The following is a 108,653-nucleotide window of genomic DNA, read 5'->3' on the forward strand; positions in this document are numbered from 1 at the left end:
GTACAATGGAACCGGTACATTTTCCTAGGACTAACCAAACTCTAATCATTGTAGAAATCGACGTTTTGGGTGAGACGCTATTCACCCCCCCCCCCCCTCCCTCCCTCTAGCGGACATCAAGGTCCCAACAGTACCTTCAACTGCTGGCAAAATGGTGCAAGAATGCCTTTTTGAAATCTTTGAAGCATGTGATGGAACTAGCAAAGAACTGATCGAACCATCTCTGTGTCGAGCCAGATACGGTTGTTAAAATCTCTCGGCACTTGACATCATTCGTGTATTGGTGTAATAGAGTGGTGTTTTTGAATTGGCAGAGATGATCTTCGGGATAGGTGGAGCCTCTATATTCTCTAACCGACAAGGGTTGGAAATGCTTGAACAGTTTATCTTTAAGGATCTCTTGGGAGAAGAGAACGCTCGACCGTTCGGGTGAATCACTAGTAGCAGAAGCCTTTCTCCGCTTAGGATTACTGGGAGACGAATCTCTAACAGAGGACGCTTGGGACCGCTCGACTTTAGTGGAATTTTTTGTGGCCATTAGAAAGCAAGACCTTGTGGAACTCAACCTGTTGCCTTGGCTTGGACCTTCTATCAGTAGCCTATGGTCCCTCGGACGATGCTACATGCACTTTTGAGAGGGGTGGCTTCTTTGCTTGTTGCTTTTGTGTCAGTGCTTGTGCTTTGACCACTATTAGTAAATCTAAGTCTTCTTGTGATAAGGTGACGATTGTAAACTTTCTGGTGTCGTCTATCTTCATGTTCCAAATCAACAGAGAAGTTTCCACAAACGACGCTAAATGTAATACTGTCTGGAAGTAGGGGCGGATTTACGTTAGGGCCCAAGGGGGCCACAACCCCCCCCCCCCCCCGTTTAAAATAATATTATATATATATATATATATATATATATATATATATATATATATATATATATATATTTTAATATATATATTATTTGGCCCCACTAAATTTACTTGTGGATGGTTGGTCTAATGGTAAGATTATATTTTCTTCAAACATACTTCTCAAGTTTGAATCCTTGTTGGATTGAATTTTAATTTTTTTTTTCCTTTAATATTCAGCTTCGTCATTTAATATACGACCTTCTCAAATCTAAAATCCTGGATTTGCCCTGAAGTAGCAAAAGGTGGACTACCGGTGATCTAGTTTGGAGGTTGACTGGAAAAAGACTTCAGATCGAGAATGCCTGTAAACACAAGTAGAAGGAAGAGGAGGAAGAGGATGGTCAGTAAGTAGGCGAGGGGAGTCTCTAGTGTGGCTACTCTAATGATCAAGTCAATATCATAGGGAGGAAGAACAGTGGAAGGAGAAGTAAGTTTGTAGACTCGCGTATGATCTGCACCAGTGTAGAGGGACCTCTTTTATAATGTCTCTATGATCTTTGTAGTTAATGGTGCATCACATCATTGCTAGATAGCCTGTCTAATTGCCATGCTTCCATCGTATCTAGTAGTATAATCATAGGTATGAGAGGAGTATGTCGTATCAGTGCAAAGATACAGTCTCTCTGACCCTGACAAACCCATGTGTCGTATTAATGGTGAAATGAGCTCATGGGCCGAAAGGCCTACTGGCTATTAATCATTTGACTCATCTACAAGAAAATGGGTTGAGAATAGAGGGCCCAGTCTCTCATGAGGGGTGACTGAGCCATGATATCACCCCGATGGAGAACTGGGTCCTCCAGTCAGAGATATCCAATCTACATAGGATGAGGAGCAGAGCCTCGTGAATAGTTGAGCAGGGAGCTAAGCTTCGATAATATCTGAGTGAGGAGTTGGACCCATGAGAGTATGTCTGATAAGTATTAGTCGATCGAGATGTGATTGAGAATGGAGCCCCGTAAATAACTAAGCAGGGAGTGATGTCCCACGGGATGTCTAATTGACCTTAGTCGATCAACATCAGGGGATTTCATCGCGTAAGTTACTCAAATTTGACCTATCTTAAATTTTGATTAATATCTACCTCGATCTATTAATCATTGGATCCTACCAGATGCTCCTCATCATTCATCCATCGTATCAATTACAATAGTATTATTATTTGAAATCTAACACGACAATGTAATACCACGATGATATTATTTTTTAAAATTCAATAAGATAATCCGGTAATGATATTATTTTGTCATATTATTCTTGGAATGCAATACAGCGATGAAAAGAATAATATAAAAAATAAATATATTTTTTTAAACAAAATCAAAAATTAGGTACACCTTCGCCCTTTAGGAGTTGCCATTAATTTATATATCCTTCTTGACAGGCTTGACTCCAATCTTCTCACTGTGTTTGTCCCCTCTCTCTCTCTCTTTCGCTAGGCTCCAATCCTCACCAGTCACGAATAATTAAGAGAGGTCCATACACCTTCCTCCACGTGTCGCCTCCTTAAATCGTCCCCACGCAATTATAGAGAAACAGGACAAATAAAATGCAACGTTTGGCACGCAAAACAATTGAAGGTTTTTTTGGAAATCAATTTAGTTTCTCATAATTCTAAATTTCTTTTTCATTTCCACGTTGTTATTTTTTCTTAATCTCATTTTCGTCTCTTCTTGCATATTTTAGTTTAATTATAACCACATAAAAAATATAAAGAGTTTAAGGGAGTTTAAGAGATTTAAGAGTGGGTATTCCTATTATCTTACTATTTAATTAAGAATACCCTTAATAGTTAATTTTAATGAAATTTAAAATTAAATTAGATTAATATTTTTTTCACACTAAAAATAATTTATATACTATCATAATTTTCTTTAATCTAATATCATAGAATTGACAATTTCATGAACGAAAACTTTTTTATAAATATTTTGATCAACGACATTAGAAAATATATTTTCCTTAAACTTTTAACTAAGATTAAGTCTAATATCTATTCTTATCAATTTAATATTTGATATAAAAAAATTAATTAATTTTTTAATGAGAACTTGATGTTGAGATATCCTTTCAAGGGTTCAATTTAATGCCCCTTAATTTGTTTGTTAAGGAAGAATTTTCTTTCATAATGCAAATATTTGGAGTTAATTCTTTGGATAAACAACCATTTCAAAAGTTAGATCAAATAATGTGGAATAAAATATTAGAAAATAATAAATAAGTTGCAATATATCAATCAACCACCAATCAATTATTAATTTCATAAAAAACCAAAAAAATATATAATAAAAGAAAAATAATAATATATGGAAAGATTATACTAATATAAAATTCCACCCATTAATTTCCTTGTCGATGCATTGCATTGGCCCTCGACAATCCCAAATAATTATAATGTTGTGGACCATAACAAAATAATTATAATGTCGACATAATGTGATGATATTATATCGTGAAGCATTTTACTCAAGTTCAAAAGGAAAGGAAAACCAGAGGAATTCAGTTAATTTTTTTAAAACATTTATCTAGAGTACAATGAATTAGCATCATTTATGAATTATAATAAAAGTGATTATATTTATTTTAAATTTTTTATAATATATTGTTCATAAGATCAACTGATAGTAAGTAGTCTACCCTTAAAAAAAATTAATTAGGAAGTTGGGAAATCATTGAGTCCAAATAGTATTTAAAATGTAAATTTTTTATTTTTTACATCTATAAGTATTTATAATTAAACAAATTTATATGTGAATTAATGAGAATTCCAAAAAAAAAAAAGGCCAAATAATAAATAAATAAAAGTGGATTACAAACTTGCAAGAAGGGATTAAAATCGAACGGTCGAGATCTATTTACCAGTGCTTTTTAAACTCCCCTTTGCTCTGCCATGGTTTCCAAACTTCCCATCGCCTCTCTCTCGCTCTCTCTGGTATCCGGCGTCTTTGCTGCCTTCTCGGTTCACTTTCTAGGTTTCCAGATACGACGATGTTGCTGGGGAAGCGGCCGAGGCCTCCGATAGAGCCGAAGACCAGCTCGATGGAGTTCCCAGACGGCGGCATCCTCTTCGACGTCGAGACCCACCAGGCGCTGGATCAGGACGAATCGATCGCGGGCCAGGCTCTCGATCCGCGGTGGGTCGCGGTGGAGATTGCTCGGAGGTCGGCCGCTGGCGGCGTGGCGGACTGGTGCTCGGCTAGGTTGGTGGCACCCATGCTTTCGCCCCGCGGCGGCGTGCAGAGGAGGAACCCCGAGGAGCTGTCCGGGGACCACCTCGGGACGGCGTCCTTCTTGAGGGCCTGCGGGCTCTGCCATAGACGCCTCGGACCCGGACGCGATGCGTTCATGTACAGGTACTTCCTCTTCTTCCACCTTCGCCCCCAAAAGCGTTGCGTCTTTTTGGTTCATTCTTTAATTTCTGGATCAAAGATTGTTTCTTTAGGGCTTCTCGTGACCTCCCAGTTACTTGCACATCACTTCGGCTTGCCCCTATCAATCTGTATCGAAAACTCCTCCGAGTTCTTGCTTTGAGGAAATTGCCGTAATAATAGTGCTCGCAAATTGTTTCACCTTCCAAATTTGGTTTATCACTTTGAAACTTTGATGTGAACTCAAGTTAAATCATGTTCCTGTACTTTTCAAATCTCATCAGCGTCTGTACTTACCAACTCAGATGGTATGAACGAGATTCTTCTTTATTAAAACTGCAATTTTGCTAGCTTAGAACTATGAATCTATTATAAACAACACATACCAACGAATTTTCTCCAGTCCAAATGAGATCTTCTATGTTCTACCACACAAATCTCTATGGGTTTATGATTAACAGACGAGATTTTCTTCATTTTTGCAGGGGTGAGATTGCCTTTTGCAGCCTGGAATGCCGCCAGCAGCACATGAACATGGATGTGCCGTCAGCAGCACAGGAACCATGAGAGTAGCAGCTGCAACTTTGTGAGGAGAATTCAAATGCTACAGGGCAAACCAAACGGTTGTTTCTATATTTTCCAGCAGCATCAACAGATTCAAATGGGAAAAAAGAAGAGAAATTGCAGACTTTGATGCTTGCTGTATTTTTCAATTTTTTTCTCTTGGTTCTCAAGAGGAAGTAATATTATCTTCCCCCATGTTCCCTGTAAGATGGCTCTCTTTTTGAATGAAAACGAGATGTTGTGCATCTTCTGAGTTGTTGATGTTACAGACAAGTTGATTATAGATTCTGCATCCACTGTAATAGGGTATTTAATAATCTAAAACGAAAATAAAAATAAATAAAATGGTTAAGATACAGAAACAAAAGATATAACTTGAGACAGGCAATTAATTATGCACAGCCTGCAGCAAAGAGGACCCAACCCACAAGAAACAAACCAAGGAGTAGTGCTTCCAAAAGCTTCAATTTATTCCACTTTGTTCTTATTATCATCTGCACATAAAAGTCCAAAGATATATAATATATAAAACTTCTTTTAGCCCCTAAAGATTCATGAGTGAGCAGATGAGCTTTGCTGCTAAATTCCTGAAGAATCTCATTATTTAATTGCAGATTAATTGAACGAGATGATATCATTAGTCTTGATTCATTGCTTTGTACTGTTACTTAATTGATTAATAATGAGATCTTGAGGGTTGGTCTCTATCTTGTACAGAAAATTTTAGTTTTTTCAGTGTTTCAGTATCAGATTAAATGTAGAGAGAATCAGGGATTTGGTGGAGGAGAATGGATCGAGAGGTTTAGTTTCGATCGGATAAATGTTGAGCATAATATATACATTTTTCTCCTTTCTTGTGATCGTTTTTATGTTCTAGGAAATAAATGGTCATTACAGCCCATTTATTCTGTTCATGGAAATAAATGATCATTACATCTCATTTATTCTGAAGTAAATAGTTATGTTTTCTATTTTTATCGTGATAACGGTTCTATTGCCCACGTCTTCAATAAATAACGATTTGTCACTTTTATTCTTAACAGTTGGGGTCATTTTCAATTTAGCCAGAGGGAACCCGAAAACTGAGTTGAGAGTCAGGAGTTGGCAATCGGGAGTTGGTAACTAGTAGTCGATAGCCGAGAGTCGGAAGTCAAGAGTCGAGAGCTGATAGCTAGGAGTCGGTAGTCGAGAGTTGAGAGCTGGCAATCGAGAGTCGGCCGCTAGTGCACAACTTCCTTGACTAGTGTCTGCCACCCCGCTAAGACGGTTGACGTTTTTAGCCACGTGGCTTTCGTTAATTACCCCATAATCACCTAGCACAATAAGAGGCACAATGGATAGCCCGCGTATCCAAGGTTCAATTCTTATATAAGGCACCATACGCTCGCAGTCATCAAATTAATGGGACAATTGAGCAGCCGTGTCAAGAGCAGTTATGCTTTTGGATTTAACCACGCGAACTAGGGGAAAGGCCACTCTAGGGGGGTCGTATACTGTTATCGTACCTAAAAAATTGGTATAAAAAAATTTCATACCGATATCATACCGGAATTTTGGTAATTCTAATATAGTTTTAATTCCATACCGTTTATAGAAAAATTTTAGTATTGATATGGTGTATCAAAAAATTTCGGTATAAATCCTATATTGATACTAAAAATTTTGGTACGGTATAATAAATAAATAACCTTTAAAATATTTATCTGTTGACTTATTCCTCAAGCTTCAAAGCCAAGGAAGCGGGGCAGAGCAGCCATGTCCATCGCCACACTATCTCTTGCGCCTTTCGCTGCTCGCTTCCTTGTCGTCCCTTGCATACGCCACAAAGTCACACCTTTCTTCTCTAGGAGAGCTTCTCTCTCCTTCCCTACGTCATCTACTCTCCCCATCGACGATTCTTGCGAAGAGGTTGTCTCCACCTCCTTCCTCTCTTCTTGCACCTCATACTTGGAATCAGTTCCTTCCGCTGGTAGAAGGCTGGTTGGAGCAGGAATGTGTCTTTCTTGCGACATCTTTTGCCACCGATGTTAACGCAACGAGGATAGAGTACTAAGCCATTGTGGACGAACCCCTTTGTGACTTGAACTATGCGAGGTTCGGGCTTGCCTATTGCGATCTTTCCATTGGCACTGGTGACTTGGCACCTCAGGGCAAACCCATCAATGTGAGCCTAAAAATCGGATGTTGGACTACTTCATACCCTAGTTCCTATTTAATTTGTATATGCGAGAGTAGATATTGAATGTAGGTATGTGGTGATAAAAGGGGGCCTACCAAGTGTGGGTCAAGGGGGAAATAGCAGCCAACGTGGAGGTCAAAGTCAAGGTGGTCAATCCTAGAGAACCAACGGGCTCACCAAATGTGGGCCAAGCGGAGGTCTACTCAATTGTTGATGTGCATGAAGTGTCCAATCGGTAAATGGCTAGTCCAAGCAGAACCTCGTACAACCAAGAGCACTATGGCAAGAACATCATATGCTCATCACGGAGCGGAGGAAGGTTAAGACTACCGGAGCGCTCGTTCGGTCGGGCAGAAACAATCTACCTAACCATGTTACTACCGGGCAAGGATCCCCGGCCGAGCGGCTCCCCCGCTCGATCAAACAATGGGACCCTTCTTATATCTCTGGGTATCCCTTTGGGAGATAATGCTACTGACAACAAGGCATGGTCAACATGTGGATCATATGACGGATGTTTCTACTGTCTCATCAAGGATTTGCATGCCCTATTAAGGTATGGTGTCAGAAAGACTTTCCTGACATGTCCTTTCATAGGATGGTTAGGGAAGTGTGCCCATGCCTGGAGGCGCATACACGTCACTCGCTGGGGTGCTATATAAAGGGAGGGGTCCATGCACTGACGGAGATACACGTTATTCACTATTTATGTCTGTGCTTACTGTTGCTCCGCTTTCTTCCATTTTTCTGGTGACTGACTTGAGCGTCGGAGGGCCAACACCGGGGACCCCTTCCTTGGCCTGGCATTGACGTTTCTTGTGTTACAAAACAGAGCGAGGTCTACATGCAGTCAACCCAATAGTCACATCCCCAGCCATCCTTTTTCACGATTTTTGGACATGATCATATTGGCTCCATCTGTGGGAACGTAGCCTGCATCTGAGACGTGGGGATGGAGGATGTTAGATGACTTACAATGGTAATGTTGACAAAGGAGGAATTAGATATACTAATACAAGCCCGAGTAACAAAAATGGTGGAGTAACAAAAATGGTGGAGCAACAACAGCAGCAAGCACTGGCTGAGCGCTAGGTACATGAGCCCGCGACATCAGTAGCAGGGCAAAAGGCCGGATATATAGATCGAGTGGAACATGTATCCATTCAGGAGCAGAATAAGAAGTTGACTGGCACTTATGGGGGTGTGCAATGTGTCGATCCCCTTTCATGGCACGTTGTTCTAGACTCCATTAGAGGAGCAATGTCGAGCGGATAGGGAACCAGGATCCTCATCGGACGACGCGCCCATTCGGGATGCACAGAAAGGGAAAGCACTAAGAAATGATGATTTGCCTGAGCGAATCAACTGATATTTCTCTCAGGGGATCTTAGACGACCCCCTACCTCGACATTACACCCCACTGATGATCGAGGAATACAATGGAACGACTTATCTAGACGACCACCTGGCCAAGTTTGATAACGCGGCCACACTCCATCAGTATACTGACGGAGTGAAGTGTCAGGTCTTTCTCACCACCCTTTCAGGATCGGTGCAACGCTGGTTTAGACGATTTCTGATTGGATCAATTCACAGCTTCAAAGATTTTCGAGTGACATTTTTACACCATTTCACTAGTAGTCGTCACTACCAGAAAACAAGTGTTAGTCAGTTCGCAGTGAAGCAAGGGCCCAATGAGGCACTTAGGGTCTACATCAAGCGGTTCAACAAGGTGGCCATGGATATTCCATCGGTCTCCTCGGAGATATTGGTAAATGTCTTTGCTTAGGGGCTCACCTAAGAGGAATTCTTCCGCTTCGTCATCCAGAGGCACTAAAAGACTTCGACCGCCTACTCAGACGGACCACCGAATATATAAACGTGGAGGAAGCCCAAGCGGCGCGGAGGAAGGAAGCGCTTGCCGAGCATGCTGCTCCCCCGGAACAGTGGCTGGCCACCAATAATTAACCACCAAAGGGCCCCCGATCGGGAGTAGTGCAGCCACACCAAGAGCCAAGGATACATGCAGTGCAGCGTGTAGCAGCAAGTCGACCCAAAGCCGCGAAAGGCAAGACTTGGAAGCCATTGTTTTGCTCATTCCATCAATCGATGACGCATAACACTCGAGACTGTTATGACTTGAAGCCGATTTCCAGTCAATTGGCTCCTCTAGGATACTGTCGTCTCTCATCGACTCCCAAGCGATGACATCGACGGCGGTCAAACGGGCAAAGAGAAGAAGACAAACTGGCGGACGAACAGCGCCATCGTCAGCCTCAAAGAAGAAATAACACAAGTCCCGTTCGAGCTTATATTGAGTGGACAAGATCCTCAGCTCGAGAAGAGGAGAACTGAATCAATGTCGCTCGGGGTGAAAATGAAATGATCGTCGGTGGGCCGACTGGTGGTTATACCAATTGAGCGAGGAAGTCGCATGCTCAGCGACTAAAGATACATGTTGTTGGATGCAGCAAGGAGAAGGCCGAGGGACCTGAGATCAACTTCGGCCCTCGAGATTTAGAGGGAGTGGAGATCCCTCACGATGATACCTTGATCATTCGGGCGGTAATAGCTAACTATACTATTCACCAAACTTTTGTTGATATAGGTAGTTTGGTGAATATAATCTTTAAGAAGGCATTCGATCAGTTGTAAATTGACTAGAGCGAAATGCAACCCATGACGACCTTGCTCTACGGGTTCACAGGCAATGAAGTATTGCTGATCGACCAAGCTCGGCTGGCTATATCGCTTGGAGAGGAACCTCTCTAGAGGACTAAGACAACCAATTTCATTATGGTGGATGCGCCATCCGCCTACAATGTCATATTGGGAAGACCAACCCTTAATGAGTTCCGAGCTGTGGTATTCATCTTCTACTAGAAGATCAAGTTTTCGGTAGACAATGAGGTGGGCGAAGTTAAAGGTGACCAGTTGGCCGCTCAGCGGTGCTTACGTCGAGATGGACAAATCCGAAGCAAGGGTTGCGTGGAAGATCCCATGCTTGGAAGTGAACACCATCATGGAAGAACCTCCCGCACTAGTCTATGAGGAAAAGGAGTAGGTTCAGATCCATCCCATTTTGACGGAAGCCACTACATTTATCGTTGCCGACTTGACAGACGAGAAGAAGGCAGAGCTGGTCGCCTGCCTTAGGCGAAACAATGATGTGTTCGCCTAGTCGACACACGAGCTCCCAGGCATCTCGCCAAGCGTAGCTCAACACGAGCTTCACGTCCGGCCGGATGCTCGGCCGGCGAAACAGAAGAAGATGGACTTCAGCTTAGAGCAGAATCAGATTATCCGAGCGGAGATAGAAAAGTTGCTTGAAGCTGGCCACATCCGCGAGGAATAATTTCTGAGCTAGTTAGCCAACATCGTGTTGGTCTCCAAGACAAACAGCAAGTGTCGAGTCTGCATTGACTTCCGCGATCTAAACAAGGCTTACTCAAAGGATTTCTATCCCCTATCCCGGATAGACTAAATGGTGGACTCCACGGCGGGTTGTGAGCTGATCTACATGTTCGACGAATACCAAGGTTACGACCAAGTGCCGCTCACCCGTGAAGATCAAGAGAAGGTTAGCTTCATCATGGCCAACGAGACTTATTGCTAAATGTCATGCCATTCGGACTAAAGAACGCCAATGCTGCTTATCAAAGATTGATGAACAAGGTTTTCGATGACAGATTAGTCGTAACATGGAGGTATATGTTGATGACATCTTGATAAAATTCTTCCGAGACACTTACCTTAACGCAAATATTGAAGAAACCTACCGAACTTTGAGGGCATATGGAATCAAGCTGAATCCAAACAAAGTGCCTGTTCGGAGCAAGGATTGACCGCTTCCTGGGCTATATCATCACCAAACGAGGGATTGGGGCGAATCCGAGCAAGGTGAAGGCATTGCAGGACATGCCTAGCCTCGCAACTTGAAGGAGGCCTAACGACTAACCAAACGAATCACAACATTATCAAGATTCATCTCTAAATCGTCTGACCGGAGTCACCCGTTCTTCAAGGTACTACGCCATGCAATGAAATTCCAGTGGGACACAGAGTGCGACAAGGCGCTGGAAGAGCTTAAGGAGTACTTTACTTCCCTACCTGTATTAGCAAAACCCAACGCCGATGAGCCGCTCTAGATTTATTTGTCATCCACAGAATATGTGGTTGGTTCGGCGTTGGTTTGACAGAATGGTTCTGAGCAATAGCCGGTGTATTTTCTAAGTCATATATTAAAAGATGTAGAATCTCGCTACACCAGTTTTGAAAAATTAGCGTATGCACTAGTACTCATCATTTGGAGACTTTGTCCATATCTTCTCTCACATTCGATCATGGTGATGACTAACAACGTACTGGGAAGAGTTCTCCTTAACCTAGAAGCATCCAGACGACTAATCAAATGAACTACCGAGCTGAGCGAGTTTGATATACAATATCAACCTCGGACGGCGATTAAGGCCTAGGCCTTAGCTGATTTTGTCACCGAGGTCCAGAACGTCGAGCCGGACGTGACTTGGAAGATATATGTAGATGGTTCATCCACTTGGCAAGGCAACGAGATCAACATCCTCTTGATTTCGCCGAGGGAGGACAGGATGCAATTGTCCATGTAGTTGGATTATCGGGCTACAAATAATGAAGCTGAATATAAGGCCTTGATAGCTGGCTTATAGGCAACTTGGCATGTAGGAGCGATAAGAGTCCTTATCCACTCGGATTATATACGCCCGACTAATGCTCAACAGCTATTAGGCACGTTCGAGATAAGTAACGCCCGACTGAAGCTATACGCTGAAGCTTTCGAGAAGATGAAGGCAAGCTTCCAAGAAGTCGTTATACAGAAGATCCCTCGGTCAGACAACCAAGCCGCTAATGAGCTGGCTAAGTTAGCAGTTTGTTATTGCCGATCATCATTGATAAGTCGATCGAATGAGTCTCACTAGTGGCACACATCGACAAGGCAGGTGAAATATACTTCCCGAGCGACTGGAGGATGCCCTTGATAGAGTTCCTCTGATCGGGCATCACATCAGTCGATCAGGAGGAAGCTTGTTTGTTGAAAAAGAGGGTCGAACGGTTCACTCTAGTTGGCGACTAGTTATATAAAAGAGCTTTCTCAAGGTCGCTGCTCAAGTGCGTCGGATTGGAGGGCATGGAGTACATCTTGCAAGAGGTTCATCAAGGCTCCTGCGGTAGTCATCCGGGCGGCAGATCACTGACCCGAAAGATGTTGTTGGCGGGGTACTTTTGGGCCACAATGCAAGATGACGCCTCTTAGACGATGGTTACTTGCTTGTCATGTCAGATGTATCATAACATCCCACACCGACCCACCGAGGAGATAAAAGTATCCACGGTGTCGTGCCCGTCCGACCAGTGGGGCATGCACATCGTTGGACCATTTCCTATGGTGACTGATCAACGAAGATTTCTACTCATCGCAGTAGATTATTTCTCAAAGGGGGTGGAGGTTGAGCCGCTAGCCAAGATAACCGAGAATATAGTTATCAAATTTATATGAAAAAATATCTTATGTTGGTTCGACATCCCTCGCTAGCTCATCTCGGACAACAAAAGATAGTTCACAGGACGGAAACTCAAGGAGTGGTGTGAAGGCTATGACATTGCACAGGCTTTCACCTCAGTGGCCTACCCCCAGAACAACGGCCAGGTGGAAGTCACCAATAGGGAAATCCTCAGAGGGTTATGAGCTCGACTCGACCATATTGGAGACAGCTGGGTCGATGAACTCCCTAGTGTATTATGGATCCATCGCACCACACCAAGAGAGGCGACAGGCGTCATGCCATTCCATCTGGTGTATGGAGGTGAAGTAGTGGTACCAGTGGAAGTCGGAGTAGAGTCTGACCGTGTGCAGTTCTATGATGATGAAAGCGTTGAACGGAGACTCATGGAGCTCGACATGGTAGGCGAAGTACAGGATAAGGCCACCGTTTGGCTCACGGCGTATAGGCAGCACATGAAGCAAAACTACAACTGGAGGATAATCCCGAGATTATTCCATGTCGGCGACTTGGTATGGAAAAGCGTGAAGTCAGTTGGCGATGTCACCAAATTAGAAGCCCCGTGGGGAGGACCCTACAAAGTCATTCAGAAACTCTGGTCGGGAGCTTACAATATGCAAGATGAAGATGGGAGAAAGCTCGAGCGGCCTTGGAGTGTAAACCATCTCCAGTCCTATAGGGTCGAGTGAGAGGTGCGTAGTTAAATTCAGATAAAATTGTATAAAAGTATGTCTTGTAAATGCAAGAGGACAATGAATAAAAATCCCAGGTGTTCCAGATTCTTGTGTCATTCAGCCAAGTTAAAAGTTGAACGGTGACTATAAACTCTTGTCTACGCAATCAAAAGTCGAGCGATGACTATAAACCTTAGTCTACGTCAGCAAAGTCGAGCGGTGACTATAAACTCATGTTCACGAATCAACAGTCTAGCGGCAACTATAAATCCCTGTCGACGAATCAACAGTCGAACGATGACTATAAACTCTCCTCTATGAATTCGACAGTCGAACGACATCCAGAAAGCCTATTGAACGTCATAAAAACATAAGTATTGGACACTCACAATCTGACCGGGGGTAACATATGAGAGTGAAAGAGCTATGCATGAAAGCGTCTGAAGGGGAAGACACTCAATCCGAACGAGCCAATCACCAATGCTTGTCTTCTATAGTGATGTGTCGCTCAGCTGCTGCGTAGGAGTTTCGAAATATGGCATGATTTAACAACGTTAAATAGAGCGCGATAATTCGTCCGAGCATAGACGTAATGAATCTTACTCAGAAAACCTTATGAAGGGAATTCTATATGCAGCCAAGCAGGAGGAAAATGACTCAAACAAACATAAGAGATCAAGGCTAGATACCCTCCTAGCTGAATAAAACATTCATTCATACTATGAAATTTTTACAAAAACACAAAAGGAGGGCAAAAGGATGACAAGGAAGTAGGAAAAAAACTACTCTAAATCAGCAACAACTTCTTCAGGAAGTGAAGCCATGAGCTCGTCCTTTCAAATGGATTCGATGGAAATGTCTGCAGATAAGCGGTCGTCGTCCTTCAACAGTTGGACAGTGCCCGCTATGCCCAAGTCAAATAGCCACAGAATTCGATCGGAGAAGAGTTGATTGAAGTCCTACGAACGAAGGTATTTGGTATGGAAGTCCTTAAGCTGAGCGGGCTCCTCCTCCTTATATTTAGCCAGTTGGGCCTTGGAAGCTTCTAGCTTAGCCTGCAAAAACTTCAGCTCGGCTTCCTGATCGGTGATTTTCTACTGCTCCGTCGATCAACCCAATTGCTCTTGGGCCAGAGCTATCTTTCTCTCCTTAAGTTTCTTGTTCAAGGCCCGAGCCTCCACATTTTTCTTCTCCATGTCCTCTATGTTGGATCATAAAGAGCGCTAGGGGAGTGAATAACATTCGTTGAAAATTGGAACCGAACTAAAGTACGTAGCGGAAGAGAAAATGAAAAGTAATGCTAACATACCAAGTTTTACTTGGTTCAGAGTCTTCATCGACTCGTACTCCAAGGCCCGCATGGGAGAGTGCTTTCGATGGGTAATTCACTATCAATTCATAAATCTTTACAAAGATGGATACAACGAATTTATAAATTAAGTGCTGATATGGGTTATGATAAGTGGATTCTTTGTTGTAAGGAAAAGGGGGGGGATAAAAGGACGAGAGAAGTAAGATATAATAAGTAAAAAAAAAGTAGGATGAAGGTATAGCATACACTCGACAGGCAAAGCCCGACCGAGTGTAACGGGTCACTCGAGCGTAATGACACTTAGCCTTGTGTAACATATGGTCGACCGAGAGAAGTTCGACCGAGCGAGAGTGTTCATATACTCTCGGCAAGCAAAAATCAGTCGAGCATGGGGGATCGACCGAGCATAAAGGTACTTAGCCTTATGCGGCCTTCAATATATGATCGACCGAACAAAGGACAACTGAGCAAGAGTGTTCATGTACGCCTAGTAGTCTAAGACCAGACGAGAGTGAATGATCGACCGAGCACAAAGGAATTAATTAGCCTTATATTGTAAAATACCGAAAACATGCCAATATTAATGAGAGAATTTTTTTGAAATTTTTGAAAAATTTTCGGAATTTTTCGGAGCTCGTACGGACGAGTTCACGGGGATAAAAACGGGACCCGGAAAAGCCTGTTTAGGCTACCCTGTTTTAATAAGGAAAAGATTTATTTTCTTTTCCTTTTTCTTTTCTTTTTCCTTTGTTTTTTTTTTCTCTTATTCTTTTCCCCGAGCCCTCACCCGCACCTCTCTTCTCCCTCACTCCCGAACCCGACGCCAAAAGCCCTAACCGCCGGTGCCGGCGGTTTCTTCCTCTGCGCCGATACCAGCCGCCTCCCTTCTCTTCTCATCATTCCTTGCGACGCACCCTTCTGCCCGACATCGCCGTCGTCGTGCCCTAGCACCGCGGCCGACCCATCTCCTCACTTCTTCTCTGTCTCGGTGCCCTAGCCGTCGACGACACACGGAGCCAGCGCCGCACCCCCTGTGCCTTAGCCATATCCGGTAGAATGGCTTTCCCTCTTCCTCCCGGGCCGCACACAGGCGCCTCTGCCCAAGCCACCTCGCGCCGCCACCACAGCCGATAGCCGGCCGCCACTGAGCCCTGCCGAAGCCGCTGCCTCACTAGACCAGAGCAGCGATGTCGCCTCTGCCCTAGCACTCCTGTTTTCACCACAGCCGACGCTGCCACTTGTTGTCGCTCCTCAACCCTAGTGCCGACCCATATTTTCTCTGCCCTAGCCGAATCTTGAAGGTAAGGGCCATACCTAGCTGTGGAATTAGGGCTGTGGCTAGATCGCAGTTCATGTTCTTCTTTGCTGCTAATCTAGGTCACGGATTGGTGAGGTTTTATATATTGTGGGGTGTTTTTGATTTCGGCAGTAACCCCATCCTGCAGCAGTAAGGTAAGTGCTTGGTTTATGGAGTGAGTTGGCACACTTTTGATACATGCTCTAGGTATGAATTGATACATAACTAATTTGGTTATAGGGTGATTTAGGTATGTTATGTTATTGTACATGATAAATTGTAGTCATGTTTCGAATTTGATATTTGTTAGGTATGATAATTTTTGTTGTAGATAAATTATATTCGATAGTTGAGATTGTTCTTGGGTTATAATAATTGGAGTTCAGATGACCATTTTGGATTGATTCAATTTAAATTTCCTTAATTGGAAAGGGAATAGGTATATTTTTATTCGGTCCTGATATTCAGTTTACCTAAATGATACTTGTTAGAGTAGCTAAATTGAATATGTGTATGCAAGACCCTGATTACGGGACGATTGTTTCTGACGTGAGGATTGTTTGGTACGGACTACAGATAAAGGCGGGTACCTCTTGACTTATCTTTTATGATATCGTCATTTGGATATGCATAGTACTTTATAGCTGCAAGCAATGAACATGTTTGTCTTTGGTATGTCACTGTTTGATATCCATAGCATGTTAGGTTTGTCGCTTGTTATGTATCCGTGCTTATATCTCGTGATTTGTTACCATGAGTATCTTATTGCCATGAGTACTTTATTACCATGAATACCTTAGTTCCTAGAGTAAGTGACATACCATGCTCTATTGAGGTTAGGACTAGGTTCTGGATTTTATTTCTGGCAGGTGTATCTAGATTATCTGATACCTAGGTTTTTATACCATAGCTGGCTTGTGTACCTCTATTTGTATATCATATATGATTCGTGTACCTAGACTCTGATTCTTTGATCTATGTATATTGTTGGTACATATGTTATGGAAGGAGGATATGTTTAGGATCTAGGTCATATACCATGAGGATCCGGATACCCTAGATTCGTGGATTTGACTCATCGACATCGTGGTACCCATATTATACATATATGGATATGGTTATCTTGATCGGTTTACGACTACGCTTAGTGTCACGATCACGATCAGATTGCATCTTTACGGCCCACTATAGTTGAGCACATCGCCGCCATACGATCGCACACACCACCACTCACGGATTAGTGGTATATCGAGACAGTGTGTGGCGGTTCATTGCTCGTGGCTGTCCGAGGACTCGCTGGTAGCCGTGAGATTCTCTGGCTCACCGACATTTAGTGTAGCAAGTAGCCAGAGCAGTGGACTCGCTTGCTCCGTGGTCGTGACTCGGTGGTAGGCAGAGATACCTCCCGTCATCGTGTCCGGGAGAGAGCATTGAGCCCCCATTTATGATTTGGGGTCACAGGGCGGAGTACTCCGACAGATCCCGCCACTCGATCACTCATCGGGAGTAGTGACGACAGAGTGCACGTGGTCACATCCCTAACCATCTTGGTCTCACCATTCGTGTGTGAGATGAGTAGCGTCGGGGTGACCAGACGCATCATTAAGATCATACGATCGATGCATTTATATTCTTATGATTGTGTTCACGATTCGTCACGTGATTTGGTTGGACGATACTGACCGCATACGAATTATCGACACTTTCGGTTGACGACCCTTTTATCGGATAGAGTTCCCGTGAGTACATGACTTCCCGCCACCTTCGCCAGATATTCCTATATACGATTAGAAGTCAGATTCCATGTTTATTCATTAGATATATCTTACTACTCATGTCCATTGGTATTCACTGAATTGTTGAACTCACCCCCGACACTATCTTTTTTGTACCAAGTTATTTATGGTGTCGCTTGAGCATCCCGTCTGCGTCCCCACGCCACATCGTGGCCATATCTCCGCATTTTTCTTATTCGATCTTGGTATACGAGATGTATGATTTGACTTTGTGTTTCGGTTTGTGTTGGAGTGTTGAGGTCATGTGATGTTTTATCGTTGTTGGTCAGGTAAGTTTCACCAGCTCTTGGTTTTAGTTCAGATTTGGTTTTGTCATTTTCCGTGTTTTGGTTTTGTTCCAGCCATGTATATATATATATAAGCTGCGTGGTTGTGTGTATATATTCCAGCCGTGATATGATGTAGATTGTCACTAGTACAAGGGAGGTGCTATAAAATTTTTCTTGACGGGGACTCCTCCGGGCGTGATAATTTATTTGGAGCAGGTATACGATACTTGCTCTGTGTTCTGGATTTTCGAGATTTATCTGATATCAATTTATTTGGTATCAGAGATCGACTTACGTGTCTTATTTTTTCGGTGTTTCGGATTTCGTGTTTTGGTCTTCTCGATGTGACTTTTTGGGTTTTGGGACCTGGCAGCAGCAGGACATCTCCAAGCTATAGGAGGTATGTTGGTATACTGTTATCCTACTATTTAGTTAGAGTATGCATTGTTGAATGTGATAGTTATGACACTTTGTATCTGGTATCTGTCTGATGTTGTAGCCATATTACATGTGAGGGATTACAGTTTCTGGTGATTTTTCATATCATACACCAGTAGTTTTAGTTTTTGTTATTACTAGTTGGATAATGGATTGAGGTACATACCAGTCTCTGCTATTATTAGTTGGGTAATGGATAGTATCTATATATTCATGTTGACTTAGCCGTAGAATACCATGTTATCTTAGTTAATTTTATCAGCAGATAATTAGTTTACTTTTGTTAGATCGGTCAGTAGAAGACTGATCTACGTTTGTTGACTTGGGTAGTCGTGATCGATTTACCTTAGATGCTTGTAGAGGCTTTATTTATTCTTGATTAGTTAGTAGATGACCGATTAGTTTTGTTGACCCGAACAGTAGGGGATTGACCTACTTTACTTCTAGATGTTTGAATCTTGAGTTATTCGTGGTTAGTTGGATATCTTGAGCACATCGAGTATCTAGCTTATCCTGACGTGGGAAAGGATTGGATTAGCCATATACTATTGATGATTTAGTCAGTCGATAGAGGATCGAAGTATCCTATTCCATGGGTACTGTAATTTTAGACTGTTTGTACCTAATTGGATAACTTCGAAGATGGCATAGGGTTGGTGTGATAGATTGGATTAAATATACTGATTATGCATATCTATGAAGTGTACATATGATTGTTATGAGTTGAAGGAGTTCTATGATGGATAGTTCATTTGTGGATAGTGTGGGTATTCCCATCTAGATATGGTTATTGTAGGTATCTTATGGATTATAGCTATTTAGTTAGCTGTATGTGCCTGATTGACATGTTGGAGGTATCTTATCGATTTAAATCTGTGTCGTGGTATGTGCACATGGGTGTGAATGTCATGTTGAAAGTATCTTGTCGACTACATCGGTGTTGTGGTATGTACATATGTGTTTGGTGTGGTATTTGAGGTATCTTGTTGATTTTGTGTGATTTGTGAATGCACCTGGGTTTTAGTATGCCTTATTGGAAGTATACGTTGATTATACTCTTGGCATATGTGTATATATGTCAGGTGAGTGTTGTTTGAGGTGTATTGTCGATTATACCTATATTGATATGTGCACACGGGTTCGGTATGCATTGTTGGAGGTATCACGGTGATTTATACCTATGATGTGAGTATTTTTGGTGTGTACTAATCGGAGGATTATGTCGATCATACATATGTTGTGTGTGCACATGTGTCAGATGTATGGTTGGTAGCATCATGATGATTCATGATGATTCTACCTATGTTAAATGTAGAATATTAAATGTCTACATTATGATATTGGTCGTTTTACCCTGTCAACTAATTCTTCCATTAGTGGGTGACCGACCCACTAGGAGGATGATAGAGTTAACTATGGATTTGATTTGCTTACTGGATGGTTATACCCTAGGCTACCCACAGTGATCTGTGGTAGAGAGATCTTGTGCAGTCTCTAGCTAGATAGTTAGGTGCTTTGGGCACTTTTGTATTGTTGTGGTAGAGCGTAGCTCCCACATGTTATCGATCGTTTGTGGTAGAGCGTAGCTTCCACATATTCTGGATACCCACATATTTAGGGATTGTTTTGTAGTGGAGCGTTGCTCTTACATATTGCGGATTGTTTGTAGCGGAGCATTGCTTCCATATTTATTGTGGATATATATATTCTGGATTATTTGTGGTGGAGCGTTGCTCCCACATATGGAGGATTTCTTGTGGTAGAGCGTTGCTCCCACATATGTGGTATTTCGTGTGATAGAGCATTGCTCTCACACTGGAGGCTCTATTCTTTGGTGATTATATATCGTTGGTGATTAGATCTGTTTATTGTTGAGGATCTTATTGTTAGGAATGTCTGTGATACGGACATTATGTGTCTTGGTTTTACCATTAGTGCTTGCGGTGCCCTAGATCTTGTCATGGACTCAATGATTTGGGTATCCCTAGAATGTTTGGATCGGTTTCCATTGTCTTTGTTGACGATATTGTGATTTATTACGGATCTGAGGTGAGTCAAGTACACCACGTTCGCATAGTTCTAGAGATGTTTCGACGAGAACATCTATATGTGAAGATCAGTAGTGTGTATTTTGGTTGTCTTCTGTGAGATATTTGAGATACACGGTCACCAGTAGGAGTATACCGTGGTTACACAGGAGATAGAGGATGTTACTGTTGGGAGTAGACGGAGTCTATAGAAGAGGCTCGCAACTTCCTTTGTTTGGCTGATATTTCCGGAGATGCGTTGAGGATTTCTCACAGATTGTTATGCTATTGACACACTTGACCAGGAAAAGCGGGAAGTTTACGTGGTTCGAGGACTACAAGACCAGCTTCTAGGAGCTAAAGCGGAGACCAGTGTCGGCTCCGATTTTGGTTTTACCTTCGGGAGAGGACAGATATGTCCTCTACACCGACGCATCTACTCAGGGTTTGAGCGTTGTTCTGATGCAGCACGATAGAGTAGTCTCCTATGCTTCTCGGCAGTTGAAGGAGCATGAGGAGAACTACCCAGTACATAACTTGTGGCTGACCGCCATTATTTTTCCTTGAAGATTTGGTAGCAGCATCTGTTCGGTATTACATTTGAGATTCTCACTGGTCATAAGAGTCTCAAATAGTTGTTCACTTAGAAAGAAACTTAATCTCTGACTGAAGAGAAGGATGAAATTCTTGAAAGATTACGAATTGTACCATTAGCTATCACCCAGAGAGAGCTAATGTGGTTGCCGATGCACTTAGCCGGAAGTATAGAGGGACTGTAGCTTACCACTGAGTTGTGGTCACAGACTTGATTCAGGGTTTCTCCGAGTTAAACCTTGAGGAGCAGGGACAGACAGAATAGAGTATTCTTGTTACCATAGTTGCTCAGTCGTTGATCAGGATGAGGATCCGAGAGACCCAGGTTGGTGATCAGCATTTGTAATTTATTAGCAGCCAGATAGCTCCGGGCAGCAGACCGAGTTCACACGAGACGAGGAGAGTATTATATACTCCCGAGGCAGATTGTGCGTACCTCAGTCTCATCCGGTCTTACAGGGGCTACTTCAGGAGACTCATCACTTTCGATTTGCGATCCACCCAGGCGGTACCCGTATGTACCGAGATTTGAGACGTTCTTATTGGTGGAACAGTATGATGAAAGACATCTCGGAATTTTGTAGTTAGATGTCTTGTCTGTCAGTAAGTGAAGGCTGAGCACCAGAGACCTGCCGGTTTATTTCAGCGGATTCATATTCCCGAGTGGAAATGCGAACATATTACTATGGACTTTGTGGTGAGTTTGCCGAGGACATGACGAGACCATGACGCGATTTGGGTAATCGTTGATCAATTAACCAAATCCGCGCACTTCTTAGTGATCCGGAGGATTGATTCCCTCGATCGATTGGTAGATCTATTTTGCCGGGAGATCATCAAATCACGGGGTGTCTCATTGACTATTATTTCGAATAGAGACTCCCGGTTCACGTCTCATTTTTTTGACAGAGTCTGCAACAGGCCTTGGGCACGCAGCTCTGTTTCAGTACAACTTTCCATTCGCAGACAGATGGACAGTAGAGTGGACCATTTAGACTCTAGAGGACTTGTTGAGGCTTGTGTATTAGATTTTGGAGGCAGTTGGGCGGATCATTGGCCATTGGTAGAGTTCGCCTACAACAACGGGTTGCATTCGACTATCCTAATGCCACCGTTGAAGTGTTGTATGGTAGGCCTTGTCGGACACCCACCCTCTGGATGAGGTTGGGGAGGCCCAGTTGTCGGGACCTCAGGCCCAGTTATCGGGACCTCATAGAGCTCCGCATGAGGCAGAGATGATCCGTATTATCAGACGGAGGATGTCAGAGGCGCAGGACCGCCAGAAGAGTTATACTGATCGGAGACGGAGACTTTTGGAGTTCTCTATTGGTGATCATGTATTTCTGTGGGTTTCACCCACGAAAGGGGTGAAGAGATTTGACCTCAGAGACAAGCTAGCTCCTCGATACTTTGGACCTTTCCAGATCTTGGGAAGGGTTGGAGTGGTAGCTTATTGTTTAGTGCTACCACCAGCTTTGGCGGGTGTTCACGACGTATTCCATGTGTCTATGCTGATGAGGTATATATCCGACTCGACACATGTACTGACAGATATCACAGCGTCGTTCAGCCTGACGTCACTTATGAGGAGATTCCGGTACAGATTTTAGACCGGAAAGAGCATCAGTTGTGGAACAAGACTATCCGACTGGTTAAAGTCAGATGACAGTATCATTCGGATGAGGAGGCTAACTGGGAGCTCGAGGATACGATCCGAGCTCGATACCCCATCTTTTCACTTGAGGTATGTGCTTTAATTTACCGTTCAGCATTTATACTTTCTATATCTGTTGTTAGTATTTGCTGATGGTTAATATTGAAATTTGGGGACCAAATTTTTATTAGTGGGGGAGAATGTAAAATACCGAAAACATGCCAATATTAATGAGGGAATTTTTTTGGAATTTTTAGAAATTTTTCGGAATTTTCGGAGCTCGTACGGACGAGTTCACGGGGATAAAAACGGGACCCGAAAAAGCCTGTTTAGGCTACCCTGTTTTAATAAGGAAAAGATTTATTTTCTTTTCCTTTTTCTTTTCTTTTTCCTTTGTTTTTTTTTCTCTTATTCTTTTCCCCGAGCCCTCACCCGCACCTCTCTTCTCCCTCACTCCCGAACCCGACGCCAAAAGCCCTAACCGCCGGTGCCGGCGGTTTCTTCCTCTGCGCCGATACCAGCCGCCTCCCTTCTCTTCTCATCATTCCTTGCGACGCACCCTTCTGCCCGACATCGCTGTCGTCGTGCCCTAGCACCGCCGCCGACCCATCTCCTCACTTCTTCTCTGTCTCGGTGCCCTAGCCGTCGACGACACACGGAGCCAGCGCCGCACACAGGCGCCTCTGCCCAAGCCACCTCGCGCCGCCACCACAGCCGACAGCCGGCCGCCACTGAGCCCTGCCGAAGCCGCTGCCTCACTGGACTAGAGCAGCGATGTCGCCTCTGCCCTAGCACTCCTGTTTTCACCACAGGTGACGCTGCCACTTGTTGCCGCTCCTTAGCCCTAGTGCCGACCCATATTTTCTCTGCCCTAGCCGAATCTTGAAGGTAAGGGCCATACCTAGCTGTGGAATTAGGGCTGTGGCTAGATCGCAGTTCATGTTCTTCTTTGCTGCTAATCTAGGTCACGGATTGGTGAGGTTTTATATATTGTGGGGTGTTTTTGATTTCGGCAGTAACCCCATCCTGCAGCAGTAAGGTAAGTGCTTGGTTTATGGAGTGAGTTGGCACACTTTTGATACATGCTCTAGGTATGAATTGATACATAACTAATTTGGTTATAGGGTGATTTAGGTATGTTATGTTATTATACATGATAAATTGTAGTCATGTTTCGAATTTGATATTTGTTAGGTATGATAATTTTTGTTGTAGATAAATTATATTCGATAGTTGAGATTGTTCTTGGGTTATAATAATTGGAGTTCAGATGACCATTTTGGATTGATTCAATTTAAATTTCCTTAATTGGAAAGGGAATAGGTATATTTTTATTCGGTCCTGATATTCAGTTTACCTAAATGATACTTGTTAGAGTAGCTAAATTGAATATGTGTATGCAAGACCCTGATTACGGGACGATTGTTTCTGACGTGAGGATTGTTTGGTACGGACTACAGATAAAGGCGGGTACCTCTTGACTTATCTTTTATGATATCGTCATTTGGATATGCATAGTACTTTATAGCTACAAGCAATGAACATGTTTGTCTTTGGTATGTCACTGTTTGATATCCATAGCATGTTAGGTTTATCGCTTGTTATGTATCCGTGCTTATATCTCGTGATTTGTTACCATGAGTATCTTATTTCCATGAGTACTTTATTACCATGAGTACCTTAGTTCCTAGAGTAAGTGACATACCATGCTCTATTGAGGTTAGGACTAGGTTCTGGATTTTATTTCTGGCAGGTGTATCTAGATTATCTGATACCTAGGTTTTTATACCATAGCTGGCTTGTGTACCTCTATTTGTATATCATATATGATTCGTGTACCTAGACTCTGATTCTTTGATCTATGTATATTGTTGGTACATATGTTATGGAAGGAGGATATGTTTAGGATCTAGGTTGTTATACCATAGAGGATCTGTATACCCTAGATTCGTGAATTGACCTACTGATCTTGTGGTACCCATATTATACATATGGATATGGTTATGTTGATCGGTTTATGACTATGCTTAGTGTCATGCATCGTTTCATGCTGTGCGATTATCGGCTCCACTATGGTTGAGCACATCGCCGATTACACTGCACACACCACCACTCATTGATTAGTGGTATATCAGGTGGCGGTTCTCTGTTTGGCTCCGTTGGTCCGAGGACTCAGCGTGGTAGCGATAGACAGTTCCGCTCTGTTTAGCTCCGTTTAGTAGCGTAGTAGCCGGCAGACGGTGGACTCTGTTGGCTCCGTTGGTCGGTGACTCGGTGGTAGTGGCGAGGATACCTCCCGCCATCGTGTCTTGGGAGATGAGGCATCGAGCTCCCCGTTTATGATTTGGGGTCACAGGACAGAGTACTCCGACAGCATCCCGTCACTCGGTCACTCATCGGGAGTAGTGACGACAGAGTGCATGGTTGTCACTTTACCCATTCGGGCCTCACCATTCAGTGTGTGAGATGGTCGATCGACGGGGTGACCAGACGCATCATTAGATCATACGATCGATGCATTTATATTCTTATGATTGTGTTTCTGCGATTTGTTCTGCGATTTTGGTTGATGCATACTTTGACCGCATACGTGATTATTGACACTTCGGTTTGCGACCCTTTGTATGCGGATAGAGTTCTTGGTGAGCATGACTTCCTCGCCTTACCTTCGCAGTTTCATATTCCTATATATGATTAGGAAGTCGTATTTGTTTATTATTGTTAGATATATCTTACTACTCATGTCCATTGGTATTCGCTGAGTTGTTGAACTCACCCCCGTTGACACTATCTTTTCAGGTACCAGGTTATTTATGGTGTCGCTTGGAGCATCCTGTCTGCTGGTCCCCACGTCACATCAGAAGCCATATCTCCGCATTTTTTTGTTATTTGATCTTGGTATATGAGATGTATGTATTTGACTTTGTGTGTTCCGGTTTTGTGTTCGGAGTGTTGAGGTTATATGTGATGTTTTGTATCAGTTGTTGGTTGTGTAAGCCTAGCAGGCTAGCAGTCTTGTGTTTTGGTTTGTATTTGGTTTCTGTCATTTTCCGTGTTTTGGTTTTGTTCCAGCCGTGTGGGCTGATGATATATATATATATATATATATAACTACGTGGTTGTGTGTATATATTCCAGCCGCCTGTGGCTGATGTATATTGTGTATGTAGAAAGTGTCAGATTGTCCGCCGTACAGGGGAGGTGCTGCCAAAATTTCTTCGGACAGAGACTCCTCTGGGGCGTGACATATATAACTCTTAGCATATAGCTGACCGAGGGGAGGCCAACCAAACAAGAGTGTTCGTATACACCCAGTAGGTTAAGACCGGATGAGAGTAAATGACCGGTCGAGTATAAAGGCATTTAGTCTTATACGGTCTGGAGCCTATTATCGACCGAGCAAAGGCAAGTCAAATGAGAATATTCGTACACGCTCGGTAGGAAAAACTCGGCCGAGCGTGAAGGACCAACCGAGCATAAAGGCATTTGGCCTTATATGATCTCTAGCATATTATCGGTCGAATAGAGGTTGACCAAGTATAAGTATTTATATACACTCAGTAGATAAATCCCGGCCGAGCCTAAGGGATCTGCCGGGCATAAGGGTATATAGCCTTATGGTGTTCCCAATACTCACTCGATTGTGTAAAGATCGACTGAGCGCAAGTACTCATAAACACTTAACAATAAAAGCCCAGTCAAGTATAAAGAGTCGACTGAGTATAAAGACATTTAAACTTACTAGATCTCTTGAACATAGCCAGTCAAGATTAGTATAACAGAAGGTATTCTCAATACATATATGATGAGCTTAAGTGATTAACCAAATATATATGTGATATATGAATAATATGATAATAATATGTGATTATATGACAGCTTGGCTAGTTTGCGGGAAATAGTTTCTGGAAGTTTCTCGAAGTTTCTGCAGGTATGCTAAACGACAAAGAAGGTACATCTGGGGTACAAAAAAGATTCCTTAAACTATTATTACAGGTTGTACTTACATCATCTCCTAATAGACTCTAACAAACCGGGGTCCACCTCATAACCATGAAGGTTATATAAGTTGGTATAAAATGGGGAATCCTCTCCGTTGACAAGGTAGGTGCAACATCACCACTCAAACTCTAGTTCCACTTCAGTTTACTGTTCCTCTTTCTTTTTCTTCCTTGGAGTGAGATAACTGACTTGAGCATCAGAGGGCCTAGCTAGGGATTTCCAACCCGGTCTTAGGTCACTAATGCTTTGTTGGTTGATCTCATAGTGCGCAGGAGGAGATATTACTCATCGGGGCATCGATCCTCGGTTTTCTTCGTCGAGGTGCACTCTTCATCGAAGTTCTTCCAGATCTGCTTTGGTTTTCTCAGATCTATCATTATTCATCTTCATCGAGGTCATCACTCACCTTACCCAGTGCTTCATCTCATCGAGCTTTCAGGCATGATCAAATTTGGCGTCGTCTTTGGGAACTTTCACTTGAATCTGAGACTACGTGATGGAGGACGCTGGAAAACTCAATACTATCACCTTAACTCAAGAAGATCTAGAGTTGCTTATTAGTGCGAGAGTACAGAAGGCTTTACAACAGCAATAACAAGTGAATATTGGACGTACCTTGCCAGTAGCAGTATACTCAACAATCTCGACTACTGATCACTGGAGAGACAGAGGTATGGAAGAAGACGATCATGCTTACATAACTCCTGCTCCCGTTTCCCCTACTCAACATCTCCAAGTATTTTTTCTTACTCCTATGGAGCAAGGAGGATGAAGATCGGTGCTTCAGGAGTCTTCTGGTGAAGCACCAGTAAGAGAAAAATGTAAAGGAAAGATGGTGGCCAGTGATAGCTCCCCTGAAAGAATCGTTACTCCTTTCTCTCAGACGATGCTTGATGATCCACTTCCAAAACACTATCAGAACTTAAATATTGGAGAATATTCTGGAACTATTGATCCAGAAGATCATCTTCTTAAGTTTGAGAATGCAACTCTATTACAGCAGTTTACCGATTGTGTTAAGTGTCGTATGTTTCTCACCACCTTCGGAGGAGCGGCTCAGAGGTGGTTCAAGATGTTACCAGAAAATTCCATCTAGCATTTCAAGGATTTTTGTAAGGTATTTCTGCATCACTTCTCTAGTAATCGGAAGTATCACAAGACTCCCTGGAGTCTCTTTTCCATTAAACAAGGACCTAAAGAGGTCATTAGAGCTTATATTAAAAGGTTTAATCAAGTAGCTATTGATGTTCCTAGTGTTACTATTGAAATTTTGGTGAGTGCCTTCTCTCAATGACTCAATGATAATGATTTCTTTAAGGATCTGGTGCAAAATCTTCAACTAATTTTGATTTATTAATTGAACGAGCTACTGAATTTATTAATATTGAAGAGGCTCAAGCTGCTTGTAAGAAGGAAAATGTTGTACCTATCCTGGCTCCAATTAATGAATGATCCATAGCTCCTGTTCATCCACCAAGGGGACCTCGTATGGCTCCTCCTCCACAGCGTCAACTTGAACCTAGACCCCAAGCAGTACAACATGTGGAGATGCCACAAGAAATCCCAAGAAGATGGTGTACGTATCATATGTCGGGTATTCATTATACAAAAAATTGTTTCACTCTGAAGAACCAGCAGACAAATAATACTCGATATCGTCGACAATCTCCTAATCATCAATCATATCCTAGGCAAAATAGTCCGCTCAAAATGGAATACAAGGCGGTCGAACCACAACAGGGAGTATTACAGCTGCTGACCGTGCCAGTCCAGGCACCCGAGTGAACACATCCCGAGACCACAACCGCTCGGCAAGAGGAAATTGAAGCAACGCCACCCGGGGTAATATCAACATGATAGCGGGCGGACCTACTGATGATGATTCAAATCGAGCAAGGAAATCACACGCTCGGCGATTAGAGATCCATGTAGTAGGATGTAGCTGTTGGGTGCTACTTGGAATTCCATTCTGATTCCCCTGTATAAAAATTTGTACAAGCACAGAACTTTTCCTAGCAACCCATGTGCTCTACTGAAGTTAAACTTGGATTGTAAACGATGCTTAACATTATTAATCTAAATTGTTCTTCAGAAGTTAAATTTGGATTGGAAACGAAACTTAACATTTTTACTCCAAGTTCAACCCATGTGTTCTTCATAAGTTAAATCATATTACAGAAGTTGATTAAATATCTATTTCAAGGATTGACTTCCAGGTTAAACATGGCGAGGCACTCAGCCTTCTTGGGTATGAGATCATCCACCACTTCCTAGACAAAACCTTTCAAAGAAATTGAATATTTAAACTTCTTACAGTAACCCTAGGTTTAACTATAGAGACATCAATAGAAGCACAAGATCAAAACACAAAATTAAAATATAAAATTGATACACAAAATCGATAGTCTCTTGTGTTGGTATTTCAGGATCCATACAAAGAACACAAACTAATTATGCAGCATAAATAAATAATTAGTTATACCTTTCTTTGTAGATTAAAGACCTCTTGATCTTCTGTTGTATTCCTCTCCTCCTCTTAGACGTCGTGTGGGCGACGATCTACCAAGATGAAATCCACCCGAGCCTTCTTCTTCCTTCCAAGACTTTTGGCCACCAAAAAGGATGCTTCTCCAAGGGATGCCAACCCTATCTTCCTCTCCAATAGATGAAAATCGCTGGCCCTAGGATGAAGATGGGATGCCAAATAGGAAGCCACCTTCTCTTCTTCTTCCCTTCCAAGCAACCGGCCATAAGGATCTTCCAAGCCTTGATGCCATCGTCCCTAGGAAGAAAGAAGCAAGAAGAAGGGAAGAGGTCGGCCACAAGGAAAATAGAAGAGGAGGAAGCCTTAGGTTGTATCTCATGAAGGCACCCTCTACCTCTCTTTTATAATCCTTGGTGATTACAAAAAAGAAAAGTTTTAAACAAAATTAAAACTTCCTTTTAATCTTTATCATGGTCGGACATAGCTTGTGCAACAAATAAGGAAAGTTTTAAAATTAAAATCTCCCTTTTAAATTCTTTTGTGTATGACTATAAAAAGAAAGATTTTAAAATTAAAATTTCTCTTTTAAATCCTTTTATGGATAGCTATAAAAGGAAAGATTTTAAAATTAAAATTTCTCTTTTAAATCCTTTTATGGATAGCTATAAAAAGAAAGATTTTAAAATTAAAACTTCTCTTTTAAATCCCTTCATGGATGGCTATAAAAGGAAAGATTTTAACAAAAATAAAATCTCCCTTTTATTCCTATTTTGGATGGCTATAAAAATAAAGTTTTTTTTAAAAAAAAAATTAAAATCTCTCTTTAAATCCCTTTAATGGATATCTGTAAAAGGAAAGATTTTAACAAAAAATAAAACTCCCTTTTATTCCTTACTTGGCCGGCCACAACTTGGGCTCCAAGCATAACTTGTGGTCGGCCACATCTTGGACACCAAGATGGGCTTGGCCGACCCCTTTACTTGGGTAAGAAGTTGGGCTTGGATGGATGCGAGGTTTATATATAGAGGCTACAACAGGGACCGAGAGGAGGAATTGGTTTTGGCCTCCTGATCGATGAGCTTGAGCTTCCCGTGTTTGCCCCGAACACTCAACTCAAGTTCATCAATAATAACTCATATCACTAAAGAGTTATTATTGAACTACAGCATCAATCTCATATTACATTATGGGTTACTTCTTATCATGAGTGCATTAATCTTCCTATGTTTAAGATATCAAATGTCCATTAATTAAATGAGTTACTGACAACTCACTTAATTAATATCTAGCTCCAAGAGTAGTACCACTCAACTTCATTGTTATGTCGAACTAAGTCCACCTGCAGGGTTTACATGACAATCCTTATGAGATCCTCAAAGGGACATCATCAACCTAGATCACTAGGACACAGTTTTCTTCTATAATCAACAACACACCATATACATAATATTATTTCTCAATTTATCGGGCCTATTGATTTAACGAAATAAATCTCACCCATTGATAAATTAAAGAAATAAATACTAAGTATATGTGCTTGTTATTATATCGGGATTAAGAGTACACACTGTTGGTTGCTACTCGGAATACATACTGGTTCCCCTGTACAAAAATTTTTTGTACAAGTACTGAACCTTTCCTAGCTACCATGTGTTCTTTAGAAATTAAACTTGGAATCACAAATGGAACTTAACATTATTGAAACCAAGTTTAACTTATTTGTTATTAATGGTTAGACTTGGATCGCAAGCGGAACTTAACACTATTGATCCAAATCTGACATATGTTACATAGTTGATTAAATATTTATTTCTAAGATTGGTTTCCAGGATAAACGTGGTGAGATACTCGGCCTTCTTGGGTATGGGAATATTCACCACTGCCTAGTCAAAACCTTTCAAAGAAATTCAATATTTAATCCCCTCGCAGTAACATTAGGTTTAACCAAAAGAACAATCGAATCACAAGATCGAAAGAAACAAAAGAACACAAATCGAAACATGAATTCGAAACATGAATTCGAAACCTAGAATCTCTAACCTCTTGTGTTTGGAATTCATATAAAGAAAACTAGCATGATGCAAAAAACAATTACTAGTTATACCTTTCTTTGTAAACAACGACCTCTTGATCTTCTATCGTATTCCTCTTCTTATCTCGGACGTCGTGTGGGTGACAATCTACCGGGATGAGAATCCACCTAAACCACCTTCTTCTCCTTGCAAGTTTCGACCACCAACCTTCTCCTTGAGATGATGATGTTCGGCCACAAACTCCAAGATCCAAGGGATGCTAGAAACTCCTTCCTCTTCTTCTTCTCCAAGTAGGATCCGGCCACCACAAGAGTCTCCTTGAGATTGATGAGGTTCGGCCACCAAAAAGAAGAGAAGAAGAGAAGAGGATGGCAGGCCACACCAAGGAAGAAAAGAGAGGAAAATAGAATAGAGTTGTATCTCATGAAAGCACCCCCTACCCTCTCTTTTATAATCCTTGGCCATGACAAATAAGGAAAGTTTCAGCCAAAATTAAAACTTCCTTATCTTCCTTGCCAACAACTAAAAAGGAAAATTTAATTAAAATTTCCTTTAAACCTTTGTTATGGCCAGCCACATCATGTCCCACAAATAAGGAAAAATTTAAACACAAAATTAAAACTTTCTTATTTGTTTCCGAAAGAATTTTTAAAATTAAAATCTTATCCTTTAAATCCTTTTAAGGAAAGATTTTAAAATAAAATTCCTCTTTTAAATCCCTTCATGGTTGTCAAGTTATAAAAGGAAATTTTATAATTTAAAATCTCTCTTTTAAAATATGTGGATGGTTACAAAAAAGGAAAGTTTCTGTCAAAATTAAAATCTTCCTTTCATCTACAAATAAGGAAAGATATCTAATCCTTCTCTTAATCTTTTGTAAAGAACTATAAAAGGAAATATTTAAATTTTAAACTCTCTTTTAAAACCATGACTTTCACATAAGGAAAGATTTTAAAAATAATATCCCTTTTATTTTATTGTGGTCGGCCACCTAAGCTTGGGCTCCAAGCTTTGGCCGGCCACATTACATGGCTCAACCCTTTAGCTTGGCCGGCCCTAGCTTGGGCTCCAAGCTTGGCTTGGCCGACCACCTAAGGGTGGGTAAGAAGGTGGGTATAATACTTTATAAATAAGAGACTACGATAGGGACCGAGAGGAGAAATTGATTTTGGTCTCCCGATAAAATTAAGCTTCTCGTGTTCGCCCCGAACACCCAACTTAATTTCATCAATAATAATTCATACCACTAAAGAATTATTATTGAATTATCACATCAATCCCAAATTACATTTTCACTACAAGAAAAACCCTCATAGACATCGGTGGAACAACAACAGTTTTAAGCAAAAACTGATGTCTTTGAATATTTTACACCAGTTTTTCCAAAAATCGGTGTCTATGAGCGCAGATTTTCGCTCATAGACATCGGTTTTTTAGCCGATGTCTATGAGCGCCTTTTTTTTTGTTAATAGACATCAGTTTTAACAACGGTTTTTAAAACTCGGTGTTAATGAACCAAAAAAAAATAATTTAATTTTTCCACCAGCCAAAATTTACAACACTTCACAAAGTTCCCTCCAAACCTAAACCAATATCGTGTCGCTTCTCTCAGTCTAAATGTAAACCTAAACCTCCTGACCATCTCTCTCAGCCTCATCTCCCTCTTCCCCTTACTGGATCTCTTCCCTTCTTGGATCTTGGATCGATGAGGAAGATCAAAACCACCTGCTTCTTCTCCACGCTCGCCGGCACGATCTGGCCGGGCCAGTCTGGCGGCTCCGGCCTCACCGGCACCCACGGGGGCTCCGTTGAAGGCTCTTGCTTGCTCAACAACGGCGGCGAGCTCGTGTTGAGGCAAAAGGAAGCAGAGAACAGGGATGCATCTCCTCCATTTCCTTGTTGCTGCTGAAGCTCGAGAATCGATTCCTCCAACCTCTGAGCAAACTCCTCCACATTATCCTCCTCCGCCCGACCATCATCGACGCCGCCAGAAGGGAAGCACTCGGTCCTAGCATCGAAGGCGCGGCGGCATAAAAAACCATGTCCAAATGGCTGCCTTCCTTTGCCTCCCCCAACCTCCATCGACCGAGTCTACAGTAGCCTGGCCAATTCGCCAGCCCCAAGGAACGTGCAGCCCACGATGCCCTTCCGCTTGCCGGACCCAACGGTGGAGACAATGGCAGTGAAGATGGTGGCCTGCGATGGCGTCGTGGAGGCGGACCACGTCCCAGTGACCTGAACACCCATCTCCTCTCGACGTCTCCTCCCCCTCTGTGCTTTCAATGAAGTCAAACCTTACCTTTTCGTGACTGAAAACGTAGGCCTCCTCTCACCCTACCCGCCCATGGAAAGTGTTCATCAAGAACAATACTAAAACCGGACACTATCGCACGGTCTGGCACCAAGGAGATCTGGTGAACAATTTGGGCACTATCACACGGTCTGGCACCAAGGAAAAATCTGTAGCGAGGCAAGAGCAGCAGCCCCGTGCGCTTCCTTCACCGAAAGGAGTGAGCTTTGGTCGTGGATGCCTTCCTATCTCTGTCCTCAACCCTACTTGTGAAAAAGATCATCTTTGGCTGATCTCGCGCCTGGTGAGCTGTATTGGTAGTTCCTGGATAATTAATGGGTAACTGCTGGGTCAGAGGGAAGACATCCGTCTACGGAGTGTCATCCAGTTCGAAGTCAGGTGGGTCTCCTCTTTTTTAACTCCAGTGATTTGGTTGTCTCTGAGAGTTGATTTTTTGTTTCTTATACTTATTTTTTAGTAGCTAAAGCTGTGATATTTTGCTAAAGAGCAAAGTAGATACGTGCTAAGTTTGATAAAGAAACTTCCTATTTGTTCTCTGGGGTTTTGCAAGTAAGGAATAGACACACGGTTTTCCTTGTATTCTTTAAAGTTGCTTGTGAATTTTTGACCTGAAACCATTATAGACTTTGTATCTTTTGGGGGAAACAGATTTAACAATGTTTTCTTTTGATAATCATGTTTATGCCTTAGTACAAATAGTCAGGTTTTAGCTTGTGCTGTACTGATGCATGTTAGATACACCAAAGGAAGCATGGGTTGTAAAAGCTTGTTTTGTCCATCAACAGAATGCCCAAGACTCCAGACACATGTTGTGAGACAAGAGGAGAAGGAAGGTAGCAAACTGCCTTCAAACCCTGAGGAAGTTAAGGATTTGCGACGGGATACAGCAGTAAATCCCCTCATATCCTTCATTTTCAGTGAGCTGAAGCTAATCACAGGGAATTTTAGGCAGGATCATGTTTTGGGTGTTGGAGGATTTGGTAGAGTTTACAAAGGTTTGATCAGCGAAGATCTCAGGGATGGGCTGCAACCCCTTCAAGTAGCAGTGAAAGTCCATGATGGTGATAACAGTCATCAAGGTCATAGGGAATGGCTGGTATCCATCTCCAATAACTCAATTGTTGGTTCTGTCTCACTACTGTATTTTTGCTATAACAATATGGTGTTTACAGGCTGAAGTTATATTCCTCGGGCAAATTTTCTAGCTAGGTTTTTTTTCCTTATCTGGACTTTCTGCATGTGGCCTTTTTTTCCCTTCTATTTTAGATGATGAGTATTAGAATGATAAATTTATCTAGAAATGGGACATGCTTCAAGCATAATTAATCTATTCTAGGAAACACTGCTGAATTAGTCAATACCATGCCACATTTGTGTACATGATCATATGGTCGTGTTTGCAAAATTTGTCCAGATTGTCAAGTTCAACCGGTAAAAATTGAAACCCAAAGCCATACTGGTCCAAAGATTATTGATTAAATTACATTATTGATTAAATTATTGATTAAACTGGGTAAGAGAATTACATTATTGATTAAATTTGAAATATCTTTTATGGTTACTTCTATGATCAGGTTCGGCTCTATCTTGACTTATAAAGATTGTAGGCATATTGAACCTGAATTTTGTTTATGCCACCTCAGTTGACCTAGATTCTCCTTTGTATCACAGACTCGAGTTTACTTGATACTGGAATATGCAGCTAAAGGTGAACTCTACAAGGAACTACAGAAGTCCAAATGCTTCAGTGAGAGGCGAACTGCTATAGTGAGTTCTTTGCAAACACACACTAACGGTTATCAGTGTATGAGCTTTTATCTATTATTGTCAATGAAGGACTAACACTCTAATCATGTACCCATAGAATTTGCAGTTCCTTTCTCACTGTATGTACAAGTGTTGTGCATTTGCAAATTTAATGAGGCTAGTGTGTCTGCAAACTTGAACAAACGTTCTGATATTCTTCTTCTCTGAACTTGGGATAAAAGATACTGAGGTTCCTACACAATTGGGAGACTTTGCAAAACCAAAGTAACTAATTTATTAGGTTGAAATGATAAATAGATGAGTGATCTCAGTCTTGGCATGGCTAACATTTTTTTTAAAATTTTTTTATGTTCGAAACCTTTCCTTTTGTTTTGTATGGTTCTCTCTAAGAGCATGGACCTAGTTATCTTTTGACAGCTGAATATGATTCTTTTACTTCATTTGTAACTACAAATTCAACTTTCTGATACCTTGTGAACCACTGAAGATCCAATTGATGAATGTTTCTCTTTTTAAGCATTCCAATTAGTCATCTTGTTACCTAGTGCTCTTACTGCTTTTTCAACTATGATTTTTAGTCTTGGTTTACTAATATATTATTTATGTGTTTTTACAGTTTACAAATCTCAAGTACTCCAGAGTTGAAATTGATGAAGTGCGGTTCGAGTGGGCTGAATGCATGCTAGATTACATTTGAAGTGCGGTTCTACCTTGATGTGTTGCTAAAAGAATGTTCTACCTTGATTATGATATATATTAGCTTTTGATGTAAAAAGAATGTTTGTGTATTTTATGGATACTGTTGTAAGAAGAATATTTATGTAATTTGTGAATATTTGTGTATTTTATGGTTAATGTTGAATGAAGAATATTTGTGTAATTTGTGAATATTTGTGTATTTTTTTTGTTACTGTTTCGAAAATCAAATTTGTACTGTTAAAAAATATTGATATTACATCGGTTTTCCACCGCTACTAAATCGGTATTATTAACTAATATTACATCGGTTTTACACCGTTGATGAAACAGTGTCGTTAAGTGATACTACACCGGTTAATAACCGATTCGAACACCGGTGTCGTTAAGTGATACTATACCGGTTTTAAACCGATGTCTAAAATGGCAGACTTTTTACATCGCCTTCATAGACATCGGTCGAAAATGTAATAGACACTGGTGGAAAACCGATGTCTATGAGGGTTTTTGTTGTAGTGTTTGGGCTCCTTCTTATCATGAGTGTATTAGTCTCCCTATGTTTAAGATATCGAATGTCCATTAATTAAATGAGTTATTGACAACTCACTTAATTAATATCTAGCTCCAAGAGTAGTACCACTCAATCTTACACTACAACAAAAATATTAAAAGATAATAGTTAAAAACCGTTATCGTAGGCCCTTTAAAACCGTTGTAATTGCCAGTATTGTTAAAAGTGGGAGCTACGACAACGGTATTAAACTGTTGTCTTTGAATGAAAAGACAATAGTTTTACAATGGTTTTAAACCATTGTCTTTGAATGAAAAGACAACGGTTTAAAACCGTTGTTGTTTAGAGCATTTTTTTATTAACAATGCTAGTTTACAACCGTTTTTAGGGCTTCGACAACGGTTTTTAACCGTTATCTTTGAGGGTAATAGACAACAACAACGGTTTTAGATCATTATTTTTTAAATTATTATCTTTTAATATCAATATATTATATTTCAATATAAATATATAATAAAGAATCATAATTACAAAAGAAAGAATATTTCCCATATCAATATCATTCAAAATGTTACTTATACAAGAATTATATTACAATCACAAAAGAAAAAACATGTCTAATATTCAAATAAAATTTATCCCAATACAAATAAACAAATAAACTTCATTTACAACTAATGAACAATTGTCAAAAGACTAGAAACTTGTAATGGTGGTTCATCATGTCATGTAGGATTGCAAGTAATTATTGTCAACTCAAGCCCCATCAAAATCTTCAACTTGTAGAATTTCATTGGACTCCTCTTTCTCACTTGCTGATTCTTCCATGTCAACCTTTTCTAACATTCTAGATTTTTGTGAATCAAAGTATGTGAGCAAAGTACCAAAAATAAAAGGGAAGAATGTAATACCTGTAGAAGATGTAAAATAGGGTTGATAGCTGAAATTTGGAGAAGTGTAGTTGCTACAACCATAATAACAGATTTGATAAATCATATACTCTTCAAGTACCCCATTCATGTCGGCAAATAAAACCACAACATAAAACTTTGTCAATAGAACCTGTAAAATATAAACATATATTAGAAGAGTTCATCTTTATCTGAAGCACTAGTAACTCTTGACCATATACAATTTTTGATACAAGGAGAAAGTTTCAGGAATGTTTATCCGAGACCTGCAAATGAAATTGGTAAATGAAATAAAATCAGACACAAATATAATCTGAACAAGAAAAACAAGGAAAGATCAGTAATAAAGATCATCATCTCTAATATGTAATAAAAAATTATTCTTTTTGACAATTTCATATATAGTTTCAACCTAAAAACTCAGTACCAACAAAAATATGTATTTTTGTTTATATTGACAAAAATACTTCATCATTATTTTATTGATTGACAATAATTCAAGGGGAAATCTAACATGATAGAAAATAAAAAATAAAAAAGGGTTATTAGTGAAATATTCTACTCTGATAGGTAAAACAACCATACCAAATGGAAAGATGACTGAAGTCTACAGAACAGAAGAACCTGATTTGCATTTTGTGACCAAAAAATTGTTTATTTTTCAGCGGATCCACATAATTTGAATTCACCAGGAAAGGAGGAGATAGGCCAACATGCAAACACTATTTGCTTCAATTTTTTTCAAATCAACATCTTAGTTTGTTTTTCTCTGCAGTATTGTGCATTTGAAAGATGTAGATGGATGCAATATCGTCATTCATGGTGGATATTTTTGGAACATCATGGCATGTTTTCATGTAAATAACTACAATTATGTTATAGTAACTGATGCAGAAAAGGCCTGCAACTTCGGCAGAATAGAATTATCTTGGTCAATACTTTTAGATGGAAGCACGAGCACTAAAGAATGATTAAAATGAAAAAAAAACAAAAGAAATACAAAAGGAGTCAAATTTTACCCATCTCAAATAGAATGAAGGTATAACTTTAACAATAACATTATCAACCCCACTATTGCTGTTCTGGCAGCTATTGGATTAATTTTAAAACCATACTCAAAAGCTTCGGACGGTTGAGAAGTTAGAGAATGGTCGACTTACAAGTTTATCGAAATTGGAAAATGGAGCAAATAATTCAATACTGACCTTTCAAGAAGAGGCTTCCTAGCAAATGCTCCAAACGAAAATATATACTTTAAACACAATTCTCCACTTGCCTTAGCAGCTAAAGTATGGTACACATAATCTTCAAAAGCAAACAAAAATAATTCCAACCGAGAATAATGCAAGCAAAGGATCAATTTGTAAAACCTTTTTGATTGAATAACTGTCTACATACCAGTCAACAATTTGGATTCCTCCTCGATTAATTCCTCGCCAGCCGAATATGAGCCAAATCTAGCACTTGTATATCTTTGGACCAGCCTCTGTACACATTGTAGATATGTAAGACCCTTAAAATACATACCATCAGTAATAATTTAACTAACTACAGGACATAACTTTGAATAACTCAACAGTGTGAAAAAATCCGCAATCATAACTACAAGTGATAAAATCTAGATGGATAACATGTAATGTTGTTATTTTAGGAAACCCAATGGTGACTAATCAGGAAGATCAATAAGAAAGATGGATTTGCTTAGGATGAGATGAGTCATATTTCTAGCGGTAGTAATTAAAATAGCAATCAAGGTAAAACCTCTTTTATAGTATTCAGATAGCAATCCAAGTTCATGCATAAAAAAGTGAATACCATCAACAATAGTTGGTATCATGAACAATAGGATGCCATATAAAATTGGTTGATACTAAGATGTAATTCAAAGGAAACATTACAAAAATAAAAAAAATGATGAACCAGGTAACAACAAACCTTGGCCGAAAATTACAAGAATAAAGTACTATATAAAAGTGTGTTTGTTGCATGATTGAACATTGAAAAATTAAAATTATATGATGCTCTAATGAACAAGTGAACAAGTAGAAGATTTGACCAACAGTAGCCATCAAGCACATAATTATCAATAGACAGTTCAATCTAATGTATCAAAAGGAGGTAAGTAATGTTAAGATCCATTAACATTAGAAGGGAATGTAGAATTGCCCTGTAGATGTGTAGATAATCCTATCACGAAATTAGAAATTCTTGACAATTCTGACATGCTTAAAAAAAATCAGTATGGGGAAGTATTAGCAAATAAAGGACTAGATTTAATTAACTGAGTCAAAGAAATCAGCTTCTCACATGTCTCTTGTTCTACTGTGAAATCTTACAGCATAGTTACACAGATCCAATGGATCAGAGCCAGGTCGAAAATGTAGTAGACAATCTTAATTCATTACAGGAAAGATGTGTGATGAGAACCATACCCGCTGTGGGTCTCAATTACTTTAAGCTGGCGGAGGGCAATCCAAAGCCAGAAGGTGATCATGTGGTAAGGAACCATAGCGGGCCCTGCAAAGGAGGGGATCCCAAGGAGCAGCACCTCCGCCCAATGAGCATAGGGTGCTGCAAAGCCAATAGTCGCTGTGAATTCATGGTGGACACGGTGTATCTTCTCGTACCCCCATTTGCAGTGCATTAGTCGGTGAATCTAGTAGTTGCCATAGTCCTCCACCACGAAGTAAACCAAGAGTTGCAAAGCCACTTCCCACGGTGAGGGAAGGGGAAGCCCAGTCCTTATCCCCACAAACTACAAATAACTCTTTTAGTAAAGATAGAACAAAAATCTTCAAGAAAGTGGGTTGAAAGAAAAACAATGATGCTTTTATTCGGCTACGTAATTAAAAAGTAGATCAACAAAAAATATTACAAATTGAATAATGCAAAAAAAAGTGAGGTACTTGTTATTGAACTAATAAAGAGGTTTTTTCTGCCCAGAAAATAGATCAAACTGCAGTGCAACCCTAAGGAATCAAGAAGGGACCTTGATGGTGGGGTAGGAGGAGAGTTGAAGCGGGCCGACGACGAGGAGGAACACCCGCATGACGTCCTTATAGCATTGGAAGAAGGACGTCGGCGAGAGGCGGATCTTGGGCTGGATCTTGAAAGAGGAGACTGAGGCAGGGAAGCCAAGTTCGATGAGGGCGAGCGGGAGCCGCGCGAGGGAGAAAATGACGAAGAGGAAGATGATGTTAAGGTAAAATAGGAGGTAGTCGGGCATCCGTGCGGTGTAGCGGAACCAGATGTCCTCGGCAAAGGTCAGACTCCGCCCCAGCGCCGCCTCCGCCTCCCCAACGTCGCGTACAGCAACATCGCCGGCAGCGCAATAAGCGATCGGAACGAGAGCGACGATACCGTCGACAATGGGGATGTGGCACCGCGATGGCCGTAGTGGAGGAGCAGAGAAAGTCGGAGAGAGAGGGAGGGGACAAATGCGATCGCTTTTTCCCGGCTGTTGCTGCTCCTACGCGGCTAAAGTGAGCGAGACTGCGAGAGATTGTGAGAAAAGAGGGACGAAAATGCTTAGGGATAGAGAAGGTAAGAGGGGAATGCGGCGGCAAACAAATTTTGGGGAGAGGGAAAGAAAAAAAACAGCGGTAAAAAATGACGAAGGAAAAAAACACCGGTATTCAACATCACTTAATAGACAACGGTTTTCAAAAATCGTTGTCGTAACTCCAAAAAAGCGCACATAAACAACAGTTTTTAAAAACTGTTGTCGTAGCCTTTAAAAACCGTTGTCGTAGCCCCAAAAAAACATAAATAGAGAACGGTTTTTAAAAACCGTTGTCGTAGGCCAAAAAAAATGCTAAAAGACAACGGTTTATGTTAAAACCGTTGTTAAAAGTCAAACAACAACGATTTGGCATAAAACCGTTATCGTTTCAGTGTTGTTGAATGAGGATTTTGTTGTAGTGTTATTGTCATGTTGGACTAAGTCCATCTGCAGGGTGTTGGACCCCGTGGTAGTTTTGATGTGATCAACCAAGTTGGTTAGGTCCTGCTGTGTTTGATCCCTGTGTCTGAGTGTGCAGGAGCTTAGGAGCACAGGAAGTCGAGCGGAAGACACAACTAGTGAGAAGGATGGCACGGGAAGGGAGCCGACGGGCTCGGTGCGTCCGAAGGACGAGAGAGCTACGGAAGAGTACTCCGGTGGCCGTAAAGAGCGTGCGCGACATTAGAGGGATGTTAAGCCGGGACGGAAGGCTGCTCGAAGAGAAGGCCGAGAATTGGGTTCGGGTGAGCCCTATTTCGGTTGGTCGCAATATCACCCAAAAGAACGGAGCGTCGGAAGCTGAAGAAACCAAGCTGGAAATGAGGCTGCCAGCTTGGAGGCGCCTCCAGCAGGATTGGAGGCACCCTTGAAGGCGCCCTTGAAGGCGCCTTCAACCCTGTTGAAGGTGCCTTCAACCCTGTTGAAGGCGCCCTCAACAGGTCAGTTTTGACCATTTACGTGCGGATAAAGTTTTATCCACTGACCGAACTGGAGGCGCCTTGAACCTTGTTGGAGGTGCCTTGGACCCTCGGAATAGACTTTCCAGGAGCTATAAAAAGGCCCCTGGAGCTAGGAATTCAGCAACAACTCAAGCAATCAATCTGTAAGCAATTCCTAGCAGTAGTTCTGAGCAATTAGAGTGTAAAAGGTTTCTCCGCCTTCAGAGAAGGAGAATTTTCTTAGTGTGCTTTTCACTGCCCTGGATTAACAACCCTCTTGGTTGTAACCAGGTTAAACTTCTGTTTCTGCTTTTATTTTCTGTCTTTATTATTTTACTACTGCATTTATTCTGAGTTGAAATCCGAGGAGGGTAGTTTCATTTTTGTTTTCAGCAATTCACCCCCCTCTTGCCGGTCTCCGCTGCACCTACAAGTGGTATCAGAGCCTGATCGCCTCAGAAGGACTAACCACCAACTGAAGCACTACGATCAAGACGATGGCCTGAGCGAACATCCATCCCCCGAAGTTCGACGGAGACTTCGCCACATGGAAGCGCAAAATGGAGGTATTTTTTAAAACCGAATTTGACATTCTGTTAATAATGAAATATGGATATGCAGTTCCGAAAGACAAGGAGGAAAATACCTGGACGAAAAAGGAGCAAGCAGATTTCGTCGCCAACGGAAAGGCTGAGTTCCACCTACTCAGCGTTCTACCGCCGCAGGAGGTAAATCGGATCGGAAGCTACGACTCAGTGAAAGATCTTTGGGAAAAATTCCTGGAGCTTCACAAAGGCAATTCCGAAGCGAAGCTAGCGAAGCGCGACATCCTCCGGAACCAGTTAACGAACCTCCGGATGAACCAAGGCGAGAAGGTAGCGCAACTCCAAGCGAGAATTAAGGAGCTGATAATGCAACTAACGAACCTTGGAGAAGAGGTAACCAATCGGGATTCTATTTGATACGCGCTCAATGCCTTCCCGAGAACTCCAGAGTGAGCCTCCTTAGTAGATGCGTACTACATCTCTAAGGACCTCGAGGTAAGTACGTTAGAATAATTATTTTTGACTTTTGAACTTCACGAATCTCGAGTTTTAGAGCCAAATGGAGTAGAGAAGACCAGTCAGAACATAGCTCTAAAGGCAAAAGTAAACGGTTCTGACTCCGAAGCCTCAATCGACGAATCCGAAGCGGCACTACTGGTAAGATGCTTCAATAAGTTTTTCAGTTCTAATAAATTTAAATCGCAGAGGCATCATCGAAAGAAGAGGTGGTTCGTTGCTACAACTGCAACGAAGAAGGGCACATCAAGGAGAACTGCCCAAAATTGAAGAGAAAGGAGAAAGAAAAGGAAAAGCCAAAATACAAGAAACCAGAACCCTCCAAGCACAAGAATCTGAAGGCTACTTGGTCAGATTCGTCAACCCTTGAGTCGGACATCGAAGAATTCTCAGGGTTAGCGCTATTAGCGAACCATCAACCGGAAGAAGACTCAAGCTCAGAGATGAGCATCGATGAAGGGGGAGGTACATCAGAAGAAGAAAGCAACAGTGAAGGGGGAGCGTAACTGTTGGGTTCTTCGGGCCGCGAAAACCGCTTTTTCGCGTCGCGGAAACCCCGAGTCACCCAAAGCCATGGATCTCGTGCAAAGATTCGTAAACAAAATTATCTAAAAACCTTTTTCTTGTACGAGTTTGTAAAAACTTTAGATCTACACTAAAGTTAAGATCATTACCTATGTAGCGAAGCCCTTCGCGTTCCCGCTTGTCCAAGATGTCGCCGGATCTCTAGTTGTCAAAGTAGACAACCTCTATATGTATCCACACGGACACAAGTAGAAGGAGATGACCAAAACACAAGGTGTGCTAGCACCAATGGAGTGTTCGGCCAAGGAATGGGAGAAGGAGAAGAGAGAGCACCCAAGGGAGAAGAAGAGCGAATGAAATCAATGAGAGGAAATTCAAACAACCCCTTAGCCATCAAGTGGCCGGCCACTCTAGGAGGTGTAACCCCCACATTAATTCCAATTAATGTGGAGACCATTAAGAGTTGTAACCCCCATGAGGTGACACTCTAGGATGATGTGGATCAACACTATTGGTCCACATGTTGCCACCTCACTAAATGACATGGCAACAAGTGTAACCTCCTCATTTAATGTGGGTCGGCCACATTAAATGCTATGGAGGCTTGTAACCTCCATGAGGTGGCACACATTGATGATGTGGAGCAATCCTATTGGTCCACATCTTGCCAACTCACTAGTGATGTGGCAAAAAGTCAAGTCAAACATGACTTTTCTCTTCCTCTCAAATCAAGTCAAACTTGATCAAATCTCTCTCATGGTTGATCTAATCCAACCATATGATTCAAGCCAACTTAATATAATGAATCTAATTCATTAAATTAAGTTGATTTAATGAGTCATAATCTAAATTAGACTCATTGAATACATGAATCAACTTGAGTCCAACTCAATTAGCCCAATTTGGATTACTCTTAATCCAATATGATTCATCAAATGAATCTAATCCTCTTAGTTCATCATATGAACCAAATCTCCATCTAATTGTCCTTAGTGTGTGACCCTATAGGTTCTTGTAACGTTGGCAATGCCCTAAACCCATTTAGGAGCATAAGTAATGAGCGGTATCTAGCAACACATCATTACTACCCAAGTTACAAGAATGTCGAGATCCGACATCACCTTGTGACTACCAATTGTGACTCCTCACAAAATATGTGACATTGTCCTTCTATCCTAGACATCTAGATTGATCAATGTGAGGCATAGACCGTGTCATCCTCTAATCAATCTAAATCTTGAACTCCAAGTAGACTCACTCGATCAAATGAGCTCAACATCTAATGTTGACTCATTTGGGCATGGCCATGCACTTCGTGGTCTAACTCTATCAAGAATATTGATGTCGCTCCCGTCATATGGGAGGGATAGATCCCATCTACATCACTCACATCCCTCTGCATAATTTGTTACATACCCAGTAATCGCCTTTATAGTCCACCCTGTTACGGGTGACGTTCGACGAAACCAAAGTACATAACTCCTTATGTAGGGATCCATGGTGACTTCAGGTCTAAGGACTAATAGTCATACTAATAGCCACATGAGAAAGTATATGACACTCATATAACGATCCATGATACTTTCTCATGGCGGGTCATTCAGTATACATTCTCTAATGCATACCCATGTGTCAGCTTGATATCTCTATATCCATGACTTGTGAGATCAAGTCATCGAGCTGACCTACATGCTAGTCTTATTGTATTAACATTGTCCCTGAATGTTAATACTCAACTAGGAATGATTTAGAGTAGTGTTCCCTATATCATCTCACTATCGATTCAACCAATCGATTGATATAGGTAAGAATCTTCTACTCAAGGACGTTACTATACTTATTTTATCTAGCACTAATACAAATAAACATAATAACCAAAAACCAAATGCCTTAATATATATATACAAAAATATGATATACATGAGTCCATACAATCATCAAATGATTGACTCTAGGGCTCTAACTAACAATCTCCCACTAGCACTAGTGCCAATCAGTATAGGCTCTAAGGCCTAATGACCTAGTGTGACCATCATGCTTTCTCTGTGCCAAAGCCTTGGTCAAGGGATCTGCGATGTTAGCCTCTGTAGGTACTCTGCAAATCTCCACATCTCCTCTATCGATAATCTCTCGAATGAGATGGAAACATTGTAGAACTGCTGTGAACTCTGCCTGCTCATAGCACTACCATTCAAGCAAAACATGAACCTCGACTGTGATCTTTAATCATCCTGATCGGTCTGGAAGCTGGCATCACTGTAACCCTTTACAGTTAGCTCATCATTGCCTCCATATATCAAGAAATATTCTTTAGTCCTTCATAAGTACTTAAGAATATTCTTGACCACTATCTAGTGACTTTCACCTGGATCTGACTGGTATCTGCTCGTCATGCTCAAAGCATACGAGACATCAGGTCGAGTACATAGCATGGCGTACATGATCGATCCTATGGCTGAGGCATAAGGGATCTGATCCATGCGGTCTCTCTCCTCTCTAGAAGAGGGACCTTGAGTCTTCGAAAGACTCACGCCATGTGACATCGGCAGAAATCCCTTCTTGGAGTTCTGCATGGCAAACCGTAGGAGTACCTTGTCAATGTATGTACTCTGACTTAGGCCAAGCAATCTCTTAGATCTATCTCTATAGATCTGTATCCCAAGAATACGAGATGCCTCACCTAAGTCCTTCATTGAGAAGCAACTCCCTAGCCAGGTCTTGACAGATTGAAGCATAGGGATGTTCTTCCCAATGAGTAGTATGTCATCCACATACAATATGAGGAAGACAACTATATCCCCTACAACCTTCTTGTAGACACAAGGCTCATCTTTGTTCTTGATGAAACCAAACTGTTTGATTGCATCATCGAATCAAAGATTCCAGCTCCGAGAAGCTTGCTTTAGTCCATAAATGGACCTATGCAGCTTGCATACTCTGCTAGTATGCTGTGGATCTACAAAACCCTCATAGATAAGTCCATCTATGTCAGTCTTTCTCTTAAAGACCCACTTACACCCAATGGGTTTTACCCCTTCAGGTGGATCAACCAAAGTCCATACTTGGTTGGTGTACATGGATTCCATCTCGGATCTTATGGCCTCTAGCCATTTCTCGGAATCTGGTCTCATCACAGCTTCCTGATAGGTGGTAGGCTCATCCTCTATGAGCATAACGTCATCATGGTCAGACAAGAGAAATGAGTATCTCTCAGGCTGACGACGTACCCTATCAGACCTGCGAAGAGGTATGTCTACTTGAACCGGTTGTTGTTCCTCAACTCCTTGTGGAACATCATCCACAACACTTTGTGGCTCCAGTTCAACTTCCATCGAGGCTTCAGTGCTAGTATTCGCATCTTGAACTTCTTCAAGATCGAACATGCTCCCACTAGTCTTTCTAGAAACAAAGTCCCTTTCTAAAAAGACCCCAGTCTTTGCCACAACTACCTTGTGCTGACTGGGAATGTAGAAGTAATATCCCTTAGTTTCCTTGGGATATCCAATGAAAAAGCACTTGTCAGATTTGGGTCCTAATTTGTCTGAGACTTGACGTCTAACGTAAGCCTCACAACCCCAAATCCTCATGAAAGACACCTGGGCATCTCTCCCAGTCCATATCCTATATGGTGTCTTTATCACGGCCTTTGATGGAACTCGGTTGAGTATGAAAGCTGCCGTGTCTAGAGCATATCCCCATAGATATGTCGGAAGATCTGTGTGACTCATCATAGATCGTACCATATCTAATAAGGTACTATTCCTCCGTTCGGATACACCATTCCACTGTGGTGTTCCAGGAGGAGTGAGTTGGGATAGAATCCCACACTCAGCTAGATAGTCACGGAACTCATGGCTAAGGTATTCTCCACCTCGATCGGATCGAAGTATCTTAATACTCTTGCTAAGTTGGTTCTGTACTTCATTCTTGAATTCTTTGAACTTTTCAAAAGATTCAGACTTATGTGTCATTAAGTACACATAACCGTATCTACTGAAGTCATCAGTAAATGTGATGAAGTACCTATAACCGCCTCTAGCAGCGACATTGAAAGGGCCACATACATCACTATGTATGAGTCCTAACAAATCAGTCGCTCTCTCGCTGTGCCCACTAAAGGGAGTCTTGGTCATCTTGCCTCGTAGGCATGACTCGCATACCTTATATGATTCAAAATCAAATGAGTCCAGCATACCATCCTTATGGAGCTGGGATAAGCGCTTGTCATTTATATGACCTAAGCGATAGTGCTAGAGATAAGTTTGGTTCATGTCATTTGACTTGAACCTCTTGGTACTAATGTTATAGATAGGACTCTCTAGATCTAGAATATAGAGTCTGTTTATCAGAGGTGCACTACAATAGAACATATCGTTTAAATAGACAGAACAACATTTGTTCTTTATTATAAACGAGAATCCTTTCTTGTCCAAACAAGAAACTGATATAATGTTCTTAGTCAAGGCAGGCACATAACAACAATCATCTAATTCTAGTACAAGCCCAGAGGGAAGAGATAGATGATAAGTTCCTACAGCAATAGCAGCAACTCGTGCTCCATTGCCTACTCGTAGGTTTATCTCACCCTTCATCAATGCCCTGCTATTCCTCAGCGCTTGTACATTAGTACAAATGTGTGAAGCACATCCGGTATCTAATACCCACGATGAAGAAATAGAGAGGTTGACTTCTATAACATGTATACCTGAAGTAGAAATCTTATTTCTCTTCTTCTTAAGATCTTCCAGGTATTCTTTGGAGTTCCTCTTCCAGTGCCTTGCTTGTCCTTGATATAGGTGACAAAGATGCTCAACCATATCGTAAGCGCCCATCAACTCATGTTGCTTCTGAAGCTCAGAGTTCATGGTCGCGAGCATAAGACAGGACACATCTAATGTGTCATCTTGATGCTTCTTGTAAGCATCTCGGTCTGCTCGCGTGGCAGTGGCAGGAGGAGCCTCCGGAATGGGCTGCTCCAGAACGTACAGTTTACGTTCTTGGGTGAGAACTATTCTCAGGTTCCTGTACCAGTCCAGGAAATTTGCTCCGTTGAGCTTGTCCTTCTTAAGGACAGAACGCAGGGAGAAAGAGTTCGTATTCGACGTCATGGTTATCTACAACATAAAATTTGCAGAAATAAATATCATATTCTTTTAAAATCATTTAATTAGGCCTTTAACTAAATGATGCTCCCACTAAATACTATAATTCTTGTGGGACAAGATCCACATCATACTAACACTTGAGTTAGCTTTGGCTAATACGCCCAAGGCTTAGTATGATCGGTAGGTAACGATTACCAATTACATCTCTATGCAACTCTTGTTTATAGGATCAAGATCCATATTTATATTAAAACTCGAGTTAGCTTTGGCTAATACGCCCGAGAGTTAATATAAACGTGATTTTGTCCTACCTTTCCAACTATTGGAAGAATGCCTATAGTTGACTCGATCCAACCGAGTAACTAGGAAAATCTAATTGAGTTTGTATTCACCCATGCGTTGATAGGCGGGACCAAGATTGTCCCTCCGTACCCTACCAAGATAATATGTATTGCTCTGCTTTGGCAGATTCAATAATACATGTGATCGAGGTAGTGATAGGTATCACGGCACGGTTAAGCATTTAGAGTTGGTTCGATCTAGATCTAGATCTAATCTAATCGAGAAGGATGCATCTTGTGCACGACTTAGATCTAATCTAATCGCAAGGGTGCATCATGTGCACGACTTAGATCTAATCTAATCGTTAAGGCACTAATTAATTAATTAATTATTAAACATGCATAAGATACATAACAATTAATTAATTAATCTATTTGTGATTTAGTCATGGCCCTACTACGATCTTCTCAAGCCAATGGGAAGATCGAATGGTTAACCTAGGGTCAACAGCTTCTCCAAGCTCCTCCCTTTGACCACCTTGTGTTGCTCGTGCCCGCCTCGGAACTCCGTCTCGTGTGGACCCTCCACCGCTCCAATTTATACATTACAATTTGAAACTCGAGTTACATTCGAGTCTAAATCTAATTTACAACCAGAATAAGAGAAAGGCACGACGCGTAGGCTGTGAAAAAAATAAAAATACAGCACACACACGCAGGCCGTATTATGAATTACAACACAAATCCAATCTTATTGGGTATTTTGGGCCATGACTATCACAAATTAATATATAATTCAAAATTATATATTTTTCATAATTTTTCTGTAATTTTAAAAATAATTTTTACAATTTTTATGAGTAAAATTTCCCGGCGGTCCCGTTTAGCGGTTTCGGGCGCAATCGCGGAACGGATCCCCTTGCGGGGCCCAGGGGCAGCGCCCCTACCCGCGATCTAACCATCGCGAGGGTTCCTTTGCGATCCAACAGCGCCTAAACCCGCTGTCCCAAAATGATTTGGGTCGAGACATTGCCGTTTCGGAAAAATCTTCCCGGCGGGTTCATTTTTAGCGATTTCGGGTGCAATCGCGGAGCAAATTCCCTTGCGGGGTTAGGGGCAATGCCCCTACCCACGATCTAACCATCGTGAGTTGCTCCTTTGCGATCTAATGGCACCCGACCCCGCTGTCCCAAACGGATTTGGGGCAAAACGAAGCCGTTTAAAAGAAAACTTTCCGGTAGCCGAAGCCTACAAGTGCCGAGACACTTGTGCTTCGCTTCTACGGAAAAATTACTCATAAAAACTCTAAAAACTCAATTTTTACAGAAAATCACAGAAGGTATATTTTTCATAAAAATACAAACGAACTCGTACAAGTCTTTGCACGTGGCTCTGATACCACTGTTGGGTTCTTCGGGCCGCGAAAACCGCTTTTTCGCGTCGCGGAAACCCCGAGTCACCCAAAGTCATGGATCTCGTGCAAAGATTCGTAAACAAAATTATCGAAAAACCTTTTTCTTGTACGAGTTTGTAAAAACTTTAGATCTACACTAAAGTTAAGATCATTACCCTTGTAGCGAAGCCCTTCGCGTTCCCGCTTGTCCAAGATGTCGCCGGATCTCTAGTTGTCAAAGTAGACAACCTCTATATGTATCCACACGGATACAAGTAGAAGGAGATGACCAAAACACAAGGTGTGCTAGCACCAATGGAGTGTTCAGCCAAGGAATGGGAGAAGGAGAAGAGAGAGCACCCAAGGGAGAAGAAGAGTGAATGAAATCAATGAGAGGAAATTCAAACAACCCCTTAGCCATCAAGTGGCCGGCCACTCTAGGGGGTGTAACCCCCACATTAATTCCAATTAATGTGGAGACCATTAAGAGTTGTAACCCCCATGAGGTGGCACTCTAGGATAATGTGGATCAACACTATTGGTCCACATGTTGCCACCTCACTAAATGACATGGCAACAAGTGTAACCTCCTCATTTAATGTGGGTCGGCCACATTAAATGCTATGGAGGCTTGTAACCTCCATGAGGTGGCACACATTGATGATGTGGAGCAATCCTATTGGTCCACATCTTGCCAACTCACTAGTGATGTGGCAAAAAGTCAAGTCAAACATGACTTTTTCTCTTCCTCTCAAATCAAGTCAAACTTGATCAAATCTCTCTCATGGTTGATCTAATCCAACCATATGATTCAAGCCAACTTAATATAATGAATCTAATTCATTAAATTAAGTTGATTTAATGAGTCATAATCTAAATTAGACTCATTGAATACATGAATCAACTTGAGTCCAACTCAATTAGCCCAATTTGGATTACTCTTAATCCAATATGATTCATCAAATGAATCTAATCCTCTTAGTTCATCATATGAACCAAATCTCCATCTAATTGTCCTTAGTGTGTGACCCTATAGGTTCTTGTAATGTTGGCAATGCCCTAAACCCATTTAGGAGCATAAGTAATGAGCGGTATCTAGCAACACATCATTACTACCCAAGTTACAAGAATGTCGAGATCCGACATCACCTTGTGACTACCAATTGTGACTCCTCACAAAATATGTGACATTGTCCTTCTATCCTAGACATCTAGATTGATCAATGTGAGGCATAGACCGTGTCATCCTCTAATCAATCTAAATCTTGAACTCCAAGTAGACTCACTCGATCAAATGAGCTCAACATCTAATGTTGACTCATTTGGGCATGGCCATACACTTCGTGGTCTAACTCTATCAAGAATATTGATGTCGCTCCCGTCATATGGGAGGGATAGATCTCATCTACATCACTCACATCCCTCTGCATAATTTGTTACATACCCAGTAATCGCCTTTATAGTCCACCCTGTTACGGGTGACGTTTGACGAAACCAAAGTACATAACTCCTTATGTAGGGATCCATGGTGACTTCAGGTCTAAGGACTAATAGTCATACTAATAGCCACATGAGAAAGTATATGACACTCATATAACGATCCATGATACTTTCTCATGGCGGGTCATTCAGTATACATTCTCTAATGCATACCCATGTGTTAGCTTGATATCTCTATATCCATGACTTGTGAGATCAAGTCATCGAGCTGACCTACATGCTAGTCTTATTGTATTAACATTGTCCCTGAATGTTAATACTCGACTAGGAATGATTTAGAGTAGTGTACCATATATCATCTCACTATCGATTCAACCAATCGATTGATATAGGTAAGAACCTTCTACTCAAGGACGTTACTATACTTATTTTATCTGGCACTAATACAAATAAGCATAATAACCAAAAACCAAATGCCTTAATATATATACAAGAATATGATATACATGAGTCTATACAATCATCAAATGATTGGCTCTAGGGCTCTAACTAACAGTCACCAGATCAGGTAAGTAAGGTACGCAATCTAACCCCGTCTCAGTCATTTCGATTTATTAAATCACTTTCTAAAGACTTATTCGAAGTAGAAAAAGAAAATAAAGAATTAAAAATGAAATTAGCAAAAGCATGTCCACTTGAAATGTATGATAGTGTAAAATCAGAAAATGATAAATTAAAATTAGAAATTGAAAAACTGAAATCTGCTGCATGCTTAAATCAATTTCCAAATTCAAAATTAAGAATTTATGGTAAATTAAATTGGTATATAAGGAGGCATCAAGGTCAACTTAGGAAAATACCAAGAAACTATGTACCCCCTAGATTTTTAAAAAATCCTGTAGGAAGGAACCTCTATTGGGTTCTAAAATCTGTGCTTAATTAATTTTTCAAAAATTAAAAGCTTACAGTGAGAAAAATTATTTATGGAAGCTTTGTCTAAGGAAGTGGTTGTTGCTCCAATAACCAAGAAGGCCTAGTGCCTCGCCACGACCTGGAAGCTAAAATATTGAAAGAAAATATTTAATTAACTTTCTGAAAAAGCATTAAACAAGAATTAAATAATGCTTTGAAAGTTTATCAAATATTTGTTAAAATAAACAAAAATTCCTTAGAATTTTTTTTTAAATTCTAACTTAATTTTTTTTTGGTTAGAAATTTTATTTTGGAAAATTCTAAAAGTTCATTCACTTGACTTAGAAATTTTTTGGGAACATTTGAACATTTACTTAGGATTTTTTTTACTTAGAAATTTTTTTTGGATAATTTATTTTAACTTATCAATTTTTTCAAAAATTCATTATTAACTTAGAAAATTTTCAAAAAACTTCAATCTTACTTGAAAATTCTTAAGACCCCATTTTTACTGTGATCAAATAGGGAGAGAAAAGTACAAGTTAAGGGGGAGTTAGAAAGAGTTAGAAAAAAACTTAAAATTTTTTAAACTGTATTTCAATTTTACTAATTGCAAAAATTATTCTTAACTTGTTAGTTTAGTAAATTTTCTTTAAAATTACTATTTATGTCTATTTTTAACCCTAACTTGAACTTGGGTTGATGCACATCAAAAAGGGGAAGATTGTTGGACCCCGTGGTAGTTTTGATGTGATCAACCAAGTTGGTTAGGTCCTGCTGTGTTTGATCCCTGTGTTTGAGTGTGCAGGAGCTTAGGAGCACATGAAGTCGAGCGGAAGACGCAGCTAGCGAGAAGGACGGCACGGGAAGGGAGCCGACGGGCTCGGTGCGTCCGAAGGACGAGAGAGCTGTGGAAGAGTACTCCGGTGGGCGTGAAGAGCGTGCGCGGCGTTCGAGGGACGTTAAGCCGGGACGGAAGGCTACTCGAAGAGATGGCCGGGAATTGGGTTCGGGTGAGCCCTATTCCGGTTGGCCGCAATCACCCAAAAGAACGGAGCGTCGGAAGATGAAGAAACCAAGCTGGAAATGAGGCTGCTAGTTTGGAGGCGCCTCCAGCAGGATTGGAGGCGCCCTTGAAGGCGCCTTCAACCCTGTTGAAGGCGCCCTCAACAGGTCAGTTTTGACCGTTTGCGTGCGGATAAAGTTTTATCCGCTGACCGAGCTGGAGGAGCCTTGAACCTTGTTAGAGGCGCCTTGGACCCTCGGGATAGACTTTCCAGGAGCTATAAAAAGGCCCCTGGAGCTAGGAATTCAACAACAACTCAAGCAATCAATCTGTAAGCAATTCCTAGCAGTAGTTCTGAGCAATTAGAGTGTAAAAGGCTTCTCCGCCTTCAGAGAAGGAGAATTTTCTTAGTGTGCTTTTCACTGCCCTGAATTAACAACCCTCTTGGTTGTAACCAGGTTAAACTTCTGTTTTTGCTTTTATTTTCTGTCTTTATTATTTTACTACTGCATTTATTCTGAGTTGAAATCCGAGGAGGGTAGTTTCATTTTTGTTTTTAGCAATTCACCCCTCTCTTGCCGGTCTCCGCTGCACCTACACAAGGTTTACATGACAAACCTTATGAGCTCCTCTTAGGGACATCATCACCCTAGATTACTAGGACACAGTTTCCTTCTATAATCAACAACACACCATATAAATAATATCATTTCCCAACTTATCGGGCCTTTTGATTTATCGAACTAAATCTCACCCTTTGATAAGTCAAAGAAATAAATATTAATTATACGTGCTTGTTATTATATTAGGATTAAGAGCACACACTTTCATGATAACAGAGGTCTAGTTCTTTTATGATGCCAGTATAAAAAGAAACTACCTCAAATGATCCTGCTCAAACACTCTAAGTGTACTAGTGTAATTATATAGTCAAGATAAACTAATACCTAATTACACTACGACCGTTCAAATGGTTTGTGTTGGTCCCTTTGGAGGCCGGCAAGAGGGGAGGGGTGAATTGTCCTACAAAAATAAACCACAAACCTTTCTCAGATATTCAACTAATTGACAGACACTTGTAATAATAAAAAGAAGAGACTAAATGAAAAGATCAGACACAAGAGATTTACTTGGTTTGCAATCAGGGGATTGCTAATCCAAGGAAAGTAAGCACACTATCTGATGATCTCCTTCAGGTGGAGTAGCCTCTTTACAGCGTTGACAGCACAAATAAAAAGAACAAAAATGAAAGCACAGAGAAAACTGATTACAAGTGAGTTTTTTTAACTGTGCAGATCAGTGCTATATTTATAGCACTGGTCGGGGCGTCCCGAAGGGGTTCCGGGTGCCCTGGGGGGATAAAATTTTATCCCCCAACGATCAGATCGCGTTTGACGTGATCCTGGTCAAAATCTGGGTTCGGGCGCCTCGGGTGCGAGCCAGCAGAAGCCAGCGCAGCAGAGCTTGAGGCACCTCGGACCAGGCTGAAGGCGCCTTAGACCAGGCCTTGGAGGCGCCTTGGACCAGCCTTGGAGGCGCCTTCAAGGGGATAAGGTGCGACTAGATCAGTGCTGATCCACACGGGCGACTCGGGCAACTTGGAGGCGCCTCGGACGTGCTTGGAGGCCCCTCCAACACTGTATAAAAGAGGACTTCGAGCAGTGGCTTATTCAACGATTTCCAAAAGCTTCCTTCTTCCTGTTCTGCTCAAGAATTGCTTCTGAAGTGCTGCAGTGACATCCCGATGACCCGGAGCTTCAGTTTCGATCCTGTTGTTGTCAGTATAAAGTTTATTTAAGTTCATTATTGTATTGTACTTCAGTTGTAATATTTATCGAAATTATAGTTGTTGCCCAACGTAAACGCTCAACGAGCGAGGGCCTTGGAGTAGGAGTTGTCACAGACTCCGAACCAAGTAAACAGCTTGTGTTCGTGTGTTGTGTTTAATTTCCATTGCGTTTAATTACTCGAGTTTTACGAACTGATTCTGAAATAGCCACGAGCACTATTCACCCCCCCCTCTAGCGCTTCTCGATCCAACAGACATGATATAATTTAGCATAAAATCTCAAACAAGAGGAACAAAAGAGAAGAGATGCTTATCTAACGACGACGAGTGGCCTTTGGATCCAATCCTTTGCTTCTGGAGTCGATATGGTGATGAAAGATCGTTGGACGGAGGTCCGAGACGGTGTGGAACAACACCAAGACGAATTTCCCTCTAACGGCTCGCTCCCTATAAAATACCGAAAAATAGGTGAATATTAATAAGGGAATTTTCCGGAATTTTTAGAAATTTTTCGAGAATTTTTCGGAGCTCGTATGGACAAGTTAACGGGGATAAAAACGGGGCCCGGAAAAACCTGTTTAGGTTACCCTGTTTTAATGAGGAAAAGTTTTATTTTCTTTTCCTTTTCTTTTTCTTTTTCTTTTTCTTTATATTTTCTTCTCTTCCTCGCCGTTTCCTTCCCTTCGCACGCGCCTTCTCCCCGTGCCCTAACCGGCAGCACGAGCGGTTCCTCCTACCCGAGTACAAAACCCCTCGGCAAGGGTTTTGCTTCTTTTCCTCCTCTCCTCTGCCTCCCGTTTTCCTTTCTCTCCTTCTCCACAGCAGTGACGCCGACTCCACAGCATAAGCACGGCGCGCGAGCCCTAACCGGCGCCGAGCGGTCCTCTGCCTCTCCGCAGCCGACGCCATTCTCCCTTCTTTCCTCTGTGCTGCCAGTCGTCCCTCAGCCCGAGCCGACGCCAACCCTTTCCTTCTGCCATGCCTAGCTAACATTGGTGGGTTTTTGTGCTAGGGTGTTTCTAATTTCCGCAGCCACCTTCTAGCGGTAAACAACCCTATTGAGAAGCAACTCTTGGATTCCAGCAACGAGGTTGATTTGGATTTCTAGGTTGTGGAACTTGAGGTAAGGCTTAGGGTTTGTTTTGTTTTCAATTCTGTGATCTAGTTCTTAACCCTGCCGTGAGCAGCACTTGGGTTGTGTGAAAGGTTATGCTAACTAAGGGTGGTAGTCTCTAATTTTAGATTCAATTCGACGGTGGTGTATCTGGTTTCAGCGGCTGCCCCTGTCCCGACAACAACTACTTGTTGTGGATCAATAGAGGAGACTTTGGTGTTGAGGTAAGATATTTAATTAGGTTGGATTAGGTATGAGTTAGATTTTTGTAATTGGTTGTATATGTATAATTGGAATTGGTCTGATAGTATGATTAGGGTTAAGGTAAGTTAACCCTAGTTAATTGTTGGATTTATGTTAGCTTCTCGTGGATTTGATTTAGCTATTTTATCTATATGAAGCTAGCTAAACTTGGAAACTATAAATATTACAGGACCTTGATGCGAGACGAGTATCTCGGAGTCAGATTGGACCTTTCTATTTTCGGAGGCGGGTACTTTTGACTTATGTCATTTGATATACATAGTAGTGAATTTAACAAGTTGCATTAATTATGTCCTTTATTTGTTTCGGTTAGTCACTACCCATTATTTGATACATGATTGATTGATTGCTTGATTTGCATCCCATGTATACTTTAGTGGTTTATACATGCTTATAGGGGGTAGTGATATACCATGCTTTACCATGTTCAGGACCTAGGTTTTATACCTTCTGTGTACCTTTGGATTGTTTTGATTCGTTGACCTATGATGCACTTTTATATACATGTGGATTAGGTCAGGATATTTTGTGGTTAGTGTCATGCACCATTTGCATGATTGCATGCTGTGCGATAGTCCGCTCCATTATTGTTGAGCACATCGCCAGTTACATGGATCTGCACACACCACCACTCATGGGTTAGTGGTCGATTCGGGTGTGTTGCAGCAGGGACTCTGTTAGGCACCGCTGGTCCGCTCATGGGTAAGCCGGCAGGGATTCCTCCCCGTCTTTGAGCACCGGGAGATGAGAGCATTACGCTCCCCATTTATGATTTGGGGTAGGAGGATAGGTGTACTCGACAGATCCGTCCACTCGGTCACTCATCGGGAGTAGTGACGACAGAGTGCATTGTCACCCTACCCACTCGGCCTCACTATTGTGTGTGAGATGATCGGCTGGGGGTGACCAGGGCGCATCATTGGCATCATATGCATGATGCATTTATTGCTGTGTTTGTGTTTACTGTATATGCTGCATATTATTTGGATACCTATGTTTGACATGCATACAGGACTTCCCTATCCCTCGGACTGTTTGACCTTATACTCAGGACCTGGTTAGTACAGTATTCTCCTGTTTACTTCAGATGCATTTTTATCTTTCTTATCAGGAGACTGTACGCATGATTAGTGCTAGGTGTTGTTTCCCTACTTTGTATATCAATTGTACCTGCTGAGTGTTGGACTCACCCCGCCACCATTGTCGTTATTTTCAGGTTGATGCTGTCAGGAGGGAGTTCCAGTCACTAGTCCCCACAGCACGTAGTGCTAGATCTCTGCAGACCTCGATGGTTTATATATCGTTTAGTTTTGTTTTGCATTTATTGATTATGTGTGGACTTGGTTTGTTTGGATACTTGGTTGTTGTATGGATTTTTGTGATGATGATGGATTTTTATTCGATATGTTTTTTTTACTACGTGCCTGCCTGGACGGCAGAAGAGGTTGTTGGTGCAACCTTAGGTCAAGGTTGACCTGGTTGACCCGACTCGAGGTGACTTGACTCGAGTTGTATTTTGATGTTTGACTTGGGAAGATTGTCGGTGCAACCTTAGGTCAAGGTTGACCTAGTTGAGTTGCATGTCGATGTTTAACGAGAAGAGAGTTGTATTCTTGATGTTTGACAAGAATAGGTGTTTGGGAGATTGTAGGTGCAACCTTAGGTCAAGGTTGACCTGGTTGACCTGATTCGCGAAAAGTCCAAGTATGGAGACTTGGCACTGGAAAAGTCCAAGCACGGAGACTTGGCAGGGAAAAGTCCAAGCAGGTAGCACGCGGAAAGTCCAAGTATGGAGACTTGCACGGGAAAAGTCCAAGCAGTAGCTTGGCACGGAAAAGTCCAAGTATGGAGACTTGGCAGGGAAAGTCCTAACTGGGATGTTAGGCGGTGTGGAAAGTCCCGTGAGTGAAGCAGGCGGTGGGAAAGTCCTAACTGGATGTTAGGCGGTTGGAAAGTCCCGTGAGTGAAGCCAGGCGGTGAGAAAGTCCTAACTGGGATGTTAGGCGGTGTGGAAAGTCCGGTGAGTGAAGCCGTGCAATGGGAAAGTCCTAACTGGGATGTTAGGCGGTTGGAAAGTCCCGTGAGTGAAGCAGGCAGTGAGAAAGTCCTAACTGGGATGTTAGGCGGTGTGAAAACCCTAGTGAGTGAAGCTAGGTGAAAGTCCGGTGAGTGAAGCCGGGCAAGGAAAATCCAGATGGATCAAGGATGATCGGACATCCGGTGTTGAGAAGGTCAAGTAGGTCAAGGGTGACCGGATACTTGACACGAAGAGAAAAGTCCAAGTGGGTCAAAGGATTGACCGGACACTTGGTGAGGAGTCTTAGCAGGTCAAGGGTGGCCGGATGCTAAGCATGATGTACCAACAGGTCAAGGTTGACCGGATGTTGGTTTGGGAGACTTGGGACTTGGTTTGGGCAAAACCAAGCTGGATCGGTCTGCAGACCGATCTAGCGATCGTTGTGTATCGATCGGTGCGTGACCAATCGGATAACAAAGCAAGGTGTGGGCTTCTTGATCGGTCCGGGGACCAATCAGCATGGAGCTGATCGGTCCGGGACCGATCAGGAGGGATCGATCGGTCAGGGGCCCGATTCCCACAGAGAGTTGGGCAACTCTCTGTGAAGCCTTCTGATCAGTCTGGGGACCGATTAGCACAGGGCCTGATCGGTCCCCACGACCGATCAGACATCGCCCAGACCGATCAGGCTTCAGCCTGATCGGTCCACGTCCTAGCCGTTGCGTAGCAACGACTAGTTTCTTCGCTGTCTTCTTCGCATGTATAAAGGGGTCGAGGGCTGCTGCTGCACGGTAACTTCTTCTTTTCTTCTAGAACTTCTGTTCTTCTGCTGCTGAAGCTTCTGCTTCAACTGAGCTTTGATTGAGCTCGCCTCCGAAGCTTCGCGTGAGCTTCCAGTCGTCGACCAGCTGCTGCGTTTGGGTTGTGAAGTTGCTGCTTCACCTCCAGTCGATAAGAAAGCAAGCAATTGGTAGAGTGCTATTGTATTCATATTGTATTGCTTTTCTTACTGTTCTTGTACTCTTTGTTTGCTGTTGCAAACGTTTGTGGCGAGGTTTCTCCACCCACAAGGAGTATATTGTATTAGCCGGTTCTCCGGGGGCTCATCCACCGACGGATTGACTGGACTCGTCCACCTTACGGACACGCCGAGGAGTAGGAGTCCTAATCTCCGAACCTCGTTACATCCTTGTGTTAAGGTTTGCTTTTCTTCTCTTTCGTTTCTTTGTATTTTCCGCTGCGATAACACGTTTTGTAGAAAGAAACAACGATTTGGGGTCGGCTATTCACACCCCCCTCTCTAGCCTCCGTACGAAGGATCCTAACAAGTGGTATCAGAGCGAGGCCGCTCTTCGACGGATTCACACCCGTGGGAGCACAAGCTAGAGATGGATCAATTCGGAGAAGACATCACCATTCCACCCTTCTACAACGACAACTTCGCATATTGGAAGGTAAGGATGATGTATTTTCTTAGGACTAATATGTGGAACTGGTTTTGTGTACAAGAAGGGTTTACTCCTCCAATGGATAAAGAAGGAGAGCCTCTAGAGAAGAACAAGTGGACGAAGGAACAAGTCCACCAATCCACGATCAACAATGAGGTAACTAAAACAATTGAATTTTCATTACCTACTAATGTTTTGTGTAAGATAGGTAAATACAACAATGCCAAGGAGTTGTGGGATAACTTGGCCAAGTACCATGAGGAGAGCTCCACTTCAAGCCATGAAGAGGAGCCTAGTGAGCCAAGTAGCTCACATCATGGAGGGAGCGAATTGGGAGTTGAGGGCTACTCAACATCCAAGGAAGAAGAGGAGGAGAGTTCCTCTTGTTCAAGTTCGGAGCAAGAAGAAGAAGTTCCCACCTCCGGAAGGGTTGAAGAAGAAAGCTCATCTCCATCCACAACCCTAGGTAACTCAAACACTGTGATTTCAAGCAAATTACACATAATGTGTTTTGAGTGTAGGAAACATGGACATTACAAGAGCAAATGTCCAAAGAAGGTTAGGAAGACTCCACCGGCACCAAAGGTCAAGGAAGCCGGAGTCCCAACACGCAAAGGCAAGAAGCACGTGGTGTGCTTTCAATGCAAGCAACGGGGACACTATAGGAGCCAATGTCCGAAGGGGAGGAAACCTCACAAGGACAAGGGATGCACATCGATAGGGGGAGCTAAGGCAAACCCTAAGGTATCTTTTAAGGCTCATTCGTGCAATTCTAGTAGGATACATGCTAGTAATTTTATTGCATTAGTCAATAATGATAAGCATGTTAACACTAGAAATCAATACATGTGCTTAGGTGCTAAACATGTCAACCTAGATAGGGATACTACTAGGAATGCTAACCCTAGGATTAACACTTCTAAGGTTAAGGAAAACCTAGGTAGAAACCCCAAATCAACTAGACACATGCCTAGGAATGCCTCAAAGAACAATGACAAATTAAAACTTGAGGTATTAGAGAAGGAGAATCAAGTCTTGAGGTCAAGACTTGATACTTTGGAAAAGGCTCTTAAGAACTTGGAGAAGTCATCTCTAGGGTTTAAGGGTCAAAAACCAATGTCCAAGGACAAGAAAGGTTTGGGTCACAAACCTAAGTCCCAAGTGGTCAAGCCCACTTATCATAATGTTCCATTCGATTATGGAACAAAATCTAGGGCTAGGAAGACCATCACCAAGGTCACAAGGGGAGTCACCCCTAGAGTTGATCTTGATGAGTCCCAAATGGCCAAGGCTTTAAAGCCTAAGAGGGTCATTAGGAGGGTTGCTAGGGAAGTTATCCCTAGTGAATATTTAGTGAACCCAATGAGCTCTAATAGGTATTGGGTTCCTAGGAGCATCTTCTCTACCTCATAAATGGGTTAGAGAGTGTCAACTCCGATTAGAAGGGTAGTTAACCCAACTTTGAGGAAATTGACACTCAAGGAGCATTTTCAAGGTTTTGAGAACTTTTGAAAATGAAATGGAATTATCATTTACTCCTTTGAAGAGTTAAATGTGCCTAAAGATTGGAAATTTCATTTTTAATATCAATTGGCACAATTTGGGAAAATCTAGAGAACTCTCGAGGAAAAATGAAACATGCCAAGTTTTGAGGATAAATTTGATCTTTAAGTGGCATGAATTAATCTAGAGTTCAAGAAGTGTCAAAATTAGGATTTTGGCATTTTGGGGCAATCTAGGATTAAATTTGAAGTTAGCCAAGTGGTTAAGGATACTTAGATAGGTAATCTAGGTATATTTATTTATGCTAAATCTTGCCATGATTGTTTGCCCCCACATGTCATGACATCATGTTTAGTTTCATTATCATTTGAAATGTCATGATAATGCTTAGGCTAGTTTTTATGTCATGTTTATTTAAGTTTCAAACTTTATGCCATGACATCATGACATTGGCACATGTTTTCATTTATGATACCATTTTATGCCATGTCATCATCTCTTGCATTAATAATCAATTGAATTGATTTAAGGATGAAAAACACATCTTGATATTGAGATCAAATTTGTGTTTTGAAAATGCATGAGACCTTAGTCTAAGATACCTAAACCCATATCTCACATCAAAATTGCCATGGATGTGTTTGATACACTTTAGATGTGTGTGAGATATTAGGATCATGAATTAGGATCAAGGTGCATAGTTCTTGTACCTAGATGAGCCTAATTCAAGAAATGGAGGATCATAGGGAAAGCTTGTGTACAAGTCATGTACATTTAGCCCTAAGATTATGGTCCTAAATTAAAAGGATTAAAATCATTTTGAAATTGATTTGGAAAACCTTGATGAAGCCATCTTAGTGATTGCATTCATCATTGAACATTGTGATACAAAGTTGAGTTAAACTTGAACTATTTCAAAGTTTTTGAACTTTGTATCAAGATTGAAAAATAGAAGTTATTTTCATAGAAAATTATTTTTCCATGATAGTATATGTTATGAGGAATGTATCTTCAAAATTTTATAATTTTTGAAATTTTCTGGAATTTTTAAAGGGTTTCTGAATTTCGGAAGAGGAAAATCAGAAATCTGTGTTTAGAGCCTTGATCGGTCTGCGGACCGATCCAGGGAAGCATGGATCGGTCTGCAGACCGATCCAGTGAGATCCAGTGCGATCAGTGAGGTGTGGATCGGTCACTGGACCGGTCCAGATGGACTCTGATCGGTCTGGGACCGATCAGGGCGTGCTAACTTGCTCGATTTCAGTCTGTTGTCCGAAAGTTCAGCTATGGAATTGGTGTTTCGTGGATTTCTAAAGGTTTGGAACTCACAAAGACATTGTTGGTGCAATGGTCAAGGGGAGTTGACCTTTAGGGGGAGTTTTACCTAATTGTCAAGGGGGAGTTGACTTTTAGGGGGAGTTTTTACTCCTTAAGACTTTTGAGGATTAGTGATATGGGATTATCACTAAGTTGATTGTTGAGTTTAGTATCAAGGAGGAAATTAAGAGTTTCAATGAAAGGTATGGGACTTTCATTAGGAAGAAACTCTTGACCTTGATACTCTCCTTTTTCTTTTTGATGTGTGTCAAAAAGGGGAGAGTGTTCATTGGAGAATTATTGGAGAACCCAAGTTAGGTTATCGGGTTAACCTAAGCTAGGGGAAGAATGTCAAGGAATGTTCGAGGAAGAACATTGGAATTCTTTTTGATGTGTGTCAAAAGGGGAGAATTATTGGAGAACCCAAGTTAGGTTATCGGGTTAACCTAAGGGGAGAATGTCCAGAGAATGTTTAAGGAAAGAACATTGGACATTGGAAGATGGTTGGAAAACCTAAGTTAGGTTATCGGGTTAACCTAACTTGATTATGGGTTTTGTCAAACATCAAAAAGGGGGAGATTGTTGGTGCAACCTTAGGTCAAGGTTGACCTGGTTGACCCGACTCGAGGTGACTTGACTCGAGTTGTATTTTGATGTTTGACTTGGGAAGATTGTCGGTGCAACCTTAGGTCAAGGTTGACCTAGTTGAGTTGCATGTCGATGTTTGACGAGAAGAGAGTTGTATTCTTGATGTTTGACAAGAATAGGTGTTTGGGAGATTGTAGGTGCAACCTTAGGTCAAGGTTGACCTGGTTGACCTGATTCGCGAAAAATCCAAGTATGGAGACTTGGCACTGGAAAAGTCCAAGTACGGAGACTTGGCACGGGGAAAAGTCCAAGCAGGTAACTTGGCACGCGGAAAGTCCAAGTATGGAGACTTGGCACGGGGAAAGTCCTAACTGGGATGTTAGGCAGTGTGGAAAGTCCTGGTGAGTGAAGCCAGGCAGTGGGAAAGTCCTAATTGGGATGTTAGTGTTGGTGCAACCTTAGGTCAAGGTTGACCTGGTTGACCCGACTCGAGTTGACTTGACTCGAGTTGTATTTTGATGTTTGACTTAGGAAGATTGTCGGTGCAACCTTAGGTCAAGGTTGACCTAGTTGAGTTGCATGTTGATGTTTGACGAAAAGAGAGTTCTATTCTTGATGTTTGACAAGAATAGATGTTTGGGAGATGGTTGGTGCAACCGTAGGTCAAGGTTGACCTGGTTGACCTGATTCGGGAAAAAGTCCAAGTATGGAGACTTGGCAACGGAAAAGTCCAAGCAGGGAGCTTGGCACCGGAAAAGTCCAAGTATGGAGACTTGGCACTGGAAAAGTCCAAGCAGGGAGCTTGGCACGGGAAAAGTCCAAGTATGGAGACTTGGCACGGGGAAAGTCCAAACAGGGAGTTTGGCACGGGGAAAAGTCCTGGTGAGTGAAGCCAGGCAGTCGGGAAATCCTGGTGAGTGAAGCCAGGTGAAAATCCTAGTGAGTGAAGCTAGGTGAAAGTGAAAGTCCTGGTGAGTGAAGCCGGGCAGTGATGGAAATCCTGGTGAGTGAAGCCAGGTGAAAACCCTAGTGAGTGAAGCTAGGTGAAAGTCCTGGTGAGTGAAGCCGGGCAAGGGAAAATCCAGATGGATCAAGGGTGATCGGACATCTGGTGTTGAGAAGGTCAAGTAGGTCAAGGGAGTGACCGGATACTTGACACGAAGAGAAAAGTCCAAGTGGGTCAAAGGGATTGACCGGACACTTGGTGGGAAGTCTTAGCAGGTCAATGGAGTGACCGGATGCTAAGTATGATATACCAACAGGTCAAGGTTGACCGGATGTTGGTTTGAAAGGTTTGGGACTTGGTTTGGGCAAAAACCAAGCTCTTGATCGATCAGTGGATTGATCCAGTGATACACTGGGTTATCTGATCGGTCTGGTGACCGATCAGTAACCAAACAGTATGCTACTGTATGCTATCTGATCGGTCTGCAGACCGATCAGAAAGCGAACAGAAGGCAAAGAGAAAAGGAGAGGATCGGTCTGTGGACCGATCCACATGCACCCTGATCGGTCCACAGACCGATCAGGAGACGAACAGAGAACTTGGGCGAGTTCTCTGTGAAGAGTGCTGATCGGTCTGGGGACCGATCAGAACAGGTCCTGATCGGTCTGCAGACCGATCAGAGAGGATCTGGACCGATCAGGCTTCAGCCTGATCGGTCCACGCACTAGCCGTTGCGACACAACGACTAGATTCTGTGTCTTCTTTATCTTCTTCGCAGGTGCAGGTATAAAGGGGTCCGGGGCTTCGTTGCTGGGACTTAATCTCTTCCTCTAGAACTTCTGTTCTTCTGCTGCTGAAGCTTCTGCTTCAACTGAGCTTTGATTGAGCTCGCCTCCGAAGCTTCGCGTAAGCTTCCCGTCGTCGACAAGCTGCTGCGTTTGGGTTGTGAAGTTGCTGCTTCACCTCCAGTCGACAAGAAAGCAAGAAATTGGTAGAGTGCTATTGTATTCATATTGTATTGCTTTTCTTACTGTTCTTGTACTCTTTGTTTGCTGTTGCAAACGTTTGTGGCGAGGTTTCTCCACCCACAAGGAGTATATTGTATTAGCCGGTTCTCCGGGGACTCATCCACCGACGGATTGACTGGACTCGTCCACCTTACGGACACGCCGAGGAGTAGGAGCCCTAATCTCCGAACCTCGTTACATCCTTGTGTTAAGGTTTGTCTTTCTTCTCCTGTTTTCTTTCTACGTTGTATTTCCGCTGCACTAACCTAATCGTAGGAAGAAACGCGAAAGATTGGGGTCGGCTATTCACACCCCCCCCCTCTCTAGCCGAGTACGAAGGATCCTAACAAGTGGTATCATAGCAAGGTCGCTCTTCGCCGGATTAACACCCGAGGGAGCACAAGCTAGAGATGGATCAACTCGGAGAAGACATCACCATTCCACCCTTCTACGATCGCGACGACTTCGCGTATTGGAAGGTAAGGATGAAGTATTTCCTTATGACTAACATTGAAAATTGGAGTTGTGTACAATTAGGTTTCACTCCTCCGATGGATAAAGAAGGAAAACCTCTTGAGAAGAAGAAGTGGACGAAGGAGCAAATCCACCAATCCACAATCAACGACGAGGTAATGAAAATATTTGAATTCTCATTACCTAACGATATATTGTGTAGGATAGGTGGATACAACAATGCCAAGGAGTTGTGGAACAACTTGGCTAAGTTCCATGAGGGGAACTCCACTTCAAGCCATGAAGAGGAGTCAAGTGAGCCAAGTAGCTCACATCATGGAGAAGAGGAATTAGAAGTTGAGGGCTACACAACATCTAAGGAAGAAGAGGAGGAGAGTTCTTCTTCAAGAATGGAGCAAGAGGAAGAAGCTTCTACCTCCGAAAGGGATGAAGAAGAAAGTCTTCATCTATCCTCAACCCTAGGTAACTCAAGCATTTCAATTTCAAATAAATTGCATATATTATGCTTTGAGTGTAGGGAATTTGGACATTACAAGAGTAAATGTCCAAAGAGGGTTAGGAAGACTCCACCGGCGCCAAAGATCAAGGAAGCCGGAGTCCCGATACGCAAGAGCAAGGAGCACGTGATGCGCTTCCAATGCAAGCGAAGGGGACATTATCGGAGCCAATGTCCGAGAGGGAGGCAATCTCACAAGGACAAGAGATCGAGCACATGTATAGGGGGAGCTAGGGCAAACCCTAAGGTAATCTCTAAGGCACACTCTTGCAATTCTAGTAGGATGCATGCTAGTAGCCTTATTGCTATTGTCAAGAATGATAAGCATGTTAATTATAGAAATCGATACACATGTTTAGGTGCCAAACATGTGAGCCTAGATAAGGATAACACTAGGAAAGCCAACCCTAGAATTAACTCATCTAAGGCTAAGGAAAATCTAGGTAGAAATCCCAAATCATCTAGACATATGCCTAGGAATACCTCAAAGAAAAATGATAAATCAAAACTTGAGGTGTTAGAGAAGGAGAATCAAGTTTTGAGGTCAAGACTTGATACTTTGGAAAAGGCTCTTAAGAACTTGGAGAAGTCATCTCTAGGGTTTAAGGGTCAAAAACCAATGTCCAAGGACAAGAAAGGTTTGGGTCACAAACCTAAGTCCCAAGTGGTCAAGCCCACTTACCACAATGTTCCATTCGATTATGGAACAAAACCTAGGGCTAGGAAGACCACCACCAAGGTCACAAGGGGAGTCACCCCTAGAGTTGATCTTGATGAGTCCCAAATGACCAAGGCTTCAAAGCCTATGAGGGTCATTAGGAGGGTTGCTAGGGAAGTCATCCCTAGTGAATATTTAGTGAACCCAATGAGCTCAAATAGGTATTGGGTTCCTAGGAGCATCTTCTCTACCCCATAAATGGGTTAGAGAGTGTCAACTCCAATAAGAAGGGTAGTTAACCCAACTTTGAGGAAATTGACACTCAAGGAGCATTTTCAAGGTTTTGTGAACCTTTGAAAATGAAAGAATTATTATTACTCCTTGAAGAGTAAATTGTGCCATATTTGAAAAATATCGATTTTAATCTTATTTGGCACAATTTAAGAAAACCTAGAGAAATACCATAATTGGGATTTTGGTTTTCTCTTAGGGATATATGGGCAATCTAGGGTTAGATTTTAAGTTAGCCAAGGCTAAGGATACTTAGATAGGGAATTTAGGTATTTTATTTGTGCTAACTTGCCATGATTTGTTGCCATATGCCATGCCATGACATCATATTTATTTTATTATCATTTGAAATGTCATGATAATGCTTAGGTTATCTATATGTCATGTTTATTTAAGTTTTCAAACTTTATGCCATGACATCATGACATTGGCACATGTCTTTACTTATGATATCATTTCATGCCATGTCATCATCTCTTGCATTAATAATCAATGAAATTGATTTAAGGATGAAAAACACATTTTGATATTGAGATCAAATTTGTGTTTAGAAAATGCATGAGACCTTAGTCTAAGATACCTAAACCCATATCTCACATCAACATTGACTTGGATGTGTTTGATACACTTTAGATGTATGTGAGATATTAGGATCATGAGTTAGGATCAAGGTGCATAGTTTTTGTACCTAGATGAGCCTAATTCAAGAAATGGAGGATCATAGGGAAAACTTGTGTACAAGTCATGTACATATAGTCCTAAGATTATGGTCCTAAATTCAAATGGTTTTAAAAGCATTTTAAAATTGATTTGAAAAACATTGATGAAGTCATCTTAGTGATTGCATTCATCATTGAACATTGTGATACAAAGTTGGTTTAAACTTGAACTATCTCAAAGTTTTTGAACTTTGTATCAAGATTGAAAAATGGAAACTATTTTCATAGAAAACTATTTTTCCAGGATAGTGTATGATATGAGGAATGTATCCTCAAAGTTTCGTAATTTTTGGAATTTTCTTGAATTTATTAAGAGTTTCTGATTTTCCGGAAGGGAAAATCAGAAGTTCTGATTTCGGATCGGTGGGACACCGAGGAAATCTGATCGATCTGCGGACCGATCCAGTGAGATGGATCGGGTCGATCAGAAGTCCGAGCAGGAGCGAGGCGCAAGAGGGGCTGATCGGTCAGGGGACCGATCAGGCATTCTGATTTGATTTTCAGCAGGTGTCTGAAATTTCAGTTTTGGGAGTTGATTTTCGGTTCTAAAGGTTTGAAACTCTCCAAGACATTGTTGGTGCAATGGTCAAGGGGAGTTGACCTTTAGGGGAGTTTTAACTAATTGTCAAGGGAAGTTGACTTTTAGGGAGTTTTACTCCTTAAGACTTTCGAGGATTAGTGATATGGGATTATCACTAAGTTGATTGTTAAGTTTAGTATCAAAGGGAAATTAAGAGTTTCAATGAAAGGTATGGGACTTTCATTAGGAAGAAACTCTTGACCTTGATACTCTCCTTTTTTTGATGTGTGTCAAAAAGGGGAGAGTGTTCATTGGAGAATTATTGGAGAACCCAAGTTAGGTTATCGGGTTAACCTAAGCTAGGGGAAGAATGTCAAGGAATGCTCGAGGAAGAACATTGGATTTCTTTTTGATGTGTGTCAAAAAGGGGGAGAATTATTGAGAACCCAAGTTAGGTTATCGGGTTAACCTAAGGGGAGAATGTCCAGAGAATGTTCAAGGAAAGAACATTGGACATTGGAAGATGGTTGGAAAACCTAAGTTAGGTTATCGGGTTAACCTAACTTGATTATGGGTTTTGTCAAACATCAAAAAGGGGGAGATTGTTGGTGCAACCTTAGGTCAAGGTTGACCTGGTTGACCCGACTCGAGTTGACTTGACTCGAGTTGTATTTTGATGTTTGACTTAGGAAGATTGTCGGTGCAACCTTAGGTCAAGGTTGACCTAGTTGAGTTGCATGTTGATGTTTGACGAAAAGAGAGTTCTATTCTTGATGTTTGACAAGAATAGATGTTTGGGAGATGGTTGGTGCAACCGTAGGTCAAGGTTGACCTGGTTGACCTGATTCAGGAAAAAGTCCAAGTATGGAGACTTGGCAACGGAAAAGTCCAAGCAGGAGCTTGGCACGGAAAAGTCAAGTATGGAGACTTGTGAAGAAAAGTCAAGCAGGAGGTTGACAGAACTGTGGAAAGTCCTGGTGAGTGAAGTTAGGCAGATGGAAAGTCCTGGTGAGTGAAGCCAGGCAGATTGGAAATCCTGGTGAGTGAAGCAGGTGAAAAAAAGTCCTAGTGAGTGAAGCTAGGCAGAGTGAAAGTCCTGTGAGTGAAGCCATGCAGATGGAAATCCTGGTGAGTGAAGCCAGAAAAGAAAAGTCCAGTGAGTGAAAGTCCAAGTAGGTCAAAGGGATTGACTGGATACTTGGCATGAGGAGGAAAAGTCCAAGTAGGTCAAAGGGATTGACCGGATACTTAGCACGAAGAAAAGTCCAAGTGGGTCAAAGGGATTGATCGGACACTTGGTGAGGGTGTCCTAGCAGGTCAAGGGTGACCGGATGCTAAGTATGATATACCAACAGGTCAAGGTTGACCGGATGTTGGTTTGAAAGGTTTGGGACTTGGTTTGGGCAAAAACCAAGCTCTTGATCGATCAGTGGATTGATCCAGTGATACACTGGGTTATCTGATCGGTCTGGTGACCGATCAGTAACCAAACAGTATGCTACTGTATGCTATCTGATCGGTCTGCAGACCGATCAGAAAGCGAACAGAAGGCAAAGAGAAAAGGAGAGGATCGGTCTGTGGACCGATCCACATGCACCCTGATCGGTCCATAGACCGATCAGGAGACGAACAGAGAACTTGGGCGAGTTCTCTGTGAAGAGTGCTGATCGGTCTGGGGACCGATCAGAACAGGTCCTGATCGGTCTGCAGACCGATCAGAGAGGATCTGGACCGATCAGGCTGAAGCCTGATCGGTCCACGCACTAGCCGTTGCGACACAACGACTAGATTCTGTGTCTTCTTTATCTTCTTCGCAGGTGCAGGTATAAAGGGGTCCGGGGCTTCGTTGTTGGGACTTAATCTCTTCCTCTAGAACTTCTGTTCTTCTGCTGCTGAAGCTTCTGCTTCAACTGAGCTTTGATTGAGCTCGCCTCCGAAGCTTCGCGTAAGCTTCCCGTCGTCGACAAGCTGCTGCGTTTGAGTTGTGAAGTTGCTGCTTCACCTCCAGTCGACAAGAAAGCAAGAAATTGGTAGAGTGCTATTGTATTCATATTGTATTATTTTTCTCACTGTTCTTGTACTCTTTGTTTGCTGTTGCAAACGTTTGTGGCGAGGTTTCTCCACCCACAAGGAGTATATTGTATTAGCCGGTTCTCCGGGGACTCATCCACCGACGGATTGACTGGACTCGTCCACCTTACGGACACGCCGAGGAGTAGGAGCCCTAATCTCCGAACCTCGTTACATCCTTGTGTTAAGGTTTGTCTTTCTTCTCCTGTTTTCTTTCTACGTTGTATTTCCGCTGCACTAACCTAATCGTAGGAAGAAACGCGAAAGATTGGGGTCGGCTATTCACACCCCCCCTCTCTAGCCGAGTACGAAGGATCCTAACAGTTAGGCAGTTGGAAAGTCCTGGTGAGTGAAGCCAGGCAGTGAGAAAGTCCTAACTGGGATGTTAGGTAGTGTGGAAAGTCCTGGTGAGTGAAGCCAGGCAATGGGAAAGTCCTAACTGGGATGTTAGGCAGTTGGAAAGTCCTGGTGAGTGAAGCCAGGCAGTGAGAAAGTCCTAACTGGGATGTTAGGCAGTGTGAAAACCCTAGTGAGTGAAGCTAGGTGAAAGTCCTGGTGAGTGAAGCCGGGCAAGGGAAAATCCAGATGGATCAAGGATGATCGGACATCTGGTGTTGAGAAGGTCAAGTAGGTCAAGGGAGTGACCGGATACTTGACACGAAGAGAAAAGTCCAAGTGGGTCAAAGGGATTGACCGGACACTTGGTGAGGAGTCTTAGCAGGTCAAGGGAGTGACCGGATGCTAAGCATGATGTACCAACAGGTCAAGGTTGACCGGATGTTGGTTTGGGAGACTTGGGACTTGGTTTGGGCAAAAACCAAGCTTTGGATCGATCTGCAGACCGATCCGATCGTTGTATCGATCGGTCGGTGACCAATCGGATAACAAATGTGGGCTTCGATCGGCAGGGATAGATCGGCATGGAGCCTGATCGGTCCCCGGGACCGATCAGGGACAGGTGGGATCGGTCCGGGGACCGATCAGATTCCACACAGAGAGTTAGGCAACTCTCTGTGAAGCTTTCTGATCGGTCTGGGGACCGATCAGCACAGGGCCTGATCGGTCCCCACGACCGATCAGGCAAGGCCCAGACCGATCAGGCTGAAGCCTGATCGGTCCACGTCCTAGCCGTTGCGTAGCAACGGCTAGTTTCTTCGCTGTCTTCTTCGCAGGTATAAAGGGGTCGAGGGCTGCTGCTGCACAGAGACTTCTTTTTTTCTTCTAGAACTTCTGTTCTTCTGCTGCTGAAGCTTCTGCTTCAACTGAGCTTTGATTGAGCTCGCCTCCGAAGCTTCGCGTGAGCTTCCAGTCGTCGACCAGCTGCTGCGTTTGGGTTGTGAAGTTGCTGCTTCACCTCCAGTCGATAAGAAAGCAAGCAATTGGTAGAGTGCTATTGTATTCATATTGTATTGCTTTTCTTACTGTTCTTGTACTCTTTGTTTGCTGTTGCAAACGTTTGTGGCGAGGTTTCTCCACCCACAAGGAGTATATTGTATTAGCCGGTTCTCCGGGGGCTCATCCACCGACGGATTGACTGGACTCGTCCACCTTACGGACACGCCGAGGAGTAGGAGCCCTAATCTCCGAACCTCGTTACATCCTTGTGTTAAGGTTTGGTTTTCTTCTCTTTCGTTTCTTTGTATTTTCCGCTGCGCTAACACGTTTTGTAGAAAGAAACGACGATTTGGGGTCGGCTATTCACACCCCCCTCTCTAGCCTCCGTACGAAGGATCCTAACAGAGGTGAGTTCGTCGGTTTTGAGCTTTACGAGTGTAGTTGAGTAGGGTGATTTTTGAGTCAGAGTATTACTACTTTGTTTGATTATATATAACTGCGTGGTGATGTTTTATTTTGTTGTTATTATTCCAGCCGCCTGTGGCTGAGGTATTTGTGAGATGTAGAAAAGTTTCAGATTGTCCACCGTACAGGGGAGATACTGCCGAAATTTTCTCTGACAGGGACTCCTCTGGGGCGTGACACTCCCCCCATGAAAAAGGGTTAAAACCCTTTTTATAGCCTAGGGTGCGGCGCTGTGGCACGACCGTGCGGATGTGGCACGGTCGTGCCTCCTTTGGCTTCTAGGCACGCTGCACGGCCATGCCAATGTGGCACGGCTGTGCCCTTTTTTCCTTCTGGCCGCGATGCACGGCCGTGCTAATTGGCACAACCATGTGGATCTAGGGCTTTGCTCCTGGGGCACGGTCGTGCAGGATTGCACGGTCGTGTAAGGCTTGGTTGCTGGTCATGGGGCACGGTCGTGCAGGTTTGCATGGCCAAGCATGGTTCTCCCTCGGTTTGTCCGCACGGTTGTGCAAGAGTTGCACAGCCGTCCACTGTCCTCCTTCTATTTGGCCACGTGGTCGTGCGAGGTTGCACGACCGTGTTCTCTGCCTCGTTTCGGTGCGTCGACAATTGCTATTTTTGCTCCAAAAGTTATCTCTGTCAACACAAAACCAAACAAATAGCAGATCTCTAAACAAAAGAGTATTTATGATGAGTACACGCTAAGAGAGACGATCATGAAAAGAATATGTAAGTATAAAACAAGTGAATGTGCGCTAAAACATGCATAAATGATCATAATATTTGCGCACATCACACCCCCAGACTTGAACCTTTGCTTGTCCTCAAGCAAAACGCTACAAACTATGATCATGAGTTCCTGCAGTGTTTCATAATCCCTAGTGCATTCGCCTAACTCTATCAACTAGTTTCATTGATAAGCATGATTGTGGAGTAGCCTAAGTATGGCCTAAGCATAAGTTCTTTGTGCTCGGTGCAATAAGTAACTCAAGCTCTTCAAGTTTCAATTCTCTGTCCTAGTTAAGTCGTCATATAATTGAATTCCTAATGTTCCTGGTGATAGGCACTTACCTGCCACACACTTGGTTCGTTTTCCTTAAATTACACAAGGTCTCAAAGGATACTACTCAGAATCAAGAGAAACATAACATTCATTTTTCCAGTAACTTAACTCGGTCTCAAAGGGGTGAATTGTTAGTTTCCACTCACGACAATTGTTTTTTGTCCCTTATTTATTTTTTTCCCACACATACGAGATGCATATGTTGGGATTTAGATTTTTCCAAATGAGCTTCCATGATCCGAGGTCATCCAGAAACCAAAATGTAAATAAGAAATCACCATGGAGACAAAAGTACTAAATAATTTGGATGAATCATAACTATTTCAAAAGTATATCTACTATACAAGTTTAAGTACTTAAGTGTAGTGAAAATAAGATCCTTAAGGTTAGGCCAAGACTTATACCAAACTCCGTACAATACTTAGCTTATTTCATGCTACTAAAGATAGAGAAAGGAGATACACCAAACATACTAACACTATCTGGACAACACATAAACTGAGAAAATGCTAGTTAATTTTGCTATCGAACAAGTTAGGAGAAAAAGTAGAAGGTTTGATGTTCTCAAATATGCCTCAAAACTACAAGTAGAAAAGGAAAATGCAAATACGATGCAAGTAGAAACATAAAACAAATAAATGTTGGTGCAATATCCCTCAGGTCAAGGTTGACCTGGGTAACCAAGTTGAGTCTTGGTTTGGGTTTAGATGTTTGACAATAAGATATTGATTGAAGAAGAGTCAAGTAGGTCAAGGTTGACTGGATACTTGACTGGGAAGTCCTAACTGGGATGTTAGGCAAAATGAAAGACCTAGTGAGTGAAGCTAGGCAGTATGAAAGTCCTGGTGAGTGAAGCCAGGCAGAAGAAAAGTCCTGGTGAGTGAAGCCAGGCAGAAGGAAGTCCTAGTGAGTGAAGCTAGGCAGATGGAAATCCTGGTGAGTGAAGCCAGGTGAAAGTCCTAGTGAGTGAAGCTAGGCAGATGGAAAACCCTAGTGAGTGAAGCTAGGTGAAAGTCCTGGTGAGTGAAGCCAGGCAAGGGAAAATCCAGATGGATCAAGGATGATCAGACATCTGGTGCTGGGAAGTCCAAGTAGGTCAAAGGATTGACTGGATACTTGGCATGAAAGAAAAGTCCAAGTAGGTCAAAGGGATTGACCGGATACTTGGCACAGAGAAAAGTCCAAGTGGGTCAAAGGGATTGACGGACACTTGGTAAGGGAGTCCTAGCAGGTCAAGGGAGTGACTAGATGCTAGGCATGACATACCAACAGTCAGGTTGACCGGATGTTGGTTTGGGAGGTTTGGGACTTGGTTTTGGACAAAATCCAGCCGGATCGATCCGTGGATCGATTCAGCTCGATCGATCGGATCGATCCGCACTGTCCCAATGGCAGAGCCTCGGATCGATCCGTGGATCGATTCAGGTCCCAATCGATCGCTGGATCGATTGGGACGCTGTCGCGATAAGCGCCGGATCGATCCGTGGATCGATCCAGCGCTTATCACAGGCGCTCCGGATCGATCCGTGGATCGATCCAAAGCCTCCCGATCGATTGGGAACATTCGAATCGATCGGGATCCGACCGCTGCCGCGTTTATAGCCGCAGCGCTCATGGGCTGCAATCCTTCACCGATTCACTCGAGCTCTCTCAACTCCTCCACACAAAGCTCATCGCTTCTTGAAGGATCTTGGAAGCTCTCCAAGTCAAGAGGCGGATCAAAGCCAAGAAGAGAAGCTAGGGTTAGGGTTTTGTACTCATTGTAAGCTTGTAAGCTTGTATTTCTTGTTCCTTTCCCTCTCTTCTTGTATTGAGTCTTGTAGGGCTTCTCCGCCCTTGGTAGTTACCATAAAGGAGAGTTTTATTTAGTGGAGGGTGTGTGTGTTGGTGTGGATCCTTGGATTAGTCACCTCTTGTGAGGTGGATACCAAGTAAAACCAACCGTGTTAGCGTTGTGTGTTTGTTTCTGTATTTTCCGCTGCACATCTTTGAAGGAACAAGCAACGCCGAGCACCGAGCGAACGCGACGAGCTATTCACCCCCCCTCTAGCTACTTTTGGTCCTAACAAGTGGTATCAGAGCCAGGTTGCTCTTCACCGGAATCACCGCCGGAAGGGGCAAACATATCAAGAAAAGCTAGAGGGTGAAGAAGTTGGAGCAAATTCTTCAAGTTCAAGATTCTATCAAGCTCAACTTCAAGATGCAATTCCAAGATGGACTTGGATTTGACACAAGGGTGGCTCCACCATACACATCGGCAAGCTTCGATTCTTGGAGATCAAGAATCGAAAACTTTCTTATGATGGAGATAGAGCAATGGTTTGCTCTAATGGAAGGCTTCAAAGCTCCAACGAACTCCAAGGGCAAGCTTCTAAAGAAAAGCAGATGGAGCTCAGAGCAAATTCAAAGGGGCCAGGCAAATGACAAAGTGACCAAGCTTCTGGTCAACTTATTGCCTAGCCACATCTTGGCTCGAGTTGGAGAATTCGAAGATGCCAAGGAGCTTTGGAGCAAATTGGCCAAGCTTCATGAAGAGATCCCCTCCACTGTACAAGATCATGAAGAATCCAAAGAGGGTGACTCTTTGGAGCAAGACCAAGAGGAGGATTCCGAGGTTGATAGATGCTCAACCTCCGAAGAAGAAATCCAAGAAGAAGCTTCATCCTCAAGGGAATGCAACGAAGGGAACAAGGAGGGAGCATACTCCTTGTTTCATATTCAAGATGATGAAGCCTCCACCTCTAGGATTGAGGGGGAGCAATCCTTGGTGACGCCGGATCAAGAAGAAGGAGAAGCTTCTACATCCGGGTCAAGAGACGAAGAGGAGGAAGTAGATTCTACCTCCACAAGTCAAGAAAAATCAAATGGAGGAGAATCAAGGTCCGATCAAGAGGAAGCTTCTACCTCCGGATCCAAAGGAAAAGATGCCACCCCTACAAGCAAAGGTATAAATATTTCAATTAATAATAAAAATCATATAATATGTTTTGAGTGTAGGGAACATGGGCACTATAAGAGCAAGTGTCCCAACTTGGCCAAGAAGAAGGGCCAAGTGGCACAAAAGGGCAAGGAGAAGCCCAACACCCGGGACAAAGAAGAGCAAGGAGCACATTGTGTGCTTCTTGTGTCAACAAAAAGGGCATTACCGAAGTCAATGCCCCAAGGGGAAGAAGATGGTCAAGGCTCAAGGAGGCACTAGTCAAGGGGAGCCTCCAAGGTAAAAAGAAGGTAACTTTCATTGAGCCTATTCCTTGCAAAATGGTAAAAAGCATGCTAGGTCAAATTTTTATCATTTTAATGCGATTTACCATAAGAATAGGAAGCATGAGGGCTTTAAGGAAAAGCATGTGGCCCTACATGCCAAAACTACTATCCCTAAGGCTAGGAATGTAGGTAAAAACCTAGGCAAGAACACTAAGGATAATAGATACAAGCCCAAGAATAAAAATGCTCATGGATCAAATGAAAAACCAAAAACTAAGGACTTAGTGATAGAAAATCAAGTCTTGAGATCAAGGCTTGATAAAATGGAAAAGACCCTAAAAAAGATGGAAAATATCCTATTAGGGCAAAATGAGCATAACCTAGGTTTAGGGGTACAAAAGCCATCCAATGGCCATAGAGGTTTGGGATACAAACCAAAGGCTAAGAAGGATGTGCCCTCTTACCATAGAGTTCCATATAGTTATGGAACAAACCCTAGGTCTAGTGGTCAAGCCAAAAATGCTAGGGAAGTCATCCCTAAGAGTATTTTTGCAATAAATGTGACTAAGACTTCTAAGAAGTCTAAGAAAGTCACAAACAAGGTCACAAGGGAGGTTATCCCTAGAGTTGACCTAGAAAATGTGACCAAGGCTTCTAAGAAGCCCAACAAGGTCACTAGGAAGGTATCTAGGGAAGTTATCCCTAGTGAGTACCTAGAGCATCCAAGGAGCACCAATAGGTGTTGGGTTCCTAAGAGCATCTTCTCTACCCCATAGATGGGTTAGAGAGTGTCAACTCCGATTAGAAGGGTAGTTAACCCAACTTTGAGGAAATTGACACTCAAGGAGCATTTTCAAGGTTTTAGTTAACCTTTGAAAATGAAATGGAATTATTGATTACTCCTTGAAAGAGTAAATGTGCCAAATTGGAGAAGTATTGATTTTATTTTAACGTGGCACAAATTTGAGAAAACACAAGAACTACCAAGTTGGGATTTTGGTATGTTCTTAGGAAATTAAAGGCAAACTAAACCTTAATTTAAAAGTGCTACTCTTGAGGAAAAATGGAATATGCCAACATTTGAGGACATGTTTACTTTCAATTGGCATACATTAAATCAAGGAAATTAGAAATGCCAATTTAGGTTTTGGCACTCTCTTGAAGCACTTTAGGGCAATCTAGGTTTAAGTTGTAAGTTTAGCTAAGACTTTAAGGATACTTAGATAGTTAATCTAGGTATATTTTATTTATGCTAAACCTTGCCATGATTGTTTGCCCATCATATGCCATGACATCATGTCTATTTTTTCATTCATGTTTTATTATGAAAAATCTAAAAATCCCATGTCATGACATTCATACATCATGTAGTAATAGGATATTTTCTTTTGAAAATTATTTTCTTTTGATGTATGCCATAACATAATCATGCATTAAGTTTAATTCCTTGTAATTAAGGACGAATGGCATTTAACGACACTTATTAACAAGTGACATCCTGGGTGGATGTCTAATATCTCTAAAATGCCTAGATAGATATGCATGATCCCTAGAATAGGGCAAAACCAAATTTTACATCTCACAAAGACCTCTAAGGTGACTTGTATGTGTTTTAGTGCATATTATATACAAGTGAGATGTTAGGATGATGAACAAAGCTCAAGATGTTGATTTAGTGCATTCCTTTGAGTTTTAAATTCATCAAAACACATAGTTATGTGTTTTCCCATCATTGGGAAAGCTAATGTACAAGTCATGTGCATTATGCCCAAGGAACATGATGGGATATTGGTTTTGAAAATGTTTTTAAAATGTTTTTGGAAAACCTTGGTGAAGGCTATCTTTTGATAGTAATCACCATTGAATAGTTAGACACAAACTTGAAGAAAAACACTAAAGTTTTTTCAAGTTTTCAAGTTTGTGTCAATCTTTGAAAATATGATGTATTTTCATAGAAAGCTATTTTTCCATGATTAAGTATGCCCTAAATAATGTCTACACGAAATTTCATAATTTTTAGATTTTTGTAGAATTTTCTAGGGGTTTCTGAAGTTGACTGAAATAGAATTTCAGCAACTATCAGAGCTCCGATCGATCCATGGATCGATTGGAGTTCCTGAATCGATCCATGGATCGATTCAAACGGCAATTCCCGCGAGCAGAAGCTCGCTGGATCGATCAGCCGATCGATCCAGGGAGTCTGAATCGATCGGTGGATCGATTCAGAAAGGTTCAATCGATTGGAACCCAACTCCAATCGATCCGAGTTGCTGATTTTGACTGGGAAGGCTTGATTTCAGCATCTTTGAACCTCTTTTAGTCTAGGTAACCATTCCAAACCCCTTAAATACATTTGTATACATACAAAGGGTGTTTTCATGTTGAAAACAAGGATGGATTGGTTAACGGAGACTAAGTAGAAGTTTAGGTTGAGGTTGTTTCAAATTTTGAATATTTGAACCTCAAAACTTCTAAATTTGGGTTTCCTAATGTTTTAGGGATTCCAAGTCATTGTTGGTGCAATAACAGAAGTTACCATCATGTCTTTAGGGGGAGGGACTCTTTAAAGACATGAAAATTATTTTTCATGAACCTTGGAAGGTGGTTAACCTTCTGTTGTGAACTTGCTCAAGGTTGAGTATTTAAACTTGAAATGGGGAGAAATGGGGAGTGGATATCCTCATTATTTCAAGTGGACACTCAAGTGGTTGAAAATACTCAAGGTTGGGTATTTGTCAACATTGAGGGAGAAGTTAAGGATAAATGAAGGGTAGGGGACCTTCATTATCGTGTTGATCACAACGAGTGAGGTTGTGAACAACGATGAGCAACTCTTCAGGGGGAGAGTCTTCAACAAATGGATTTGTTGAAGTGTGCCCAGAATTGGAGCATAGGTTGATGTGTGTCCAACGATAGGTTGATGTGTGTCCAACGATGGGTTGATGTGTGCCAATAGGGGGAGAATGTATGGTTAAGTTTAGGCTTTCATTACCTATGGGAAGGTCATAGGGGGAGAATGAAAGGACTCATGAAAGGGAGTAAGTTAGGCTTTCATTACCTAGAGGGAGTTTGCCCTCTTAGGGGGAGAATGAAGAGCTTAATTTATGCCTTCATTACCTAGTGGCATGAAGAAGGAGGCTATGGGATTAGCCTAACTTACATATGGGATTGTAAGTGTTATTGTGGTATTGTCAAACATCAAAAAGGGGGAGATTGTTGGTGGAATATCCCTCAGGTCAAGGTTGACCTGGGTAACCAAGCTGAGTCTTGGTTTGGGTTTAGATGTTTGACAATAAGATATTGATTGAAGAAGAGTCAAGTAGGTCAAGGTTGACTGGATACTTGACGGGGAAGTCCTAACTGGGATGTTAGGCAAAATGAAAGACCTAGTGAGTGAAGCTAGGCAGTATGAAAGTCCTGGTGAGTGAAGCCAGGCAGAAGAAAAGTCCTGGTGAGTGAAGCCGGTGAAAGTCCTAGTGAGTGAAGCTAGGCAGATGGAAAACCCTGGTGAGTGAAGCCAGGTGAAAGTCCTAGTGAGTGAAGCTAGGCAGATGGAAAACCCTAGTGAGTGAAGCTAGGTGAAAGTCCTGGTGAGTGAAGCCAGGCAAGGGAAAATCCAGATGGATCAAGGATGATCGGACATCTGGTGCTGGGAAGTCCAAGTAGGTCAAAGGATTGACTGGATACTTGGCATGAAAGAAAAGTCCAAGTAGGTCAAAGGGATTGACCGGATACTTGGCACAGAGAAAAGTCCAAGTGGGTCAAAGGGATTGACCGGACACTTGGTAAGGGAGTCCTAGCAGGTCAAGGGAGTGACTAGATGCTAGGCATGACATACCAACAGGTCAAGGTTGACCGGATGTTGGTTTGGGAGGTTTGGGACTTGGTTTTGGACAAAATCAAGTGCTGGATCGATCCGTGGATCGATCCAGCTCTTGGATCGATCCGATCCAGCTGGGGTCAGATCGAGCAGCTCGGATCGATCCGTGGATCGATCAGAGGTCCCAATCGATCGATGGATCGATTGGGACGCTGTTGATAAGCGCCGGATCGATCCGTGGATCGATCCAGCGCTTATGAAAAGCGCCTGGATCGATCCGTGGATCGATCCAAAGCCTCCCGATCGATTGGGAACATTGAATCGATCGGGATCCGACCGTTAGCGCTGGTTATAGCCGCTGCGCTCGATGGCTGCGGCAATCCTTCACTGATTCACTCCAGAGCTCTCTCCAACTCCTCCACAGCGCTCACAAAGCTCAGATCACCAGTTCTTGAAGGATCTTGGAAGCTCTCCAAGTCAAGAGGCGGATCAAAGCCAAGAAGAGAAGCTAGGGTTAGGGTTTTGTACTCATTGTAAGCTTGTAAGCTTGTATTTCTTGTATCCTTTCCCTCTCTTCTTGTATTGAGTCTTGTAGGGCTTCTCCGCCCTTGGTAGTTACCATAAAGGAGAGTTTTATTTAGTGGAGGGTGTGTGTGTTGGTGTGGATCCTTGGATTAGTCACCTCTTGTGAGGTGGATACCAAGTAAAACCAACCGTGTTAGCGTTGTGTGTTTGTTTCTGTATTTTCCGCTGCACATCTTTGAAGGAACAAGCAACGCCGAGCAACGAGCGAAGCGCGACGAGCTATTCACCCCCCCCCCCCCTCTAGCTACTTTTGGTCCTAACAATAAAATGTGAGTAAACAGAGCAAGACTAAATAAAACAAAGTAAACTAAATAAAATATGCAAAAAGAAAAGAAAAATTCGACTCGACTCAGGTTGTGCAGACACAATAACCCCCCCCCCCCCAGACTTAGACTTTTCATCGTCCCGATGAAATCAATATGGTGGCGGGGGTGGGGGATAAGGGGGTCTCTGATGTGTACCGGAGGGAAATCTAGGCATACCAAGAAGATGGCCAATGTGTTGATGATATTGATAAAGAGCGTATACTTGTTGTCTAATAATATCCATATCATCCATAAAATTCCTCATTCTTTCCTGGTCAACCTCATAATCCTGAACAAATCCTGACACTTGACTATGAAAATCTCTAGTGAACTAAAAATTATCTCGTACCTCCCTAAACTGGTCGTCAGATAGCTTAAAACGACCCTCCAACAATTGTTGTTGGACATTCTGCATCTCATGAAGGGAATCTAAGGAGGCACGGAAGTCAGAAAAAATAAATCTAGAAGGTCCTTACCATAGGCAAAAGAGTGCCTAGGAGGTTCCAGATATCCGGAAGGTTGCGGGAATCCTAATGACGAAGGCTCTTGGTGGTACTCGGTATCTTCTATAATGGAGGAAACAGTCTCGGGGTTTAAGTCAGTAATCACCCAGTTCGAGGGGTTGCGAACTGAAGTGCGCTCGGGGCAAGGAAGGGGTAATGGAAAACCATTGTTCCTAGGGAAGGCGAACTCATTCTCATCCCGACAAATCATTTTCATTGCAAGACAAGAGTTGATGTCGATCTTATCATTGCCATGAATAACCTCTAATCCATCAAGCTCACAACCCATATCGAGTGCAATTTGGGTGATCAATCCACCAAACACTATCATCCCCGAAGATGCTTTAATTGCCCTCAACAAATTTTGTATGAAATAAAATCCAAAATCAAAATCCACTTTATTCAACATCACCCAAAGAGAATAGAGCTCTACTTTTCTAACCACCCCATCACTCTCTCCTCGACCAAAGATCATTTTGCTCATCACTCGGTGAAGGTATCTAAAGGTCAGGTTCTGCATGCGGGATGCCTTAGCTCTAGAAGGTTCGTAAGGGCTCTCCGATCCAGTTATTGACATCCAAAATTCATTATATTCCATTTGATCATCAAATCTATGGGCACCACCAGTAGGTAAACCAAAATAATTATTAAAATCGCTAAATGTCCACCAAACTTCTTTATTCATCAATCTAAAAGTTATGACCCCTACATAGTCATTCTCAGACAAAAATTTAACATCAATTGAGCTTAAAAATTCAAGGACTAGGCGGGGGTAAGTCGATAAATGAGTGTACATAATATCCTCCTAGTACCAATCATCCAATCCACGTCATCCCTAATTCCTAGTGTGTCCAAAGTAGAGGGATCCATATATCTAGTGCATAAAATTTTCCTAGCGACAAGGTATCAAATCTAGCTTTATGATCACGATTTCTAAAAATAATATTAAATTTGTTTTCGTTACCTTCGTTGCGTGTCACCCTTTTTCCTTTGCATTTTGAAGAAGAAGCCTTCCCTTTGTCGCTTTCCGGCGCATCTCCTTCACCAGATCCACTGCTTCCTCGATGAAGTCTCTTTAAGATTTGCGACATAATGTGCAAGGTAACTTTGAGGAATTTCTTGTTGGTGGAGATGGATCTTGAGGATGGAAGAGGAGGAGAAAGAAGCAAAATAATGGAGTTGCTTCTCTATTTCCATATTTGTGGCTTGAAGAAGTATTAGATCTAGAGGTAGATCTAAGTAAAGATGAGCTTTAGAGGTGGGGATTGGGGGTTTGATGAGGTGTGGTGGGGAGGAGAAAGCTTTTGGGAGAGAAGGAGGTGGAAATTAGGGTTTTTTTAGAGGAGTTGTCAACGCACACGGGTAGGGGCACTATCTTGTATTATAGACACGGCCTGGTGAGCACGATCGTGCCAATTGGCACGACCCTCTTTCTTCTCCCTTCGGCCAAAGTCGCACGGCCATGCCGGTTGGCATGGCCTGCACCTGCTTCTTCTCTGCCTTGATTGCACGGTCATGCCAATTGGCACGGCCAGTGTCTCCTTCTTCACTGGTGATCTCACACGGTCGTGCCAATTGGCACAGCCCGTGTCTTTCTCCTCTCTGCACAAGCCACACGGTTGTGCAAGGTTGCACGACCAATGGCTTTTATCCCCCTGTTGGCTTCGCACGGTCGTATGAGGTCACACGACCGACTCCTTTAAGCTCACGGTGACTCGCCTTTCGTCATTTTGGCTCCTCTGACTCCTCCACGTCCATGAAATGCTCACGGCCAGCTCGTGGAGGTTATGCACATCCTGAAAATGAATACCCAAAAATGATAATACTCGACTAATCTTACTAAATAAATAAAATGATAAATGAAATAATGAATCAAAATGAAAAACTCTTAGGTTGCCTCCCAAGAAGCGCTTATTTTAGGTCTTTAGCTCGACCCCGTTTTAACTCATTCAGGTGGGTGCAGATCCAAGAAGTATATCAACATATCTTCCTCTGTCGACACATCGTGGAGGTATTTTTTTAAACGCTGCCCGTTTACTTTAAATTCTCCACGATCTTTGCTCCAAATGTCCACCGCTCCGAACGGGTAAACCTTTTTTACTTGGAATGGTCCTGTCCATCTCGATTTTAACTTTCCAGGAAAAAACTTCAATCTTGAATTAAACAATAACACTAAGTCTCCTTCCTTGAATTCTATCCGCATGATATGTTGATTATGCCATCTCTTCATTCTCTCTTTGTAGGACTTGGCATGTTCATAGGCATCCATCCTCAACTCATCAAGCTCATTTAATTGGAGTTTCCTTTTATCTCCTGCTAACTTCAGGTCCATGTTAAGTTGTTTTATCACCCAATAAGTCTTGTGTTCTAACTCTACTGGAAGATGACATGGCTTTCCATACACAAGTCGGAATGGAGTCATACCGATTGGAGTCTTAAAAGCAGTACGGTATGCCCATAAAGCATCATCCAATTTCAATTACCAGTCTTTGCGAGAATTGGACACTGTCTTTTCTAATATTGCTTTGATCTCCCGGTTGGAAATTTCAACTTGTCCATTGGTCTGGAGATGATAGGGTGTCGCTACTTTGTGGCTCACTCCGTATTTCCTTAGCAGATTTTCAAAATGCTTTTCAATGAAGTGTGAACCCCTGTCGCTAATAACTGCCCTAGGTACACCGAATCGTGGAAAGATCACCTTTTTAAACAGTTTGATTACTGTTTTGGCATCATTAGCAGGAGAAGCTATGGCTTCTACCCATTTTGATACATAGTCCACCGCCACTAAGATATAATTGTTTCCACATGAGGAGGGAAAGGGTCCCATAAAGTCTACTCCCCATACATCAAACAGTTCCACTTCGAGGATGTTATTTTGTGGCATCTCGTTTCTCCTAGTGATGTTTCCAGTCTTTTGACATTGGTCGCAGGACTACACAAAATTTTTCGTGTCTTTAAATAGACTTGGCCAGAAAAAACCTGCTTGTAAAATCTTTGCAACTATTTTTGACACCCCTAAATGTCCGCTGTAGGATGATAAGTGACAGTGTAATAAAATGCCCTTGATTTCGTCTTCCAGTACACATCTTCGGTAGATTGTATCTTCGCATTTCCTAAAAAGCAGTGGTTCATCCCATATGTAGTGTTTGATATTTGAGAAAAATTTCTTCTTTTGCTGCCAGGTGAAGTTTGGGGGAAGTACTCCACTTGCGAGATAGTTACAAAATCCGCATACCAAGGAACTTTCTCAGAATTTACTGCCAACAGATGCTCGTCAGGGAAAACATCATTTATGGGTGGGTCAAAACCCACATCTTTCTGCCCATTCATCCATACTCTGGACAGATGATCTGCCACAATATTTTCAGCCCCTTTCTTGTCTCTAATTTCGAGATTAAATTCTTGAAGGAGCAAGATCCACCTAATCAAACGAGATTTGACATCTTTCTTATTAAGCAAATATCTTATGGCAGCATGATCAGAATACACTATCACTTTTGAGCCCTAGGACCTGAACTTGTCAATTGCAAATACTATGGGAAATAATTCCTTTTCAGTGGTAGACTAATTCATTTGGGTTGCATCCAATGTCTTGCTCGCATAGTGGATTGCATGCAGTACTTTGTCCTTTCTTTGTCCTAAAACTACACCCACTACAAAGTCACTAGCGTCGCACATGATTTCGAATGGGAGTTCCCAGTCTGGAGCTTGAATTACGGGAGTTGAGATGAGAGCACTCTTGATTTTCTTAAATGCCTCATTGCAGTCATCATCAAAACAGAATTCAGCATCTTTGATCAACAGGTTAGTTAGTGGCTTGGAAATTTTTGAGAAATGCTTGTAAAATCCAGCATGCCCTAGAAAGCTCCTAACCCCTTTTACGTTAAGAGGTGGAGGTAGTTTCTCAATTGTCTCTATTTTGGATTTATCTACCTCAATTCCTCGTTCTAAAATCTTAAGTCCTAGAACAATTCCCTCTTTGACCATGAAGTGATATTTTTTCCAGTTCAGAACTAAGTTCACATCTTCACATCTCTGGAGTACTTTAGAAAGATTCCGAAGACAAGAGTCGAAGTTATTCCCATAGACTGAGAAATCATCCATAAATACCTCCATAATTTTTTTTGTAAAATCTGAAAATATTGGCATCATACATCGCTGAAATGTAGTTGGTGCATTGTAGAGTCCAAACGGCATTCATCGATAAGCATAGGTACCAAAAGGGCATGTGAAAGTGGTCTTTTCTTGATCTAGGGGATGTATTGGAATTTGAAAGAAGCCAGAGTATCCATCTAGATAGTAAAAATAAGAATGTTTCGCCAATCTTTCTAGCATCTCATCAATGAATGGTAAGGGAAAATGATATTTCCTAGTCTCCTTATTTAGCTTCCTATAATCAATACACATCCGTCATCCTGTAACTGCCCTTATTGGAATCAATTCGTTGTTTTCATTTCTGACCACTGTCATTCTCCCTCTCTTAGGGACCACATGGACCGGACTTACCCACTCACTATCCGATATAGGATAAATAATTCCGGCGTCTAGAAGTTTCAATACTTCTTTCTTCATAACTTCTTTCAAATTCAGATTTAGCCTTCTTTGATGTTCAATCAAATTTTTGTATCCTTCTTCGAGCAGAATTTTGTGCATGCAGATCGAAGGGTTGATTCCCTTTATGTTATCAATGGTGTATCCGATTGATTTTCTGTGCGCTCTCAGCTCCTTGAGCAATTTTTGTGTCTCCATCTCAGTCAAATTTGTATTAATTATTACTGGGAAGGTGGAATTTGGACCAAGGAACGCACATTTAAGGTTGGGCGGCAGAGGTTTTAGCTCTACTTGAGGTGGTACAATCTCAGGCAAGGTTGGTTCCTGTTCTAATAACCTTATTTCCTCGTTTACCATGACTTCCTCTGGCGTTCCCTCAATTTCTTGAACCATTCTTTCAATATCATCGTCATCATCTAAGTCCTCCTCCATAAATGATGCTGAGGTCGATATCAAACCTCCCGGTGATTTTAATAAGACCTCTCCACACCAAGGAAATATTTTTTGTACATCCTTGCACCGTACACTGATGGATTCCTCTAATTCTTCCTCAACATCATTTCCTATGTGTCTTAACTTATCTTCGTCCATCAGCCCTCCTATATCCTCTCCTGCTTCAATCGGGTGTAGAGATAGGTTTAGCACATCTTGTCCTAACCACTCGTTGAGATTTGACACCACAATATGGATTATTTCTTGTGTTTCATCCAAACCTTTTTTTTCATGAGTGCCCCTCCAGTCGCTGCGTCCAGAAGGCTCTTATTCTGGAATGAAAGTCCAATGTAAAATATGTGAAGAATCAACCAACTCTCAATACCTTGATGCGGGCACTGATATAGAATTGATAAGAACCTATCCCAAGCTTGATGCAATGCTTCTTCATCAGGTTGCTTGAAGTGCAGAATCTGATCCCTCAACTGAGCGGTCCTTTTTGGAGGAAAGTATCTATTTAAAAATTTTCTCTCTAATTCATCGCATGTCCTGATGCTTCTCGGTTGCAGAGTGTTGAACCAAACCTTCGCATTACTTCTGAGTCTGAATGGAAAAGCTAACAGTTGTATTGAAATAGTCGGGACCCCCTCAACTCTCAGTGTATTGCAATAGCTGTGGAAATCTAGGAGATGCAAGTAAGGATTCTCTGAATCTAATCCCCCAAACTGATTTTCTTGGACTTTAGAGATGAACGAAGGTCTAAGCATAAAATTCTTCGCTGGGATTTCTGGAAACACAATAGGCCCAAGCTCTTTAGCAGACTTTGGGGCTCCATAATCCTTTAACGGTCTTAACATCATGTCCTATCTGAACAGACTGAGAGTGCGAAATAGATAAATATGTGGGGTAGTTGAATCTCCTGCAAGGTTAGCTCTTACCTTACCAGGGCATGGTATTGAATAATTCAAGTGCAAAAGAAAGAGTTAGAGTTTTAATAAGAGTGCAGAAAGTAAAGAAAGATAAAGAGAAACAAAAATAAATTTGTCACTAATATAATTATGAGAAAAGATGTAAAAACTAGAATTAGTAAAATAGAGAAAAATAGAGTCGAGTCTAATCCAATATGATTTTTCTAATGTTATAGACGCAGTCCCCGGCAACGGCGCAAAAAACTTGTTACGATTCCACAAGTGCACAGATTCGTCGTCAGTAATAAAGAATATCGATCCCACGAGGACTGGTTATAAACACTAACAATGGTTCACTTAGGGTTGTTGGTTGGTCCTAGGAATATCGAACCGGTTCCACTGTACAAAAATTTTGTATAAGTGTCGAACCTTTCCTAAACAACCTATTGTGTTCTTTAGAAATTAAATTAGGAATCACAAACGGAACTTAACATTATTGATTCCAAATTTAACTTATCTGTTCTTAATGGTTTAGACTTGGATCGCAAGCGGAACTTAACACTATTGATCCAAATCAACCTATGTTACAAATTCAATTAAACATTTATTTCTAAAATCGACTTCCAGTACTACATAGCGAGGCACTAGGCCTTCTTGGGTATGGGAGCATCCACCACCGACTAGACAAAGCCTTTTAAAGAAATTCAATATTTAATTTCCTAAAATAACATTAGGTTTAACCAAAAGGAACAATCGAATCACAAATTCGAAAAATAAAAAAAAAACACAACTTTGAAACAAATCCGAAACTCTAGAATCATATGTCTCTTGTGTTTGAAATTCTTACAAAGAAAAACTAGTATGATGCGAAAAAATTAATTACTAGTTATACCTTTCTTTGTAAACTTTAACGACCTCTTGATCTTCTATTGTATTCCTCTTCTAACCTCGAACGTTGTGTGGGCAACGATCTTCCGAGATGAGAACCACCCAAGGCTTCCTTCCTTCTTGCTAGTTTCGGCCACCAACCAAGGATGAAGATGATGAACTTTCGCCCACCAACTTTCAAGCTCCAAGGGATACTTCCTTTCTCTCCTTCTTCTCCAAGAAAATACGGCCACCTTCAAGCTCCAAGAGATGATGAGGTTCGGCCAATGAAGAAGAAAGAAAAGGAAGAGGAGAAGAGTAATAGGGGCAGCCACACCACCAAGGAAGAGAAGGAGGGAAAAAGAATAGAGTTGTCTCTCATGAAGGCACCCCTACCCCTTCTTTTATATTCCTTGGTCGATCATGACAATTAAGGAAAGTTTTCACCATAAATAAAATCTCCTTTTGAATAAAAGGAAAATTTTATTTAATCTTTCGGTTTACACCTTTAATGGTCGGCCACCTCTTCTCAAGCAAATAAGGAAATTTTTCGCTAAAAAATTAAAGCTTCCTTATTTGCTTCCGGAAAATTTTTAAAATAAAATTTCCCAATTCAAAATCCCTTCATGGTAGGTTATAAAAGGAAACTTTTATCATTTAAAATTTTCTTTTAAACATGTGGATGATTTACAAATAAGGAAAGTTTTCACCAAAAATTAAAATCTTCCTTTCATCTACAAATAAGGAAAGATATTCAATCCTTCTCTTAATCTTTTGTAGAAAGCTATAAAATGAATTATTTAAATTTTTAAACTTTCTTTTAAATCATGGCTTCCACATCAAGAAAATTTTTAAAAAATAAAATCCTTTTAATTTTAATTGTGGTCGGCCACCTTACTTGGGCTCCAAGCAAGGGCTGGCCACAAACCAAGCCCCCTTCTTTAGGCTTGGTCGGCCCCAAGCTTGGCTCCAAGCTTGGCTTGGCCGGCCACCTAATGGTGGGTAGGAAGGTGGGTATAATACTTTATAAATAAGAGGCTACGATAGGGACCGAGAGGAGGAATTGGTTTTGGTCTCCCGATGAAATTAAGCTTCCTGCGCTCGCCCCGAACACACAACTTAATTTCATCAATAATAATTCATTCCACTAAAGAATTATTATTGAACTACCGCACCAATACCAAATTACATTTTGGGCTCCTTCTTATTATGAGTGTGTTAGTCTCCCTGTGTTTAAGATGTCGGATATCCACTAACCAAATGAGTTACTGACAACTCATTTAATTAATATCTAGTTCCAAGAGTAGTACCACTCAACCTTATCATCATGTTGGACTAAGTCCACCTACAGGGTTTAACATGACAATCCTTATGAGCTCCTCTCGGGGACATTGTCAACCTAGTTCACTAGGACACAGTTTCCTTCTATAATCAACAACACAAACTATAAGTAATATTATTTCCCAACCTATCGGGCATATTGATTTATCGAACTAAATCTCACCAATTGATAAATTAAAGAAATAAATATTAAATATATGTGCTTGTTATTATATTAGGATTAAGAGCACACACTTCCATAATAACTGAGGTCTCGTTTTTTATATAGTCAGCACAAAAAGAAACTGCCTCAAATGATCCTACTCAATACACTCTAAGTGTACTAGTGTAATTATATAGTCAAGATAAACTAATACCTAATTACACTACGACCTTCCAATGGTTTGTTCCTGTCCATTTTGGTCGTGAACAACTGTTTATAATTTATAAGGAACTGATAACATTATCTTCTGTGTATGACACCACACACCATGTTATCTTCAATATAAATTAATTGAACAACTATATTTAATAAATAAATATATTTTGACCAAATGTGATTCTTTATTTCATAATAAATGTTTACAAAAGCTAGGCTTTTAGTATACACTCTAACAAGGGTTAGCTAGACTACCAATGGTTGTAAGTAATCTAAAGGAGAAAGATCGGGAAGTAGAAACGAGAACTAGTAAAGAGGAAGTGATTGACTTGGTTATGAAGAGTTCTAGGAGTTTAGTTTCATTGTGGTGATATTAATGTATCACGTTTTATCCCTTTTACTCAATGTCCATCAACATGCATTCGTCGGAGGCTAAAGCAACTATCCCTAAGCACTAAATAGAGGAGATCCCTGTGAAATCCTGTTACGGTTAACCCCTATCAATAGAGCGCCTTGGTAGATCACAGGAACGCAACTCTAGTTGATGTCTTTAAGAACAAAAATAAGGGTTTGGTTTGGTCTTTTGCTTCCTTGTGGAGAAGTTGTCTCTCCTTTCAAGGAAACACCCTAGATGTCCGTGAATGGGTTACCCCTGTCACTAGGGCCCCTCGGGTGTACGATCTAAGGTATTCTCTCGACAAGATTAGCAGTTTCTACACAATCAATTAATACGAAATAAAAATCTATCATAATAGTTGAAACAAAGCAAGTGATATCATCCAATAAATAAAGGCACAAACGTGAGTCTTACATCAACACCATTCCACAATTACTCCTTAATCCTAGAACAAAGAATATACTCCATAGACGCCAGAGAAAACCCCGAAGACATGATATAATTTAGCATACAATCTCAAACAAGAGGAATGAAAGAGAAGAGATGCTTATCCAACGATGACAAGCGCCCTTTGGATCCAATCATTTGCTTCTGGAGTCGATATGGTGATGAAAGATTGCTAGACGGAGGCCCGGGACGGCGTGGAACAGCACCAAGATGAATTTTCCTCTGACGGGTCACTGGGTGAAAAAGGGTTAAAACCCTTTTTATAGCCTAGGGTGCGGCGCTGCGGCACGACCGTGCGGATGTGGCACGGACGGTCATGCCTCCTTTGGCTTCTGGGCACGCTGCACGGTCGTGCCCTCTTTTTCTTCTGGTCGTGGTGCACGGTCATGCCAATTGGCATGACCGTGTGGATCTGGGGCTCTGCTCTTGGGGCATGGCTATGCAGGATTGCACGACCATGTAAGGCTTGGCTGCTAGTCATGGGGGCATGGTCGTGCAGGTTTGCACAGCCAAGCATGGTTCTCCCTTGGTTTGGTTGCACGGTCATGCAAGAGTTGCACGGCCATGCACTGTCCCCCTTCTGTTTGGCCACACGGTTGTGCGAGGTTGCACGGTCGTGTTCTCTACCTCGTTTCGGTGCGTCGACAATTGTTGTTTTTGCTCCAAAAGTTGTCCCTGTCAACACAAAATCAAACAAAGAGCATATTTTTGAACAAAAGAGTATTTTATTTATGATGAGTACACACTAAGAGAGACGATCATGCAAAAAATATGTACGTATAAAACAAGTGAATGTGCGCTAAAATATGCATAAATGATCATAATATTTGCGCACATCATTGAGCTAGCCAGAGTTTTTCGGGGAGTCATTCACCTACGGATCGGGATCGTCTACCTTACGGGCAGCCATGGAGTAGGAGCCCTAATCTCTGAACCATGTAAATGTCTTGTATTATGGTTTGTTTTGGTTTATTATCTTTCCTTATTGTTTATAGGATTTAGCTTTCTTCTTGTTAGTTTGTATTTTATTTTCTGCTGCATACTAACAAGTGTAGGAAGTGATGACTTGGGTGAGACGCTATTCACCCCCCCCTCTAGCGGTGTCAAGGTCCCAACAAGTGGTATCAGAGCGAGGTTAGCTCTTGTTGGACTAATAGCCAAGAGAGCGACTAGAGGAAGAAGATGGAGTCAGAGGAACCTCTCGGATGGGACATCCGAATCCCACCTCCATACGAGCACGAGAACTTCGACTATTGGAGGAAGCGCATGGAGATGTGGTTCCAAATGAATTGGAACTAATGGATTGCGTTGGAGGAACCATTTAAAGCTCCAATGGATAAAAAGGGAAAGTGTCTTTGACCTCGATAATGGACCGAGGAGCAAAGAGAGCAATCGGAGACGGACAAGGAGGTAACTAGAATTTTAATTAATTTATTACCTCCTGATGCGGTATTGAATGTAGGTGAGTACGAGAACGCAAGCGACCTTTGGAAAAAGGTAATTTTGCTTCATGAGAGTCCTATACAAATCCAAGAAGATGAGGAGCCCAAGGAGAAGGACTCATTGGTCTAAGAAGAGAAGAACCAATCGGATGTTGACAAGAGTTCAACATCCGATGAGGAGAAGGAAGATGAGAAGGTATCATCCACATCTTCAAGGGAGGAAGAAGTGGAATCATCCACATCTTCAAGTGAAGAGGAAGAAGAACAATCCAAGGAAGAGGAGATCTTGGAAGCTCAACCCTCCACCTCAACTACCAAGAAGAGCACAAAGGACCACATCAAATGCTTTGAGTGTGGTAAGATGGGACACTACAAGAGTAGGTGTCTTTCGCTCAAGAAGGTAAAGGAGGTAAACCCTAAACTCACTAAAGTTAATTTAGAAACTAATGTGAGTTGTAGGAAGAAGAAGGAGAAGAAGCACATTAGGTGCTTTACATGTGGTGAGTGGGGCCACTACCACACAAAGTGCCCAAGGAGAGGAGAGCTCAAGAAATTGGCACACTTGAAGAAATGGGAAAAGAAGAGGAGCTCGAGTCAAGTAGGAGCTTCAAAGGTAAAAGGGAAGGTAATCCCTATTTTGAAGTTTAATCCAAGCTCTAATTCTTATATGCTTGTTAGAAATAATGTAGATTATTTATCCAAGCATAATCATAGATTTAGGTATAATGATAAAAATAGGATTAATATAGGTGATAACCCTAGGAGACCTATTCATGCTGAATATAGTAAGGGTGGACCTAATAAGACCCAAACCTCTTTGCTTAAGGGAAGGAAAGTGGGTGAAAACCTAAGCACTAATCCTAAGAAAGGGAGACATATGCCTAGGAAGGTGGGTAGGTCTAGGGATGTCCAAGGTGGACATGTTGACTCTAGGGTTAGAACCCTGGAATTGGAAAATCAAGCCTTGAAGGTAAGGCTTGAAGAAATGGAAAAAGTCCTAGATATGTTCATTATTGGACCTAGAGGACTTGACATGTGTTTGGGTGGTCAAAGATCCAAAAATGTCAAATTGGGCCTCTCTCATGCTAAGAGGAGGTCAAGTGCTAGGGTGGCACATGACAATGGAAAGGGAGGAGTGACAAAGGTCAAGGGAGAATCATCCAAGGTACGTGATAAGAAATATGCAAGGGTTGCATATGATTATGGAAAGGATGAGGTGCCCAAGGTTAAGAAGAGAAAGTCTACTAAGATACATCATGTGAGTATAGCCATAGTGGATGAGTCACCAAGGGAGGTGACTAAGGTTAAGATTCCTAAGGTTAGGAAGAGCCTTTGGGACCCATGGTAGAAGGGTTATCAAATGTACTAAGTGGTTAGGAGACGGACTTAAGTCTCTAACCTAGTGGGATGACACAATTGGGAAGTATTTCATGCATGGAAATATGAATTGGGTTCATATTACATAGAAATTAGTTTTTGATGTATAGATGCCATATAAACTAATGCTAGGGATGCATTATGGTTTAGTATAGGCAGATACATCAAGAGAAAGTCAAAACTAGGACTTTAAGTCAAGGTTCAATTGAACCATTTAGCTAGTTTTGAATTTTGTATCAATCTTGGGATCTGTGATAAATATATTTTTATATATATATTTTCCAAGTATACATGGATAAAATAGACCTCTCCATAAAATTTGGGATTTTTTGGAGGTTTGTAGAATTTCTGATGTATTTCTGAAGTTGAATTAAAAAGGCTGATTTTTACTGAAATAGTATAACAGTCGACTGGTACAGTTACCAGTCGACTGATAACAGTGTTTTTGAGCATAGAAGGTCTCTGTGGGCTTATTTTGATGAGTATAGTCGACTAATACTTATACCAGTCGACTGTAACACTGTTCATGAGCACAGAATGTCTCTGTAAGCTCGTTTTGATGATGGCAGTCGACTGGTACTTATGATAGTCGACTGATACAATCTGAAAATATTTTTTATCATTAGAAAATAACTAAAAGAGTAGTGAACATATATGTAATCTTATGGTAGATTAATACATGATGTTTATGGTCATTAGAGGTCAAAGAGTCCAATAATTGGGATATTGATGGAGCTCTTTTTGATGTATGGCAAAGGGGGAGAAGTTTAGGTTTAAGTGGGAAACCTATACATCTTTATAAGAAATCCTAGTTCAAGGGGGAGCTTAGGTGAAATGGGAGCGATTGCTCATTTATTTGCAAAGGGGGATAAGTTTGCCTTTGCGAGAGAGCTTAGGTGAAGGGGGAGCCTAGGATTAGGTTTCATCATTTATGCATGTGCAGATTGCATGTTTATTTGTATTATTATTGCTATATTGTTTCTCTAACTTAAACGGGTTACCAAACATCAAAAAGGGGGAGATTGTTGGAGCAATCTAGTGACCCTAGGTCTTGATGTTTGGATAAAGGTTTAAGTTAGGTTTATTGTTATATTTGATATACATTGTGAGTGTGCAGGATACATGTACAACAAGGAAAGTCCCAGTGTGATCTTGGCAAAGGAGGAAAGTCCAAGGATGAGTCTTGGCGGTGTAAGTCCAAGCATGTAGTCTTGGCAACGTAAGTCCAAGTGTGACTTGGCAATGGATGAAGTCCCGGGGGCGCGACCTCTTGGCAAGGAAGACTTGACAACAATGACAAGGTCGATGGAAGCTCCATAAGGCAAAACGTGAAGGATGGGAAGGCATCTGAGGGACGCAAGGCTGATGGAGGAGGCTAAAAGGCTAGGTCTAGGTTGGACGGGTGAGGACGAGTGCTGAGTGAATGTACTCGGGGGTCAAATCCTAGGATTAGGGTTTTACTGTAGCATTGATGTAGCAGTACTATAGCGTTACTGTAGCAGTCGACTGGTGTTTTCATCAGTCGACTGGTAGCCGACCGTTGGCTTATAACGGTCAAATTTCACTTAAAACCAGTCGACTGGTAGTTTTATCAGTCGACTGATGGCGGGAAAATAGCTTGGTGTTTTCCTCCCAAACTCTATTTAATAGAGCTTGGGGTGCTTATATATGGTTGACGAAATAGAGGTAGTTAACCCCTATTAGTAGTCTTCCAAGCTCTTGTGTGTGATCAGTGTGTACGTGATCAAGATTGTGGCGAGGTTTCTCCACCCACAAGGAGATTAAGCTAGCCGGAGTTTTTCGGGGAATCATCCACCGACGGATCGAGATCGTCCACCTTACGAATAACCGTGGAGTAGAAACCCTAATCTCCGAACCACGTAAATGCCTTGTGTTACGGTTTGTTTTGGTTTATTGTCTTTCCTTATTGTTTATAGGGTTTAGCTTTCTTCTTATTAGTTTGTATTTTGTTTTCTGCTACGTACTAACAAGTGTAGGAAGTGACGACTTGGGTGAGACGCTATTCACCCACCCTCTAGTGGTGTCAAGGTCCCAACAGAGTCCTCGTCCCGTGCAACAAATGGGATGCACCAACAAGGAAAAGGATTGCGGCTGACGCAAAGGCTACCCAGACTCTACAATACGACCTGACAAAAGAAGAGTTGAACCGAGTCGAGTCGTTCTCAAGCGCGAAAGAACTATGGGAGAAATTGATTGAGCTACACGAGGGAACTTCGGACACGAAGGTAAGCAAACATGATTTAATTTTAAATAAACTGTATAACATAAAAATACAAGAAGGTGAGTCAGCAAGCCAACTTGTGCGGATTCAGGACCTGCTGAACGGCCTTCATGCAATCGGTCAGAAGGTGGAAAACCGCGATGTAAGCAGGTATGTACTCAATGTATTTCCTAGGAACACTTTGTGGGCATCCATGGTAGATGCTTACAAAGTATCCAAGAACCTCTCCTTAATAAAATTAGATGAATTATTTTCTAAATTTGAGCTTCACGAACAAACTAATACTACTCGGGTCGAGAAAGGGATTGCTTTGATTGCAGGAACGAGCAAAACGCGGGAATCAAAAGCAAAGCACAGAATTGAATCCGAGTTTGAAGATGAACCGAACTCAGAAGATGGCGACGACGAGATTACAACCAAACTCGTCAACTTTGTACAAAAACTCTATAAAAAGAAGACAGGATTCACCAAGAAAGACATTAAGAAAGTGATTTAGTATAAGATGGTGCAATTAAGTCTGATGTAACCTGCTATGGCTGCAACAAAAAGAGACACATCAAAGCCAATTGCCCTAACCAAAAGGAAACGAAGAAACAAAGGAAGAAGAAAGTACTACAGGCGACATGGGATGAGTCTTCTTCAGAAGACTCTGACGAAGAGCTCGAACAGACGAGATTCCTTGTGCTTACGGCCCGGGAACAAGTCGACGAATCAGAAACTGAGAGTGAGTCAGACATATAATCCGAGAGAAACCACGGATCCGTATCCATTTTTGAATGGCCTAACCCCACTGTAAGAACTTCTCAGATAGATAAATTGTATAACTTAGTTAACTATCTCATGCATAAGTTAGCTAAATCCAACCTCCGAGTCAAGTCATTCCAAAAGGAGGTAACAATCCTTAAGGAGGAGACTAAACTAAGTCATTTGACTGAGACAATTCAAAATGGAAGTTCAACCAAAGTCCAACAACTTGAGGAAGAAAATTTCAATTTGAAAATTCAAGTTAAAGAACTTAAGAACATGTTGGAACAATTCATCTTGGGTTCCAAGAATCTTGATTTGATTCTTAGAAAACAAAGAGTCGTTTACAACCGATCTGGACTTGGATTTAAGGCTAAACAAAAATACAGATTTTACTTATCACTAGTAAATAGAACAAATAAAAAATTAGTCCAAGCATGGATCCCCAAGTCAAACTTGATTAATCAAGTTAGATTTGGATAATATTGGGTCCCCAAGGATCAAACCCACTACCTTGATAGATCCTATCACGTCTATGAGCTAGGGGGAGCCGATAGAAAGACCATTTTTATCGATAGATAGATTTGTTTGATGCTTGTTTTACTGCTTTCACTATACATGCTTAGATTAGGGTAGATAAGGACCTAGGCTTGATTCACACTTGACTAGTTAGACCGAGGAGTTTCAAAAAGAAAATTAAATATCTAATTTCTTTGAAAGGCTTTGTCTAGAAGTAGTGGATAATCTCATACCCAAGAAGACCTAGTGTCTCACCACAGTTTGGAAGTCAATCATTGAAATAAATATTAAATTGACTAATTGTAAAACCTTAGTCTAACTCAAATGTAAATCAATCCTTAGATTATAATCTAAATCGAAGATAACATTAACCATCTCACAAAATCCTATAAGCTTCCCTGATTGTTAATCTAGAAAAAGGGTGAGATGGATCTAAATTTCAATTAGTAAAATTAAAATTAAACCTAACCTAAAACTAAAATTAAACCTAATCTAAAATTAAAATTAAACCTAACCTTAAACTAAACTTAAATTAAAATTAAACTAAATTAACATTAAACTAAATTAAATTAAAATTAAACCTAACCTTAAACTAAACTTAAATTAAATTAAACTTAATCTAATTTAATTAACCAACTCACAATCACCCATAGATATAACATGACTGACAATCTAGATTAGGTGAGATGGAAAATAAGGGGTTGAACCCAATCAATCAATCTTACAATCCCTTAAAGTTGGATCTAAATCAAATACTTTATGTGTAGAAACATAACGATTTGGACCAATGGATGTTGGATAGTGGATGCTCCAGGCACATGATTGGAGATCGATTGAAGTTTACCAATTTAAAATTAAAAAATCTAGGATCTATTGCATTCGGTAACGACGGAACACTTAAGGTAATAGAAATAGGTAATATTAAACTGAGTTCCGATTTTTTTATTCGAAATGTTCTATTAGTCGATAAATTGAATTTTAATTTACTTAGCATTAGTCAACTATGTGACTCTGGGTACTTAGTAACATTTTCAAACTCTGAGTATAGCTAAGGGTGACATTGTACTTAACTATGTTGAGTCCAAGTCAAACCTGGTTGACATTTTCATAAAACCCTTACCTGAACTTAAGTTCAGTACACTTAGAAAACAAATAGGGATGTGCTTAGTAGAATCGAGTTTACTTTCAAAAATATTCCTCTTTACTATTGCTATTTCAAAAGTCATAATTTGGTTTAAATCAGCTTGGTTTTAAAATTCTAGGAAAAATATTTCCAAAATTCTAATTTTATTAGTTTTTTTAAAAAATTGGACTTAGCCTAGGTATCTACCCCTAGAAAGCATGTTCTCCTAAGTCTCAGTCAGAGCATCTCACAAGCACACTATGATTACCTTACTTGTATATGAAAAATACTTAGAATGGTGTGAGATGCATAGGGTACTACCTGGACTTCAGAATGCTTATGTCTGTAGATCAACATAAGTCTGGGTAATAAATATCATAATTAAATTAATCAAGTTAAGTTATCCATTCTTAGTCAAACTAACTGGAATATCTACTTAATTTGACTAACCAAGTGAAAGCTACTACCTCATGGTAAACAGCTAGTAGTTAAAGGTTAGACATTTTGTTAAGAAAGATGTTTATGTTGAATTTCTTTTTAACACTCATGCTTGGACTCTAAGACTGTAAAACTTAAAGAAATTTTTGGCATTAATCAAGGGGGAGTGAAAGTAGCCAAGTTAAGGGTTAAATATCTTTGAAAGTTAAAATATTCTTTTTCAAAATTTCAAAGTTAAAATTTTCCATTAAAAGTTAAAAGTATTTTTGAAAAAGAAAGTTTAATTTTTTTAATATTTATTTACTTTTGAAAAGACAGTTTTTTTGGTTTAACAAAATCTTTTTAAAGCTAAGTGTTTAACAAAATTATTTTAAAGCTAAGTGTTTATCAAATTATTTTAAATCTAAGTGTTTATCAAATTATTTTAAAGCTAAGTGTTTAACAAAATTATTTTAAAGCTAAGTGTTTATCAAATTATTTTAAATCTAAGTGTTTATCAAATTATTTTAAAGCTAAGTGTTTAACAAAATTATTTTAAAGCTAAGTGTTTATCAAATTATTTTAAATCTAAGTGTTTATCAAATTATTTTAAAGCTAAGTGTTTAACAAAATTATTTTAAAGCTAAGTGTTTATCAAATCATTTTAAAGTTAAGTGTCTATCAAATCATTTTAAAGCTAAGTGTTTAACAATATCTTTTTAAAGCTAAGTGTTTGTCAAAATCATTTTTTAAGCTAAGTGCTTATCAAAATCATTGTTTCAAAATCGTTTTAAAGCTAAGTGTTTATCAAAATATTTTTTAAAGCTAAGCTCCTTTTTAATATCTTCTTAAAGCTAAGTGCTTATCAAAATATTTATCTTAACTAACAATCTTTATGAAATTTTCTCCATATTCTATAAGTTTAAAGTATATATTTTTGATATATGTCAAAGGGGGAGAAAAGCTAGAAAATTCTAAAGTTAAGGAAAAGATTAAGTTAAGTGATTAAGGGGGAGCTATAACAAGTTGTTCTAACCGTTGCATCTTTTTAATTGCACCTATGTGCATTTATGCTACAAGCTGCATTCCTGTTCTTTATGTTTTACTTAACTTTAAATTTTTGTTGCCATAATCAAAAGGAGGAGATTGTTGGTGTGGGAAGCATCAGACGATCGAACCTGGGTTTTGATAATGGCAAAGGGTTCAAAGTTAAGGTTATTTGTTATCTAACAAGTTTGAATGAGATTGCAAGTAAGTCCAAAGTGTTTTTATCAAAAGCCCTAGCTGCGGTTATATAGGTGAAAAATCCTAGGGGGTGGTAATCCTAGGTTCTAGGAGGAGGTAACCCTAGGCGGAAAGTCTTAGCAGGTTGAGCGCTTTGGGCAAAATCCTAGAGTCAGGGACTCTAGGTTGAAATCTTGGTAGTCGCGGACCGAGTGGAAGTCTGGACGGGTCATGGAGAGGACGTCCAACATGAAGACCTGAAGCCTCAGGCGCTGAGCAAAAGTCCAGTCGGTCTGGAGGACCGGTCTAGCAATAGGTAACTACTCCTGAGAGAAGTAGGTGAGGACGCATTCCCCGGAGAGAGAACAGTAGAGGTCGATTCAACCTAGAGTTTCGACGAAACTCAAAGTCAGAACCGGACAGTCAAAGGCTGTCAAATTTCATATTTTATATATATATATATATATATATATATATATATATATATATATATATATATTGTTTTTACCTGACTAACTTTATTTTGTAGAAAATAAAGGGCTAGAAAAATCTAGTCCGAGCGCCCGAAACTAGTTCGAGCGCCTCGAGCTAGTCCGGGCACTCGGAATCAGTCTAAGCGCCCAGAACTCAAAAGTTATCATCAAGCTGATATAGGGCTCGCAGAGTGGCCGAGCCATGTGGTCCAGGCACCCGGAGGGGTTCTCGGCTCCTGGAACAGCCTATAAAAGCAGCTTCGACCAAGAGCTTGAGAATAACACAACGAACGACTTCTGCTTCTTCGAGCTACTCAAAAAACGCTTCTACGAAGCCCAAAAGCTCCGACGATGGTTCTACTGGAGATTTTCTTATACAAGGTTGTCGATATTCTTTAAATTTCTAATTACTTGTAAAACTCTATTTGTAATCTTTCTGATTGATTAGTGATTGTCCATCGAAAGCACTCTCACGTGTTGGCCTTAGAGTAGGAGTCGCCACAAGCTCTGAACCAAGTAAATTCTTAGTCTTTGTGTTGTTTATCTTTATTTTCTGCTGCGTATTTACTCAAAACAAACGAATTAGCCACGAGCGCTATTCACCCTCCCCCCCTTAGCGCTTTTTGATCATACAAAGACGACCAGAGCGCTCATCTGATTGGGCAGAAACAATCTATCGAACGATGTCACTATAGGGAAAGCAGCAGAGGTCGACCGTGCAGGGATCCCCAGCCGAGCGGCTCCCCCGCTCGGCCAAACAGTGGGACCTCTCTCATATCTCTAGGTATCCCTTTGGGAGATAATGCCTGTGACAACAAGGCATGGTCAACATGTGGATCATACGTCGGAAGTTTCTACTGTCTTACTAGAGATTTGCATGTCCTATTAAGGTATGGTGTCAGAGAGACTTTTTTTGACATGTCTTTTCACAGGACAGTTAGGGAAGCGTGCCCGCCCCTGAAGGCGTGTGCAAGTCGCATGCTGGGGCGCTATATAAAAGGGGAATCTATGCACCGGCGGAGGTACACATTATTCACTATTCATGCTTGTGCTTACTGTTGCTCCGTTTTCTTCCATTTTTCCGATGACTGATTTGAGCGTCGGAAGGCCAACGCTGAGGACCCCTTCTCTAGCTCGGCACTGACGCTTCTTGTGTTGTAGAGCAGAGCGAAGTCTACACGCGATCAACCCAGAAGTCCCCAGCTAGCCTTTTTCACGATTTTCGGACATGATTAGTATCAACGACTAGGTCTTCATAGTCGTATTCATGTGGCAAAAAAGACAATTCGCTCGCCCCCAGTGCCCCGCCAACCTGTTCCTAGGCCAACCGGAGGAGGTAAATCACGGGTGACTACTAGCCATTAGTGCAAGTGGCAAAGCATGGGGAGAGGCATGCTCGGACACGCCGAGTTTTGATCCCAAGATCTCATGTGACAACACTTTATGCCTTAATCACGCCGCACTGTCCCGAGAGGACAATACTCACTGTGGTACATGAACATGCCAATATGTCGCTGCCATTTTAGAACTATAACTATAATTGATAAAATGGGACTTTTCATATTACATTTTCCCACCATCTATGGAGCAATAAAAATGAACAATACACCGTGAAATCTTTTACTGGTCCAATGATGATTTCTTCCATTGCATTCAAAAGACAATGAATTAGTTTATTGGATAGAATGATAGTTTGAATCTTGTGATTTTTTTCTTACTGATCTATGCTTTGGCCCATTCACTTGTCGTCTCACAGGTTCACTATACTGCACCGTTTGCAGATGGCACAGAGTTTGACAGCAGTTATAAGCGTGGAAGATCTCTCACCATGCGCATCGGAGCGGGTATGGTAGGTTCATCAACTACCCGATGCTTTGTTTGTGCTACCATTGATACTAATTGTTTGCCTTGTAATTCCTAAATATTTTTTATATCTCTGAACTACGTGTTTCCTGGTAAATACAGGTAAACTAAAAATCGTACTGAATTGACAATTAGAATCATCGTGCGTTTCATTGGAAGAGAGTCACAGGTTTACAACATCATGCGTGTCTCCTAGGTGCACTGGTCATTTAAAAGCATTTTGAATTGAAAACAACGATCTAGCTATCTCTAATTTGTTACGCTGGATAAACATCAAGGTTGGTGAATGGCATCCAAAAGTTCCATGATCAGCCTACTTGTTGAAATTTTTGCAAGCTGACTGGATTACTTTATTAGTAACTAAACATTTACCCTAATTCAAACAAAACTAATAATTGAATTGTCATTCTTTTGAGATTTTCCTCAGTTAATTAGGTGCCTAGATCATTTATCACTTCAGTCACCGTCCCTTTCTGATGATAATTCAGGAGGCATATAAATTAAAGCACCTGCATGTTAATTCTGACATAACCAAAGGTTCAGAAATTTCCACTCTGACGGCCAGATTGTGATTCATCCAGTAACTCATTGTATCCTTGTACTTGCAGCAACTAGATGTAAACTATCCTGGTGTCTTTGTTGATTACTTGTTCCCTAAAAATTCTCTTTGGCCTAAAAATTCTGTGGTTCATACTTCTATTTAGTGTGATACCTATTTATCAGTACTGAAGCTATTTGGTACTATCCTAATCACGAAATTTGCATTATGATCATTTAATATACTGTTAAGCTTGGAATAGGAATATATTTCTCTGTTCATATATTACTAACCCAAGATTAAGATTAATGTGCTATGGTTTTTTTCAGGTGACTGCAATATTTCAGCAAATGCAACTCTTGTATATGACATTCTTTTTGTTGGAATATACAAGTAAACAGTGTCACACCAAACATTCATAGAACTTGGTAAACAGAAGTTACCTATCAACAGTTGAAGTTTCGCACCATTCTTTCATTGCAGTGGTACGATAGTGTCGCATTACGTTAGGAGCCAATTAATCTGTTCCTAGTGCTGATAATCTTCCTCCAAATGGAAGTATTTGGAATGGAGTTCAGTCAATTTTTTGTAAAGCATCGAGACAAGCGACTTAGAAGGTTGAATTTGCTAAAAAAAAACTGAGCTTTGTTCATCAGATAAATTTAATCAGAACAAGCAATGCCTTGTTTATGTATATAAAGGCATTCTGTTCGTTGGTGTTGGATGTCTTATTTATGGTGGAGTTCGCACCAGAAACTAGCAAAGAATTTTTGGAGTCACAACATTTATTTGTTGGTTTAATCAGTGTATTCAATGGCTTTGTTCTTATCAATTATTTACTGAAATTTATTATTTGGAAATATATTACAGTCGATAGAATTCAAGAGGGGAAAAAAACAGAAGGAATTCTAATATTATTAAATATTTAGACATTTCACACCCCTCTCTCTCTATTTAAAATTCAAAGATTGTTGCATGCAGTCAAAAGAGAGAAAAGAGAGTTTTATTTTGTTGTAGGTAGATGAGAGAGGAAAGAGATGGGATTTGTCACAACGCTGTGTCAGATAGCACATGTCAAATGTCGCTCACGGCCACTCACCTATATGAGCGATCGTGGACGACATCATACGTGGGAACATGGTGCGCCATTGAGCAATTTTTTTAATCTCTCTCATTTGCATGTAACAACTTTTATCTCTTTCCTCTTAAATTATAATAAAATTCTCTCTCATTTGATTGCATGCACAACCACCGCTGGTCCTTGGTGCATGATATTGATTTTTAACCTGATGCTGGATTTTAAAGACGAGCACCACAGTTTAAATATATCAACCACTACCTTAGTATTAGTTTTTAAAGACTAGCACTAAGGTGGTGCTAGTCTTTAAAAGCCAACTGGTTGTTAATATGGTACTGGTTTTTAAAAATTAGCACCACGGCTTAAACACACGAGCTAGTTGTCGTCTTGGTGTTGGTTTTCAAAGACCAACATCACAGCGATGGTTGTGCATGCATTCAAAGGAGAGAAATTTTTTTTATAATTTAAGAAAAAAGAGAGGAAAGTTGTTGCATGCAGATAATATTTAAGAACGATTAAAAAATTTTGCTCAAAATTGCATCATGAGCCGATGTAGGATATCGTCCATGATCACTCATATAAAGGTGTGCAGGCTATCGTGCAAGTCCATGTAACCTTTTTTTTTAAATCAAAATTTTCTCACCATGTCATCATCATTTTTTTTCCTTGTTGTTTTCGTAAAATGAACTTTTCCTAGCTAAATCCTTCCTCATCGAAGCCCTAGTCCTCTCTCGCCCTCGTGATTCTCCTTACCGCGAGCTCCTTCTCCGCGACGAGCTCTCACAGGTGCCCTCCCTCAGTGAAACGAGCTCTCATTCTCCCCGCCCTCCCATGAATCTCGGTCCTCTCTTGCCACGCTCTCCCTCATCGCACCTGAAGCTCCCTACAACGAAGCTCCCCGCGACATCGAATCTCACTGCGCCCCCTTAAAGCCTCCCTAACTCGTAGCGACAAAGCTAGGATTTCTCAGGGCCTCCCTCCTTCCCTCCTGTTGGTCCCGCTAAGGTCAGCTAGAGGGGAGAAATGAATAACATGCAAGTTAGAATTTAAAACTTCTATTGCTTTTCAGCTTAGCAATGAACATATGTTAGTTAATTACATATAATAAACACAAACATAAAAGTAAGAGACAAGAGGTTTTACTTATTTACAACAAGGATGATTGTTAATCCAAGGTAATAAAAAAGCTCCATTAACATTTGTTGGATCGTAAAGACGCTAGAGGGGGGAGGGTGAATAACGTTTTTCGAAAATCGCAATATAAAACAAGTTACATAGTGGAATAAAGAAAATAAAAACAATGCTTATAAGGTCAAGCTTTACTTGGTTCGAAGCATGTGATGACTCCTACTCCAAGGCTCGTGATTGTCAATAGCTTTCGTTGGGCAATCACTATTAATTCGAATATTTGAATTATAAAGTTTTAGTACATGAATTATAAACTGAAAAGTTACCGACAAGAAGAAAGAATCAATTGAGTTCCTTAATCGTTAAATGTTGGAGCAACTTTTCAGGATCGTCGGAGCCTTCTTGGAGCAGCGTGCAAGAACGAAAGTTGTAGTAGATCGTTCTAAAGTCGTTGGTCAAAGGCCTTTATATATGCCCATTTCAAGCGCCTGGAAACTCTCTGGACGCTTGGACCGTTGTTCACGTGGCGATCTCTCGTCAAAACTTGATCCGTCAAGTTTATCCACCTCCGAGTACATTTCCCTCAACCGGGAACGCGTCCTCACTAGATCTCTCCTCCAGTTGCTTACCTCTTACTTATCAACTGTAGACGCTTGACTTGCCTTTGACCCACCAGGTCTTCCCGCCAGTTGTCAGGTCCGCAGACCCAACTGGACTTCAGCTGGTTGTCAGGTCTCGCGGACCAAACCGGACTTCTCGCCAGATATCGGGTCTCACGAACTTATCTAGACTTCGCATCAACTATCAGGTCCCGTAGACCTAGCTGAATTTCAGACAGGTGTCAGGTCCTTCAGACTCATCAACTCCTGCATACTTAGTAAAGTAATTAGACTACAAACACTCTAACTTTAATCCACTTGTCATTCAGCAAAATCTGAGTTACATCATTAGTGCAAATTGCACCAACAACATTCTCCTTGAATGCAGGCAGAGTAGCCTCTTACAGTTGTTGAAAGCACAAAGACAACGAAAGAATTTGAATACAGTGTGTTGTCTGAACTTCTTGGATCAGGGCTCTATTTATAGTTTAGTAGCTGAATTTATCCATTGGTTGATGTGGTAGCTCCAGGCGCCTGGAGCAGGTCTGAGCGCTCCTAGCAGTGCATCTTATCTACTTACAATAGCTCTTCAACGGTCCGACAATAACATTTTTCTGGTACCCAGGTGCCTGGACAAGTCCAAGCGCCTGAACTATTGCTTATATGGATCCAAACTTTATCCCCGCTGCAACATCTCCAAAAGGGCGCCTGTATTGGCCTAAGGCGGTTGGGCGCCTATACTTGGTTAGGGCGCCTGGACTTGGTCCAGGCGCCTGGACAAGTTAACTTTGTGTTGACTTATCCGGCTTTTGCTTCAGTCACTTGGGTGATTTCTTTGGTCATCCATAGTTGAGCTCACCCGAACCGAATTCCGGCCTTATCCTCGAGCAGTCTTCCACTCCGGCTTCTCATCCCTTGGAAGCGCTGTGCACGTCCTTCTTGTCCGCCGGTATACTCTTCTACAGTTTCTCGTTCCTCAGATGCACTGAGTGTATCGACTGGCTTCCCATGTCATCCTTCTTATCCACTGCGTCTTCCGCTCGACTTTCTGTGTTCCTAAGTTCCTGTACACTTAGACACAAAGTTCAAATATAACAGGACCTAACTTAATTCGATTGGTCACATCAAAACTCGCCCAGGGTACTTATACCTCCCTCGCCATGACACGTGACGTCGACCCTTGCCCCACCCTCCTTCTAGCCGCCCTCACTCACTAGACTGAAGTAAGGGTTTCCTCGTGTGCCCTCCCTCCCTCGTTGCGACGAAGCTCTATTACCGGTATAAGCTAATCATTTTTAGAAATGGCATGATTACTCTTATTTTTTCTATTATTTTGGATCTATGTTATACCAGTAGATAACACAATTCTATTCTTTTTGATCGGATTGTATTGTTTGTGTTGCAAATTTCAATTCTCAATTAATGTTGATCCTGTTAATCATTTTTAGAAATTACATGATTACTCTTGCTTTTATCTATATTAAAATTTCTTAGCATAACATGATTTGTTTCTATTGTTTTGCTTTTGTCTTATACTGGTAGCTACGACAGTTCTATTGCAATATGAAACATCAATTGTTGAACATGTGCAGTAGTAGGTAATTTTATTAGTGATTACTAAGAAATCAATTAATAGTGTTAGTTTAATAACCTCATTTGTTTTTTCAAATCAGTTGTTTTTTTTTTGTAAGAAATTTACAAAACAACATTTTCTTTTAGTAAGTCATTTTATTTTAAGTATTAATATTTTGTTTATACAAAATTGTGAATGTTATTTTTAGCTTAGGGAAAAACATATGTTATGTTTGTTGAACATAATTCGGATATTTAGGAAATATGAATAGAAGCATCAAGTCAAGTTACTAGCTTTAAAGGCGTCATACATCAATCTTACAAAAGTAGAGAGGAGGCAAAAAAAAAAAACTTTTCAAGTGTACTTAGATATAAAATTTGCACAAACTTTCATTTCATCATGTGCAACTTCAACTTCAACTTCGAAATTAAATTCAGACAGGAAATTTTCGAAGTTAACAAACTTTTGAAGTCTGAAAAAAAATTAAGTCGAAAGATACATTGAAAAAGATAGAACAACTTTTTGATTCTTTATAAATTAGTGATAGTGATTAGACATGTTATATTGTTTCAAGTAGTTATTTTAGTTGAAATGCAAATACAAATTTTATCTTAGTTCAAGTTGAAATAATAGTGTTACAAGTGGTGTATTGAATTTGAAACATATATAATCTAATATGTTGTGAAATATTTGTTATGTCGGTAATTGAGTTGTCCTGTTAAGGTGGTGTTTCTGATATTTTTTTATTCCCACCGTATATTTTCCCTGTTTCAGTGGCTGCACGTAAGGCACTTCTTTCCAAATTATACTAGCTTTTAGCAGTCTTATTGTTAGCCTTCCAGCGGCTCACAAACTTCTGAAATATGAAGTGAATTTTTTATGCTTTGAAATAGGTTGGCCACTTTAATTTGACAAAAATATGCCACTTCCAAGGGTCCTTCCAGAAATCTGTTATAGTTCTGTTTCCTATGCCGACTTATGGATACGAGTGTTGGGTAGATTGAAAGCCCATGTA

At 41.4% G+C, this 108,653-nt stretch overlaps 1 protein-coding gene, 2 long non-coding RNA genes and 1 pseudogene across 4 annotated transcripts; 3 read left to right on the top strand and 1 right to left on the bottom strand.

Annotated features, from left to right (window-relative positions):
- Window positions 1-3,793: 3,793 nt before the first annotated feature.
- On the top strand, window positions 3,794-5,082 carry LOC122010333 (FCS-Like Zinc finger 5-like). The gene is made up of 2 exons (XM_042566824.1): window positions 3,794-4,258; window positions 4,759-5,082. Exons 1-2 carry the CDS (start codon window positions 3,894-3,896, stop codon window positions 4,838-4,840), a joined length of 447 nt encoding a protein of 148 aa, XP_042422758.1. The 5' UTR covers window positions 3,794-3,893; the 3' UTR covers window positions 4,841-5,082.
- A 10,228-nt stretch (window positions 5,083-15,310) lies between these two features.
- On the top strand, window positions 15,311-16,229 carry LOC122010334. The gene is made up of 2 exons (XR_006119855.1): window positions 15,311-15,840; window positions 15,917-16,229. It is a non-coding gene; the product is annotated as an uncharacterized LOC122010334 (long non-coding RNA).
- Window positions 16,230-23,456: 7,227 nt separating this feature from the next.
- LOC122010335 lies at window positions 23,457-25,678 on the top strand. Of its 2 annotated transcripts, XR_006119857.1 has the most exons (3): window positions 23,457-23,502; window positions 23,579-23,653; window positions 25,414-25,678. It is a non-coding gene; the product is annotated as an uncharacterized LOC122010335 (long non-coding RNA). The 2 variants fall into 2 exon arrangements; XR_006119856.1 differs by lacking the exon at window positions 25,414-25,678 and having other exon boundaries at window positions 23,579-23,891.
- Window positions 25,679-39,654: 13,976 nt separating this feature from the next.
- LOC122011288 lies at window positions 39,655-84,881 on the bottom strand (annotated as a pseudogene).
- Between the last annotated feature and the right edge of the window lie 23,772 nt (window positions 84,882-108,653).

Source organism: Zingiber officinale, chromosome 8A, assembly GCF_018446385.1.
Source record: "Zingiber officinale cultivar Zhangliang chromosome 8A, Zo_v1.1, whole genome shotgun sequence".
NCBI lineage: Eukaryota > Viridiplantae > Streptophyta > Magnoliopsida > Zingiberales > Zingiberaceae > Zingiber > Zingiber officinale.

Bases quoted from the DNA above. Each gene is read 5' to 3' on its own strand.
- LOC122010333 (XM_042566824.1), top strand. From the start codon at position 3,894: ATGTTGCTGGGGAAGCGGCCGAGGCCTCCGATAGAGCCGAAGACCAGC. The intron at 4,259-4,758 runs GTACTTCCTCTT...TCATTTTTGCAG, and splicing joins CGCGATGCGTTCATGTACAG to GGGTGAGATTGCCTTTTGCA.